Source organism: Trachurus trachurus (genome assembly GCF_905171665.1).
Source record: "Trachurus trachurus genome assembly, chromosome: 23".
NCBI lineage: Eukaryota > Metazoa > Chordata > Actinopteri > Carangiformes > Carangidae > Trachurus > Trachurus trachurus.
Genome location: NC_139912.1, coordinates 2,511,921 through 2,651,920, shown reverse-complemented (window position 1 = coordinate 2,651,920; position 140,000 = coordinate 2,511,921). Strand labels below are relative to the sequence as shown.

Here is a 140,000-nt window from a genome sequence, read left to right as displayed (position 1 = left end):
GGATGGATGGATGGATGGATGGATGGATGGATAGATAGAACGATAGATAGATGGATGGATGGATGGTTGGATGGATGGATGGATGGATAGATAGAACGATAGATGGATGGATGGATGGATGGATGGATGGATGGATGGATGTTTGGATGGATGGATGGATAGATAGAATGATAGATAGAACGATAGATAGAACGATAGATAGATAGAACGATAGATAGAACGATAGATAGAACGATAGATAGAACGATAGAACGATATAACGATAGATAGATAGATAGATAGATAGATAGATAGATAGATAGATAGATAGATAGATAGATAGATAGATAGATAGATAGATAGATAGATAGATAGATAGATAGATAGATAGATAGATAGATGGATGGATGGATGGATGGATGGATGGACACAAAGACACACACACAGAGTTAACGTAACCTGGCACTGTGGCGTGTGGATGTACATGCACGCACGCACACACACACACACACACACACACACACACACACACACACACACACACACGCACACACACACACACACACACACACAGCTCACCAACATCAGAGGTTTTGTGGATCTTAATGATCTCGGCCAGCTCGAAGTTCCCAGCGATGATTGCCACCTACACACACACACACATCATCAGAAACTGGATTAAAGTCATTTTCTGCAAAGTAATTGAGTAAATTTACTCGATTACTTTTCTATTCCTGCTTTTTCTAAACCCTCTTGGCGACTTTTTTTGTCAAAAGCGACTAGCGACAAATCTAGCGACGGGAGATCGGCGGAGATTAAGCGTTAGCTAGTAGCTAAGGTTAGCTAGCGTTGTTAGCTACTAGCTAGTGAGTGACCAAAACAATGATTTTTCACCACTTTTCGGAAAAGTCATGTAATGCCGTTCAATCGCTCTGTAGCCATTAAAATTTTCCTTACAAGCAATTTAAATCTGCCTAATTTTCAATGGTTTCCAATGAGAGTCAACCCTGTCGTGTCCATTGTTTGTCCAACCTAGCAACAGTAACTGTGGAGGGCGGGACTTGGCAAAGGGTTCCCCGTTGGACCAAATTTTGAAACAAACACCAGAAATACACAAATATTTGTTCTTAGACTGAAGAACCTTACTCTTTTTAGTCAATGTACGTTCAAATTACTGCCAATGGCGTGAATTTTTGGAAAAAATGTAATAATTCTGGAAAAAAAATTTTTAGAAAACGTTGGGGACCCATTTGAACTCTCTCAAGGACCCTTATGGGTCCCCGGACCCCACTTTGAGAACCACTGTTCTAAACATTTGAAGAAAAACTATTGTTATTTAATCTGTTTGGTAACACTTTATTCGACGCCTATCTCTATAACTGCATTATAGCCATACGTATAATTATAGAGTTTATAGAGAGTTATAATGCAGTTATATCACTGTATAACTATAGTTATGAACATTCATAAATGATCATAATGCTTTATAACAATAAGACATAACAGCATTTTATGATGACTTATAAGGTCAGGTATTATAATACGTTATAATTGTTAGTAACTCGCTGACAATTCCCACATCGATAATGCATTATAAATATAGTTATAATGTGCTTATAAACGTGTATAACATTATCATTATCATTATATAAGCATAACACATCATAGAGCATTTTATAATGGCTTATAAGGTCAAGTGTTATAATAATAAGAGTTATACTGCTCTATAATGTGTTATGCTTATTGTTGTAAAGCCTTATGTCCATTTATAACTATAGTTATACAGTGCTACATTATAACTCATTATAAGCGTTATAGAGATAGGCGTCAAATAAAGTGTTACCATGTGTTTTTAGTGATCATAGCACACTATGAAAACTGGATTAAAGTCATTTCCTTCTATAGTTATAGTCATTTCTCTGTATAACTATAGTTATAAACACTCATGATGCTTCATAACAATAATCCTAACTAACTATAAAGCATTTCATCATGACTTATAAGGTCAGGTATTATAATACGTTATAATTGTTAGTAACTGGCTGACAATGCCCACATTGATAATACATAATGTGTTATATAGAACACATTATAGAAATGTGTATAACTATCATTATAAACACTCATAAATGATCATGAGACTTTATAATAACAAGCATAACACATCATAGAGCATTTTATAATGTCTTATAAGATCAAGTATTATAATAGAGTTATAATTATTCTGTGTTTACCTGAAAGGCAGTCTGGTTGTTGTAGTTCTTGATGTCCTTGTTGGCTCCTCTGAACAACAGAACTCTGGCACAACTGTCCTGAAAACACCAACCACCGGTTCATTAACGAGATAAAAATACATTTAAATAAAAACATGAAACGTTTGTTCATAACGAGACTGAAGAGAGAAAACAAAACAAAAACAAAAACAAAACCACCTGATCTCTGACATCACAGTGTGTGTGTGTGTGTGTGTGTGTGAAGTGTGTTACCTGGTTGTAGAGTGCACAGAGGTGCAGTGCGGTGTTTCCTGATGCATTCTGGGAGCTCATGTCAGCGCCGTAGAACAGCAGGTGCTCCAAGTGCTGCACGTTACCATAGCGACATGCCTGAACTCACACACACACACACACACACGCACACACACACACACACACACACACACGCACACACACGCACACACACACACACACACACACACACACATAGACACAATCATAATTGTACAGAGAAGAGGTTGAACTTATCAGTGCAGGTAATTAACTGATTGTGTGTGTGTTTAGGTGTGTGTGTTTGTGTGTTAGTGTGTGTGTGTGTGTGTGTGTGTGTGTGTGTGTGTGTGTGTGTGTGTGTGTCACCTGGTGGATTTCCTGCCACCCGTTCTCATCAGTCATCCCTGCAACCATGACAACAAGGAATCTTTCAACAGTGAAGCACACTCAATGTTATTGGTCATTAGAAGTAGATGATGCACACACACACACACACACACACACACACACACACACACACACACACACACACACACACACACACACACACACAGACACACACTGCGTACCGATGCTGGCGTGGTCCTGCAGCAGCAGCTCGCAGCAGTAGGGGGCGCCGCCCACCATGGCCGAGTGGTACAGAGGAGTCAGTCCTCGGCTGTCCTTGTAGTCCGGGGACGCTCCGAGGTCCAGGAGGGTCTGAGGTCACCATGACAACATCACCATCACCATCATCATCATCGTTATCATCACACACTGCAAAAACTCAAACTCTTACTAGGAATATTTGTCTTATTTCTAGTCGAAACTAATCAAATTCTACTTAAAATAAGACTCATCACATTAAAAAGTAGCTTGTTTTTAGACACTTTTTACTTCTTTCAAGCAGATTTTCACTCAAAATAAGTAGAAAAATCTGATACAAGCACAAAAAACTTGCTCTCATTGGCAGATTTTTCTACTTATTTCAAGTGAAAATGATCTAAAAACAAGTAAATTTTTAGGTGATGAGTCTTATTTTAAGTGGAAAGAGATTAGTTTTGACTAGAAATGAGACATTTTGACAAGAAATAAGACAAATATTCTTGGAAAGATTTGGGGTTTTTGCAGTGCATCATCATCATCATCATCATCGTCATCATCACCATCATCATCACACTGCAAAAACTCAAACTCTTACTAAGAATATTTGTCTTTAACTAGTCGAAACTAATCTAATTCTACTTAAAATAAGACTCATCACATAAAAAGTAGCTTGTTTTTAGACACTTTTTACTTCTTTCAAGCAGATTTTCACTTGAAATAAGTAGAAAAATCTGATTGTGAAGCAAGTTTTCTTATTTCTTATTACAAGCACAAAAAAACCTGCTTTCACTGGCAGATTTTTCTACTTATTTCAAGTGAAAATTAGTTTGAAACAAGTGAAAATGATCTAAAAACAAGTTAATTTTTAGGTGATGAGTCTTATTTTAAGTGGAAAGAGATTAGTTTTGAGTAGAAATTAGACATTTTGACAAGAAATAAGACAAATATTCTTGGAAAGATTTTGTTTTTTTGCAGTGCATCATCATCATCATCATCATCATCCACACAACAACAACATGTGGCAGACGCTCAGTGAGTCAGTGAGTCAGCTCTGTGTGTCTGAGGATCCTCACTGTTGTTGGGCATGTTACTTTTAAAAAGTAATTAGTTAAAGTTATTAGTTACTTTCCCCAAAAAGTAACTGAGTTAGTAACTGAATTCGTTTTTTTTTTTCAAATAAATGAAAATAAATACATTTTAAAAAGCATGCATCAGATTTGACTGCAGTATTTCTCAGATCAGGTTCGACAGGTTTTGGTACCGGAGCGAAAATCTGACTGAACATCTGAGTTGTTAAAAAAAAAAAAGAAAAAAAAAGAAAAAAAGATCATATTTTAACCATTGTGAGTCTTGTCAGAACTTTTGCTATTTTTAAGGGCAGAATTTTAAACTTAAAATAAATCTCTTCACTCTTTTACCGCAGATCTGATTTGATTTTATGATGTTGTTTTATATTTTATTGCACTTTGAACTTCCTTGGTGTATAAAATGTGGAGTTTAATATGGGTCAGTGACAATTTTTTTAATAAAAATGCTCAGATATATCAAATTACTCAGACTTGACCCCCATAACCTCCACTTATCTGGAACTAACCAACTCAGTATTCCTCCTCTGCACTGTGTCGGTTCGTTCCAGATAAACTGTTTTTTTTCCGACTACTTGATGGACTGAAAAGAAATGTGTCGGCTCTATAACATGTATTATTATTTAGTGACGGGAGTTCTTGAGTCAAGTGACGGTGCATTTTATCGTCAGTAACGGTGACGGTGTTATAACGGGGGAAACAATAACCTTTTTGATTACTTGTTACTGAAAAAGTAGCTCAATTTATTTAAAACGCCGTTATCCCGACATCCACAGAACCAGACAGAACCAGATCACACTGAGGTCACACCACCGTCCTCAGGGTGTGTGTGTGTGTGTGTGTGTTCGGACTATTTTCCCCTTTTTGCTTTATTTGCATTTTGACTCATTCTCCTGCCTCCGTCTGAACCGTCCAACCCTCAGGCCTCCTGACGTGAAATAATAATGATAAAAATAAAAGAAATGAACAGAAATGGGGCAAACACAGCGGCGGGCTGGTGCAGGGCCGTTGTATAGGGGAGAAAGGTGATGATAACTCTAGGGGCCCAGCGCCCAGTGGGGCCCATAAAAGACCCCAGTAGTCTAATCTTTGTATGACTGATTTATTCTGCGTAAGACCCTGACTAATACTCATAGTACACTGTAAAAACTCAACATCTTTCCAAGAATATTTGTCTTATTTCTTGTCCAAATGTCTCATTTCTAGTCAAAACTAATCTCTTTCCACTTAAAATAAGACTCATCACCTAAAAATTAACTTGTTTTTAGATCATTTTCACTTAAATTCACAATAAATAGAAAAATCTGCCAGTGAAAGTAAGTTTTTTGTGCTTGTAAAAAGGAAGAAAAACTTGCTCCACTATCAGATTTTTTCTACTTATTCCAAGTGAAAATATGCTTGAAAGAAGTAAAAAGTGTCTAAAAACAAGCTACTTTTTATATGATGTGTCTTATTTTAAGTAGTAATGAGATTAGTTTTGACTAGAAATGACATTTTGACTAGAAATAAGACAAATATTCTTGGTAAGATACTTGAGTTTTTGCAGTGTAATGCTGCATTAGCATCAAAACAAAAAAGGCTAAATAAAGAACGATAATACATACGTAGTCTAAGAAAAAAAAAAGGAAAAGTCAGGGGGAGGGGCCCACTTTAGTATTCTTTAAGCGGGCCCAGAATTCCTAGCAACGGCCCTGGGCTGGTGTGTGTGTGTGTGTGTGTGTTTCCTCACAGTGAGAGCGGAGCTGTTCCTGCAGAGGACGGCTCGGTGCAGCGCCGTGATGCCGTCTCGGGTCCTGAAGTCCAGGTGAGCTCCACCGCTGCGGAGGACTTTGATGAGATCACAGCTCTCCTCCAGCTGCACGGCCAGAGTCAGAGGACACTCTGAGACACAGACACAGACACAGACAGAGAGATTATTATTACTGCAGCTCAGACACAACAAACACAACAACTCACAGAGGACACAACACATTCACATCCTCAGGTTATATCATATTAAAACTTCTATCAAAGCTCCATACAGTATAAAGGTAGATGTTTGTGTTAAAGCTCCATACAGTATAAAGGTAGATGTTTGTATTAAAGCTCCATACAGTATAAAGGTAGATGTTTGTGTTAAAGCTCCATACAGTATAAAGGTAGATGTTTGTGTTAAAGCTCCATACAGTATAAAGGTAGATGTTTGTGTTAAAGCTCCATACAGTATAAAGGTAGATGTTTGTGTTAAAGCTCCATACAGTATAAAGGTAGATGTTTGTGTTAAAGCTCCATACAGTATAAAGGTAGATGTTTGTGTTAAAGCTCCATACAGTATAAAGGTAGATGTTTGTGTTAAAGCTCCATACAGTATAAAGGTAGATGTTTGTGTTAAAGCTCCATACAGTATAAAGGTAGATGTCCATGTGTAGTGTGATTATAAAGCAGCTCTAGGTTCTATATTAATACTGTGAAAGTATCAAAGCCTCAGTCCACAGAGAAATGCACACAGCCTGGATTCAGAAACTGAGCCTTAAAACCAGCCGTCAGGACTTCCTGTCACTTTGTGATGTCACAACTAAGCCCCGCCCCCTCACCACTTGGACCCACCATCCATCCAACAACAACTTGCAGGATTTTGGTTTCTCTGAGTGTTTTATTCTGAAATCTGCTCTATATTTTTATTGGATCACTTTAGAAAACAGTCAGCCAATCAGAAGAGAGGCTCAGAGCCTCCTCCTCTCTTCTGATTGGCTGACACCGACCTGTTGTTTCTAGAGAGCTCCAGAGAGAAGCTGAGAGAGAGAGGAGATGGAAAACTACACTGAGATGGTTTTTAGATCTTCTCATGGATCAGCCCTTCAAAATAAAACACTGGTAAAATATCTAAGTCTGTGTGTGTGTCTGTTGTGTGTGTGTTGTGTATGTGTGCGTGTGTTGTGTGTGTGTGTGTGTTGTGTATGTGTGTGTAGTGTGTACCTGTACCTCCGGTGTCCGAGTCGTGGAAGTTTGGGTCGAGTCCTTTCTCCAGCCATTTTCCAACCTTCTCCACGTTCTTCTGATGGACGTGCTCCATGAAGCGCTTCAGGTTCGCCTGAACGACAACAACAGGTTCATCATCAAACACACACTGTTATAGACCCAGTGTGTGTGTGTGTGTGTGTGTGTGTGTGTGTGTGTACCTTGGTGTGCAGCTTGGCCAGTTGTTTATCGTCCACGTAGCTCTGTGTGTAAACTCTCCTCTTATAACGAAACTGTAAAAATAAAAACAGAGATGATCAGTCGGTGATGGAGCCTCGTTAAGGAGTTCATTAGTTAATTAGTTAGTTAATTAGATAGTTCTCACTGTTTTAAATATGTCGTGTTACATCTGTATTTTATAATCGACGGTTCAATTGAGGATCAGCTGGTCGTGAATCAAACATGCCTCATTTATTTCAGCATCTTTAAAGATTGAAACAGGGCTGTAAAACTTGTTATTTTTCTTTTCTGAAATAATCATGAATCCTTTTGTCTATAAAATGTCAGACAACAGTGAAAATTTGATTGATTGACCAGACCACACACTGTTTCATCACTGTGGCCTTGTGTAAAGCAAAAAAACTTCATCAATGCTTGAAGAAAAGGAAGTTAAAAGTCTCCTTGTTTCAATTCCACAGGTTGTGTAAATACAATGATTTAAATGCTGCAGAATTTTAAACTCTTTAAAATAAAAAAATCTCTTCACCCTTTTTATCTCAGATCTGTTTTTATTTTATTATATTTTACATTTTATTGCACTTTGAACTTCCCTGGGGTATAAAATGTGGAGTTTATGTATACTGTATATACTGTATAAGGGTCAGTGACAAATTTATGTTTGTTTGTTTTTTTTCAAATAAATTAAAATAAATAAATTAAAAAGCATTCATCACATTTGTTAAATGTACATTTTGCATTCATGTTGGATTCATGTAATTTGAAATGACATTTGAACCTTTTAACCACAAAAGAATGATGAATATTAAATTTGATCCACTTACAGTGGATTTAAGTAAACATTACATTGAAATTGATTTTTTCGTAATGTATTCCTATACTTGAAATTTAATTAATTTTTGCAACACTGAGCAGGACTTGTCTCCTAAAACCACAGCTTTTTTTTTCTAAATAATGTGAGAAATTATGTAAAAAAAAAACACCAAAAACTATAGTGTTGCATTGAAAAAGTAAATTAACATTTATTTCACATTTGAGTCCAGATTTATTTTCAGATTTTGATGAAAAAATAGTGGTTACACATCTTGACACTGAGATGCATCTTGTCATTGACCCGTATATTTGAACATGACGTTTCCTCGTTCGGTTCCTGAAGTCGATCTGATCCGGTCCAGATCTCATCACCTATGAGGTCACAGTTTGAGATATCTACTCTACGTCTCGGGCTCTGATTGGCCGACTCACCTCCAGGTAGGGGATGGGAGTGATGGGGGGGAGGGGATACTCCTTCAGCAGACGCTCCTCGTCCAGAAACTTTCCGGCTCGGCCGTTGAACGCCGGCTGGAAGAGACCATAGTTCAAAACATCCGACAGAGACTGAGTCAACGTCACCAGAACCCTCTGCTTACTGGTCCAAACTGGTAACTCTGGGTCCAACCGCAAACACTTCTGAGGGAGCCAGAGGGAGACAGAGAGACAGACGCACGGACAGAGAAAAAGAGACAACACGGAGACAAGGGACAGAGGGACAGAGACAAGACAGACATGTTTGTGCTGCTGGTTCATTCATGTCGATACATAGATACAGGAACACTGTGTGTGTGTGTACATGTGTGTGTGTGTGTGTGCTACGTCTACGTGCACGTGCAGTGGTGGACAGTAACAGAGTAAATTTACTTGAGTACTGTACTTAAGTACTAGGGGTGGGAGAAAAAATCGATTCACATAGATATCGCGATATCTTTTTTGACGATTTTTAAATCGATTTTTTTTTTCAAAAATCGATTTTTTTTTTTGAAATTTTTTTTTTTTTGAATCATTTTTTTTTTTTTTTTGAAATTTTTTAAATATTGTGCAATGTGTATTTGTTCGCCTCTTTTACATACAGAGAGTACAGGCTTTGAAAAGGGTTTAAGTTCACTTTATAATGGAGTATGTTCATTTCTAGGCTCCTACAGTATTTGTGTGCAGATAAATGTTAAAAATGCTAAAGACTAAAAATCAAGAGAATCGGCAATATCGTAGAATCGCCATCCAAAAAATCGTAGAAGAATCGAATCGAATCGAAAAGCGTATCGTCCCAGCCCTATTAAGTACATATCCAGAGGATTGGTACTTTACTTGAGTATTAGATTTCTTTGGTACTTATTACTCTACTTGAATACATTTCCAAGACAAATATTTTTACTTTTACTCGAGTTAATTTCTAGGAAGGCTGAAAAGTACTGGTTACTTTCAGGTCTTTTTCTAAAATCCTATTGGACACAAGCTGTGTTTGTCAAAGAAGGAAACCCTAACCCCTAAAAGCAGCACATCAGTGCAGCTGCTTTCAAAGAGTTCATTCTCAGAAACAAGAGTTAAAAGCTCCTTACATTCATTTAGAAAAAATTATAGTAATTCATTGATGTGAAAAATAAGAAATTTACTCTTATTCTTACTTTTGATTAAAGCAGAAGTAAGCGATCTGGTCGTTTGGGCTAATGCTGCGTTCCAGGCAGGCTTTTGAAACCGTAAATTACAGCTTCAAGTCACAACTTACGACTTTGTAGCGTTCCAGGCAACCCACTCGTGTTTTTCCGACCTGTTTTACCTGCGAAAGTCACTATAACGGTCACTCGTAACTTCTGACCCGTGAACTCGTACCAGATCGAACTGGTACGACTTCACAGGTCGGAAAAACACGAGTTACGGGCTGCCCTGAACGCACCATAACTTCTTGTCAGCCGATGGAGTTAGCAGCCCCCGCCCTCGTCATGGATACTATAGAGTGCCGAAGCGGAAGCAGGAAGTAACGGCCCCATGGGTCCTCAATTCGAAAAAAGGCTCCATAGAAATGAACGAGACTCCAAGATTTATTTCGTGATCCGTTTGAATTGTGCCATGACAAAAAAATATGTCCTCTACCTGTTTAAAACATCACGTTTCATCCCGAGAAATCAGCAGTTTGGTGTAAACCTATTGTAAAATAAAATTCAGAAGAATCTGTAACCAGAAAGACTACAAGTCGCGTAGGTGACGTCACACACCAGATGCCGCCCTTTCCCGTGTCAGTTGGTGACGTATTTTTTGTGGGACACAGATCTGTAGTACGCAGAGCGTCGTCACACAAAATACATTCTTCTGTTGCCGTTTTACGATAAACTGCTGATTTCTCGGCATGAAACGTGATGTTTTAAACAGGTAGAGGACATATTTTTTTGTCATTGCACAATTCAAACGGATCACGAAATAAATCTTGGAGTCTCGTTCATTTCTATGGAGCCTTTTTTCGAATTGAGGACCCATGGGGCCGTTACTTCCTGCGTCCGCTTCGGCACTCTATTGGTCTTCGTCCCTACGTCACCACATTCACGGCGCATCCCTTGGCTGCACACACAGAGAGGACTGCCCCTTTATGCCGTTCTCTCTCCTCATTGGATAAAAACTGTAGGATACGATAAATGTTTTCTCTTCGGCTCAGAGCAGAGCAGAGGGACTGAGAGACCCGTGTTTCAGTCCAAACACTCTATGTAAGTGATTGCTGTCGGAAGATACAACTATTTAAGACTTATATTAACACAAATATATCACTCACTTCTGCTTTAAAGTAGATTTAAAAGCATGTTCTTTTGGATACTTAAGTACCTTTAAAAGCAAGTACTTTTTTACTCTTACTGCAGTAACTTTTACTTGTAACGGAGTACATTTTGAGCAGTAGTATTTATTTGTACTCTGTCCATCTCTGTGCACGTTGTGTGTTACCGTCTGCTGCAGGTCTGGGATGCCGATGCGGACGACGATGCTGTTTCCAGTGGGGGTGTCATCCGCGTCGTCGTCCCTGGCAACAGCAGAGCCTGTGGGGTTGCCGTTAGTAACCGCCTGTTGTCGCGGGCGATCATGTTTGGTGTCAGCAGCCGGACTCAGAGGCATGTGGCTGCAAGAGACACACACACACACACACACACACACACACACACACACACACACACACACACACACACACACACACACACACACACACACACAGAGAGAGATTCATCATCAGAAACTGGATTAAAGTGATTGCAATCAATTCTGCTGCAGAGTAACTGAGTAAATTTACTCGATTACTTTTCTCTTCCTGCTTCTTTTGCACATTTGAAGGAAAGTTTTGTTATTTTAATGTGTTTTAATTGATCCAGCATCTTCAGTTAGGTTATATAGATGAACAATTAGTTGATAGTTTATACTTCATTCATATAAACAAGCCAAATGTTGCAACTTTTCTGATCAATAATTTGTATTTATTTATCATTTTTGATGTCTGGATGTTTGGACAAGATGTGGTTTGACTCTGTGTTATTGATTAATAGTGATTGATGGAAAAATAACCTCCTGTTTTGATGATTTATTCAGTGAATCAGTTGTTTTCAAGCAAAAATAACTTAATTTAGGCCTAAATGTTGGAAATTGTAATTGCAGCTTTTCTTTGACTCCATTAAAACTGGTGACTGTCTGTCCATCACAGGGACATGAACAGCTGGATGAGACATGAACAGCTGGACTTTTAGACATTAAACAGTTTGTTGTTTCTCGTTAACGTGTCTGAGTCCAGACGTCCTCTCTCTCTCTCTCTGGTCGTCTGCCGACTCTCATCTGACCTCCACCTTCTACTCAGCTAAACAACGGCCTCGGGATGTTACATCACTTCCTGTTTTTCTCCCTCTGCTAAATGTCCACTCACGTACACACACACACACACGCAGACACACATCACAGTCTCAGAAAACAGTTGAATCACCAGTTACAGCAGGTTTAGAGCTGATTTTATATTTGAGAAGAAAAAACAGGATCCAAGGGAACTCTTCGCTGATACAAAAATATATAAAAATCCTTTATTAAGCAGCTAGTTCGTGGTGGAACAATAAAAGACCAACATGTTTCCGCCCACAGGATCTTATATCAGGCTGATTTTTTTATTTTTTATTCTAACGTCGTCTCTTCTGATTTAAGAGGAACCTGGTTCATCAGCTCAACGTTTGAGGATTTAATAGCCACAGTGCTAATTTTGCTAACCACTGCTAATGTTGCTACGTGAACGTTGTTGTCACGTTAGCATAAAAAACAAAACAAAAAACACTTTTCTTGTGGAGATTTAGGCTAAATGAGGAAATCAGCCAGACTCATGTCTCTGTGCTGAATATGAAAGAATATCCAGGCAGTGATTAGCCTAGCTTAGCTTATCTTAACATAGACTGAAAATAGTTAGAATATCTTTTTTTAGCTTAAATGTTTTGCCTAGGCCTAGAACTGTATTTAGAGAATTATAGCTTCATGTTTTCTTGAAAGTCACATAGGGCCTAGTCTTAATTTATCAGCATGCTAACATTAGCATTTAGCACAAAGCCCCTCTGTCCTTCAATCAAGAGATTCATGGCCGTCGATTCTTCATCGATCAGCTGATAAAGTCTGCAATGATTCTCAATATTGATTAATCTGCTAGTTTCATTTGTGTTGTCCCTAAATCCCAAACAATTAAAGTTCATGATGTCAGTAGGAGCCATTTCGGCATTTATTTTGTGTTTTATTTTAGTGGACTTCCTTTAAAGCAATGCACAGAGGGCGTGCAGGCTATATAGGCTACATGTATCTGTGAGGCAGGTGTTGCTGGTCTGAAAGCAAACAGTTTGTTTTAAAGGCGACATATTATGGAAACATCACTTTTTGAAGGCTCTTTAACATATAGGCTGTTTGGTTTCCGGGCCCCAAAAATGTGAGAATTGACAAAAAAATCTGTAATTTTCAGGCTCTCTAGGTTAAAACCCATGTGGTTTTATGAGCTGTTCCTTCAGTTGCCATCAAATGATATCATTAGTTTTCAAATTTGCATAATACCACCTCTACCTGGTAGCCTACCTGTAGAAGGGGCAGGGCAAGCAGTGGCTCATTTACATTTAAAGGGACAGGCACTGAAACCAGCCGTTCTGAACAGGGCTGTTTAGAGAGGATGAAAAGAGCTGTGATGTTTGATCCTTGGGGGATTTTGACCGAAGCATGTCACGGACATGTCTTTAAAGCAGAAGTAAGTGATATATTTGTGTTAATATAAGTCTTAAATAGTTATATCTTCCGACAGCAATCACTTACATAGAGTGTTTGGTCTGAAACACAGGTCTGTCAGTCACTCTGCTCTGCTCTGAGCCGAAGAGAAAACATTTATCGTATCCTACAGTTTTTATCCAATGAGGAGAGAGAACGGCATGCAGGGCTGTGTGTGCAGCCAAGGAACGCCGTGAATGTGGTGACGTAGCGACGAGGACTGTTATGGTGCGTTCAAGGAAACTCGTTTTTTTCCGACCTGTGACGTCGTACCAGTTCGATCTGGTACATAGACTGTACAAAAAGACGTACTGGTACGAGTTCACGGGTCAGAAGTTACGAGTGGCCGTTATAGTGACTTTCACCGGTAAAACAGGTCGGAGAAACACGAGTGGGTTGCCTGGAACGCTACAAAGTCGTAAGTTGTGACTTGAAGCTGTAATTTATGATTTCAAAAGCCTGCCTGGAACGCAGCATTAGCGAAAACGACCGGATCACTCACTTCTGCTTTAACACCTGGGAACTGTTTTAATCTGTGGTAAAGGGGCAGAATATGTCTCCTTTAAGGCAAGGCTATTTTTGATTTACATTGGAACTTTTGTTTATAAAGGAATTGGGAATTCTTTTAACAATAAATGGCTATTAGTAATCTGTAAAGCTTTGTTTGGACACTTTTTGTTTTACCCACGCACACACGCATGTGTCATCAACCACGACAGATCAGCCCCTGTGACTTTCTCTTATTTGGGTTTGGAAAGGGAAGGGTGTTACAATGTCTGACAAACAAACCCCCCCCTCAAATTTACTTTCTTTAGATGCTAAAATCTGCAATATTGACTTTAAAATGATGAATTGACTATTAAAAAAGTTGCATTTCTTTTGTCCTAGCATCAGTTTGGCTAATTGACGACTCATTTCAGCTCCCAGTTTTATTATAAAAGGAGCTACAGTGACTGTGAGTGTCGTGTCAGCGCTGCTTCATGCTCCTCTGAGACACGCTGTAATAATAATAATAATAATAATAATAATAATAATGTATTGTTATTGAAGAAGTCAGATGTAAAATCCATCACTGAGACCGTCTCGAGGACTTGCTGACAACAACAACATCCCCCCGACCCCTCCTTCTCTCTGTTCAACACAGACGGGACCTTATTATTATGTGTTTAATTATCGTTTGTGTTAATCATCATCGGTGCTAATTAGCAGTTGATTACCATTCATGCCAATAAAAGCGGAGCAGGACTGAAGTCAGAACTTAATGGCTGCTTCCATTACACACAGAGAGAGAGAGAGAGAGAGAGAGAGAGAGAGAGAGAGAGAGAGAGAGAGAGAGAGAGAGAGACAGACGAGCGGGAGGAGGAGGATGAGTTGTGAGTTGTCATAGAAACTGGAATAGCAGGGAATCCTGTGCTAACCTCAGTGTGTCACTCTGGTGTGTGTGTGTGTGTGTGTGTGTGTGTGTATGCGTGTGTGTGTGTGTGTGTGTGTGTGTGTGTGTGTGTGTGTATGCGTGTGTGTGTGTGTTAAAAAAAGCCCCCTTGATCTACATCCTCGCTGTTGCCATGGCAACGCGGTTGAACAATTTTCGCAGTTCCCCCCGTTTAAAACTATACCGACCGACCGACCTACCTGCTGACTGACTCTCTCTGTCTCTCTGTCTTTCTGTCAACCACACACACACACACACACACACACACACACACACACACACACACACACACACACACACACACACACACACACACACACACACACACACACACACACATCCAGCTGTATCGAGGTTTAAATACATAAATACACTGCAAAAACTCAAAATCTTACCAAGAATATTTGTCTTATTTCTAGTCAAAATGTCATTTCTAGTCAAAACAAATCTCATTCTACTTAAAATAAGACTCATCATATAAAAAGTAGCTTGTTTTTAGACACTTTTTACTTCTATCAAGCAGATTTTCACTTGAAATAAGTAGAAAAATCTGATAGTGGAGCAAGTTTTTCTTTCTTATTACAAGCACAAAAAACTTGCTTTCACTGGCAGATTTTTCTACTTATTTCAAGTGAAAATGATCTAAAAACAAGTAAATTTTTAGGCGATGAGTCTTATTTTAAGTGGAAAGAGAAATAAGACAAATATTCTTGGAAAGATTTTGAGTTTTTGCAGTGTAGATCAGTTATTGATTTCCCAATACAAAGCCGATCAGTGCAGATAGTGGTTGGAGCAGCAGGTCGAGGTCAGAGACCGGTCACATGGTCGACGATGTTCGTTGTTTAAAACGACTCACACCTGTCGTTTTTTTGGACGAAACAGCATCCAGCGAGCAGTGATGAGCTTTCTGGTAGCTATGGATACGGATCAATTCCTGAATAAACTATAAGAACTTCAGATTAGGGCCTTCATGTAGCCTATTTCTGAATCTTCATAGTCGACACAAGTCATAGTAGCTTATAAGAAAATATGCGAATACGCACTTTTGTTAAGCTGCTTTAATCAGGTGACGTTGCCCTGAGTGTGTGTTTTGAGCTTTAAAGGGACAGTTCAACATTTAGTCAAATCCTCCTCTCACCATAACCCCTCTATAGTCATAGCAGTAGGTTCGTTACCTTTAATTATCGGTGCATGTTGTTTTGAGATCAGCGGGGCAGAGACGTGAGCTGCTCATCTAACTTAATGGAGGCGCACGGTAGGCTATTTCTGCTTTTCCCTCATCAAACTCATCAAATACACAATCCAACAACTCCACAACGCTCTGGTGGACAAGTTGTGAGCTGCACATTCACCACGCTATGAGATAATAACACAACGTTACCAGACAGAGTTGTTTTAGAGGTAAATACAGAGACTGCTTGATGAAAAACTGTCCCTGAAGGCAACGTGCATCAGCGGTTTTGCATTAATTTCCCTCTAAAACAACTCTGTCTGGTAACGTTGTGTTATTATCTCATAGTGTGGTGAATCACAACTTGTCCACCAGAGCATTGTGGAGTTGTTGGATTGTGTATTTGATGAGTTTGATGAGGGAAAAGCAGAAGTAGCCTACCGTGTGCCTCCATTAAGTTAGATGAGCAGCTCACGGCTCTGCTCCGCCGATCTCAAAACAACATGCACCGATAATTAAAGTTAAATGAACCTGCTGCTGTGACTATAGAGGGATTATGGTGAGAGGAGGATCTGACTAAATGTTGAACTGTCCCTTTAAGGCAGAAAAGTGTCAACAACAGGAACAAGATCATTTATTAAAACATGACTCGACTCTTCAGCAGCCGGTGCTCACATCTCAGACGTCTGAGGGTCCTTGAAGGCACCACCTGGGAGAGTTTTCTAAACAGCTGCGTTAACCCGCCGACGCCACGACGATTTAATCTAAAAAACCACATTTGAAGTGTGAGAAAGTTGATTTTTTATTTTAAACCGAGAACGGAGAGAAGAAGGAGGAAGAAGAAGAGGAAGAAGCTGAAGCAGTGAATGACTTCCTCTCATCTACCACAGTAAAAGTAAAAGCCTCTTTAATTGCAGCTGCGATATTTAACGCTATAACGTTTCACCCGGCTCCTCAAATGTCAATGTCATGTTAAAACAAATCACAGACTCATTCATGTTTTTTTCCACAGTATCCCAGCATGCACTGCAGGTGGAGGTCACAGATGGGTCGCCTATAAACACCTTTCCTGTCAGTGTTTTCTATATTTTACATAAATAATAACTGGTTAATTATTGATTATATAACATGTACAGGCTCAGATTATTCAGTCTGAGGGTTGAAAGATGAGTTTAAGGACAAGAAAAGACAAAACAGAATTTTTAATCGACTTGATGTGTGATTTGAGGAAAACATTTTTACTCTTGCATGAGATTATTATTATTTTTTTAATTTTCAGATTATTCAACAATAAATATTAGAGGCTCCTTGTTCCAGTTTCCTCTGGGAATCTCTCTGATACTGATAAATCCAGTTTTATTCACACAATGAAGGAATCACCAGCGTCTTCAGGCCTTTATAAAGGAACTCTGCAGGATTTTCACCTTAAAGGGATAGTTCAACATTTTGGCAAATTGGCCCATTGCCATAATCCCTATAGCAGTAGGTTCGTTACCTTTAATTGTTGGTGCAAGCTATTTTTCACCACGCTATGAGATAATAACACAACGTTACCACACAGAGTTGTTTTAGAGGGAAATTCATGCAAAACCGTTGATGTGCGTTGCCTTCAGGGACAGTTTTTCATCAACAGTCTCTGTAGTTCCCTCTAAAACAACTCTGTCTGGTAACGTTGTGTTATTATCTCATAGCGTGGTGAATGTGCAGGTCACAACTTGTCCACCAGAGCGTTGTGGAGTTGTTGGATTGTGTATTTGATGAGTTTGATGAGGGAAACCAAGAAATCCCATAATGAGCCTCCGTAGCGTAGCTCTGAGCAGCTCACGGCTCTGCTCCACTGTTCTAAAAATAGCTTGCACCGACAATTAAAGGTAACGAACCTACTGCTACGACTATAGGGATTATGGCAATGGGGCAATTTGCCAAAATGTTGAACTATCCCTTTATCTATTCCACGTACATTTGTACCTTAATTAATCAGCAAGTAATTGTGCTGGTTAACTTGTAACTTGGCTGCAATGAAACATCCACGACATCTGCATCATTAAACCCTCTAACTCACATTTATATTTAGCAAAATTGCGATATACTGTATGTTGAAAGAATGAAAAAGGTTTGTTTTTTTAAATAAAACTATATTTTTATTTTCCAGTTGATGTTGTAGCTGTTTCAAGAGACAGGAAGTGAAACTGACCTCTGATCAGTTCTGACCTGAGCTTGTTGTTGTGTAACAGAAACGAGGCCGAGAGCTGAGTCATGGTTGTTTAACGTTTATTCTCCGAGGGTTCAACGGTCGTCGTCACCGGCAACACCGACCTCTCACTGCTGAAACTGAGCCGTCGTCTCAGATCCACTGGAGCCCGAGGTTCAACTTCCTGTTCCACTTCCTGTTCCACTTCCTGTTCAACTTCCTGTTCAACTTCCTGTTCAACTTCCTGTTCTGGGAGCGAGGCGGGAAAGTCCAGAAACTCTCGTCTCTCCAGCTCTGATCTCTGAGGAACGGCGAGATTTCCTCCCTTAATGAACCTGACCAGCGATTAGCCTCCTCCTTTAACACTCCTTCTCCTCCTCTTTCTCTTCTTCCTCCTCTTCTTCTTCCTTCATCTCCTCCTCCTCATCCTCTTCTTCCTCCTCCCCCTCTTCTTCCTATACCTCCTCTTTCTCCTTATCTTCCTCATCCTCTTCCTCCACCTTCTCCTCTTCCTCCTTATATTTCTCTCCTCGTCTTTCTCCACCTTCTCCTTTCTCTTCCTCCTCCTCTTCTTTTTCCTCCACCTTCTTCTACTCCTCCTCTTCCTCCTCTTTTTCCTTCACCTCTTCCTCCTCCTCTTCTTCTCTTTAATCTCCTCCTCTTCTTCATCCTCCTCTTCTTATTCCCCCCTCTCTTCTTCATTCACCTCCTTCTACTCTTCCTCTTCTTCCTCCACCTCCTCATTTTCCTTCACCTCCTTTTCCTCCTTCTCTTTCTCCTCCCCTTCTTCCTCCTCCTCTTCTTTTTTTAATCTCCTCCTCTTCTTCCTCCACTTCTTCATCCTCCTCCACGTCCACTTCTTCATCCTCCTCTTCTTCCTTCACCTCCTTCTACTCCTCCTCCTCCTCTTCTTCCTCTACCTCCTCATTTTCCTTCACCTCCTTCTCTTTCTCCTCCCCTTCTTCCTCCTCCTCTTCTTTTCTTTCATCTCCTCCTCTTCTTCCATCACCTCTTCCACCTCCTCTTCTTATTCCTCCCTCTCTTCTTCCTTCACCTCCTTCTGTTCCTGTTCCTCCACATCTTCTTCCTCCACATTTTCCTTCACCTCCTTTTCCTCCTCTTCTTCCTCCACATCTTCTTTTCCTTCACCTCCTCTTCTTTGTCCTCATCTTCTTCCCTCTCTTCTTCCCTCACCTCCTTCTACTCCTCTTCCTCACCCACCTCTTCTTCCTCTATCACTCCCTCTTCTGTTTCCTTCACCTCCTCCTCCTCCTCCTCCTCCTCTTCCTCTGTCAACCTGACGAAGCGTTTCTTTCCTCCTCGTGACTCGTCAGCTGCTCTGAGGTGAAACCACCGTCGCTGTCGAGAATCACAGCTCGTTAACACGGAGCTTCTCTCTGCTGTTTGATCGGATTTGAACCTTCAACATGATGAAGTCGAGCCAAACTCTCCCACAGCTGTTCAAACAATTTGACCGACAGCTCCAACACATCTACAGCTTCTGTCCTCATGAAACTCTACAGGTTAAATCAGATTCATATATATAAAAACTATTCATAACTGTGGCACAAAAGACAAAGAAAACTGAAGACACAACATTCACCATGTTTGGTTTGGCTTCACGAAGGTTCACGGACTGCAAAAACTCAAAATCTTACCAAGAATATTTGTCTTATTTCTAGTCAAAATGTCTTTTCTAGTCAAAACAAATCTCATTCTACTTAAAATAAGACTCATCACATTTAAAAAGTAGCTTGTTTTTAGACACTTTTTTACTTCTTTCAAGCAGATTTTCACTTGAAATAAGTAGAAAAATCTGATAGTGGAGCAACTTTTTCTTTCTTATTACAAGCACAAAAAACTTAATTGGCAGATTTTTCTACTTATTTCAAGTGAAAATTAGTTTGAAACAAATGAAAATTATCTAAAAACAAGTAAATTTTTAGGTGATGAGTCATATTTTAAGTGAGATTAGTTTTGACTAGAAATGAGACATTTTGACAAGAAATAAGACAAATATTCTTGGAAAGATTTTGAGTTTTTGCAGTGAACATACCAGATTTTTGCATGATATAAATGTTTTCCTTTGCAGTTGTACGTCTCAATATTTCCTTACACTTTGTCTTATTTCTAGTCTAAACTAATCTCTTTCCACTTAAAATATGAAATGAGACATTTTGACAAGATTTAAGACAAATATTCTTGGAAGGATTTTGAGTTTTTGCAGTGTGGGTAATGTATGTGGTCGTTATATCATTTAATACTTATAGTTTTAGGGTGTTTAAGATGTAGGAAATGAAAAACAGTAACAGAACCTATTGATTATTGTCTCAATGTTTTAAACAGTTTTTCAAGATGTTTCGTAAAAGCTCAAAATAATAACGTCTTGTTTTGTTGAAAACGACACGTGTAGTCGACATCTATCCTCCTCTTTCTTTTTCTCTGACTCCCTTCCTTTGTCCCTTTGTTTTGTTTCTTGTCGTTTCTTCCTCTCGTCTTCCCACGGTTCAGACGACTTCCACACCTCAGTCATCATCACAACACTTCTGCTGCTGGTTACACTGCAAAAACTCAATATCTTACCAAGAATATTTGTCTCATTTCTAGTCAATACAAATCTCATTCTACTTAAAATAAGACTCATCACATTAAAAAGCAGCTTGTTTTTAGACACTTTTTACTTCTTTCAAGCAGATTTTCACTTGAAATAAGTAGAAAAATCTGATAGTGGAGCAAGTTTTTATTTCTTATTACAAGCACAAAAAACTTGTTTCACTGGCAGATTTGTTTGAAACAAGTGAAATGATCTAAAAACAAGTACATTTTTAGGTGATGAGTCTTATTTTAAGAGAAAAGAGATTTGTTTTGACTAGAAATGAGACATTTTGAGAAGAAATACGACAAATATTCTTGGAAAGATTTTGAGTTTTTGCAGTGTAGCTACCGATCGATCGCAGCAGCAGATCTCCAGTTGAAGAAGTTGTTTCTGGGTGTTATCAGCTGTGTGGATGTGAATGAGTCCTGCAGCTCGGCAGCTTTTCCTCCACTCTGCACCGTTATGCAACGTTATGTCTCCTCTGGGTCGGAGCGCTCCCTCAGGTTTCCTCTGAGGATCCAGGATGTTCAAGCGTTCATTGGTCCGGGGTTTTGGCTACGGATCATTGTGTTGTGTGTGTAAAAAAAAAAAAAAAAAAAAAGGTGAAATTCTTGTAGGATTAGAGCAGCGAGCGTCGGTCGGCCTCGTCCTGAAATAACTCGGGGTCACCGACCGTTTCGATCATTTCCCGTTTTTGTCCTGAGCGGAGCCGCTGTCCTCCCACACAGCAGCAGCAGCAGCACTGCAGCTCCGTTCATCTGCAAACAACAAGACTCAAACTCACAAAGCTCTGGTTTCACCCAACACGGCGAGGACGATGGGATCGGATCGCCCACGTGGCTCCGAGGGACCGAGGAGAAGCAGCTCCGGCTTTAAACCACATTAATGACTCAGTTTTAATTGGGTAAAACGACGTCTCATGATTTCTCTGAATATTTAAGTTAATAAAAGACGTTTTCAATAAACGTCTGGACAAAAGGCCCCACAAGAGGGAGGGATGGAAAACATGGAACATTCAACAGTTTAAAACAGTTGATCGCTGGTCTGAGTCCGATCCACATTCATCGAACCTTTAAAGGGATAGTTCAACATTTTGGCAAATTGGCCCATTGCCATAATCCCTATAGTCATAGCAGTAGGTTCGTTACCTTTAATTGTCGGTGCAAGCTGTTTTTAGAACGGCGGAGCAGAGCCGCGAGCTGCTTAGCTGAGTTACGCTACGGAGGCTCATTATGGGATTTCTTGGTTTCCCTCATCAAACTCATCAAATACACAATCCAACAACTCCACAATGCTCTGGTGGACAAGTTGTGAGCTGCACATTCACCACGCTATGAGATAATAACACAACGTTACCACACAGAGTTGTTTTAGAGGGAAATTCATGCAAAACCACTGATTTTCATCAAGCAGTCTCTGTATTTCCCTCTAAAACAACTCTGTCTGGTAACGTTGTGTTATTATCTCATAGTGTGGTGAATGTGCAGGTCACAACTTGTCCACCAGAGCGTTGTGGAGTTGTTGGATTGTGTATTTGATGAGTTTTAATGAGGGAAACCAAGAAATCCCATAATGAGCCTCCGTAGCGTAGCTCTGAGCAGCTCACGGCTCTGCTCCGCCGTTCTAAAAATAGCTTGCACCGACAATTAAAGGTAACGAACCTACTGCTATGACTATAGGGATTATGGCAATGGGCCAATTTGCCAAAATTGAACTATCCCTTTAAGTTCCCGAGGACCAAAATAACCGCAACAACTCAGAAATGTCTCCTTTTCTGTTGGCAGACAAGACAGGAAGGAAAACCAGATGTTTAAAAAAAGGTGTGATGACGGATTACTACCTTTTCGATGAGTAATTTCGGGTGTCTACTTTTAATTTCCCTTCAAAAACCAAACAAATAAAAGCAATAAGAAGATACAGACCATGATATAACACACTACAACTCTTAGAGTCAGCGTAACAACAGGCCGGGATTGAATCAGTTTCTGTATCTGGTTCCAAGTTGGATCCAGTTCCCTAGTTGGTGAAATAATGAGATTCATCAGCGAGTCCCAAATCAAATCTTCCATTTACTCTAGGGACATTATGGGAGTTTAATTCTTGGATACCAACAACAGTTTACACTCTTTCATAGAAGAGTGTGATATTTTTAACTGTAACTTTTCTTGACAATAATAAAAAAAAAAGGGAGCTGATGAAAAAGCCGAGTGAGTTCCTCCTGCTGCATAATTCAGACAGACTGTGGGTTTGTAGCGAGGAGCGCGTCGGTGCCACCGGCCGACAGCGATCACAGGCTGAACGTCGGAGAACTCCAGAGAAGATCAGAGGGGAAAAGCGGCTTCACGTCGTCAAATGCAAATGATGTGGGTTTTTTTTTTTTTTTTTTTTTTTACAGCACAGAGAGTAAAAAGAGAGAAAAAATGTCCTCACATAGAAGAACGAGGAGGAAACACGGAGGAAATGATTCACATGTTTATGTTCACAGGAACTCACGTTTCCTGCTGGTTGAACGACGACAAAGTGACACGTCAGGGTTAAAATACAACTATTTTATTTGAAGTTTGGTTGCAATGAAGCATCCACATCTGCAACGTTAAACCCCAACTCACATTTATATTTAGAGAAACTGGGATTTATGTTGGAAGTACGACTTCAGTGTTGAAGAATCAGAAACTGGTTCATATCCCTGGTACGGTGGCTGTTTTGGGACATCATAAACCCAACTTTTCATTGATTTACTGATTGGGCTCAACCTCGATCCATAGTTATTGATTTACTCTGTTAAAGTCTTTGACATTTTTGTGAATATTGCCGAGGGCTGGGGCTTTCAAATTGAATTTCCAGTGTAGTGTTGTCCGTGAAGGTTCCCAGTCATCCAGATTATCGTAGCCATCCTAAAGGCTCCTTCAGAACTGAAGAAGCCTTTTGGATGAGAGACGAAACGGCTTTTAAGAATCTAGAAAAGTCGAGTTGCCTTCAAATATCAACACTTAACAATTTCGAGTGTTGTTCCTCCACATCTGCAACATTAAACCCCAACTCACATTTATATTTAGACAAACTGGGATTTATGTTGGAAGTACGACTTCAGTGTTGATGAGTCAGAAACTGGTTCATAGGAGGAGTCCGATATCCCTGGTACGGTGGCTGTTTTGGGACATTATAGACCCAACTTTTGGTTGTAACTGATTGGGCTCAACTTCAATCCATACTTATTGATTTACTCTGTTAAAGACTTTGACATTTTTGTGTATTTTGCTGAAGGTTGGGGCTTTCCAATTGGATTTCCAGTGTAGTGTTGTCCGTGAAGGTTCCCAGTCATCCAGATTATCGTAGCCATCCTAAAGGCCTTTTGGATGAGAGACAAAACGGCTTTTAAGAATCTAAAGAAGTCCAGTTGCCTTCAAATATCAACACATAACAATTTCTAGTGTTGTTCCTCCACATCTGCAACATTAGACCCCAACTCACATTTATATTTAGAGATTTATGTTGAAAGTACGACTTCAGTGTTGGATCGTAGCCATCCTAAAGGCCTTTTGGATGAGAGACAAAACGGCTTTTAAGAATCTAAAGAAGTCCAGTTGCCTTCAAATATCAACACTTAACCATTTCTAGTGTTGTTCCTCCACATCTGCAACATTAAACCCCAACTCACATTTATATTTAGAGAAACTGGGATTTATGTTGAAAGTACGACTTCAGTGTTGACGATGCAACTGATGAGTCAGAAACTGGTTCATAGGAAGAGTCCGATATCCCTGGTACGGTGGCTGTTTTGGGACATCATAGACCCAACTTTTGATTGTACTGTAGCTTTTCTGATTGGGCTCAACCATGATCCATAGTTATTGATTTACTCTGTTAAATTCTTTGGTATTTTTGTGAATTTTGCTGAGGATTGGGGCTTTCAAATTGGATTTATAGAGTAGTGTTGTCCGTGAAGGTTCTCAGTCATCCAGGTCGTTGTAGTCGAAGAGAGACAAAACGGCTTTTAAGAATCTAAAGAAGTCGAGTTGCCTTCAAAAATCATCACTGAACGATTTCTAGTGTTGTTCCTCTGGAGGGAATCTAAAGAGGTCAATCACATCAACAGCAGGGACCTTGTGGAGATTCAGGGTTTATACAAAACAAACTAAACCATGGAGGAAAGACAAACTACTTCAATTAAATTTTGGGAACAATCAAGGTCACAGTTCAAAGAAAAACAACATTGGACCGAAGTCAGAAGCTTTGTCGACCTTCGCCTCCGCCTTCGTCCTCTCTAAGAAGCTGCTTCCGGTCTTTTGGGGTAAACATGTGTTGCTTGAGGCGTCTGAGCGGAGCAGATGACGACTGCTGCCGACGGCGACCGTGAACATCCAGGGGATCAACTAGACTCATTAAGATTCATCCACCAGCTGTCACCAGATTCCACATCAACCAGACGGTGACGTGGCACTTTCTGCTGCTGTCACTGTGCAAAACCAGCTATTTAACGATGCTCCAGCTGAAAAACCATTCAAGGTTTTTGCGTGTTGTGTTGTGTTGTGCGTGTCAGCCAGCGAGGAGTCAATTGTACTCTTTAAAGACCGAGATATAAACAGATTTCAGAGACCTTAAATATCCCTGGAACACAGCGAAGGCCTTAAATGAAGAGGTGGAGGAACCAGCAGAACCTCGTCCTGAATTAGACCATGAGCCTGTAGTCTTATTGTCTGGAGGCTTAAAGCACCAGAACCACCGTTTTGTCTTGTATTTTTAGATTTCACTCAATTTGAAAAGGTCCCATTTTGTATAAATGTATGTATGTGAGTCCTTTTTTTTCTTTTTTCTTTCTAATGAAGCAGGTTTTGGTGCTAAACTACCAGAGCTGCATAGAGAGTAAGTTACTTTTAGTTCTTAAATCATCAACACTTAAGATAATTAAAGTCTTGGCCTGTTTACTCGCACTATATAGGAACACTATTGATTTGCATGTGAGGGAATTTCTTATATTGATTGTTGTTGAACTTTATAGTGAGTTAAGTAAGTTAAGTTTTTCCCTATTTTGTACAGCACTTTGTTTGTAATTTTGTGTTCACTGATCTGCACAGCACTTTGGTCAACTTTGGTTGTTTCTAAATGTGCTTTATAAATAAACTGATTTGATTTTGATTTCTTTTGGTAAAAGTTTCCCCTTGGAGAAGTCATTGTATGAACAGATTAAAGTGTGAATAATTCAGTATCATAGGAACCAGGTTCATTGGATGTTCTCAGTGTCAGTCAGGTCAAAAACAATGTAGGAACTCGTTTTTCACTACTTAACATTCAGTTCTAGAAGATTAATTAAAATAAACCACATTGTCTGAATTATAACACAACTATTAAACCATAATGACGATGATGATGATGTAACAAAGTCACACTCACCTATCGTCAGCAGTCCCATCAAACTTAACACTTAAGATAATTAAAGTCTTTTGGCTTCTTTACTCACACTATATAGGAACTTTATTGATTTGCATGTGAGGGAATTTCTTATATTGATTGTTGTTGAACTTTATAGTAGGCTAAGTTAAGTACGTTAAGTTTTTCCCTATTTTTGATTTCTTTCAGTAAAAGTTTCCCCTTGGAGAAGTCATTGTATGAACCGATTAAAGTGTGAATAATTCAGTATCATAGGAACCAGCAATGTAGGAACTTGTTTTTCACAACTTAACATGCAGTTATCTAGTTCAGGACATCCAATTCTAGAAGATTAATTAAAATAAACCACATTGTCTGAATTATAACACAACTAATAAACCATAATGACGATGATAATGATGTAACAAAGTCTTACTCACCTATCGTCAGCAGTCCCATCAAACTTTTCCAACGGCCTTGACTGATTTCTACTGGTCTCTTCTGGTCAAGTCTTGGCCTGGTTTGGTCCTGTCTGGTTTCTTTTACTGGCTTACTGGTCTGGTACTGGCTGGTTTGGGAGCTGGTTCGGACCGTCAGGAGAACGGATTGTGTTGGAGCTTCTGTTGTAATCCTGTGGTGAAGTAGTTTCTGAAGTTGAAGTTTCCGTAGGTTTTTTGTATTTTTCCTCCTGAGCAGCTGAAGGACTTTTACAGTAAACAACAGTAAAAGTGTTTTTTTTTAAGTGGTGGTGTTATTGTGTAGTAGTAATCCTGCAGCGAGAGAGCTGAGAGGTCTCAGAGTTTCAGATTGTATTCTGGGAGCTGCCCTGCCCATCCTGTAGAAAGGGAGGAAAAGAGGGGAGGAAGAGGAAGAGGAAGATAGGGGAGGAGGAGGAGGGTGGGAGGTAAAGGAGAGGGAGGCCAGGATGTGAAGGAGGGAGGAGGAGGGGGAGGAGAAAAAAAAACATGTCAGGACGATGACGACCACTACGGAGCGTGAGGCGGTTTCAGTCCTAACTGGGTCGATCTCAGGTGCGTTTATCGGAGGCCATTTCAGGTTCAGTCAGTTACACAATGTGAAGCTGTTGTATCGTTTGCATGGCAACTGACTGAGAGAGAGATAGAGAGAGATAGAGAGATAGAGAGAGAGAAAGAGCGTCAAACCTCGAGTCTATCTGCTATCTGGTAGTATTATGTAAAGTTTGAAGTATCGATTTCCCTCAGAGGCTATTCTCAGATGAGGATAAAAGATGGAGGATTGATTGGAGAGAGTCCAGGCAGCGGAGGAGCGATTACATTCAGAATCACTGTCTTTCACTTCCGCTTCGAAAAAAACATGCAGATAGACAGGTATAACCCTAAACTATACGTCTAATATACAGTTTCTCCCCTGAAGACACTCATTTGTGTTTCCATTAGTAAAAACAAGGTGATCGTGTCTCTCAGAGTAAATGATGCTGATGATAATGTTTGGACTTTGGACTGTGTGTGTGGTATTTTTTGCTCACATCCTGAGGGCATCGGCATCATTATCTAGATTATGTTCAGACTAGAGACAACTTTTTCTTAAATAACTGAAGCAGTACATTAATTAAAACAGCAGCAGAGTCAGCAGGAGGAAGCTGAGGTGAACAGAGGATGGAGTAGGTTCAGGTCAGTCCAGAGATTCAGAGATCTTTGGTTAAGGCTGGTGAAATATGGAGATTAGGTTAAATTAATGAGGTAGATGTTTGTATTGAAGCTCCATTCAGTATAAAGGTAGATGTTTATATTAAAGCTCCATACAGTATAAAGGTAGATGTTTGTGTTAAAGCTCCATACAGTATAAAGGTAGATGTTTGTGTTAAAGCTCCATACAGTATAAAGGTAGATGTTTGTATTAAAGCTCCATACAGTATAAAGGTAGATGTTTGTGTTAAAGCTCCATACAGTATAAAGGTAGATGTTTGTGTTAAAGCTCCATACAGTATAAAGGTAGATGTTTGTGTTAAAGCTCCATACAGTATAAAGGTAGATGTTTGTATTAAAGCTCCATACAGTATAAAGGTAGATGTTTGTATTAAAGCTCCATACAGTATAAAGGTAGATGTTTGTGTTAAAGCTCCATACAGTATAAAGGTAGATGTTTGTATTAAAGCTCCATACAGTATAAAGGTAGATGTTTGTATTAAAGCTCCATACAGTATAAAGGTAGATGTTTGTATTAAAGCTCCATACAGTATAAAGGTAGATGTTTGTGTTAAAGCTCCATACAGTATAAAGGTAGATGTCCATGTGTAGTGTGATTATAAAGCAGCTCTAGGTTCTATATTAATACTGTGAAAGTATCAAAGCCTCAGTCCACAGAGAAATGCACACAGCCTGTATTCAGAAACTGAGCCTTAAAACCAGCCGTCAGGACTTCCTGTCACTTTGTGATGTCACAACCAAGCCCTGCCCCCTCACCACCAACTGGACCCACCGTCCAACCACAACTTTGCAGGATTTTTTAGTTTCTCTGAGTGTTTTCTTCTGAAATTGGCTCTGTTTTTATTGGATCACTTAGAATACAATCGACCAATCAGAGGAGAGGCTGAGAGCCGACCCCACCTGTGTTATCATTATTATGACTGAAGGACACAATGAATGATTCATCTCACTTCCTGTTAGTAACCAGCTGTTGTTATCTCAAGGCTAGTCAGCGTGTAGCATACTGCTAACCGGCTGGTAGCCTGCTAATAGCTAACAGCCAGCTGGTGTGTGTGTGTGTGTGTGTGTGTGTGTCTGTGTGTGTGTGTGTGTGTGTGTGTGTGTGTGTGTGTGTGTGTGTGTGTGTGTGTGTGTGTGTGTGTGTGTGTGTGTGCATGTGTGTGCATGTGTGTGCGTGTGTGTGTCAGACCGGTATATTTCCATGGTAACACAGACAGCAGGAGGAGGACATGTCCAAAACAATTCAAAAAGACTTGACAAAGATTGGAAGCACTTCCTGTCACTCACACTTCCTGTTTCCAGTCTGGGTTACCAAGGAAACGGATGTTTGGCAGGAAAAGGCTGAGAAGCTGGACGGCACTGATAACATAACACACAGACACACACACACACACACACACACACACACACTGTACACTGCATACCTTAACGTGTGTGTTACTGATCCAGAACTTCTCTAAATAATTCTCTGGATCGTAAAAAAAAAACTAAAAATGTGTTTAACCTGGATTTTGCTTTAAGTTCAAGGTGAACACAGATCCCACATCGTTCTGCTTTTAGAGTCGGAGTGGGCGACACTGACTAATTATCGCATCATTTGTTTCAGTTTCAATATGTCGCTCCGTTCTACGACTGAAACGACTTGTTGATACGAAGGTTGAACCGACGCCCCGGTCTCTCAGCTTCACGTGCCGCTCTGCAGGTTTCTTTTGTAGGAGCTACTTCCCTGAGAGACCCCTCCCCACAAGACTGTAGAGATGGTTTGGACAAGGTTGGGTTTCAAGCTTAGAAAAGTGAACTTTTACTTAAAGGGATAGTTCAACATTTTGGCAAATTGGCCCATTGCCATAATCCCTATAGTCATAGCAGTAGGTTCGTTACCTTTAATTGTCGGTGCAAGCTGTTTTTAGAACGGCGGAGCAGAGCTGCGCTACGGAGGCTCATGGGATTTCTTGGTTTCCCTCATCATCAAACTCATCAAATACACAATCCAACAACTCCACAACGCTCTGGTGGACAAGTTGTGACCTGCACATTCACCACGCTATGAGATAATAACACAACGTTACCAGACAGAGTTGTTTTAGAGGGAAATGCAGAGACTGCTTGATGAAAAACTGTCCCTGAGGGCCACGCGCATCAGCAGTTTTGCATGAATTTCCCTCTAAAACAAGGTCAGCAACACCTGTGTGGTAGTCGAGGCCAATGAGCCAATCAGGAAACGACCCAGGATGTCTACATCGTCTACATCATCACTTCTGAATGTCTCAGTTTTCACCATCCTGACGACAAATCAACCTGTTTGTTTGTTTCATCACTGAGGCCTCTGTTCAGTCTAGTTTCATACCTTTGTATCGTCGTGGTCTGCAGAGACTCTTGGACTTGTGGGATCTTGTAAACACAGGTGCGAGTCTCTAAACTATGTTGAATAAATTCAAATTGCTGTAAGTGGGTTCTATACACCTTCTAAACCCATCTCAGGGGTAATTAAAGCCAAGAGGAAGCACCTGACTGCAACTTGCAAAAGGTCTGAGTACTTCTACTGAACGAGAACGATTCGGGTTTGTTCAGAGCATCTGTGGAAGTCGAGAGTTCAGACACTTCACGTCCAGACTGACGAGATAAACGGCCCCGAATCCAGGTGTTCAGACGTGTGGAGGTTTACCCTCGAACGCTGCTTAACGGGATTCAACAAAGTGCTGCGTTAAAGGTCTGAATACTTCTGTAAATGAGAGATTTTCAGTTGTTAAAAAACATGTTTTCACTTGGTGATTATGGATTACTAAGTGCAGACAGATGGGAGTGAACGCTTTAGCCTGATTAGGCTTTTTAAATGGAGGTTACTACGACTCCGCCATTAATTCACTTTAACATCTCTGCAGTATTGACAGTTGAGTCTTTCAGGATTTAATATGAATTAATTTGAAATGTATAAAACTGGAAGAGGATTTACACAGGAGGGCTGTGAAACCATCTCTCTGTGTATAACCAGGTTATTAAACGGCTTCTACCTCCAATAAAATTCATCCTACGACTGCATTAACATGTGTCTCGGCTCGTCCACATCCACGACGGTCTATTTTTGGTGTTGACGTTGACTCTTTGGGTTTAATTGTGCCGTGCCGTTAAGTTGACGAAGCCTCTGACTTCATTTACATCTTTCCTCGTGTGTCGTGTGTCGTCCTGAATCCACAGATCCAGACTTGACCGTCGAGTCGACACATTTTTAGCTGCACAGTTGTGGTCAGATCGCCGCGGATGCATTTCATTGTTAGGTGTGAACATGGTGTGTTGGAGAGAGTGTGTGTCCATGTGTGTGTGTGTCCTGGATATGTAGCTCCCTTGGCCATTACCATGGTAACCAATGGCAGGATCTGATAATACACACAGTATTTTCTCTCTTTCTGACACACACACACACACACACTTTTCTCTTGTCAAGTTTCTCACATCACTAGAAAAAAAAAAAGGAAAAAAAACTGAGGCAGAATCTGTGCAGTTTTCTTCTTCTTCCAAAAAATCTGAACAGCCATGGAAGAACCGACTATACAGGCTCAAATATTCAAAACGCCCAATTACAATTAAAGTTCCTCTACAGATATTATCTAACATGGAAAACTGAGACTAACAGGTGTATCGTGTATGAGCATTTTTATACATTGAAGGGATAGTTCAACATTTTGCCAAATTGGCCCATCACCATAATCCCTATAGTCATAGCAGTAGGTTCGTTACCTTTAATTGTCGGTGCAAGCTGTTTTTAGAACGGCGGAGCAGAGCCGTGAGCTGCTCAGAGCTACGCTACGGAGGCTCATTATGGGATTTGATTGGTTTCCCTCATCAAACTCATCAAATACACAATCCAACAACTCCAAAACGCTCTGGTGGACAAGTTGTGACCTGCACATTCACCACGCTATGAGATAATATCACAACGTTACCACACAGAGTTGTTTTAGAGGGAAATACAGAGACTGCTCGATGAAAAACATCAGCGGTTTTGCATGAATTTCCCTCTAAAACAACTCTGTCTGGTAACGTTGTGTTATTATCTCATAGCGTGGTGAATGTGCAGGTCACAACTTGTCCACCAGAGCGTTGTGGAGTTGTTGGATTGTGTATTTGATGAGTTTGATGAGGGAAACCAAGAAATCCCAACGCGCATCAGCTGTTTTGCATGAATTTCCCTCTAAAACAACTCCGTCTGGTAACGTTCTGTCAATCGGATTTCAATGTGGACACTGGAGATGCATATTAACACCAGGTGTAAATGAGTCCTAATGTCGACCGCCTTCTCAGTGGTCACTCAGCAGAGTCAAGACGATCTGACTACGGCCCAAACCGTTGCATGTTTGTTCATCAGAGTTCAAAAACAAAACTGAACTCAGCATGAAAGATTCAGACAGATTTGCTTCGCCCCGGCAAACAAATCTAAAAAAAAGCTGGTTTCAGTCAAGTCGAAAGCACTCGAGGACAAGAGGGGCGACGCTAAAGGACAAGTCAATCACAAGGACAGTCACATCTCATTTAAAGGGCCAGTGCACCCAAGCATCCAAGCAGATAACATCAACAAACAACCTTTCCTAACTCCCTTTCTTACATCTGAAACCAACAATTGGAGACTCACATAGAGACGCATGAGTTAACAATCCTTCCCTTCCAGCTGCCTTTGACCGAAGCTGCTTCTAAAAACTCAACTCAACCCAACACGGTGGGATAATAACCTCAACAAGCTGCAGCTCGGTGCAAAGGTTGTAGGGACTTAACCCTCCTGTTGTCCTCCTGGGTCAAGGAAGGAAGGCAGGAAAGGAAGGAAGGACGAAGGGAAAGATGGGAAGAAAGAAGGAAGGGAAAAGGGAAGGAAAGATAGAAGGAGGGAGGGAACAGATTAGGTCAATTGGGTCAAAAAGGAAGGCAGGGAATAAGGATTGTGGAAAGAAGGAAGGGCAAAAGGAAGGAAAGATGGATGGAGGGAACAGATTCGTTCAAGGAAGAAAGAAGAAGGAAGGAAGAAGGGAAAGAAGGGAGGGAGGGAAAAGGATTGTGGAAAGAAGGAAGGGCAAAGGGAAGGACAGATGAAGGGAGGGAACAGATTCGTTCAAGGAATTAAGAAGAAGGAAGGAAGGAAGGAAGGAAGGAAGAAGGGAAAGAAGGAAGGACAGAAGGAAGAGAAAGGGGAAGGATAGAAAGATGGAGGGAGGGAACAGATTCGTTCAAGGAAGGAAGAAGAAGGGAGGGAGGGAAAAGGATTGTGGAAAGAAGGAAGGGAAAAAGGAAGAGAAAAGGGAAGGAAAGAAAGATGGAGGGAGGGAACAGATCAAGTCAACTGGATCTAATGAGGAAGGAAGAAGAAGGAAAGGGAAAAGGACTGTGGAAAGAAGGATGGGAACGGGGAGGAAAGATGCAGGGAGGGAACAAATTCGTTCAAGGAAGGAAGAAGAAGGAAGGAAGAAGGGAAAGAGGGAAGGGATTGTGGAAAGAAGGAAGGGAAAAAGGAGGGAGAGAACAGATTCGTTCAAGGAAGGAAGGAAGGAAGAAGGGAAAGAAGGAAAAGGGATTGTGGAAAGAAGGAAGGAAGGAAAGAAAGATGGAGGGAGGGAACAGATCAAGTCAATTGGATCAAAGGAGGAAGGAAGAAGAAGGAAAGGGAAAAGGACTGTGGAAAGAAGGATGGGAACGGGGAGGAAAGATGCAGGAAGGGAACAGATTTGTTCAAGGAAGGAGGAAGAAGGAAAGAAGAAGGGAAAGAAGGGAGGGCAAAAGGAAGGAAAGATTGAGGGAGGGAGGGAACAGATTCGTTCAAGGACGGAGGGAAGAAGGGAAAGAAGGAAGGGCAAAAGAAAGAGAAAAAGGAAGGAAAGAAAGATGGAGGGAGGGAACAGTTCAAATCAATTGGATCAAATGAGGAAGGGAAAGAGGATTGTGGAAAGAAGGAAGGGAGGAAGGATGGAGGAAGGGAACAGATTGGGTCAATTTGACCCAGACAGGAACAACAGATGATGTTAAGATGTTCAGACTCTTCTTCATCATCATCATCATCACCTTTGTGGATGAGACCAAGACCAGAGAGACCAGAAGAACAAGGAGTCCTGCATCCTTGATCATTGAGCCCTGAACTCTGGCTTCAAGGTGCTGGAACAACCTACCTGAAGGTACCAGAAGGACTGTGCAGGTGTTACCAAGAAGCTGCTGGTTTAAAGGCAAAGGGAGGAGTTCAAATAAATACAGGTTTGTCCTCTTTATACCCGCTCTCTTTCCTGTTGTTGGGGCCCAGCGCTCCTGCTCAGCTCTGTGGACGACGATGACCATCTGAGCATGACATGAAGGGAAAATGGTGGCTGGCTGCAGGTCTTCATGCTCGACCGAGTCTCCACTGAGTTGGGACATTTAGTGCAGCAGCACCGTGTGGTGAAATCCATCCAGCTGACTGCGTTTCACCCTTAAATACCACGATGTCTCTCCTCCAGTTCGCCGAGCGAGGACTAAATTATATCCTGTCCAATTCTCCCATTTATTGTCTTGATTCAGCCCCGAAATCCCTCAAAGTGTTTGTGTCTTTGACGAGGTTCTGAATCTGCTCTTTAAATGTGATAAATGATATGGTAACACTTTACAATAAGGGTCCCTTAATTAACATTAGTTAGTACATTATTAAGCATTAATATATAAACTAATATGTTAATTAATGCTGAGTAATGCATACATAATGATAACTAATTACATTATTCAACTTTTAAACTTATTAACTAACTTTGAGTAGTAAACATTAATTAACTGCTTACTAATAGGCTAAATTAATTAATGTGTTTCCTAATCCTAAGTAATACATAATAATGATTGTTAATATATTTGTTAACAGTTAATTAATGCTTAATAATGTATTAACTAATGTTAATTTAGGAACCCTTATTTTAAAGTGTTACCAATGATATTTTTCTTGTCAGGAACTCCTTGTTTTTTTTGTTTTTTTGTTGGCACCGGCGTTCATCAGCTCCAACAAGGACAAACCGTCCGTGGAGTGAGAGTCGGTTTTATTTTTGATTTGTCTATAATTTAAAAAAAGGTGACGGATGAAATCAGCTGCAGATCAGAATCATCTTCACAGGAAACAAGCGGAGATGAGACGCGACACGTCTGTCCGGTGTGAGAGAAGAGTGTGAAGACGAGAAAACCTTCATCCATCAGGACACGTGACTTCATGTGGTTTTAATGAAAAAAAAAAAAAAAAACTGTGAACACATCATTTAAAAAAATAAAAAATGAAATAAATAAAAAAATAAACTCCCAGCTGTCGCTAACGGAGCAGTTTAACCTCTGACCGTCACCGCGGAGGGAGAGAGAGTCACTCAGACGTTCAGGCTGCTGAACGTGTTGCCATGACAACCACGTGATGTTTGAAGTGTTTGATTTTTTTCTTTTTCTTTCTTTTTTTCCTTTTTTTTCCCTTTTTTTTTTTTTGGGCAGATCATCTCTTTAGATAGACGGTCTGAGATTACGGCCTACACACTCTCTGCTGTTCTTACATAACAAACACACAGAGGACGGTGAAGGGAGAGAGATGCTCGAGGAAACAGAAACAGGAAATAAAGAGGAGAGGAGAGGAACGAGGGAGCAGGAGAGGAGGAGAGGAAAAGTGATGAACAAGCAGAGGAGAGGAGGAAGAGAAGAGATGGAGAGAAAGAAATTAAGGGCATGAAGGTAAGGAAGAGAGGAAGGAGAGGAAGTAAGGAGACTAGGAAAGGTGTTGAGGTGAGGACAGGTGGAAAAGACGAATGTAAATGTAAAGGTGCAAATGAAGAGATGGAAGGTGGGAGGAAAGAGAGGTAGAAAAGGAGAGAAGGAAAGGAAGTAAGGAGGGAAGGGAAAGGTAGGGAAGGAAAGAATATGAAGGGAAGGGAAGGAGGGGGAGGAAGGGAAAGGCAGAGATGGAAGAGGGGGAGGAAAGGAAAGGAAAGAAAGGGAAGAGGGGTGAAACAGGAAGAAAAAAGAGAGAGAGATATATAAGGAAAGGGGGATGAGTGAAGAGGAAATAAAGAGGAGAGGACAGGTGAGAGAAGAGAAGAGAAGACGGGGGAAGGAAAGGAGGAGAGGATGCAAGAAAAGGGGGTGCAAAGGAAGAAATGAGAGAAGGAATGTGAATGAATGAACGAAGAGAGGAGAGGAGGAAAGGAAGTAAGGAGAGAAGGAAAGGATGGAAGACGGAAGAAGTGAGGAAGATGAGGATGAAATGATGAAATTATGACAAGACAAGAGGTAAAAAAAAGAAAAAAAAGGTAAAGTAATAAACGACAAATTAAGTCACGACTTTTAAAGTTACAGTTCGGCAAAAAGTCACAAACACACACACAGAGAGACACACACACACAGACACACAATTGCACATATCAGCAAAAACAACATCAGCGAAACACACACATGCATTCCCTTTAACACACACACACACACACACACACACACACACACACACACACACACACACACACACACACACACACACACACACACACACACACACACACACACACACAGAGCTGCAGAGAGACTCACCCAGAAGATCACCGACTCGTTCTCCATGATGATAAACTGAAAAGAAAAGGAAGGAAGGATTGATGGAGAGAGAGAGAGAGAGAGAGATGATGGAAGATGGAAAAAAAAGAAGAGGAAAAAGAAGAGGAGGAGGAGGAAGAGGAGGAGGAGGAGGAGGTGTATCCGGAGACGAAAAGACAGAGGGAAGAAGAGGAGAGAGAGAGAGAGAGAGATGAAGAGAGATGAGGAGAGAGAGGGAGAGGCAGGATGAGTGGAAGGCTGGTCGCTTCAGCCCACACACTGCTAGCATGACACACACTCAGTGCATACGAGTGTGCGCGCGAATGTGTGTGTGTGTGTGTGTGTGTGTGTGCGTGCGTGCACATGCGAGAGTGTGCACGTTGTCTCCCACTCCAATGCGTGGGTTAGAAAACACACCACTCTCTCTCTCTCTCTCTCCTGCGCTCGCAAGTGAGGGAGAGAGAGAGAGAGAGAGAGAGAGAGAGAGGGGGTAAGCAGCGTGGGTGTGGAGGAGCGGCCCCGTCGCCATGGCAACGATGCAATAGCAAAAAAAAGAAGGGGGGAGCTCAGTCAGCATCCAAGTATCACCATCATCATCGTCGTCGTCGTCGGTGATGATGATGAAGAGTGTCGGTGACAGGAAAAATGTAAAAACAGTTTTGAGATTTGATTCTTTCTGCAGGTTTTGGTTTGACTCCGATCGACGGCCAATCAGAGCACACGTATGGCCACAGCCGTGTCACATGACTCACTACATGTTGTGAGTCATGTGACACTTAAACTCCAAACTCTGCAGCTGACGATGACGAGTGGCGACCCCCTGAACACAGGAAGTTCTGTGGGCGTCGTTTCCAGTGGGTGTTGTTCTCCTGTCGAGCCACAAGGGGGCAGAACGCACTGATGACGATATTGATTAAAGGGACAACGAGGAGTTTCTATTTGGTTATAAAAAAGTCTCACATTAATGTGGATGAATCTACGTTACCCACACTTGTGAACGGGCCCCTTTTCGATAAATATATCGTTTTGTCTCTATCATTATTTTGTTATTTTAATTAGCGGTGGAAATGCTGGGCGAGCCGACCAGCGTTTCCTTACTTTCGGTTACGCGGATGCTGCCCGGCGAGTCATGAGAACAACGCCACCGAATCGCCGTTTATGGTCGGAACTACGACGGTATCTGATCGTCTTCGAACCTCCGACTTTCATTCTTGATTAATGAAAACATTCTTGGCAAGACGTCCGTCTTGCGCCGCTCCAAGAATTTCACCGTGCGCGGAGGCTCATGGTAAATGTAGTATGAAAACACTTCGCTTTCCAAAACTCCTCGTTGTCCCTTTAAAAGGAGCCTATGTTGATGCAATGCTGTTGCTATGTCGTTAACGTCAGCTACAACAGATGTTCACTTACGTTACAACATCAACATCTGTCTTTCTTTTACCGAGATTAGCATATTGACCCGCTAGTTCCTTCCTGACCCATCTATTAGCCTACTATCCGATGGCGCCTTACTCATACACGGTTGGAGGTTGGAGATCCCATTCTGGCTTTTTACTTGCAACCAATTAATTTAATGCTTTTTTTTACATAAATGAAAAAAGTCAGTCACCTCTAGGACAGACAATCCTGTAAAAACACCATCCAATCATCTTGAACGCGACGTACAAGATGATCGAAATCCCATAATGAGCCTCCATTAGTAGCGTAGCTCTGAGCAGCTCGCCGCTCTGTTCCACCGTTCTAAAAATAGCTTGCACCGACAATTAAAGGTAACGAACCTACTGCTATGACTATAGGGATTATGGCAATGGGCCAATTTGCCAAAATGTTGAACTATCCCCCTTTAACTGAATTACAAGTTACTGTTTATTTTAGTTTTACTTTGGTGACTTTGGTGAATTTCGGCTCTGCTCTCTAGATCGGAACCAGAATCCAGACAAAATGCATAAAATGAATAGAACCTGTACCTTTAAGTGTTGCTATGGTTACAGCTCGATCAGGCTATTTCAATCGGATGAACGTCCTCATCCCAGTAAACAATTAAGCCCAGAAGGGGAATCAATGTAGTGATTACGATGGTGCTGATGAGAACCTTTCAGCTTGATAACACTGGACCTTTTTTTCCCCAGTGATCTAAACCATACCCGGCTAACAGGTTAGCTAGCAGCTAACAGGTTAGCTAGCAGCTAACTGGGGTGCATTCATCCGAGTTTGAGAAATTGGGTTTAGTAACCTACGATTTCTGATGGACCAACATGTTTACGCTTGGTTTTATTTGGACTAACACAACGTCACGTCAACGTACGGACTGACGATATATTAAAAGCTAACCAAGACTTATCCACCGGACGTTAGAAACCTTCCTCTAAGGAACACGAACATGAAACCGATCTTAGAAGATTTGAGCTTTGTCGAACTTTGCCTTTAGAAGATGAACTGGGTCTAATTAAAGGAACTAGACGTCATTTTTCCTGTTGAACTTATTGTGGTTGGTTCATCCTCTGGAGACCATTAGGACAAAGAAATGCAACTCCAACATGTCGAACCAACATGTTTACGCCTGGTTTAAGTTGTACTAACACAACATCATGCAAATGTACAGACTAAACTCAATAATGGTTGACGCACTAATCACCATCGCTAGCTCAAACCAATCCACCTGACGATAGAAACCTTCTTCTAAGGAAAACGAACATGAAACCGATCTGAGAAGACTTAAGCTTTGTCGAACTTTGCCTTTAGAAGATGAACTGGGTCTAATTAAAGGAACTGGACGTCATTTTTCCTGTTGAACTTATTGTGGTTGGTTCATCCTCTGGAGACCATGAAGAGAAATAAATGCAACTCCTGAACTTCTTCATATCTTCTCTTATGTTTCAGTCCTTTTGTTGTTTTATTTTGGTTTGTGTAATTACCCCGTAGTTGCATAATTCGTTCACTCGTTTATTTATGTAACCATAATTATTTTCTCTTTCTTTTCCGTGCCCTTTCTTTCGTCATTGTTTAAACACCAAATATAATCCGTGTATTTTTCATATCCTCATGAATGTAGGTTATGTTAATATAAGTTTATAATCCTCTCTTTCTATGGAAATGAGCGCTGCCACAACAAACACACTGTACGTATAATTATCTTTGGCTCCATAAACCATCTGAAATTAATATCCACACCACATTTAATGGAACCAGTTGTCGCCTATTGATCTTGACTTTAAGCTTTGATTCAATAAAACTGAAGTATTTTACTGTGATGATGAGAAAAGGTGAAACAAACATCAGATAATTCCTTTTTTTTTTGTAGTTGTAGTGTCAGACTGGAACCAACAAAGGCTTGTGAGGTTTGACAGATCGAGTCGGACGTCTCTGTTTCTGTACGTGTGAAGCATCGGCAGCAGTTTAAAACCTCTTAATCTCCGGCTTCGCTCCTCTACTGATCTGCTGCTGCTGCCGCTGCCTTCAGCTGTGACGGAGAGGAAGTGACAGTTTAAGTAAAATCCATTTATTCCTGAATGAAGTGAGACAACAGAGAGAAGGAGATGGAGGCTAAATGTTCTCAATGAGAAGAGACACGGAGGAACATCGGCAGCCGCCGGAGAGAAGAGAACCAACACAAACACACGACTAAAACACAATTAAGAAGAGCGTTCGGCCTGATGAGATAACACGGACATGAAGCCTCGGCCCTGAACTGTGATAAAGTTATGGTGATAAATAGAAAATTAAAGCAGAAGTAAGCGATATTTTTGTGTTAATATAAGTCTTAAATAGTTATATCTTCCGACAGCAATCACTTACATAGAGTGTTTGGACTGAAACACGGGTCTGTCAGTCACTCTGCTCTGCTCTGAGCCCAGGAGAAAACTTTTCTTGTATCCTACAAGTTTTATCCAATGAGGAGAGAGAACGGCATAAAGGGGCGGTCCTCTCTGTGTGTGCAGCCAAGGGATGCGCCTGAATGTGGTGACGTAGGGAGGAGGACCAATAGATCCATGACGAGGGCGGGGGCTGCTAACTCCATCGGCTGACAAGACGTTATGGTGCGTTCAAGGAAACTCGTAACTCGTGTTTTTCCGACCTGTGAAGTCGTACTAGTTCGATCTGGTACGAGTTCACGGGTCAGAAGTTACGAGTGGCCGTTATAGTGACTTTCACAGGTAAAACAGGTCGGAGAAACACGAGTGGGTTGCCTGGAACGCTACAAAGTCGTACGTCGTGACTTGAAGCTGTAATTTACGGTTTCAAAAGCCTGCCTGGAACGCAGCATTAGCCAAAACGACCGGATCGCTTACTTCTGCTTTAAGGATTTTTTCCCCCACTCCTTCTATGTGCAATCTCAATAATGTGCAATAATTTGCTATAAATTCTGTAAAAAATAAAAATCACAAACTGACTGTAAAATGGCACGAATGTGCTGTTTATTATTGGCAGGGTATATTTTAATTTCAGAATAAACCTTGTCGAAACTTTTTTCTATCTTGAATATTTAGGGTTATGTATGATTTTCTTTTGTTTTGTATTTATGAATTTGAGCACTGATACATAATAATTTACTGCAGAGGATTAATAAAGTATTTCTAATTTCTTCCACCATAAAGTTATGGTGGTAAATAGAAAATTAAGGATTTTTTTTTCTTCACTCCTATGTGCAATCTCAATAATGTGCAATAATTTGCTATACATTTTGTAAAAAAATGCACAAACTGACTGTAAATGGCACAAATGTGCTGTTTATTATTGACAGGTTATATTTTAATTTCAGAATAAACTTTTTTCTATCTTGAATATGTAGGGTTATATATTTATTATTTCTAATGTATTCCACTTTGTTCAGTCTTTTATTGTTTAATAATGTGGAATCTTTACTTTTTTACTCATTGGCTTTTAATACAGCATGACAGTTGTGTGGTCTCTGTTTGTCTTTTATTGTATTTTTAATATATTTCTCAGTGTTTTATCTGATCTTATGTTTTTCTTATTGCTCTCATATGCTTTTAATTTACTGTATTTTAACTTTAACTTTCTTTATTTTACTGTTTTGTATCTCTTGTGCAGCACTTTGGTAACCTTGTTGTTTTTAAAATGTGCCATACAAATAAAGTGGATTGTTTTTTTCTGATTGTTGCTCTTATTTTCTGCCCATACAATCTTTTTTTGACCAGTTGTGTTGATTGTTTGTCTTTATTTCTGTGTATTTACCAAGTAATTACTAAAAATAAACTGAAGTGAGTCTGACAGTTGTCTCTAGATATGACATTAAGCACTACAACTGTTTACTGTCATCATACAGAGATTCATTAACATCTTTATTACATCTTTGTCACTGCTCATAACAATAACTCATAATAATGTCATGAATTAATCATGGAAGACGACCCGGACCTGGTTCAGCAGCGGCAGGAAATGGATGGATGGATTAATCAAATTAAAAATAACTGATTATTATTAATTAGTGACGGAGCAGGAGGAAGAAACTGCCTGTGTGTGCTTGTTGCTTAGTTACAGCGCCCTCTGGTGGTCAGTCTGTGTTTCATAAGAGTTACAGACGTATAGAAGAAGAAGGAGAAGTACAGTAGTAAAGTTCACAGGTCGATCATCATCAGTCTCTGTTTTCATCCTCTACCTGCAGTAGATAGAGACAGGAAGTGATTTTCAGATTAAAAGCCTCTCTACCGTACGAGGTTCGGTCGGGTCTGTTGGATGAAAAGTTTCCCACTGAGCCGCAGATCTGGATTTGTAGGGATTTACATTTTTTAATTTCAGGCTGAACACACACTGCATGACTGGCGACGGCCCTGATGTATAGTTACCGTGGCAACGGCCAACCTGTGGGAGATTACAGGCCTGTTTAATGTGTGTGCGTGTGTGTATGCATGTGTCTGTGTGTGTGTTTGAGTTGTGTTCAGGTGCTGGAGCTGCACCACACCACCACCAGGAACAAAAATCTCAGATTCAACTAAATGGAAAATAAATTAACACAGTGAATCATGAAGGAGATGAATCACCTGTTTCTAAATGTGATTTATACTTTCACACCAACAGAATATATTAGAATATCATTTATTTATTATCTATCTGTCTGTCTAACCCTAACCCTCTATCTATCTATCTATATCAGAATGATGGGTTTTATATAGAAGGGTTAAGTAATGAAATAAAATATGTTAAACTTGTCTTTTCTTCTTTTAATTTCTATTTATTTGTTTGTGTTTGATATTTTTTTGTGTTGATGGAAGCAGAGAGACGAAGTAGTTCACATGTAGTTTATATTTAAGATAAAATAAGATAATTCATTCATTTATTATTAATGTATTACTGACAGTAGATAAACACGACCTCAGAGCTTCAGATGAACCTCCTCCAGCTGGTTGTGTTTGTGTCGCTGTTCCGGTTGAATCCATTCAAACACAAACACAAACACAAACAGATCTTTGTTTCAACACTGAGCTCATTTATTTATTTAGGAAAAATAAACAGAACAAAACAAAACAGACGACAATTAAGGTATAAAAAGTAAAAACTCTAACACTCCTACTGGTCTCTGTGCTGGTGACGTGGCCCAGCTACATCCCACCTCGCTCCACAGGTTCTGGGATGTTCACACTGATTGATTACTGTGTTCTACATACTGTTGTTGTTGGGTCGTTTTGTTTTATGTCTCTTTCTGTCCCTTCAGGATCAGGTCCATGTAGGCGCCGGTCACCAGACTCTGCTCCGACACTCCCAGCTGCTGCATCAGACCCTCGGCCACCTGACGCCCAGGACACACAACCACAGATCAACCAATCAATTTTCTTTTTTTAGATGTTAAAACAATGTAAAGCAGCGTTTTAACTACCAGTTACTGTTACTTTTTACTCCACTACACAGCTACAACTCTACTTGACTCAGTTTAGATGCTTTTCAATCACAGCCGAGTTCCTCATAGTTCCTCCTCAGCGGGGGCGGGGTCGTCATATCGTTGTCTCATCGTCTTTTTTCGCTCCTCTCGTCAGCCCCTCGTTAACGGACCAGGTGTGGTTTTCCACACAGCAGTCATTGAACTCAGGTGAAATAAAAACAAGTCTCAGCACCGATCAGAGTGGTCGCTGTTGCTGCTGTGTTTTTAAAAGAAGCGGGTTTGATTCTCGTGTCGGATTGCAAATGGAAAACCAAATTAAAAACCCCCCCACCAAAAAAAACTAAACTAAACTAAACAAAAAAAACAAAAAAAAAAGACGTGTCCAGCCGAGTCTAGTGGAAAAGGACCATAAATAATAACCCCCTAAAGTGTCTTAATCTGCTGGACTTATCAATAAACAACGATGACGAGGATTTTTTACTCTTACTTATTACTTTATTTTTTACTACGAGCAATAGGACCACATTGAAAAATGTTCCCAATGTGGTCCTACTGCTCCGCCTTCTTTTTCTTTTTCCGGTTAGTCGTCATTAAAACAGGACGTTCTGCCAGTCGTGCTGCATTTGGACCAAATGACATTATGTTCTTAACATTGTGTTGCTGCTGCTCTTTAAATTCTGTGCAGTTTGAGGAGCTGGTGAATCACAGAGGAGCTTCAATACAAGAAAGTTTGATGTGACACTGTTTAAAAATTAATAAATAAATAAATAAAGTAGGGCTAGTGAATCCAGAAGCACGTGGGTTCAGTTTTTGCTTTTTAATTGTGATATCGAATAAGTATCAAGAATCGTGTAAATTCCCTGGTATTGGTATCAACTAAATGAAGTTCTGGTCTGGTTGATGCTCCTGTTGGTTTTGAACTCACCTGCTGTCCGTCTTCAACCGTCTGTTCCGGTCGCATCACCACCTGAACACACAAACACACACAGGTTACACACACACATACACAGCCTCTGAGTTCAGCTTCACTCTGTTTCTTCACACCTGGTTTGTGTCGCCTCGGTGACCTGCTGCTCGCTAAGCTCCGCCTCCACCGCCAAAACCCCCAAAGCAGAGATTTTAAACGATGCTGAAACATCGCCATCATCATCATGTCGCCGGGGCAACCAACTCATCTATTTACATTCATCAGGGCTTCAATTAAGCAATATCACACGAGAGGGAGTGCTGTTGTACTGTATATCAGCACGGCTGTGATTCGGTCGTAGGCACGAGGCCGCAGGCCGAGTGCCGCAGATAATCACACCGTGCTGATATACAGTACAACAGCACGACCTCGAGTGTGATATTGCTTTTATACAACAGTGCTACCAGCGCATTTTTAGAACAGTAATAAACTACAAGAGATTATGATTTGTTTGTTTATTTAATCATTTATTTGGCTCCGCCAACAGAAATAGTTCCGCAACTGGAAGGGAGACAAGGCTGTTGCCAGGCAACACATAAACATTTCATACTAGCTTGCTACTAGCTACAAGCTTCTCCACCGAGCTGCTTCCAGTGCTGGTTCTGGTTCTGAGCCCGTGTCTGATTAGCACCGCAGCAACAGGACCAGCGTGAAGACACAGAGACGTTATCGATACCGTATTACATTTGTTTATCTGCTATGTAATCAATATAAACACAGTTGAAGCTAAGTAGCTGAGCTACGTGGCTAACAACAGCTAACGCTAATATCAAAACACATCACCGTCAAAACGTAGTTGCCCCCGCGGCGATTTTTTCCCCAGCCGGGTTTAGTAGAGATTTATCTCCAATTAGACGGACCAGGTCAGGTCCAGGTTTTAATGTTCAGGTCCGTTTATAACTGTAGCAGCAGCAGCAGCAACAGCAGCAGCAGCAGCAGCAGCAGCAGCAGCAGCAGCAGAGAGATGGGGCAGCTCCTGTATGGGGAGCGTGGCTCTGACTTAGCTCATATAATACATCCATGCTTAGCTCCTGTCCAGCTGAACAGCGGAGTGATTATGTCTGTGAAAAGTCCCAGTGCTGTTATACTGTATATCAGCACTATGGAATGTCTCGTTGTCCAATCAAATTGCTCGGTTGGGACCGGTCGGAACTAACTGTTGTATAAGTTGTGTATAATTGAGGGTGTGGCCTCTGTTCCACACAAGCCCCGATGGCGATCACTATGTGTAACTTGTACATTGACAGTGTGTGTGTGTGTGTCTGTTCCCTTTCTTTCTTTCCTCCCTTATTTCCCTCCATCTTTCCTTCTTCTTCCTTCCTTGACCCAATCTGTTCCCTTTCTTTCTTTCTTTCTTTCTTTCTTTCTTTCTTTCTTTCTTTCTTTCTTTCTTTCTTTCCTTATTTCCCTCCATTTTTCCTTCTTCTTCCTTCCTTGACCCAATCTGTTCCCTTTGCCAAATCCTTCTTTCCTTCCTTCTTCCCACCATCCTTTTCACTTCCTTTCCCTTTGTTCTTCTTCCTTCCTTGATCCAATCTGTTCCCTTCCACCATCTTTCTTTCTATCCTTCCTTCCTTGACCCAGGAGGACAACAGGGTTAAATGAGGAATAATTATTTATTCTTGTAAATTTACGACTTTATTTTCTTTAGTCTGTGTTTTTTTTTTCTTAATGTGGCCCTAATACTCTGTCATAGCACAATAATAACAATATATAATATAATTATAATAATAATAACTTGAATTTATGCACCTTTCAGGAAACCCAAGGTCGCTTTACTGTAATATAAATAGATAAATAAATAAAAGTGTGTGTGTGTGTGTGTGTGTGTGTGTGTGTGTATGTGTGTGTGTGTGTGTGTGTGTGTGTGTGTGTGTGTGTGTTGACCTCCAGCTCCATGTAGTGTCCCAGTCCCTCCACCTCGTCCAGGTGAACTCTGGTCTGGCCAATCAGAAACAGCCGTCGTTCCTTCCGCACCTCCCCCTTAACCCCGAGGGCGTCGGACAACACAGTCTATACACGCACACACACACACACACACACACACACACACACACACACACACACACACACACACACAGTTAATGACCTACAATGATACCAACATGTTAGAACAGAAACACACACACACGTTGGTGTTTGACCTTCAGACTCGGGGGGTCACTGGTGGGACTGATGGAGTAACGAGACAGTTTGGGTCCGTCGGTGTCGGGGCGCTCGTAGAAGATCAGCTGACCTGAGCCGCTCTAACACACAAACAAACAAACAAACCAATTAGTCAGTTTATACACTAATGACTTAAGTGTGTGTGTGTGACAAAATGTTGAACTATCCCTTTAAAAACAAATTGGCCCATTGCCATAATCCCTATAGTCATAGCAGTAGGTTTGTTACCTTTAATTGTCGGTGCAAGCTATTTTTAGAACGGCGGAGCAGAGCCGTGAGCTGCTCAGAGCTACGCTACGGAGGCTCATTATGGGATTTCTTGGTTTCCCTCATCAAACTAATCAAATACACAATCCAACAACTCCACAACGCTCTGGTGGACAAGTTGTGAGCTGCACATTCACCACGCTATGAGATAATAACACAACGTTACCACACAGAGTTGTTTTAGAGGGAAATTCATGCAAAACCGCTGATGCGCGTTGCCTTCAGGGACAGTTTTTCATCAAGCAGTCTCTGTATTTCCCTCTGAAACAACTCTGTCTGGTAACGTTGTGTTATTATCTCATAGCGTGGTGAATGTGCAGGTCACAACTTGTCCACCAGAGCGTTGTGGAGTTGTTGGATTGTGTATTTAATGAGTTTGATGAGGGAAACCAAGAAATCCCATGAGCCTCCGTAGCCAAAATGTTGAACTATCCCTTTAAGGAGTGAGCTGTCATCTGTGGATCACATCAGGTTCAGGAATCACATTTTCACTGATACCAGATCAATAATCTCTAGTCGATCTGTAGTAATATAATTTAGGTGTTATTCTCCCACTGTTTCTTCTATTTCATTACTATTTTTTTTTTTAATTATTATCATTTATCTACTTTTTTCATATCACTATTATTATTATTAGCATCATTATTAACATTATTGTGAGTATTGTATTACCAAATCCAATTTCAGTATATGTACGCATGTGAGTGTATGTTTGTGTATAGAAATAATTATAAATAAAAAAATAAAAAAATTCTCCCACTGTTCACCAGATGGAGCTCACACACACACACACACCATGAAGTCCCGTAGCTTCAGTCGTCCTTGGCTGCAGTTGAAGAAGGTGTCGTGCTGCCGGATGATCGTGCCCTCTGATTGGCTGAGCTCGGCCGCCTTCTTGGCGAACTCTGCCGGGTCGCTCACTTTGGCTTTGATCTCCACGTTGGACGGCATGACGCTACTGAGCAGAGCAGAGGGAGGAGAGACAGAAAGACTTTATTCTCACTGTATTACACAAACACCACTTCATAATGAACATTATATATATCCATATTCATGAATACACGTGTGTTTAAAGGGACAACGAGGAGTTTTGGAAAAGCGAAGCGTTTTCACACTACATTTATGAGCCTCCAGGCACCGTGAAATTCTTTGACCGGTGCAAGACAGACTCATGTTTTCATTCATCAAGAATTAAAGTCAGAGGTTCAAAGACGATCACATACCGTCGTAGTTCTGACCATAAACGGCGATTCAGCGGCGTTATTCTCATGACTCGCCACAAAGGAAACGCTGGTCGGCTCGACCAGCATTTCCGCCACCACTAATAATAAGAAAATAACAATAGAGACAAAACGATATATTTATCGAAAATGGGCCCATTAACAAGTGTGGGTAACGGAGATTCATCCACATTAACGTGAGACTTTTTTATAACCAAATAGAAACTCCTTGTTGTCCCTTTAAAGTGATTGTTTGTGGAAAAAACAGCAGTTTTTGAGTTTATTGGTGCAGGATTTGGGTGACAAGAGGTCAATAGGTCAAACAAGTGAAAGAGAGTCTGTAGTATCATAATATCATAATATAGGTAAGTGTTATTCTTATCACTAAACCTGCTTCCAGCTGCCACCAGGTTCAGGAACTTTATTTCTCCATCAGCTGTACATCTGAACTGTCCACAGACTGTATGAACTAGATATTCAGTACTGTACTGACATCGTTGCACTACTATTATAATCATACTCTCCTTCTTTCAATATGCTGCACTCAAACTTTGCACTATTATTCATCCATTTTGCACATTACGGTCATAGCCTTTATAATTCCTGCATTTCATATTTATGTCATCTACTGCTCTTGCACTTCTTCGTTGCTTTGAAGTCTTGACAGGTGACAATTAAAGTTCAATGAATGAATGAATCAATCAATCAGTTGTGTGTTACACCTTTAAGTATTTGTGAGTTTATCCAGAGCTGCAGGTGTGTAATAACCTGACCTGACAGGTGGTGTGTGGACAGAAGACAGTTACTGTTTATTCATTACAGTAGCGTTGTAGCATAAAAGGTAAGAAATAAAAATAATAAAGTAGATATAAAAACATAAAACTACAAAACGATATAAAACAAACACAACAGAGAGAGAGATAAAGACATTCTGTACCGTTGTGTGCCGAATTATTTCAAGAGTATAAACCATAGACTGTATATAGGTCGTTTAGATATGGCCTCACAGCTTATATAAATAGCCTATATAAGTTAATATGTTAAAATACTAAGTTTAAACGCAGTGGGAACGTGTTTTCTGTGACTGTTTCTAACATCAGAGCGGCTCCATGTTGAAGCGCTGCCTGGCGACCGTTGATCAAAGATGGCGGACACGTCTCTAAACTAAACCAACAACAACCAGCGACACTAACGGACCGTAACGAGGATGAAACCGAGCAGACTCACCTGTTCCCGGTGTTTTCTGAAGCTCAACCTCAAACCTCGGTCTGTTTCTGAATCACTGCGTCACAGCTCGAGTTTCCCGCCACAGCCTCCTCCTCCTCCTCCTCCTCCTCCTCTTCCTCCTCTGGAGCAGAGCGGAGCTGATCTGAGAGCAGCCGGGGAACCGCAGCCTGTAGCGGGGAACGGAGAGGACACAGACCGCAGAGCAGCGCTGCAACACGGCAGAGCGGCAGAGGCAGAGCGGCTCGTACTGGTCCTGTCCCCCGGATGAGACTCCTTCCTCCTGACGGCGACACCGCCCCCTGGAGATGAGGAGGGGAACATCTTGTTCCCTTTCTTTCTTTCTTTCTTTCTTTCTTTCTTTCTTTCTTTCTTTCTTTCTTTCTTTCTTTCTTTCTTTCTTTCTTTCTTTCCCTCCATCATTTTCTTTCTTTCTTTCTTTCTTTCTTTCTTTCTTTCTTTCTTTCTTTCTTTCTTTCTTTCTTTCTTTCCCCCTCCCTTCTTCCCCCATCTTTCCTTCTTCCTTGACCCAATATGATCCCTTTCTTTCTTTCCTCCCTCCCTTCCCTCCATCATTCCTTCTTCTTCCTTCTTTGACCCAATCTGTTCCCTTTCCTTCCTCCCTTCTTTCCCTCCATCTTTCATTCTTCTTCCTTCCTTGACCCTTTCTTTCTTTCTTTCTTTCCTTCGTCTTCCTTCCTTGACCCAATCTGTTCCCTTTCTTTCTTTCTTTCTTTCTTTCTTTCTTCTTCCTTCCTTGACCCAATCTGTTCCCTTTTCCATCCTTCTTTCCTTCCTTTCTCCCTCCTTTTCACTTCCTTCCTCCCTTCTTTCCCTTCGTTCTTCTTCCTTCCTTGATCCAATCTGTTCCCTTCCTCCATCTTTCTTTCTTTCTTTCTTTCCTTCCTTCCTTGACCCAGGAGGACAACAGGGAGGAATAATTATTTATTCTTGTAAAAATACGACTTTATTCTTGTAAATTTATGACTTTATTTTCTTTGGTCTGTGTTTTTTTTATTATTAATATGGCCCTAATACTCCGTCGTAGCACAATAATAACAATATATAATATTATAATAACAATAATAACTTTAATTTATGCACCTTTCAGGGAAATGTAAAATAAACAGATCTCCATGGCCTTTCCTAATCATTTCTCTCCTTTATTTATTTATCTGACTGTGTTAGCCTTCCTGTGTTTTTAATTTCCTGGTTCAGGGTTAATTAATCATTGTTATGTTCTTTCTTTTATTAGTTTAAATTAAAAAGAGCAAACAAAACAAAATTAATAATAATAACGCTGCTCCTCTGTCAAACTGGTTGGTCTGAACTCACTGCGATGACATCACCATCTCTCGTCTGATATAGCCTAACGTTTCTGTTTCTGTTTATACGTGTTTACCTCAACACACACACACACACACACACACACACACACACACACAGCTGAAACATGACTACATTTAGCTCTCCAGCTCATCAATATAACTCTGGACCTGTGTGAGTGTGTGTGTGTGTGTGTGTTGCTGCCTGGCATTACTGGGCAACTGGACAGCATCATGGTGGAGAGAAAGAGTGAGCGAGAGAGAGTGGGAGGGAAAGAGAGATAGAGATAGAGAGAAAGAGAGATGGAGGGGGCGGTGGCAGCGGCTTGTTGTTGGCACTTGGCAAAAACAAATGAGGAAAGAAGAAGCCTGATGAAAGAAAAGCACCGGTGAGGAGAAGTCAAGACGACTGTGAGTTCTTCTGTGAGTAAAACACATCGGAAACGAGTTCATTTAGAGCAACTTTAACATTTACAAAGCTTGTTTAAACTGGAGGAAGAGGATAAAACAGACTGAAGCTTGATTTTAAACATACATTTGCAAGGCTAAGCTTAAAACAAATGTGTATTTCTGGTGCAGGTGTAAAAGTAGCCTATGGCATTCACAAAGCAAGGAATTGAAAAGTTGTACAAGTAGGCTATGTCTCAGTTTAAGAAAATGTTTAAAAAAGAAAAGATAAGCATCTACAAAAAAGAAGGAGAAAGAGAAAATGTTTTCTTGTCATTACTATGTTTCATCATTCTTAATATTTTGAAATAGAGTATAATATTGGTATTGATAGTAAGCCAATGTAATTGTAACAACAGAGAGAGGCAGGTACACTGCAAAAACTCTAAATCTTTCCAAGAATATTTGTCTTATTTCTTGTCAAAATGTCTCATTTCTAGTCAAAACTAATCTCTTCCCACTTAAAATAAGACTCATCACCTAAAAATGTACTTGTTTTTAGATCATTTTCACTTGTTTCAAACAAATTTTCACTTGAAATAAGTAGAAAAATCTGCCAGTGAAAGCAAGTTTTTTTTTGTGCTCGTAATAAAAAAGAAAAACTTTCAGCTCCACTATCAGATTTTTCTAGTGAAAATCTGCTTGAAAGAAGTAAAAAGTGTCTAAAAACAAGCTGCTTTTTAATGTGATGAGTCTTATTTTAAGTAGAATGAGATTTGTTTTGACTAGAAATTACAATTCAACTAGAAATAAGACAAATATTCTTGATAAGATTTTGAGTTTTTGCAGTGTAGCTACTATACGTTTTCTTCATCCTGCTCCTTTTCATTCATGGTGACAATGTGTACATTATGTAAATATGTGCAACCATGTGAGGATGTAAACCATGAATGAAATAAATCGAAATGAAATGAAAAAAAAATAGAAAAGAAAGTGCTGCTGCTTTTGGTTTGTTCAGGTGTGAGCAGACACCTGTCGCTCCGTCAGTCTCAGGATGACCGTCACCTACTCCAGTAAAGTCGCCAACGCCACCTTCTTCAGTTTCCACCGGCTGCTGCTGCGCTGGAAGGGAAGCATCTACAAGCTGCTGTACCGAGAGTTCATGCTGTTCGTGCTGCTCTACACCGCCCTCAGCCTCGTATACAGGTCACACACACACACACACACACACACACACACACACACACACACACACACACACACACACACACACTAACACATGCACAGCACCTAAAACACTGCAAAAACTCATATATACCAAGAATATTTGTCTTATTTCTAGTCAAAATGTCATTTCCAGTCAAAACAAATCTCATTATACTTAAAATAAGACTCATCACATAAAAAGTAGCTTGTTTTTAGACACTTTTTTTTTACTTTTTTCAAGCAGATTTTCACTTGAAATAAGTAGAAAAATCTGATAGTGGAGCACGTTTTTCATTACAAGCACAAAAAACCTGCTTTCACCAGCAGATTTTTCTACTTATTTCAAGTGAAAATTAGTTTGAAACAAGTGAAAATGATCTAAAAACAAGTACATTTTTAGTTGATGAGTCTTATTTTAAGTGGGAAGAGTTTAGTTTTGATTAACCCTAGAACACTAACGTCGGGTGATTTTCACCCGTGAAATTATTATTTCATAATTTTCATTATGTTGCTGTTGTCTGAGTTTCATGGGTCCCTGGGTAGCTTCATACTGCTCACTGACGTCATTGAAAGTAGGCATGTTACCCTGCTCCCATCCCTAGTTTTTTCAGCAGGCACATGTTCGGGTGGATTTCACCCGACGTTAGTGTTTATGTATCTAAATCTGGCGACCATTTCTGGTGATGCTGAAAATTTTTCTTTTTTCTTTTTACTCCACCAAATAAAGCTCAAATGTCCAACAAATGGGTGGTCTGAAGGACAAAGTCCCAGCTCCATTAGTTTTTTTTTAAAGGAAGTTTTTGTTAAAGAAACCAAAAAAATCACAAATTTTGGAAATTTTTTTATAAGGTCACCATGATACCTTTTTTTCATTTTGTGAAACATTGTATAGTGGAAAATAGAGGAAATGTACTTCAATTTGCCATGTATTGTTGTATTTTAATATACTTTGATGAGAAATATTTTTTTATGGGTATATTATACGGGTAAAAAATACCCGACGTTAGTGATGATGTTACTTTTTTTAACGTTAGTGTTCTAGGGCTAGAAATGAGACATTTTGACAAGAAATAAGACAAATATTCTTGGAAAGATTTTGAGTTTTTGCAGTGATCATACCAGATTTTTGCATGATATAAATGTTTTCCTTTGCAGTTGTACGTCTCAATATTTCCTTACACTGCAAAAATTCATTCTTATTTCCTGTCAAAATGTCTCATTTCTAGTCAAAACTAATCTCTTTCCACCTAAAATACGACCCATCACCTAAAAATGTACTTGTTTTTAGTAAATTTTACCTTGTTTCAAACAAATTTATTGAAATATTTCAAGTGAAAATCTGCTTGAAAGAAGTAAAAAGTGTCTAAAAACAAGCTACTTTTTTAAATTACATGAGTCTTATTTTAAGTAGAATTAGATTAGTTTTGACTAGAAATGAGACATTTTGACTAGAAATAAGACAAATATTCTTGGTAAGATTTTGAGTTTTTGCAGTGTAGAAACAAACTCCAGCTGTGATCCCATAATGATCTGCAGTGGTTTTATTTTTACGATTTTGTGATACGATACCTGTGTCTCGATATGATATATATTGCAAAATGCTGAGATATATACAGGGTTTATTCGCTTTTTTCAACTGCAAATGATGTTTCCAGATGAAAACTTTGTTAACATGAGTTTTTTCTAATAAGATAAACTTCTAGTCTGTTCAGATCGATACGTTGGGTCGTTGTACCGATTTATCGCCATGCAAAATATCACAATATTATGCTGTAGCCTATCATTTTTTCCCCCCAAACCTGTAACATTCAATATCTGGCTGGTGATTTTATCAGAATAAGACGATGATAATAAACACTTCAAAGGGAAATCCTTTATTTATATAGGCTATAAGCTGTTATTGGCTGTTTGGAAGTTCTGCTGTTGCTTCATGAGCTAGCTCGTTAGCATAGCACAATTGTTTATGTAGCCTACAAGTTTTGCTTCGACCTCCTTCTGTTGATGTGACAAGAGACGTCTTCAGGACAGACTGGACGTTACAATGACTCAGTATTGGAAAAACGAAGAGTTGGGCTTGTTGGATCGGAGCTAGCTGGTTAGCATGTAGCCTATTAGCCTATTAGAAATAAAGAAGTAATAACATAACAATAGGGTTGGTTTCCACCGCTGGAGACGGACAGCTCTTTAAATCTTAATTAAAATCGCAATTAATGTAGAATAAGACAAACCAAACCAAATTTCACTCACAGAGTTTGTTTTTGTTTGAGCAGCACCTAGTGGCCGTTAGAGGAACTGCAGCTCATCACCACCTGAGTTTTGGCTTCAACTCTTCAACTCGTGGTGAACGTCTTTGTCTCTGTCTCCTCCAGGTTCGTCCTCACCGAAGACCAGAAGAGACTCTTTGAGAAACTTTCTATGTACTGTGACAAGTATGCCGAGCAGATCCCCGTCACCTTCGTCCTGGGTACGTCCACTTTCCACCATGCTGACATCTTTCTTTTACTCTTTAGCTTTGACTTATAACATGACATATAACAGTGATCCAACATACCAATGTTTGTACTTTGAAGGAATTTCAAAAGTTACCAGAACTGAAAGCTCTTAAACTAAATGAAAACTATAGTAAATAAATCAAACTTAATTGGTAGATCCCATCATTTATTTTTTGGGTGAAAGGTCTGAGTTTACATCATTCTCCATTTTGGTTGGATATTTAACCTCAGGTGAAGTTGGGTTTCAACGGGTTGTTGTTGTAAAGGTAATCTAATCGGATTTTGGATAATGGATTGGCTCAAATCTTGAAAATGTGATTTCAGTTCCATTCAAATTGGTCAAATAAACAATATATATTATGTAGTATTACATGTATTTATTAATTTATATTTTGCACCTGATTTTAAACCAGATTACAGTGATCAAATAAATTTAAAGTTAACTTTTGCTTATTCCACAATTGAAGAACTCTTCCCCAAATACTGGATAATTTTGTGAAATTTTAAATTTGAAGTTTGAATTTTGAAATTTCATGTTTGAATTTGAAAAACACATGGGACAATAATGTACTGTATATTTGCTTTTTTAATTAATCTAAAAAGCCAGACCAGATGGGGTCATTTAAAAAAAAAAAAAAAAGACTTTGAGTGACCCCATGCTGCTGTTCTACCTGTTTTTTGTTTTGTTTTTTGTTTTTTACCTACCTATCAGCCTTCAATATACACAGTCACATCTGGATTTGGTAATATTGAAAAGTTTGTATCTGGATCAGACTGATCCAATCCAATGTTGCTCTAAGTAAGACGGATTATGATCCTGGATAGCAAAAAAAGGGATTTCAAAATCTGGATAATTTTGATCCAGATTTCAACTTTTGAACAACTGGGCGCTGAAGTTTCACCTGGATTAACAAGTAGTGAACGTGAGGCCTTGTAGCTTCGACGATCCTAAAACACTGAGAAGATAAAACCAACCAAACTTTAACTGAGCTGAAGTCACTTTACCTTTACCGTCACACAACAGCGTCTTATCCCAGGTGATTATGGATTTGTTGTTATTAATTATCACGAGAGAGGAGACCGGCTGATATAATCTCAGTCCTCTGAGGCCTCGACGGCTTCACACTCAAACACAGTCACTGACAAATGGCTGTTGTTGTGCTCAGAGATACTTCAGGATATGGTGATATGGTGGTGGCCTGTAAGAGACTAAAAGCTACAGACCACAAAAGTCCATAAAGTCCATAAAGTAAAGATTGAATGATGATGGGAGACTGAGGGATTAGACATCCCATCAGGTCTGAGAGCGACTCTCGATCCCCCAGGAAGGGAGAGCGATGTCTGACTGTTACCGCTGCGCCGAGGCCACACCCGGATAAGTGGAAGAAAATGGATGAATGGATGTAAATTAGAGGCAGAATAAAAATAAAAAAAACCAAAAAATAAAACCCCAACTGAACTGCAGCTGCAGCTCAGCCTGAGAAACAGAGAGATGAGTGTTTGGTTCCCTCATTAGCAGCATTAGCAGCCGGCTAATGGAAACAGATCATTAAAGAGCAGAGAGAGAGCGGATAAAAGCAGGATGAGTGTTGTGTAGCTAATGACAGAGCACACACACACACACACTTATCTGTATGTTTCCTCATGTGAAAACAGCCCCGGAAAAATGTTATATTTGCATTTTTTTGGTTTGTTTTCGACTCTTTATAGTCACAGAAACACATTGTATTATTCAAATATATTATTATCATACATATTATTAACATATTATTAATAAAAAAAACACATTTTATATTAAACTTATGAATGAACTGGTTTGTGTTGCAGGTTTCTATGTGACTCTGGTGGTGAATCGATGGTGGAACCAGTTTGTCAACCTGCCCTGGCCCGACAGACTCATGTTCCACATCTCCAGGTACTTTAAAGGGATAGTTCACTCAAATTTCATTATCATCATTATCTCCTCCCCCTCATGTGGACTAAGGGCTGGGAGAAGTTTCAGAGTCCTCCGTGGCTTCTCTGAGTTACAGGGGGTCTCGGCGTAGCAGTGCATGTCCATATAACGGTTGCAAATGGATACCAACTGTCTTCGTAACAAAAAGACACACCAAAAAACATCCAAATACCTCCATGCTGCTCGTATGTAATGTCCGTCTTGTATTGAAGCCCCGAAATGCGAAATTGTTCCGAAAAAAATTAAATAAGTCCATATTTCAAGCTTGTCTGTAGCGGAATCTCGCGAGATTTGGACAAACTAGGAAGAGGAGCTTTGAGAAGCTTCCGCTACAAACAAGCTTGAAATATTTTTTTCTGAACAATTTCTCATGTTGGGGCTTCAATATAAGACGGACATTACATACGAGCAGCATGGAGGTATTTGGATGTTTTTTGGTGTGTCTTTTTGTTACGAAGACAGTTGGTATCCATTTGCAACCGTCATATGGACATGCACTGCTACGCCGAGACCCCCTGTAACTCAGAGAAGCCACGGAGGACTCTGAAACTTCTCCCAGCCCTTAGTCCACATGAGGGGGAGGAGATAATGAGTGAAATTAGAATTTTGGGTGAACTATCCCTTTAACAATCCATATTTATAAACATACAGTTTTGTATATTAAAGTGCAAACTAAGGTCACATTGTACAAACCAACAAATCTTTCTGTGGTTGTGTTTCCTGCAGCTGCGTTCAGGGTAAAGATGAATATGGCCGCCTCCTCCGCAGGACGTTGGTGCGCTACGTGAACTTGACGTCGCTCCTCATCTTCCGCTCCGTCAGCACGGCCGTCTGCAAACGCTTCCCCACCATGGACCACGTGGTGGAGGCAGGTGAGCCCCCAAAGAGCAATTAAAGGGATAGTTCAACATTTTGGCAAATTGAAATTGGCCCATTGCCATAATCCCTATAGTCATAGCAGTAGGTTTGTTACCTTTTAATTGTCGGTGCAAGCTGTTTTTAGAACGGCGGAGCAGAGCCGTGAGCTGCTCAGAGCTACGCTACGGAGGCTCATGGGATTTCTTGGTTTCCCTCATTGATCAAACTCATCAAATACACAATCCAACAACTCCACAACGCTCTGGTGGACAAGTTGTGACCTGCACATTCACCACACTATGAGATAATAACACAACGTTACCACACAGAGTTGTTGTAGAGGGAAATTCATGCAAAACTGTTGATGCGCGTTGCCTTCAGGGACAGTTTTTCATCAAGCAGTCTCTGTATTTCCCTCTAAAACAACTCTGTCTAACGTTGTGTTATTATCTCACAGCGTGGTGAATGTGCAGCTCACAACTTGTCCACCAGAGCGTTGTGGAGTTGTTGGATTGTGTATTTGATGAGTTTGATGAGGGAAACCAAGAAATCCCATGAGCCTCCGTAGCGTAGCTCTGAGCAGCTCACGGCTCTGCTCCGCTGTTCTAAAAACAGCTTGCACCGATAATTAAAGGTAACGAACCTACTGCTATGACTATAGGGATTATGGCAATGGGCCAATTTGACAAAATGTTGAACTATCCCCCTTTAAAACCAAAAATAAATAAGCAGATGATGTATTTACAGCAAATGCATTTGTCTATTGGTTTATTTTGTTACTTTTAGTCGGCCTGGATGACATTCAATATCCCTCTTAGTACTATACTATCACTTTGAATATTAAGTGTAAATGTTTCAGTTAGATGGGTAAAAACATGCCAGACTGGAATGTTGATTCGTAATGACAGATTAGAAAAAATAAATAAGTTTGTAGTAGGTGTTTAAATGATCAATAATTAGTATTATTGGCAGTAATACAGGGCTCCAAAATGTTTCCAGTGTGTTTGTCGTGTGTGTTCGGAAATGAAGGAAGTCAGGCAGAGTTCAGCTTCTTCCCGACTGCGTCTCTCTCGTCCTTCCTGTAACCGTCGTCTGATGTGGCTCGTTATCGACCAATTAGAGCTGCAGGAGCTCGGGCGACGACCTGCGTGTTGTCTCATCCTTCAGGCTGTGAAACCTCAGATAACTTCGTCCTGTCCGTCTGTCTTTTGTCTCCCAACATGTTTCTTTACCGCTCCGTCCAGTCTGGGTGAATAAACCCCGTATATATCGCAGCACTTTGCAATATATAAAGTATCGAGACACAGGAATCGTATCGCATGAGGGCCTCTGGTGATTCCCACCTCTACTGAATATTAACACATTAAAAATAAAACTAGGCTACAGCAGATCATTATGGGATCACAGCTGGAGTTTGTTTCTACACTGCAAAAACTCAAAATCCTACCAAGAATATTTGTCTTATTTCTAGTCAAAATGTCATTTCTAGTCAAAACAAACCTAATTATACTAAAAATAAGACTCAGCACATTAAAAAGTAGCTTGTTTTTAGACACTTTTTACTTCTTTCAAGTCTATTTTCACTTGAAATAAGTAGAAAAATCTGATAGTGGAGCAAGTTTTTCTTTCTTATTACAAGCACAAAAAACTTTTTTTTCTACTTATTTCAAGTGAAGATTAGTTTGAAACAAGTTAAAATCTACTAAAAACAAGTACATTTTTAGGTGATGAGTCTTATTTTAAGTGGAAAGAGATTAGTTTAGACTAGAAATGAGACAGCCCATAAATCCACCACACACTGCAAAAACTCAAAGTCTTTCCAAGAATATTTGTCTTATTTCTTGTCAAAATGTCTCATTTCTAGTCAAAACTAAACTCTGTCCACTTAAAATAAGACTCATCACCTAAAAATTAACTTGTTTTTAGATCATTTTCACTTGTTTCAAACAAATTTTCACTTGAAATAAGTAGAAAAATCTGCCAGTGAAAGCAAGTTTTTGGTGCTTGTATTAAGGAAGAAAAACTTGCTCCACTGTCAGATTATTTCAAGTGAAAATCTGCTTGAAAGAAGTAAAAAGTGTCTAAAAACAAGCTAGCCTACTTTTTAATGTGATGAGTCTCATTTTTAGTAGAATGAGATTTGTTTTGACTAGAAATTACATTTTGACTAAAAATAAGACAAATATTCTTGGTAAGATATTAGATTTTTTGCAGTGCAGATGGTTCATATCTCAGAGTTTCTACCTGTCGTCTCTCCTCCTGTAGGTTTCATGACTCCAGAGGAGCGGAAGATGTTTGAGAACATCCGCTCCCCTCACCTGAAGTACTGGATCCCCGTGGTCTGGTTCACCAACCTGGCGTCGAAGGCTCGACAGGAGGGACGCATCCAGGACAGCATCGACCTGCAGAACATCCTCAATGTGACCGACCGCTTCACATTAGTTCATATTCTCTGTCACAACTGGAACGTGTGAATGTTTTCACACACAAAAATAACAAAATCATTTAAGACTCAAGACTTGACCAACTTATCCAAGCTAACACAATGTAACTTCCACACACAAACAAAATATAAAACATTAATAGAAACAAAACTATGCCAGTCAAAATACTTGACCTGTGCTAAAAATTGATTATTTGCTCATTTAATTGACAAGAAATCAATAAATCAGATCAGTGTCCCAGCAAAAAAAAATTTTTAATTTCTGCTTTTTCTAGAATCTTTTTAACCTTTTTTTTTTTCTTTTGAAATTTTCCGTCTTTTTTCTAGAATTTTTTTTTTTTAATTTCAAAAATTTTACTGCTTTTTCTAGAATTTTTTTTTTTAATTTCAAAAATTTTACTGCTTTTTCTAGAATTTTTTTTTTTACTTTTTTTGAGAAATTCTTCGTCTTTTTCTAGAAAATTTTTGAACTTTTTTGAAATTTCAAAAATTTTACTGCTTCTTTTAGAATTTTTTTTAAAAACTTTTTTTGAGAAATTCTTCGTCTTTTTCTAGAAAATGTTTGAACTTTTTTGAAATTTCAAAAATTTTACTGCTTTTTCTAGAGTTTTTTTTTTTTTTGAGAAATTACTTGTCTTTTTCTAGAATTTTTTTTTGAAAAAACAATTTCTTTAGAAATGTTACCACTTTTTTCTAGTTTTTTTTTTTTTTTGGAGAATTTTTACCTCTTTTTGTAGGCTATAAACATTTTTGGAGAAATTGTACCAGCTTTTTCCCAGAAATTTTTCTACCATACATTTCTATATTTTTGCGTCCATTAGTCCAGCCTCCCATTTCTCCGACTTAAGTAACCCTAACCCTAAACCTAACTCTAAACCTGACCATAGCCCTCTAGAACGAGTCGGATTAATGGGTAGTCGGACTGACGTATTCTCCCCAACAAAACCACAGTCAACTTTGGCTCCTAAAACTCTGTAACACACACAAAAAAAGTTTTTAATAACAGAAACTCAAACTAAACTTAACTAAAGCAAAACTTGAGACTGAATGTAATTATAACTGTTAGCGCAGCAGAGCTGTGATTAGCAGCGGGAACACAGTCTGGGCTGGTTTGTACCTGATTAAAAGCAAACAGGCTGTTTCTACAGAGGATTTCCACTCTGTATGCAGATTGGGCTGAAGAGCCGTTATCACCCAAACACACTCAGGACTTATGACGATGACAAAACACCACGGCTGCTGCTTCGCTGCTAAAGCGGCTTCACAGTGTGCAGATGCTGCTGCCAGATGTTTCACAAAAGGACAGTTTGAGTCCTCAACTTAATAAATGAATGTGTTGAGACAGAAACATATAAATCTCTCATATATACTATATAGCCTATATGTATAAACTTTTATTGATCATTGTCTGTTCACTGCAAAAACTCAAAATCTTTCCAAGAATATTTGTCTTATTTCTTGTCAAAATGTCTCATTTCTAGTGAAAACTAAACTCTTTTCACTTAAAATAAGACTCATCACCTAAAAACAAACTTGTTTTTAGATAATTTTCATTTGTTTCAAACGTATTTTCACTTGAAATAAGTAGAAAAATCTGCCAGTGAATCTGCCATTTTTGTGCTTGAAAGAAAAACTTGCTCCATTATCAGATTTTTCTACTTATTTCAAATGAAAATATGCTACAAAGAAGTAAAAAGAGTCTAAAAACAAGCTGCTTTTTAATGTGATGAGTCTTATTTTACGTATGATGAGATTTGTTTTGACTAGAAATAAGACAAATATTCTTGGTAAGATTTTTAGTTTTTGCAGTGTTAGCATCGTGTTAATTTTTTACAAGTGCAATTAAAGTACCCAAAAACATAATTTGGGAGGAGCAGAGGGGCAGAACTGGGCCTGAAGTGCTGCTCTGATGTGAGATTAGTGCTGAAGTGAAACATGAAAGTTTCCCCATTAGGGTATAAAACATCCTGTCAGAGGGAAAGAGGCTCTTAAGCGTTGAAAAACACACTCGTGCCATCCTTCAAAACCAATTTGAGCCCCGGTCCCTGTTAGTCTGTGACCACATAAGCCAGACATGTAGGTAACGTGACACTCAGCAACTCGCTAGCTCCCACAGGGGAGGGCAATACTCTTTTTCCAATCAGCCTGTTGAGTTGGAGAAATCTGGGATGGGGTGCACTGCAAAAAACTCAAAATCTTACCAAGAATATTTGTCTTATTTCTAGTCAAAATTAAATTTCTAGTCAAAACAAATCTCATTCTACTTAAAATAAGACTCATCACATTAAAAAGTAGCTTGTTTTTAGACACTTTTTACTTATTTCAAGCATATTTTTTACTTGGAATAAGTAGAAAAATCTGACAGTGGAGGAAGTTTTTCTTTCTTATTACAAGCACAAAAGACTTGCTTTCACTGGCAGATTTTTCTACTTATTTCAAGTGAAAATTTGTTTGAAACAAATGGAAATGATCTAAAAACAAGTTCATTTTTAGGTGACGGTTCTTATTTTGAGTGAAAAGAGATTAGTTTAGACTATTTTGACAAGAAATAAGACAAATATTCTTGGACAGATTTTGAGCTTTTGCAGTGTGGGTAAGAAGCCGGTGCCAAACTGACAAGCCTATTGAATTTCTGTCTCTTCTTTTCTCTGTCCAGGAGATGAATCGCTTCAGGACTTGGTGTGCAACTCTTTTCGGCTACGACTGGGTCGGCATCCCTCTGGTCTACACACAGGTCGGCCCTGCATGCTGCATCTTCACAACGGATGTAGCTCATCTAATCATCTAATCATGATCATCCTCCATCATTAGTGTAACCGAATCACAGCCTTGAATCTCCTCCAGAGAGAGAGAGAGAGAGCCTGTCCCATTTCTCCACACTTGCACTGCAAAAACTCAAAATCTTTCCAAGAATATTTGTCTTATTTCTTGTCAAAATGTCTCAATTTTAGTCAAAACTAATCTATTTCCACTTAAAATAAGACTCATTGCCTAAAAATGTACTTGTTTTTAGACAGTTTTCACTTGTTTCAAACTAATTTTCAATTGAAATAAGGAGAAAAATATGCCAGTGAAAGCAAGTTTTTTGTGCTTGTAATAAGAAAGAAAAATTTGCTCCACTGTCAGATTTTTCTACTTATTTAAAGTGGAAAATTTGCTTGAAAAAAGTAAAAAAAAGTGTCTAAAAACAAGCTACTTTTTAATGTGATGAGTCTTATTTTAAGTATAATTAGATTTATTTTGACTAGAAATGACATTTTGACTAGAAATAAGACAAATATTCTTGGTAAGATTTTGAATTTTTGCAGTGTGGCTCAGTGCGCTTCGTTACGCACACACTTTGGTGACATTTTGCCAGCGGAACATATAGGCTATTTGCGTATAGTGTGCAAGCATGGATTAAGTGGCCAAGCGTGTGAGGGGTCTCACAGTCTCATGATCTACTCCAAAAGTGTCTCTATGCGCAAGATTCAAATCATAAATGTGTAAGCCCAACTCTGTAAGTAAATAAAACAACAAGAAAAACTAAAAAAACTAAAATTAAAACCATGAACAGAGCATGATGAATATAAAATATGACATTAAAAAGACATAATTATGAGATGGAAAGTTAATTTCATTTTATTGAGATTAATTCAATCGCATTTGATTTCTCTCTCTTCTTTCTGTTTTTCCCCTTCAGGTCGTCACTCTCGCCGTCTACACCTTTTTCTTCGCTTGTCTGATTGGTCGACAGTTTCTCGACCCCGAGAAGGGTCCAGCGGGCCACGAGCTCGACCTTTACGTCCCCGTCTTCACTCTGCTCCAGTTCTTCTTCTACGCTGGCTGGTTGAAGGTGGGGTGAACAACAACAACATCCCACAACCAGACCAACAACAGTGTACTATACTGTCCTATACATACACCTCATCTTTCTGCACTGAAACCTTTTTACACTGCAAAAACTCAAAATCTTTCCAAGAATATTTGTCTTGTTTCATGTCAAAATGTCTAATTTCTAGTCAAAACTAATCTCTTTCCACTTAATATAAGACTCATCACCTAAAACTTAACTTGTTTTTAGTTAATTTTTACTTGTTTCAAACAAATTTTCGCTTGAAATAAGTAGAAAAATCTGCCAGTGAAAGCAAGTTTTTGTGCTTGTAATAAGAAAGAAAAACTTGCTCCACTATTAGATTTTTCTACTTATTTCAAGTGAAAATATGCTTGAAAGAAGTAAAAAGTGTCTAAAAACAAGCTACTTTTTATGTGATGAGTCTTATTTTAAGTATAATGAGATTTGTTTTGACAAGAAATGACATTTTGACTAGAAATAGGACAAATAGCCTATTCTTGATAGGACATTTGAGTTTTTACAGTGTATTTCCTCTTGTTTATTTGTTAAAAACTACAATGAGCATCCAGCAACATTCCCTAACTGTGTCTTTCAGGATTTAACGTATAGATCTTGATGCAAAATATCAGACATATACGTATTTATAGTGTTGAGATTTATGACTTTGCACATTTTACAAAAAACATCCAGGTAAAAATCTGCAACAGCAACAACAAAAAAGCCCAGAATATATATCAACCCTCTGCAAATCAAATGACTCTCTCCTGTTTTCCTGCTGAGGCATGAACAGGCCTGTGGTTTGACCTGTCTCAACCTTGTTCTGTTATATTAATAACACACCATATAATGTTATTAATAACTTATGTGGTGGATGTGAGCCAGAAATGCTGCAGCGGAAAAAAAGGCGTCACAAGCGCTGAGGCTAAAGTTGTTTCAGACGACGATCCCGACTTTTACAAGAGTTCTGCTCTGTGTGTGTGTGTGTGTGTGTGTGTGTGTGTGTGTGTGTGTGTGTGTGTGTGTGTGTGTGTGTGTGTGTGTGTGTGTGTGTGTGTGTGATTGACAGGTGGCGGAGCAGCTGATCAACCCGTTTGGAGAAGACGACGACGACTTTGAAGCAAACTGGATCATCGACAGGAACCTTCAGGTCGGCTGATCGCTGCAACAATCAATCAATCAGTTTCAGTTTCAGTTTAATTTATTGACAAGGGACAATGTACATTAATAAAACATTGTAAAAAACAAATGTAAATGCACCTGAGTTAGCTAAAAAAAAGCTAGTTTTTATCGCCAGTCCCTCTGCTCTGCCTGATGATAAAAGGCAACCTTAAAAAAAGCAACAATGAGGTAAAATACCAAAAACATATTAATAAAAATACATTTGTAAGACAATACACACATTTGCGATAGCACCAAAAGACCAAGGACACATTCAATTCACATTAATAAATATACATTTGTAAGGCCATAACACACGTTTGCGGTGGCACAAGGTAGTTACACTGCAAAAACTCAAAATCTTACCAAGAATATTTGTCTTATTTCTAGTCAAAATGTCATTTCTAGTCAAAACTAATCTAATTATACTTAAAATAAGACTCATCACATTAAAAAGTGCCTTGTTTTTAGACGCTTTTTACTCCTTTCAAGCATATTTTCACTTGAAATAATCTGATAGTGGAACAAGTTTTTCTTCCTTATTACAAGCACAAAAAACTTGCTTTCACTGGCAGATTTTCCTACTTATTTCAAGTGAAAATTTGTTTGAAACAAGTGAAAATGATCTAAAAACAAGTTGATTTTTAGGTGATGAATCTTATTTTAAGTGGAAAGAGATTAGTTTTGACTAGAAATTAGACATTTTGACAAGAAATAAGACAAATATTCTTGGTAAGAGTTTGAGTTTTTGCAGTGTAGTGCTCATAATATAATCAGTTCTTAGTGCTGCCGTCATAGGGCATTAGCAATACATAGTATTAAGGAACAGGATTCATTAAACGAATCACTTTAACTATCTGGTTACTATGTAATAACTATCTGGTTACTACATATAGGAAGATACATGACAGAATACTTAATGCTTATCAATCAATAAAGCAAACAAGCCAACCAACCGGTCACTTCCTGTCCACCTGTCCCTCCAGGTGTCCTTGCTGGCCGTGGACGAGCTGCACATGAACCTTCCTCACATGACCAAAGACATCTACTGGAACGACTGCGACGCTCGTCCACCGTACACACTGGCTGCTGCCGACTACTGCATCCCATCGTTCCTCGGCTCCACCACTGACATGGGGTCAATATCAGACAGAAAGCTGATTGGTTTAAGCCAGTTTTCAGTGGGATGGTAGCAGTTGCAGTAAAGCTGTGAGGGGTGTTGTGCCGTCCAGCATCACCGTGGAGAGAACTGTTGTGTTTCGTAATGATCAGTCATGTTGTGTTAGTGTAATATGTGATACAACAGTTTTATCAGCAAAATGAAAAACCTTTATCTAACGTGTCTTCCAGACTCTCAGACATTCTCCACATTGATGAGGTCGACATTAGCGACAGTCGTCCACGGCAACAGGATCTTCATCTGCCTCGACGCCAAGAGTCGGTAATACACCACTTTTTATTATACTGTAACTCCACCAACAAGTTCTCGTTCTTCTTCCTGTGTAGTTTTATTTATCCATAAACAAATCAGAGCCATACACTGCAAAAACTAAAAATCTTACCAAGAATATTTGTCTTGTTTCTAGTCAAAATGTAATTTCTAGTCAAAACAAATCTCATTATACCTAAAAATATGTATATTTATACATATACATACATAGTTATACATAAAAAAGTAGCTTGTTTTTAGACACTTTTGAATTATTTCAAGTCTATTTTCATTTGAAATAAGTAGAAAAATTTCACAGTGGAGCAAGTTTTTCTTTCTTATTACAAGCACAAAAAACTTCCTTTCACTGGCAGATTTTTCTACTTATTTCAAGTGAAAATTTGTTTGAAACAAGTGAAAATTAACTAAAAACAAGTTAATTTGTAGGTGATGAGTCTTATTTTAAGTGGAAAGAGATTAATTTTGACTAGAAATGAGACATTTTGACAAGAAATAAGACAAATATTCTTGGAAAGATTTTGAGTTTTTGCAGTGTATGACACAGACAAAATGGGTAACGCTTTAATTTACGTGATAATGTCAAGAAATATCCAAGAAATAACAATTAATTGCGTCATAATGTCTAGAAACAGCCAAGAAATAACGGTCAATTGCGAGGACTTCGTCGAGAAAAATTCTGGCCTTTCCCAAAAAATTCAAAGCATGAAAAGCATGAGTAATCTTTTGCCTTTATGAAATTGCCTGTTATTTCTAGGATATTTCTTGACATTATCACGTAATTTGCAGCCTGTAAATTAAAGGGTTACCCAAAAACGTTGCAGGTCCTTGGTCGAGTCCGCCGGCTGCTGAGCGTTCAGGAGCCTCCTGACCTCCGACCCCCCCGGCCCGTCATCAAGCGGCACAGCAGTGATGCAACAGGAAGCTTCTTCCCAGACTTCAGGTGCAGCAGCGTTGATCTCTACCGGTGCTTCCAGCTGTAGTTCCCACTGCACTGCAAAAACTCAAAATCTTACCAAGAATATTTGTCTTATTTCTAGTCAAAATTTAATTTCTAGTCAAAACAAATCTCATTCTACTTAAAATAAGACTCGTCACATTAAAAAGTAGCTTGTTTTTAGACACTTTTTACTTCTTTCAAGCATATTTTTACTTGAAATAAGTAGAAAAATCTGATAGTGGAGCAAGTTTTTCTTCCTTATCACAAGCACAAAAAACTTGCTTTGACTGGCAGATTTTTCTACTTATTTCAAGTGAAAATTTGTTTGAAACAAATGGAAATTATCTAAAAACAAGTTCATTTTTAGGTGATGGTTCTTATTTTGAGTGAAAAGAGATTAGTTTAGACTAGAAATTAGACATTTTGACAAGAAATAAGACAAATATTCTTGGAAAGATTTTGAGCTTTTGCAGTGTGCTTCCTACTTCCTGTTCTTCATCCTGTGTTTCATCCCATCCAGGCTCAATCGTTCAGATGGGGCTGCCCCCTCCTCGTTGGGCAATCCCCCCTCCTCCATGGACACCCTGTCCACCCTGAGGGAGGTGAGCAGCAACCCTCCCTCCCCTGAAGGCTCACCCGCCTCGGCTGTTTTCCCCCGGCTCGTCGTCAGCCCGCCGTTTGGTGGCGTTCGTCTCAACGGGGACTCTTCTTCTAGAAACGCAGATGCAGAAAAAGCTCAGAACGGGTTTGATCGTTCCCCGACCGAGGACACAGCAGGCCTGGAAACCCCGAGGTGATTCATTCAGTATTCTTTCCAGTAATAACTTCTTGGTTTGGGGATAATGGTTTTAAAGGGATACGCCAACATTTTTTTTTCGTGTCTTGCCTCACTCCCGAGTCCATGACCAGCAGATAGACACCATCCTTTCGACTGTGTGTGCAGTAACAAGGGAGATAGAGCCGTATCGCCCGTAATTAGCTTAGCTCAAACACTGGAAGTGTATAGGTAGTGTTAGCCTGCCTCCTACCCGAGCCGAAATCAGCAGTCAGAAGCTGATTTCATTTTAGCTCTAAACTCTGTAAATATATCACTTTATCAACATTTCAAACATGTTTAGGCGAGAAAGTAGCCGTTTAGATCAGCAGTGTGTCGTTAATTTGTCTAAATACCAGGGGTCTCATTTATAACCGTTGCGTACGCACAAAACGGGGCTGAAAGTGGCGTACGTGACTTTTCACGCCAAGGTTGTGATCTATAAAAAACTAACTTGACGGGAGAATGTGCGCAGCTCTAAGCAAACTCTGACCCATGCGTACGCATGGTTTGGAGGAAAAGGGGAATTGGCGACACAGACGGTGTGGTGGTGAACTGAAGTCAGACTCAGGAAATGATGATTGAGAAGAACGATTATGTTTTTATTATCGGCCGTCACACATTTCATTTCAACCCGTATGCGTTAGATCCATGTTGCCACGGTGATTTAATTCAACAGCGCCCTTATTTTGCATCGGACTGATGTTTCAGAAACATCTTCTTAGAATCTAACTTAAAATTCAAAATCAAAATTCCTTCTCTATATTTAATCACCACCGTCTCTCCGTCATATTGTTCACTCCCAGAGCGCAGGAGGAGGAGAGGAGGCGCGGCTGCATGGGATAAATACATGGTGTAAATAACTATATGTTCCTATGATACTGTGTGAACATATGATCGGGAGTCAATTAAATCTCAAACCCTGGGAAAAAAAATCCAGTAGCTAATCGTTCCCACAATTGTTACATTCTCTTTTCTTGTTATCAAGAGAAGTGTCATGTTTGATCATTCCTCAGAATGTAACTGATTCTGCTAATTATTCAAAGTTTTATCGATCAGTCTAATTACTGTACATAATACAGTGAGCCCCGTGCGTAATTCTGCACCACGGCACCGCGGGAGGAGAAAGGAGGGAGAGGGAGACGAAGGGTTAATAACTCGTTTCAGATTAGAACTATTGTCATTGTTGTAACTATGTGCCGAACCGGGTCCAGCATGTGAGAGGCAGCGCACCAAAACAACACCGCGTGCCCTCTGAGCCGCTGACGCCGTTAACAGCTGCAGCAACACGTCACGTCGCCACTTTCACACCTGCAGCTGATTCACAACACCGACAGAACAACAGCACGTCAGGCTCATTGACATGCAGATCGCATTCATGTGGTGGTTTGCATTGACCTTCTACGGTTAAAACAGGGCGTGTACAGGGCGGAACGTGAAGCCGATTCAGGTGCGCACACTTGTAGGAACTCTGTGATTTATAAAGGGAAGTTTGCTTGCAAGTGTGCGTACGCAGGGTTTTATAAGTCTGAATATTTACTGGCGCACGCAAAACTTGGCTTTTGGGCGTACGTACACTTTTAGTAACGATCCCACGCACAGTTTTATAAATGAGACCCCAGCTGTTTACAATTTTGTTCGGACGAATTCGGCGCTACTCAAGCTAGCCGTTGTGACCAACGCACTTCCGGTTACTTTCACAAAATAAAACACCCGTTGCCCTTTACATACAGAAAACCATGACGATAGAATTTGTGCTTTTACTTTGAAATAGGAAGCTAACCTACCCTCGATGTAGCTAGCTTGAACCAAAATAAACCGTCTTTGCTTGAATCCTCCGTTTTGACCGATCTCGTCCCGTTAGCGGCATTTGACCGCTCAAGATGCCTTACCGGAGAGTTTTGTCAGCTCTGAGATGAAGATCGGCCCGCCGGTTTCCGTTTAGAGTTGCTGAAGAGTTTCTCTGATGACTTTAGGTGGAGGCAGGCTAACACTACCCATACACTTCCAGTGTTTGAGCTAAGCTAATTAGCGACTTTAGGTGGAGGCAGGCTAACACTACCCATACACTTCCAGTGTTTGAGCTAAGCTAATTAGCGGTGCGCCAGCTCTGCCCGTATCTCCCTTGTTACTGCACGCACAGTCGAAAGGATAGTGTCTATCTGCTGGTCATGGAATCAGGAGTGAGGCAAGACATGAAAAGAAATGTTGGCGTATCCCTTTAAATAAATCTCTAACAACCATAGTCTATTTGTTAGTTATACCTCTATTTGCTCCTTGACTTCCCCGTCCTGTCACTTCCAGGTCCCGCTCTTCCATCTGTTATTCACCCACTCAACTGGGACCAAAGGAATTCCGCTGGACGACTTCCCAAAACCCGCCACAAATCCGGCCCCGGGGTCGTCAGTTCTCTCTCCAGTTCTCCAGACAGTCGTCGAAGGCGTCGGTACGCAGTCTGCCGAGCCCCAAGGCCCTGGGGAGGCGGAGACGAGGCCTGGCTCGATTCCAGTCCAGAAGATCGCCCGCTCCGACTCCGGACACTCTGCAGATCCCCGATCCTGAGTACGATCACAACTTCCAGGGGACTGATGACGGTGAGACGGAAAGAACCAACAACAACGACGAAGTCAAAAGCGACGACTCCCAGTCACAGAGTTCGGAAAAGAAGTGAAAACCGCTCACTCAGAGAGACGTAACATCACCCCAGCAGAACCAAACCGAGCCAGAAACGGAGCAAGAAACGGCATTACTCAACTTTGGCCAAGAGGAATGCTCTACGTCGCTTATTGTTGGTGCTTTCAACCAACAAATCTTTGGGAAACTGGACATGTCAACCAACAATGTTTTGAAGCCTAGAAATGTGGTTTATTGCTTGTTTCCAGCTTTGTTATTGGAGACAAATATCTACACTTGGTAAAAAAAAAGGTGGAAAGATCAAGCAACAACTTCTGGTCATTGAAGACAAAGAGCGTCTCCATGCCTTAATATTTTCATAATGGAGAAACAATGCACACTTGAAAAAGCTAAATGAGTTTAACTTGTTGTGGAGCCATCTAGTGGCCGTTAGAGGAACTACAGGTGAGTATCAACTCTAAAGTACTGGTACTCAGGACTCTAAAGGTTTCTAGAACAAAATATTTTCCAGAACAAAATCCTCTGTCTGTCTGTGATGACTGTTATTTATGTCTGTTCTTATTAATGTGACTGAACATGTATCTGCTGCTACTCAATCACCAAAGGCTACTATTTAAATGAATGACTGACTGTGTGATTGGGTACTGCTGAGGCCAAGAAGTACAACAGGCTGCTGAGGTATTTTTATCCATATATTTATTGATCATACAGCTGTCAGCTATAGTTGGGTTATTGCTAGGCTGGGTGTCGAGCAGATGCAAACCCGACCCGGTCCTGCCCTCTATCGAAAATGCTGTAGTACTCTGTGAGAAATACATCTCCCAGAATCCACAGAGGGCCCTCGGGGGTGACGATGTCCACGGCCTGGAAGCCACTGAAACACAACTCCCTGTCTCCAAGCATCTCCTGAAGAGAGAGGGAAGGTTATTTACTGAAATTTGAACGTTAACCATGTTCACAAAACAATTAAAGGTAGGGTTGGAGATCCTAGCAGGCCACATGTCGCTCACATTGGGTCATTCCATGAGGGTACTGCCTTCATGGAGCGACACTGCGCATCAGCTTAGAGGAACATTGCCACCAACTGGACCCCAGTGTGGTACATTGGATTACTGGCGTTGTCTTTTCTGCCTCGTAACTCATTGAACACTGAAACGCGCATGCAATTAGTGCACGGAGAACGGTATGCGCAGAGATGGCAGTTTGATTGACACATCACCATCCAATTGACTTGAACCTGGCGTTCAAGGTGATTGGATGGTGTTTTTACAGGACTGTCCGTTCCAAAGGTGACTGACTTTTTGTGAAAAAGCATTACATTACTTGGTTGCAGTCGGGTGTGAAGGGTCAGAAAGCGATCTCCAACCCTACCTTTAAGGTTCAAATAACTACTTTCATGTCTAAGATAAAAATATGACAGGAGGAAAGGATTTCTAGGTTTTTTTTTGTCATTTGATACAATTGGAAGAACAATAATAGAAAAGTAATGACAACAATTGGTTCCAAAGTAAAGACGTAAAGGCACAAGTACAACAAAAGTTTGATCGACCTTCTGGAACTGCCACAAGACCTGAACCTGTGGCTCTAAGACGCCTTCTGAAATATTGATGATATTGATGCAAAGACAGACACAGGTCAAAAGCATATGTAGATAACTGGCTAAATACAAGAGACACTGAATTACCTTCCTAACATATTGCTCAGCTGTCAGTGTGTATTCTTTTCCTCCCAGGACGAACGTCACATGAGGCAAACTGGACAACCTGGCACAGTCGATAAGAAACTGAAACACAAAATAAACATTGGTCAATCGTTAAAGTTGGTTCGATTAATGTTGACATCTTTGAGATGAGATCACCTCTCCGATGTTTGTGGGCGTGGCTCCAATCAGCTGCTGCAGGTTGAGGATGTCATTGGTCGGTCCAGCAATCAGGGAAGTTCCTGTATCCACGATGGCCTGACAACCGTGAGGACAGAAGGAACTCATTCCCTGCACCGCCACACTGAAACACAGTTAGAGCTTGTTGACTTAAGACTGCAACAGTTCAGATTACAATAAAAGGAAAAATAAACATTAACTGGTGAGAATCATGATATTTAAAGATTAAAACCTGTCCATTTTAATCTGCCAGTATCCTTTAGCAGTCACTGGGATCCAGGCGATTGGTCCGTTGTACAACGACTCATCTGTTCCCCCGAGCAACAACTCGCCTACTGGGTTTCCGCTACTGGTTCTCCTGCAAAAAAAGACCCACACTTCAGTCAAAACAGAACTTATACTTTACGTTAAATGAGAATTCCGGTCATTTTTGACCCCTAAATCGTTGTCCTGATGGTCAGCCAGTGTTGGTTGGAGCAAAAAACGCAACTAAAATTGATGCAGGCAAACCAGAGTTACACCATGGCTACCCGGCGCTAGTGATAGCCACAACGCTAAAGTATGAGGGCAATTTTTTCAACCACAACAAACACTCAAAAAACAATCAAATATCTCTGGTACATGACTCGAACCCTTAGAGACACCACTGAACCCATAAACTGTACGGTTATACTGAGTATAAACAGTATAAATCCCATCACAGAGCGCCTTCTCCCCGCCACAGAAACAAACACTTTTTCCTTGTTGGGATGATTTCTTTTCAAAAATAAACGGTCAAGCAGTGCAGTGGTAATGTCCAAAATATCTCTGACTGTTTATTTTAGTAAAGAAATCATCACAAGAAAGAAAAAGTGTTTGTTTCTGTGGCAGGGAGAGCAGGCGCTCTGTGATGGGATAGTAATGTCTTTCCAGGATGTTTCAGAGTTCGGTTATCTGAGGTGAGTGGCTACATGCAAAAACACAAAGTTTATACTGTTTATACCGGTTTATACTGTACAGTTTATGAGTTCAGTGGTGTGTCATAAGGATTTCAGTCATGTACCAGAGATATTTGATTGTTTTTTGAGTGTTTGTTGTGGTTGAAAAAATTGCCCTCATATTTTAGCCTTGTCGCTATCGCTAGCGCCGGGTAGCCATGGTAACTCTGGTTTGCCTGCATCAATTTTAGTCGCGTTTTTTGCTCCAACCAAAAACCATCAGGACAACGATTCAGAGGTCAAACATGACCGGAATTCTCCTTTAAGTTCAGGAAACCTAAACATCTTTGTATCAGCAGACTTTATTTATAGGGGGTAATTCCTATGTTCCCACAGCCTTATGTTCCCACATTTCTAACATTTGTTGTCACTGAAAATTAGGCCCTATGTTCCCACAGCCCTTTGGTCCCACCATTGGTTGGGTTTAGGCAATGAAGAAAAGAGTTGGTTAAGTTTAGTAAAAAGACCCGGTAGAGGCTCGACAGGCCAGATAGATTAGAGTCCAGTGAGAACATAGGGCCTAATTTTGTGAAAAATCTTAGAACTGTGGGAACATAGGGCTGTGGGAACATAAGGCTGTGGGAACATAGGCATGGACCCATCTATAGCCTACCCCTTGACCCAGAGGGGAAAACTAAACTGGACCCTTGAAGAACCATCTGGACCTCTTTCACCACCCTGGATCTGATACAGGTCTTGGATTTCTGTCAGACATTTCAGAACAAATGTCTAAATGTAAGATTCGGTTACACCAGCTGATTTCACTCTTGGACTCGGCTTGATTCTTTGGACCTTTGGCACCGGTTGGACCGCTAAGCCCCCTTTTAAAATACTTGAAAATAATACTCCAGGTTTTACTCTGGTGATGTTGTACCTGCTGAGGTAGAAGGAGAAGACCGGCTCGTCCACCGTCTTCTGCGCCATCATGTTGTCAAAAACGGGGTTTCCAAGGATCTCTGCCAGGGACGGGTAACCCATCCCGAGGACGCCATCGAACCGGGCCATGGCGAAGGTGGTGCCGGGCTCGTAGACCGACTCCCCGAACTCCTGGTTCAGGGTGACGAGCTCACCGATCTGCAACACAAGACAACTCACTATTGATTCGAGATTTCAAGAAATTGGACTTTAAATTGATTCTTTTACAAGAGGCAGTTTCCATGACTCCAGAATGAACGGTTTTCTTTTTAAAGGGATAGTTAAACATTTTGACAAATTGGTCCATTGCCATAGTCCCTATAGTCGTAGCAGTAGGTTCGTTACCTTTAATTGTCGGTGCAAGCTATTTTTAGAACGGCGGAGCAGAGCCGCGAGCTGCTCAGAGCTACGCTACGGAGGCTCATTATGGGATTTCTTGGTTTCCCTCATCAAACTCATCAAATACACAATCCAACAACTCCACAACGCTCTGGTGGACAAGTTGTGAGCTGCACATTCACCACGCTACGAGATAATAACACAACGTTACCACACAGAGTTGTTTTAGAGGGAAATTCATGCAAAACCGCTGATGCGCGTTGCCTTCAGGGACAGTTTTTCGTGTATTTTTCGTGTATTTGATGGGTTTGATGAGGGAAACCAAGGAATCCCATGAGCCTCTGTAGTGTAGCTCTGAGCAGCTCACGGCTCTGCTCCGCCGTTCTAAAAATAACTTGCACCAATTTGCCAAATGTTGAACTATCCCTTTAAGGTGGTTTTTGGTTCCTAGAAAAGATCCGGACTGTGGATGTTGTTGCAGTTCTGATTTAGGCAATGTTAAAAAAACGTTTGGTTTTGTTTCCACCAGTGTCTCGGAGGACAGACCTTCAGTGTGTCTCTGCCCATGACTCCCAGCAGGTGTCCTGACCCGTAGTGAATCCCAAACATCCGACCGTCGTGATGGAACGAAGTCGACTCAAACGCCCTGAAACGCCTGTGCAGAGCTGTACGACACACACACACACACACATCCACAGACACACACACACACAGACACACACACACACACATATACACAGACCTTGAACTTCTTATCATCACAGTCCTGAACACACTAAACCAGAGTTGTGCCGTCCTGACCCGCAAACATTTACAAATATTAAAAGTACAGATACACACTCAGACTCTTGTGTTGTGTTGTGTAGTGTATTGTTGTGTACTGTTGTGTTGTGTTACCACAGGCCTGGCTGACGCAGTAGGACGACGGCACCCAGAGATCAGCTGAGCCGGTGTCAAAAATCACAGAGAAGTTCTGCTCCGGTGTTCCCAACGTGATGTCTCCATAATACTGAGCCTGACACACACAACACACACACAGACACACAACACAAACTGTGATTTCATGATTTACAAACTTGTGGTAAATGAAACGGTTGCTGGTTTCACACCAGGAGACGCTGAGCAAGGCACAAACTCTTCACAGAGCACTGGTTGTGTCCTGTCAAACACTGACACCGGGTGGAGAATCAGTGGTACTGCAACTTGTTCCCTATTGCCCAGTTGTTCAAAAGGTGTAATCTGGATAAAAACTATCCAGATTTTGAAATCCCTTTTTTTTTTTTTTGCTATCCAGGATCACGTAATCCATTTGAACTTCATCCCAGTTGTTCAAAGCAAAGTAGTTTTCAAGATGACCAAATCCGGATAATGAGATGGGACTGTACATCACACTGAAGGCTGATTGGTCTGTAAACAACAGGTAGAACAGCAGCAGCATGGGCTCACTCAAAGTGTGTTTATTTGAAAATGGAGTGTATGTATTGTTTTCTATCTATCTAGTTGGGCTGTTGAAAGAAAAGAAAAAAAAGAAGAAGCAAATATACAGTAGCCTACATTAGTGAAATTGTGAATATTTCCCCATGTGTTTCAAAATTCAAACTTCAAATTTTAAAATTCAAACTTCAAATTTCATTAAATTCAGTTTGGGGAAAAGTTTTTCAGTTGTAGAATATTTAAAAGTGAACTTTATTTACTTATCACTGTTATGGTTTAAAAAATAGGTGCAAAATATCAATCAATAAATGTATATAGGCCTACTACATTGTAGATATTGTTTGACCAGTTTGAATTTATTTTAAATGACATTTTGTTCCTGAATCCATCCGACTGCTGGGATCAGAATAATCCTGTTTTTTTTGGATCAAAGTTTTCCCGATTCGACTAAAAAGTTTTGAACAACACAAACTGAGGGTTTGATCCAGATGAAAACCAAGACTGGATTACATGATCTAATCCGATCTCAGAATTCATTCATTTTTGGTTTTGAACAAGTACAACCCATTTTCAAGATTTGATCCAGTCCATTATCCAAAATCCGATCAGATTACTTTGGAACAACTGGGCCCAGATGTTGTAGTTTAGTGCCTTGCTCAGTGGGAAAGTCAGCAACTTGTAGCTACATCTGTCGTTCTTCTTACGTCCATGAAGTTGTAAATCTTCTCACTGGAGCGTCCCAGTCGGAGCGACGGCGTTCCGGCCGGGAAGCACTGAGCGTAGCGGCGGTTGAACATGTCGGGTCGATGATCCCTGAGGAACTCCTTCAACCGGCCGTCGGCTCGCAGCTGGGAACGGATGGAACGGCCCCGCCTCAGAGGAACCCTGAGGGGGGACGGATGGATGGAGTGATGATGGGTCACAAAAAACTTTGATGGAAGGAAGGAAGAAGGGATAGACGTAAGAAAGGGATGCAGGAAGGATGAAGGGAAGGAAGCAAGGAAGGAAGGAAGGAAAGAAGGAAGGAAGGAAGGATGAAGGGATGGAAGGAAGGAAGGACAAAGGGAAAGATGGGAGGAAAGAAGGAAGGAAGAAGGGATAGACGTAAGAAAGGGATGCAGGAAGGATGAAGGGAAGGAAGCAAGGAAGGAAGGAAGGAAAGAAGGAAGGAAGGCAGGGAGGACAGAGGGAAAGAAGGAAGGAAGGACAAAGGGAAATATGGGAGGAAAGAAGGAAGGGAAAAGGGAAGGGAAGATAGATGGAGGGAGGAAACAGATTGGGTAAATTGGGTGGAAGAAGTAAGGACGAAGGGAAGGAAGGATGAAAGGAAGGAAGGATGAAGGGAAAGAAGGAAGGAAGGACAAAGGGAAAGATGGGAGGAAAGAAGGAAAGGAAAAAGGAAGGAAAGATAGATGGGGGAAGAAATAGATTGGGTCAATTGGGTCAAAAAGGAAGGAAGAAGTAAGGACGAAGGAAGGAAGGAAGGAAGGAAGGAAGGAAGGAAGGAAGGAAGGAAGGAAGGAAGGAAGGAAGGAAGGAAGGAAGGAAGGAAGGAAGGGAGGGAGGGAGGGAGGAAGGAAGGCAGGAAGGATGAAGGGATAGAAGGAAGGAAGGAAGGAATGCAGGAAGGACGAAGGGAAAGAAGGAAGGAAAGAAGGAAGGGAAAAAGGAAGGAAAGATAGATGGAGGGAAGAAACAGATTGGGTCAATTGGATCAAAAAAGAAAGAGGTAAGGATGAAGGGAAGGAAGGAAGGCAGGAAGGACGAAGGGAAGGGAGGGAGGAAAGAAGGAAGGGAAAATGGATTGTGGAAAGAAGGAAGGGAAATGGAAGGAAAGAAAGATGGAGGGAGAGAACAGATTTGTTCAAGGAAGGAAGAAGGGAAAGAAGGAAGGAAAGAAAGATGGAGGGATAGGGAACAGACCAGGTCAATTGGATCAAAAGAGGAAGGAAGAAGAAGTAAGGACGAAGGGAAGGAAGGAAGGAAAGAAGAAAGGGAAAAGGGATTGTGGAAAGAAGGAAGGGAGAAAGGAAGGAAAGAGCAAGGGAACAGATTGGGTCAATTTGACCCAGAAGGACGACAGGAGGGTTAAAGGTCAAGATTGATTTTTTTGTGTGGATTAGATCATAAAAACAACTGGTCTAAATTAGTTTTAATAGAAGTTTTATTTTCCCACCTGACCAGAGCCGATCCGGTCCATGTCCACAGACCCAGAACCAGAACCAGCAGCTGAACCCTCAACATGTCTGTCCTCAGTCCTCGGTCCTCTGTCCTCGGTCCGTCAGACTGGAGCTCAGTCGACAACCAGGAGTTTATCAGGTTCAACTGAGGCTCTGATTGGACCTGAGTCCCCGTGAGAAAGTCCAGCCCCTTTTGGACATTTACCTGCACTTTAACCATTCTATTTTCAGGTTTTAAATGCATAAAAGTACCACATAGATTTGTTTATAGCATCAAGGCTTTTTGACTTTGTCAGGAACCTATATTTAAACAGAATTAAACAAAATATTTTTTTTTCACAAAATTCGAAAATGCTCTGGTTAAAGCAGAAGTAAGTGATCCGGTCGTTTTGACTAATGCTGTGTTCCAGGCAGGCTTTTGAAACCGTAAATTACAGCTTCAAGTCACGACTTACGACTTTGTAGCGTTCCAGGCAACCCACTCGTGTTTTTCCGACCTGTTTTACCTGTGAAAGTCACTATAACGGCCACTCGTAACTTCCGACCCATGAACTCATACCAGATCAAACTGGTACGACTTCACACACTGCAAAAACTCAAAATCTTTCCAAGAATATTTGTCTTATTTCTTGTCAAAATGTCTCATTTCTAGTCAAAACTAATCTCTTTCCACTTAAAATAAGACTCATCACCTAAGAATTAACTTGTTTTTAGATCATTTTCACTTGTTTCAAACTAATTTTCACTTGAAATAAGTAGAAAAATCTGCCAGCGGAAGCAAGTTTTTGTGTTTGTAATAAGAAAGAAAAACTGTCAGATTTTTCTACTTATTTCAAGTGAAAATCTGCTTGAAACAAGTAAAAAGTGTCTAAAAACAAGCTACTTTTTAATGTGATGAGTCTTATTTTCAGTAGAATGAGAATTATTTTGACTAGAAATAAGACAAATATTCTTGGTAAGATTTTGAGTTTTTGCAGTGCAGGTCGGAAAAACACGAGTTACGAGTTTCCTTGAACGCACCATAACAGTCCTCGTCCCTACGTCACCACATTCACGTGCATCCCTTGGCTGCACACACAGCCCTGCATGCCATTCTCTCTCCTCATTGGATAAAACTTGTAGGATACAAGAAAAGTTTTCTCCTCGGCTCACAGCAGAGCAGAGTGACTGACAGACCCGTGTTTCGGTCCAAACACTCTAGTGATTGCTGTCGGAAGATAGAACTATTTAAGACTTATATTAACACAAAAATATCGCTTACTTCTGCTTTAAAATGATGACATTTGTGGTGTTCGGGTCAATTTTGACCCAGTTATAACGATAAGAACAATAATGAGAGTTAAAACTGAAGTCATAAGTGCAAAACCAACATTTTCATGGATAAGGAGCCTGACAATGGTAACCAAGAGAGGAGAAACAAATGGGATGATAAATAATTGTTTTAGCGTGTTCTACAGCTGATTTAAGACTTGGGGTCAAAACTGACCCGAACACCATAGATGGAGCAGAAAGCTACAAGAGGAAGGTTCAGTTGAAGACAAGTGTTTGTTTACTGACAAAAAAGGCCCAGGGACCCACACCAAAAAATATTAAAACCAATATTTTCATGGATAAGGAAGCCTCGCAATGTAACCAAGAGAAGAAAAACAAATTTGATGAAAAAAAATGTATTTAGTGTATTTTACAGCTGACCCGAACACCATAGATGGTAGCAGAAAGCTGACACTATACTAGACAAAGGTTAAAGTTGATGCATCTTGAAAATGGTCCATTTATTCAGTGTAGTTCACTTTTTTATGACAAAGCAGACTGTGATATCTAATGATTTTAGCATCAAAGTCAAAAATTCTTAAGTTTCTTAGGGTCTATTTTATATTTCAAGCGTCATATTTTATATTTCAAGATGAATTTAATGTGAACAAATGTCTAAATGAGCTTTTAAAAACAGGTTTGATGCTGAATTTGTCTTTTGCGTTGACCTACAATCATCCTCACTCTGGAATATCATCTTCAATATGATCAATAACAACTTGAGATGATTCTTCACAGCTCGGTGTCTTATACCTAAAAAAAACATTTATCTTTAGAAAAATAAAATGTGTCGGTTCAGAGCTGAAGTTACCACGGTAACCGCTGGGCTGTTGGGTAACCTCGGTGTGTTGACTCTCTGAGGTCTCGGTCACTTCGACCTCTTTTGGACGAGTGTTCGGTCCAACAAACGACTCAACACAACTTATTAACCCTCCTTTTACCCCTGGACATATTTGTGTCAGATGAAAGGTCACTGGGGCCTGAGTTTTGGCGAGGAGGTGTATCTTTGGGTAAACTCTGGATGTGCCGAGTTTCAGAATGAAAGTAAATTGTTTGGACTCGTAATGCATTATTTACCACACCCATGACCCTTCAAGTGGACAAAAATGTCCAACGGGCTTTTTTAATGTGAAAATTTTAACTAACAGATATCACCATGAAACTTCCCACATTTATCACTCACATTAAGACAAATATTTTTTGTATTACAAGTTTTGTCAAATTTTATGTTTAAATACGTAAATGAGGCAATATCTGATGAAATATGCACTAATTTGCATACATTCCCAGAATCGAAATCTGAATCTGGATAAAGCCCCTTTCAAAATTCTTGTTTTATTTTGTTGACATAGAGACAAAAGTTTTCACTGAGGAGGATTTTGGATATCTCTTTTTTTTTTTATCACTAAAATACTGTCACCAGCCGTAAACCCCATAGAGCCCCATAGAAATTTTGTGTTTTTGCAGCAAAAACAACTGGCCAGGAAGGGGTTAAAACATTTTCCGAGAAGAAAAGGCAACAAACAAACAGATCCATTGGTGAGGATTGGTTCATTTATTTCAGTAAACAAAAACAACGTCCAAATGTACTTTCTAAGCGTTGTGACGTCGGTGTAACCAGTCTCCAGCATCACAAACCTGACGGACCAACGTGTCACATGACAGACTGAGTTAAACAGAGAAAAAAACAAAAGACAGCGGAGCGTTTCTTTAATTTGAGCTACACAGAGGTGATAAATAACAAACTGATCCCCTTCCCCGTTCATCTTCATCCTCCTCTTCCTCTTCCTCCTCTAGCAGGGATGATGGTCGGGAACCCTCTTCCTGCAGAAACAAGCAAGCAACAATGATCAGAGCTAGAAAACTAACAGGACTAACGGGACTACAGATGGAAATTAGCTGGGAGCTAAATCTGGTGCAACCATCTTTTCATTTTTTTCCATTAAATGATTAATGTAATTGCACATTGTCCCTTATTAAACTAATAAACTAAACTAAACAGACATGAGAGGAAGTAGAGTTGGTGGAAGTAAAGACGGTGGTGAACTGACCTGGGAGCAGCTTTGATGATGTTGTCGACTCTCAGGATCATCTCCGCGGCCTCGGAGGCGCTGAGCAGCACCTGGCGCTTCACCTGGAACGACTCTGTGACGCCCAGCTCCGACATGTTTCCCACGGTGCCTTCAGACATGTCTGCAGGGGAGAAAAACACACACACACATATAAGCCAAATGAGCTCTCTGATAAATCTGGTACACTGTCTATAAACTTAACTTGAAGGGATAGTTCAACATTTTGGCAAATTGGTCCATTGCCATAATCCCTATAGTCATAGCAGTAGGTTCGTTACCTTTAATTGTCGGTGCAAGCTGTTTTTAGAACGGCGGAGCAGAGCCGTGAGCTGCTCAGAGCTACGCTACGGAGGCTCATTATGGGATTTCTTGGTTTCCCCTCATTAAAACTCATCAAATACACAATCCAACAACTCCACAACGCTCTGGTGGACAAGTTGTGAGCTGCACATTCACCACGCTATGAGATAATAACACAACGTTACCAGACAGAGTTGTTTTAGAGGGAAACACAGAGACTGTTGATGAAAAATTGTCCCTGAAGGCAACGCGCATCAGTGGTTTTACATGAATTTCCCTCTAAAACAACTCTGTGTGGTAACGTTGTGTTATTATCTCATAGCGTGGTGAATGTGCAGCTCACAACTTGTCCACCAGAGCGTTGTGGAGTTGTTGGATTGTGTATTTGATGAGTTTGATGAGGGAAACCAAGAAATCCCATAATGAGCCTCCGTAGCGTAGCTCTGAGCAGCTCATGGCTCTGCTCCACCGTTCTACAAACAGCTTGCACCGACAATTAAAGGTAACGAACCTACTGCTATGACTATAGGGATTATGGCAATGGGCCAATTTGACAAAATGTTGAACTATCCCTTTCATTATTCTAACATTTATCTGCCTGGCAAGAGCACTTTTATCTTTGTTTTCATTTCTAACGACAGATTCATTTGTATTTCCTTCCTCTTTTATTCTTTTTCAGTGATGTTTTATCTGTAAAGAACTTTGTGCATTTGATGGAAAAGTGTTATATATATGTATATAAATAAAATCATTATTTATTATCATCTGGAGGTGGAGACTCACTCAGGCCGAAGGTGGTCTTGTTGTCCTGATGAGCGGCTCTGAGCTGAGACACCAGGTCGGCGCTGTCGTAGCCGGCGTTGTCGGCGATGATGGTCGGCAGCTGGACCAGGAAACAGAGAGAAACAAGAGAGAGAAATGTGTTTAATGAGGTTTAATTTACACTAACGACTCATAAAAACTACAGTCTTGATGCAGCAGCAGCTTCGTACCATCCTCAGAGCCTTGGCGAACGACTCCATGGCAACCGCCTCCTTGCCTGGCGTCCTATTGGCCAGATCGGTCACCACCTTGGCCATGAGCATCTCGGAGCAGCCTGAGAGGTATGAGGAGCGATTAGTGTCACATCACAGTCGTATTAAACATTTCAAGCTCAATAAACTAATAAAACAACTTAAGAAGAAACATCGGCATCATATTTATATATTTTAATAGTTATCACATGATCATAAAACTTCATACAGCTGTTTTATTTTTATTATCAGTATTTCCAACTCCTCAGTGTTTAAATGTTTGGCACTTTGAGCTGCTTCCTGTATGAAAAGTGCTCTACAAATAAAGTTTAATTGATTCATTGATTGATCTGGTTCTGTTGCTTTAATCATTTAACTTTCATCTGTTAAAAACAAGGAGATAAAGTTGGAGAAAAATGGAAATTTAAAAATCTTGCGTCTCACTACTTCACTACAACGTATTTGATAAGAACCTTTACAACTTTATTATCTCTTCTGATTCTGTTTTAATTAATTAATGTCAGAATATTTCAGGACTTGACTCTTTATCTTTTTATTTTAAATCACATAATTTCATCGCTCCAAGAGTTAAAGGGATAGTATCATTTTTTTTTTTTTTAAAGTGTGGTTGTATGATCTCCAAATAGCCCCTAAGTACTTTAATTGCAGTAGAAGACTCTCTGCACTCCTCCCGTTAGCAACGCCAGCCCATAATAGCCCTGCCCAGAGATTTACAACATACATTGTTGTGAATGGACCCAAAGAAACGGCCTATTTTCGCGGCCTAAAAGAGGTTTTACCTGGAAAAAAAATACACAGTTCCATTGTTCGCTATAATATAATTTTTTCCAGCCCCTCAAAGTGCAGGAAAAACACAGTTTTTATTTGGACCAAACCATCTGTTCACAACACTGTATGTTGTAAATCTCTGGGCAGGGCTATTATGGGCTGGCGTTGCTAACGGGAGTAGTGCAGAGAGTCTTCTACTGCAATTAAAGTACTTGGGGGCTATTTGTAGATCATACAACCCCACTTTTTTTTTTTAAATGCTACTATCCCTTTAACTCTGATTGTTCTTGACTTTACTTATCCCATGTTGTACAGTGTGTATCTGTGTGTGTGTGTGTGTGTGTGTGTGTGTGTGTGTGTGTGTGTGTGTGTACCTCCTCCGTAGACGGTGCGCGGCTCCTTCACGGTCTGAGCCAACACACACAGAGCGTCGTGCAGCGAGCGCTCGGCCTCGTCCAGAATCTGCTGAGTTGCTCCTCGCAGGACGATGGTGCACGCCTCACCTGAAGGGAGAGAGGGGAGGAAGGGGGATGAGCCTCATGACGGACATGCTTTGGAGAAGTCTTTTCCACAGTTGTAACTTTATTTTGTACATTTAACCAGTTTGTTTCTATGTTTATTCCTCCTCTCTCTCTTTCTCTCATTCTCTCTTCCAGAAGTCTGATTTAAAGATGTGCAGTCTACGGCTCCAACTTATCTATGACATAATATCTGACATGCTTATAGAAATTAAGACAATTTTATCATAGAACAACGCAAAAACATGTTGTTTTTGTTTTTAAAGGGATAGTTCACCCAAAATTGAAAGCTTCGAGAAGCTTCCGCTACAAAACGAGCTTGAAATATAGACTTATTTAATTTTTTTCGGGACAATTTCGCATTTCGGGGCTTCAATACAAGACGGACATTACATATTACAGCAGCATGGAGGTATTTGGATGTTTTTTGGTGTGTCTTTTTGTTACGAAGACAGTTGGTATCCATTTGCAACCGTTATATGGACATGCACTGCTACGCCGAGACCCCCTGTAACTCAGAGAAGCCACGGAGGACTCTGAAACTTCTCACAGCCCTTAGTCCACATGAGGGGGAGGAGATAATGAGGGAAATTTCAATTTTGGGTGAACTATCCCTTTAAACCAGCACCTACAACAGTTCTCTGTCACTATCTATCTGTCCTTCATCAGAGAAGACAACAGATCCAACACTGGAAACACTCATCAACTCAGTGTCGATAGTTTTCTCGCTATAGGAACTTCTTTGGGAAAGAAATCCTCGGTGGGGTCTGAAAAAGTGTGTTAGTGTGTGTGTGTGTGTATGTGTGTGTGTGTGTGTGTGTGTGTGTTTGTACCCAAGGCGACGCCAGAGAAGTGGATGAGCAGATCTTCTCCGATCATCACCTCCTCGATCAGTTTGCAGTGGCCGAGCTTCACCAGCTCCGGGTGGTCGAAGGTGGACGTGATCTCTCCGCCTGCAGAGACACAACCACACACATGTTCAACTTCCTGCAGCACAGACACACACCAAAACCTCTGTGTGTGTTTCAGGGTTCCTACAGCTTAAGCCAAGTTAAATTTAAGACTTTTTAAGACGTTTTTAATGCCACTTGAAATGAAATTGTGACCCGTTCCATCAAAATGAGTCTGAAGTCGCAACGTTCTATTTTTAGATAATCAGCTGATAACGTGGAAAACCCATAGAAAATCTAAAAAAAATGTTTACCCTAATTTCAAAGCAATGACATTCAAAAACAATCTCCCAAAGTTTCACAGTCCAGATAATTGAGAAAAGGCATGTAGGTAAATGATGATTAAAGTTGACTTGCAACTTAAACCCTCTGAAAATGAGTGTTGCTTCGGTGCAAAACATGAAATATCTCCTGAACCGTTCATGATGGAGACGAGCTGTAAACTGCATCTGAATCGCGGGATTCTCCGCTTTCCGACGGTCATTGAATGGTGCCTCTATGACGAGAAGGGACGGGTACAGAAACAGATGCTAAACCGAGTAGCATCGACGCTAACGGAGCGTAGCATCGACGCTAACAGAGCGTAGCATCGATGCTAAACCGAACGTACACGCTTGCACATGTTTTACAAAATGTCAACAAAACATGACAACTTCCGAACCGTTTATGATAGAGACGAGCTGTAAAAAGCATCTGAATTGTGAGATTCTCTGCTTTCCGAGGGTCATTGAATGTTGCATCTATGATAACAAGGGACCGTATAGGGCAGGGCTATTCAATTACAAATTCAGTGGGGCCAGATTTTAAAACTGAGACCTTAACTGGGCCGGACATTTTTCAGCGGTCAATAAAAAGGTTATGACAAATGAGGGGCATTTTTAAAACCCAGCATTAGCTATTAAAAACAAATCTACACAGCCAGAAAAAAGAGAATAAGCCAATAAAAGTAGTAGGCTACCTAGTGATAGTAGGCTAGTAGTAAAGGTGTAGCTGTTAATGCTTTGAATTGGAGGGTTTTTTTTAGGAACTAAAAGTTTCCTGAGGCCTACTGTCTGAGTTTCCACTGAGGTTTACAGCAGGGGGTTATGTAAATCACTAAATGTAGCCTAGTCTTAAAATTAGGCCTAAAGATGAACAAAGATATTTTGATTGGTGAAAAACAAGGAGCAAAAAGCCATTTTGGGCAAATTACTCTGGGAAAGTATTTGATTACGGATTATTCCTTTGAAAAGTAGCTATCCTAATCAAGTTACTGTTCTGATTCCATTGCAAGTATTAAGTTGCGTTAAAATTAAAATATTGGTTACTTCATTCCCTCAAAAAGAAAAGAAAAAAGGACAGCAGAGCGTGGCGTGCTGTCACTGCGTGGACGGTGCTCATGTGTGACTGAAAGGAGTGGAGAGACTGGTGGGGTATTAACCAGCCACCACGGTTTATTGTTGGCTGATGGGAGGGCTGAGGATCGGTCAGCTGCTCTCCAGAAACACCGTGTCGTGCCAATGCGGCCCCCGCTGGAGTGTGAGGTCCGTCGGTCCCGGACGGACGGGGAGACTTGTCTCTCGCTGACCTGTAGCACAGGACCACGGAGGGCAGCCTCGGCCTCAGCCTCGGCCGTCCGGACGTCCGCCGCGGCGAAGCCTCCCGCTCCGTGACGAGCGGCTGTGGCCCGACACGGTGTTTCTGGAGAGCAGCTGACCGACCGAGCCTCGGTTCTACCGGTAACTTTCAAAACAACGCACTGACTGGGTGGGTGGGTTGCGTGTTGCTAGGCTGCGTTGAGTGGTGCATTCACTGTCTGACCTACAGTAGGGATTTTGAGTTCTCGAAAAACGTGTTTCCCTCAGTGTCTTTTTTTTTTTTTTTTTTGGGTCAGGACGAGCCGGGCCACTCGGACATTGGTTCGGGGCCGGATGCGGCCCGCGGGCCGCCAATTGAATAGCCCTGGTATAGGGTGTGTGTAATCACGTGGTACAGGAACAGTTGCCAGAGTCACTGGCAAAAACTTTAACTGCAATTTTCTCAGGTTTTAGAACGGAATGAGAGAGTAGGAGATCGTAATTCAAATGGCCACATCTCGAAAACCATCAAATGTAGCCTATGACTCTGACTAGGGAATCATTTTAAAGCTTATTTTCTAATCTTTCCATTGATACCAAAATCTCAACTTTGAAATTTGGGTCACTGTGACTCATTTTGATGGATCGGGTCACAATTTAAGACAGACTTCACATTAAACACAAATGCGTAAAAAACAAAAACAAAAAAACGTCACCACATATATAGGGTTAGGGACAATTTTACCCACTTTCCTATGTGGTACAAGGTAAAGCGACTGCTACATGAATAATTGGGGGGGGGGGGGGGGGGGGGGCTATGAGTGAGTGAGTGACATCATTTAACAGCTGTGTAGTTGTGGAGAGGAGATGATAAACTAAAAAAGGACACGTTTGCTCGTTTGTATATTTCCATCCAAAGTGATTCAAATAACTGGGAAATGATGCGCATTAAAAGAAATTTGAGTTCTGTGTGTTTCCATTAAAAGTACGGACTTTGGTGAAAACTACAAACTCGCACGACTTTTCCACAGCTGTCCTTTCAAAATAAATGCATAAAAAGTCCGAAAAAAAAAAAAAAAAAAAACTGACTCGGGAGCTGGAGGCGGTGAGAGATTTAGCGTTGACGGCCGCCACTAACTTCTCTATGTGGGAATGTTACCAATTATTTTGAGATTTGAGACTAATTACAATCATAAAATCCCACTTACCAAGAGTTAACATTTTTAAGACGTTTGAAAAATTGATTTAAGACATTTTAATGCCAATTCAGGCCTTGTTTTTAGATTAATGAATTCAATGCCTTTTAAGACTTTTTAAGGATCCGTAAGAACCCTGTGTGTGTGTGTGTGTGTGTGTGTGTGTGTGTGTGTGTGTGTGTGTGTGTGTGTGTGTGTGTGTGTGTGTGTGTGTGCGTACACGTACCGGTGACCAGAGCGAGGCGCTCGACGCCGGCGAAGTCGGCGTGTTCGATGGCCATGACGCCGGCCTGAGCAAACAGCTGCTCTGGGTAGTTGTAGATCAACTGTCTGTGGAGAAGAGGACGATGCTCAGTCAGAGAAAAACGTTTTACATCAAAGACCCGAAACCGACGCAAATTAGACCAAAGACCCCCAACTAACACCAGATAAGACTAATATTAGGTCTGAGACTGAATAATGTTACTTTTTTGGTCAATGCATGTTCAAATTAGGGCCAAAATATTGTAGAAAAAAATCTGGAAAAAATTGGTACAATTTCTCCAAAAACATTTATACATTTCTAGAAGTGGTAAAAAAAAAAAAAAAAAAAAGCTGAAACATTTTCTAGAAAAAGAGTAGTAAAATTTCTCCCAAAAAAATAAATAAAAAAGAATTCTAGAAAAACCAGTACATTTTTTTTTTTTTAAAGTTAAACAATAATATAATTTTAAAAAGTGGTAAAAAAATTTCACAAAAAACTTAAATTCTAGAAATAAATGGTAAAATTTCAAAAAAAAAAAAAAAAAAAAAAGTTAATATAATAAAAAAAGGTTAAAAATTTCACAAAAAACAGAAATAAATGGTAAAATTTCTAAAAAATAAAATGAAATAAAAGTGGTGAAATTGATAAAACGATATGTATCGCAAAATAACTTTTCCTCGACAGAAATATGAGACGGGGCCGATAAAAAGTCGATCGGTTTCATTCATCCGTGTTTAGACAAACAACACAAACAGCCAATGATAACGAGAGTTGTGCCGCGCCGAACCAATCACGTGGCTGGAAAAGAGCCAGGCCAGGTCAGGTCGACACACACAGCAAAATACACAACACAACACGATAAGACGACAGAGTGACTGTTGCCTTGAAAGAAAATATGAAGAAAACTCTGAGTCTGAACCTGTTGATGAAGACGTTGATCCCGTGCTTCAGGATTCTGTCGACCTTCTCCTTCATCTTCTCCTTCTCTGCCAGTTCGATGTCGGCGACCTTCGCCATCGAGTCCACGCGCACTCTGGACCCAAACACCTGACACACACACACACACACAGTTGTTTTAGTTTTCTCTCGATTTTTAGTCTTTAGCATTTTTAACATTTATCTGCACTCAAGTACTGTAGGAGCCTATAAATGAACATACTCCATTACAAAGTGAACTTAAACCCTTTTCAAAACCTGTACTCTCTGTATGTAAAAAAGGCTAACAAATGCACATTGCACAATATTTTAATTTTTTTTTTGTATATATAGATAGATATATAGTTTTCTCCATAAAAAACAGTTCAGATTCTGTCGATTGTGAAGCAGCTGCAGGAGAAACTGTGTGTGTGTGTGTGCAGGGTTTATACAGGAATCTTGAAGTTAATTTCAATACCTTTTTAAGACATTTTCAAGACCTTCTCAATATTTTTTAATATCTCACCGCCACTTCAAGCTGTAACCATTTACATCAGTGACACTTTTAACTTAACAGTTTTAGTTTGTGATAAAGACTAAAATAGGTTAGGATAATAAATAAAAGGCAAAGTTTATAAAAAAAAAACATTGCTCCACTCTCAAAAAACAAAAACAACAATCTTCTTTTCTATTTTATGTACCGGTTCATCTTTGTTTTTTAATAAAATGAATAAATTCACACACTTTTACAATGTTTTTTAGGACTCAAACTCTTGGACGGCTAATTCAAAGAAATATGTGGGAGCCAAAGTGTGTTTTGTGTGCTTCTACAGGTTTTGTTTGTTTATCGTAAAGTTCACATTATTGTAAATAAATAATTGATTTGTTTTGGATAAATAGTTGATTAAAAATAGGCAAAAGATTAGTTAAATTCATGTGATTTAATTCATGATACGGTAAGTTAAAAATGATTTTTGTAACCTATGTTACTGTCGCTTTAAGACGACAGAGGCAGTTGAGGCTTGGTGAGGACTGAGCCACACAGTTTTCTTACTGTAGTGCCTTTTTGAATGAGAAAACTTTGATTTTGAATTACTCCTGTAATAAGATACCTTTGGAAAACAAGGAATAAATACATTCTTTCTAATCTTTTTACACCGGAGTCCCGTGGACATTTTTTCTATGCAGTAAAGGTGCACGAGTCAAGTTAACCTGGCTAAAAGCTTCAACTCCCACAAAATACCTTCAAAATGTAAGACTTTATAAAGCCGTGAAAAGACTTTTTAATACTTTTTAAGGGTCTAAATTCACCTTTTAATACTCTTCAAGACCCCGCGGATACCCTGGGGTGTGTGCGTGTGTGTGTGTGTGTGTGTGTGTGTGTGTGTGTACCTTGATCTTGTCGGTGTCCATGCCGGTGTTGGCGATCAGGATGTTGGCGTTCTCCAGCCTCTTCGGTTGGTTCACTCCGATCTTCTTGTCCAATAGGAAACCTAAAACATGACACACACACATTTTATTACAGCAGCCAATCAGAGAGAAGAACCTGTAACCATGACGACGATGAGGATGTGTGGTCACCTTCGTCGAGGTACGAGTCCGTCAGGCTTCCTCCCAGCTTCTTGATGATGTGGATGGCCTCCAGGTTGCCCGAGCCCTTCAGCCGCAGCACGGCGTCCACGGCCAGGCGGGCGAAGTGGTCTTTGTGGTGAGTCAGCAGTTTGGAGGACAGCGTCGTCCTGGAGATGTTCAGCAGGTCCTCCTGGAAACGGGTCTGGTCGTTGCTGCGGAGACCAGACACACATAAAAAGATCAATACAATGCAAACATAACAGGATGGGATGGACTCGTCATTTTTCACTTTTAAAGGGATACGCCAACATTTTTTTTCGAGTCCATGACCAGCAGATAGACACCATCCTTTCCACTGTGCGTGCAGTAACAAGGGAGATAGAGTCGTATCGCTGTAATTAGCTTAGCTCAAACACTGGAAGTGTATGGGTAGTGTTAGCCTGCCTCCTACCCGAGCTGAAATCAGCAGTCAGAAGCTGATTTCATTTTAGCTCTAAACTCTGTAAATATATCACTTTATCCACATTTCAAACATGTTTAGGTGAGAAAGTAGCCGTTTAGATCAGCAGTGTGTCGTTCATTTGTCTAAATACCAGCTGTTTACTATTTTATTTGGACGAATTCGGCGCTACTCAAGCTAGCCGTTGTGACCAACGCACTTCCGGTTACTTTCACAAAATAAAACACCCGTTGCCCTTTACATACAGAAAACCATGACGATAGAATTTGTGCTTTTACTTTGAAACGGGAAGCTAACCTACCCTCGATGTAGCTAGCTTGAACCAAAATAAAGGGTCTTTGCTTGAACCCTCCGTTTTGACCGATCTCGTCCCGTTAGCGGCATTTGACCGCTCAAGATGCCTTACCGGAGAGTTTTGTCAGCTCTGAGACGAAGATCGGCCCGCAGGTTTCCGTTTAGAGTTGCTGAAGAGTTTCTCTGATGACTTTAGGTGGAGGCAGGCTAACACTACCCATACACTTCCAGTGTTTGAGCTAAGCTAATTAGCGACTTTAGGTGGAGGCAGGCTAACAATACCCATACACTTCCAGTGTTTGAGCTAAGCTAATTACGGCGATATGGCTCTATCTCCATGGTTACTGCACACACAGTCGAAAGGATGGTGTCTATCTGCTGGTCATGGACTCGGGAGTGAGGCAAGACACGGAAAAAAAAAAAAATGTTGGCGTATCCCTTTCAGTTAGTAAAACTTTGACACTGTGATTTACAGAGTTTCTGTCTGTGTCAGTGAAGTGAACAAACCTGTGGTCGACGGCCGCCTCCCTCAGAGCGTCTCTGGCCACCTGCGTCGCCTGCCTCCAGCCGGAGATGATCGTCTGTGGGTGAATCTTCTTGGCGATCAGAAGCTCCGCCTCCTGCAACCACATCAGTGACGGTTAATTAAATAAAATAAAATTAAAAAAACTCACGTTGCGTTCAAATGCTGTCGGTTAAAACAGACAGATGGAGGTGTTTATTTACCCTCAGCAGCTCTGCAGCCAACACGGTGACCGACGTCGTCCCGTCTCCGACTTCATCGTCCTGAACCTTCGACATGTCTGGAAACAGAAGAATTTAGACAAAATTAATTATCTGATCAATTTAATTCCAATTAAAAAGAAAACATGTTCTTCTTAAAGGGATAGTTCAACATTTTGGCAAATTCCATAATCCCTATAGCCATAGCAGTAGGTTCGTTACCTTTAAATGTCAGTGCAGGCTATTTTTCCCTCATCAAACTCATCAAATACACAATCCAACAACTCCACAACGCTCTGGTGGACAAGTTGTGACCTGCACATTCACCACGCTATGAGATAATAACACAACGTTACCAGACAGAGTTGTTTTAGAGGGAAATACAGAGACTGTTGATGAAAAACTGTCCCTGAAGGCAACGTGTATCAGCTGTTTTGCATGAATTTCCCTCTAAAACAACTCTGTGTGGTAACGTTGTGTTATTATCTCATAGCGTGGTGAATGTGCAGGTCACAACTTGTCCACCAGAGCGTTGTGGAGTTGTTGGATTGTGTATTTGATGAGGGAAACCAAGAAATCCCATAATGAGCCTCCGTAGCGTAGCTCTGAGCAGCTCACGGCTCTGCTCCGCCGTTCTAAAAACAGCTTGCACCGACAATTAAAGGTAACAAACCTACTGCTATGACTATAGGGATTATGACAATGGGCCAATTTGACAACATGTTGAACTATCCCTTTGATTAAATATGTAAAAGATAAGGATATTTGCTGTTTAGTGTCTCTTCACTCACCAACCAGGACTTTGGCAGCAGGGTTGTCGACGCCGATGGCCTTCAGGATGGTCGCTCCGTCGTTGGTCACCGTCACCGAGGCGCCCTTCGCTCCGCTCATCAAGATCTTGTCCTGATGAGAAGAAGAGGAAGAGATGTTTTTTTTTTAATATCCATATTTAAACCTTGAATGTTTCTAAAGTCAGAGATGCTGAGAATTACTGTCAAAACAACTCATAACACACACAGCTGACGTTAAACATCCAATTCCAGTTAAAAACAAATGGCAAAACAAATCTTTTCCAAATCAAAACACTTCATTTACATCAAGAATCAAATTCAGGGGTTCATAATCTAAAGAAAAATGTGTTTTTAAATCTAATCTAATGAAATTAAATCAACACTTTTGTTGCATCTGAAATCACCCACCATCCCCTTTGGACCCAGAGTGCTCTTCACCAGGTCGCCGATAGCGATGGCGCCCACGAAGGAGGACTGCAGAGAAAAAAGAAACACAGATTTAGCTAAATATTCATGAATGAGATTAAAAAAAACAATGAATTTATCAATTCACAGGATAAACAGTAAAATAAAAACCTAAATGAACAAAACACACCAGTCGTGCGGTTTCAGCTTTCTCCTCATCAGCTCCATGTTTGAAGATGCTGACCGGGGCCATTGATAAGGACGCCTACAGAGGGAGAGAGAGACAATACTGATCAATCAATTCATCCATCAGTACAATAACATTTTTTTAAAGCTTTGCTATTAATATTGTATGAAGTTAGTGTTTCTTTTCTACAGATTACATGTTACAGATTGACAGAACCATGATGACACTGTTTTATCGTGCTTTTATTGATTCTGTTTAACCTTTTTACCTTCTCATGGTTTGGTAAATAAGTTGTAGTGGACTTTTTACTCCTTTTACAGAGGTTTAGCTCATTATTTATGTATTTTAACTGGTATTTTTTTCAACAGCGTACGGTATGTATTTTCAGATTTTTAACCCGTGAAACAGTGAGCTTGATTTCTGACCATGTCTTTGTCCTTTTTGTTCATTATGTGTTTTTAAATGGTGATGCCCTCCTACTGCAAAACAAATCCACCTATGGGTATTAATAACAGCCCTAACCCTAACCTGACCTGCATGTATATGAAAATCACTAGTGAACCTACTAAAACACTGATATATTAATCAGGGCTTGTAAATATTTCATCAACTTGCTCATGTGCAACCAGTAAATTTGATGTTTTTTGTTTTTTAACGTGGAAGGGACAACTCAAAGAATCTGGAATCTGTCATTACAGGTGTCAGCCAGGTACAATAAATGTAAAGGAAATGTGAATATTTGCCATTGCAAGTCGATTTACGCCAGTGTACGCCCCTGAATTTTCTGCTTAAAAGCTCCTAAGCTCCTAAAAGTTTAAGTTAGGGGGATCACTGCGCTCCTTGTGGAAAATATTTGTCTGTAGCCCTGTTAATTGAGAAATAAAGTATTATTTATTGGGCATGCAGCCGATGTGCGCACTTTAGGCGTGGACGGATTTATTCCGAGCATCTTTGAACGCACCGTGGACGCAGCACCGCCCCTGTCATCCTGGAAACCGCTAGAAGCTTCCAACCAAACTTATTCATTAAAAAATTAAAAACCGGTTAAAAGAAGAACGACAGAAAGAGTTTAATGATGTAATGGGGGATGTATTTGGCTTTCGAAACATTTTATTAATGTTTGTTCTTCACATGTTTTAATAATAAACGACTTGTTCTCATGTGACAGCCACAAAGCCCCGATGATGACAAGCTAAGCTAAGATGCTAACAGGCTAGCTCAGAACAATGGGGACGAGCTGCAGCCAAACTGCGACAACTGACGTTTTACACTTAACAGCTGAGAAAACTTAACGTACAGCAGAGTGGACAGCACATACGACTCTGTTAGTTATTATAAAACATGACTCTGTTGTTGCAGCAGTTAGCAGCTTAGCCGCTAACCAGCGCATTTATAACGCCCATGTGCTTCTCTCGCCGGTAAGCACCGTTAGCTCCGAGCTAAGCGGTCGCTCCTGTCACCGTTAAATACAACCTACATGTTATTTCACTGAGTCTCCGGGGAATCGGTCCTATAAAGACGTGAAATGCTGAATTGTAGCCGTTTCTGTGGTTTCAGAAAGGAGCAATTTAAAGTTAAAACTCACCATGATGACTGCGAGACTGGGCTGAAGCCGTACACGCACAGAAGGAGGAGCAGGACGTGGGAGTGACGTAGTTACGTAAGGACGTAATGTTGCGTTCATGGAAGATCACGGAAAACAAGGCACTCCTATCTGTCTGTTGAAAAGCCTGTATTTGGTGTAAATTCTGAGACGCAAAATATTTTCCTAAGACTTTATTTGGACAGTTTGTATATATATTTCTCATTTATTATTATTCATTTACATTTTAACGATGTTTTATTAATCTACACTGTCCCTTTCCAAATGAACAAACTGTAAAATTGTGCTCTGTCCTTTATCTTAGAAGAGGTGTGAGGCTGCAGTCATCAAATCATTTCATAATCAATGCATTTGATATGTTTTGTCTGTAATGATTGATATAAAATGTCTGAAAATATTGAAAAACACCATTTATTCACAGAATTGTCTCAACATTCATTAAAACACTAGGGAAAACAAGAAATTCACATATGCAAATAATACAGTCTAAGTGTTCAGTAGATGTTTTTGCATCATGCCACATGATCCTCAGCAGTAAATGAAGGTGTCTAATGTTTGTCTAACTTCTAACTAACTTATTCATATTTCAGCTAATACCAGAGTTCAGAATAAATCCATATAAGGAAAACAAAAGCCTCAAACACATACTATTCCACAGTAAATCCAAAAGGGGGCGCTGTCAGTCCTCCTTACATTCACAGTAGGAACTTGTTAATCTGCCATAATTTCATAAAATAGAATTTATCTTTGAGATGGTTTTTGGAAAAGAGCATCGGACCATTTGAAACCACAGAGTCCAGTCTGAGGCCAGTTCGTACTTTTAGAGGCACCAGTCAAATTAACTGTAAAAGCCACCGACTGTTTCTGTGGACTCAGCAGCATTTAAAGTCGGTCCAGTGGTTTTCGACTGTTCCCTCTGCAGTCACACGAGGACATAAATACTAGAAATTAAATTATAGAGATGATTCTTCTTCTCGTGCTGCAGAAGATGAAGATGTCACTTTAAGGACAGTGGGAGATAACGATACCTGGAGGAGACCAAATGTATTTTTCAGTTTAAGGGATACCGGTAGTTCACCCAAAATTGAAATTTCACTCATTATCTACTCATCCTCATGTCTGTGGACTAAGGGCTGGGAGAAGTTTCAGAGTCCTCCGTGGCTTCTCTGAGTTACAGGGGGTCTCGGCGTAGCAGTGCATGTCCATATGACGGTTGCAAATGGATACCAACTGTCTTCGTAACAAAAAGACACACCAAAAAACATCCAAATACCTCCATGCTGCTCGTATGTAATGTAATGTAATGTTGTATTGAAGCCCCAACATGAGAAATTGTTCCAAAAAAAATTAAATAAGTCTATGTTTTAAGCTTGTTTTGTAGCGGAAGCTCCTCTTCCTGGTTCGTCCAAATTTGACGAACTGGGAACGCTACAAACAAGCTTGAAAAATAGACTTATTTAAAGGGACAACGAGGAAATTCGGCTCGCCCAGCATTTCCACCACCACTAATAATAACAAAATAACCATTAGAGACAAAACCATATATTTATCGAAAATGGGCCCATTAACAAGTGGTAACGTAGATTCATCCACATTAACGTGAGACTTTTTAAAAACCAAATAGAAACTCCTCGTTGTCCCTTTATTTTTCTTGGGACAATTTCGCATTTCGGGGCTTCAATACAAGACGGACATTACATACGAGCAACATGGAGGTATTTGGATGTATTTTGGTGTGTCTTTTTGTTACGAAGACAGTTGGTATCCATTTGCAACCGTTATGCACTGCTACGCCGAGACCCCCTGTAACTCAGAGAAGCCACGGAGGACTCTGAAACTTCTCCCAGCCCTTAGTCCACATGAGGGGGAGGAGATAATGAGTGAAATTTCAATTTTGCAATTTCAATTTCAAGTCAAAATAGAAATATTTTCAAGATATTTTACATTTCTACTTCTTCATCTCCTCTTCTTCAGGCCCCGCCTCCTGCCCTTGTGATTGGCGGCCTGTACGGGCAGACAGTAGATGTGCATGGGGAACTTCCTGAAGTAGCTGCTGACCCAGGGTCTGTGGAGATAACGACAGAAGGTTTTTAGGGTTTCACACTGATTAATCGATGCTGACACCACAATGTTTGCAATTATATGTTTATAAGTTCCAGTTTGTTTGGTCACTTATTCATTTTCTTCCTTTATTTCTGTTCCATCTTTCCAAAGCTGACACTCCTTCTTCACCTCTTTTATGGGCCAAGAACTTTATTGCATATTTTGCAAACTGTTATTTGCTTCATTTTGGGTAAATAAAAACTCTTTTTTTGTGCATCATTCAGCTCAGTTCCTCACATCCCGACTCCAACAGCTGTTGCTCTTCAATATTTTCAGACTAACAGAGGAAACTTGAACTGACAAGAAAATTGATTCAATAAAATTCGAATGAAGTGATTAAAAGTGCAGCGGACGTTCTGTTTGAGTTTCATTGTCATTGTAAGATAAATACATTTTTCTCACTTTTGGATTTCAGATCATATAAATGTAAAAATATGCAATGCGTCATTCTGAATTTGAAGTTTTTCCATTGAATATTTACAATTTCATTCTTGCATGTGCTAAGTGTCATGACAACTGCAATGAGACAAACATTACTTGGCGACTCGCTGGCTCAGACTCAGGTAACTCAGGTTTTTCCACAGCAGCTTGTTTTCCTGTTGACGCAGGAATTCGGCCTCTTGCTGTCGCTCCATGTCCAGACGCAGAGTCTCCCGAAGCTCGGCCTCGATACGACCCAACTGAAACACACAAACATTACAGTAATCTGCAAACTCTGTTGTCAACGTGGCATTGTGGGAAACTGTTAAGTAGCATTAAAAAAAACATCATATCTATTGCATGTCTGCCCGTCTTGTGTCTGTTGCTCACCCTGAGGTTTCTCATATTTTTTTTCCTGTTAAAAGGGTTTTCTATGGAGTTTTTCCTCAGTGGATGTGAGGGTCTAAGGTCAGAGGATGTTGTTACGATGCCATGTAAAGCCCTTTGAGACAAACTGTTTGTAAAAATGGGCTATGCAAATAAAATTGCCTTGCCTTGCCATACTGTTATTATACGTTCAGATATTGTGATTTAGTGCAGTGGTTCTCAAAGTGGGGTCCGGAGACCCCCAGGGGTCCTTGAGAGGGTTCAAGGGGGTTCCCAACTTTTTCTTGAAATTTTACCACTTTTTTCTAGAATTTTTATTTTATTTTTACTTTTTGGGAAACATTTTTACCACTTTTTGAGAAATTTTATCACTTTCTAGAATTTTTTTTATTTTTTAGACTTTTTTTTCTAGAAATGTATAAAAGTTTTTGGGGAAATTGTACGAGTTTTTTCCAGAATTTATTTTTTATTTTTTATTTATTTTTTATTTTTTGGGAGAAATTTTTACCACTTTTTGAGAAATTTTGCCACTTTCTTCAAGAATTTTTTTGAACTTGACCGTTACTTCTAGGCTATTTCTTGACATTATCATGCAATTAGCAGCCTGTAACTTAAAAGCTGTGTTCACACCAAACGCGATGAACGCGATTTTTTCGCGCGACAAATGAGAATCCGTCGCGCTATCGCTCGTGTTTTGACGCGTGACCATTTTGTGTAAATTCGCGTCATCGCGTCCCCCCTCCCCTCCCCTCTACTGTCAATCCAGCTAACAGGACGGATGTAAAAATGTGTTGAGACACATAAAGTGCACTCATTTTACCGTAGGCTTGACAATGGACGAGGTGAAGCTGATCCTTGACGTCCTGGTCCTGGTGTAGCAGGTAAAAAAAACTCCGCTCAGCCCTGTTTACGTATGGCGTCGCGGCCGTTGTACCTACTTCAGACTGACTGTTGCTCAGTTTGAGGACTTGCTTGCTAGGGTTGGTGCCAGGATCTCCAGGCAGGACACCAACTAAGTTAAAGTTTTACAGACGCTTCATTTCAGCTGCGGAGTGCCTGTCCATCTGTCCCCGGTGAGTAGCAGTGTATTGTTGTGTCAGAATCTCAACGCTGATAGGCTGTCGCCGCAAAAGTTCAATATTTTCAACTCGCGCGTTGACGCGATTTTCGCGGCATCGCGTCGCGGCTAATCGCGTCTGTGCATTGACTTTACATGTAATCTCGACGCGCGACAACGCAGCATCGCGTTTGGTGTGAACACCCCTAAAGGGTTACCGATTTTTTTTCATATATTGAACTGGCTACTCAAATTATAGGCTATCCAAATAACATTTAAATACTGCTGATGTAGATGGGAAAAAAAATACGAAATCATGAACTATGTATCATTTGAAAAACATTTAAAATAAAGTACTGAAATATGAAATACAGTAGCCTACAACACTACACTTTTATACATTTGAACTGATAAAGTGTTTCACTGTGACCTGTAGAGGGAGCAGTTTTAACCCACAGCTCTTGTGTTGTTATGATAAAATGAAGCGTTACCTCCTCCAGCAGAGTCCTCCTGTCCTCCTCCTTCCTCTGCTGCTGCTCGTACAGAGCCAGCGACGCCGGCTCAGACTGACGCCGCTGCACCTGCACCTGAGCAACACCTGGTTTACCTGCAGCTGCAGCGGTGAGCGGCTGCTGCACGATGGGAGGCAGGAAGCAGCTGCTGACGGACCGAGAGAGAGAGAGAGAGAGAGTGATGAGCTCGTATTTCACCTCATCATGTCGGGATGTTGTCGAGCAGCAGCTGATTGGCACCGCTAATGAACACACACACACATTCTCATCTCAGGCTGCTGCATTATTAATGAGGACACGACTTCCCAGAGTCCTTTGCTCCAATCCAACTCAAAACAAACTTCACTCTGAAGGAAGGAAGGAAGGAAGGAAGGAAGGAAGGAAGGAAGGAAGGAAGGAAGGAAGGAAGGAAGGAAGGAAGGAAGGACGAAGGGAAAGAAGGAAGGAAGGACAATGGGAAAGATGGGAGGAAAGAAGGAAGGGCAAAAGGAAGGAAAGATAGAAGGAGGGAGGGAACATATTGGGTCAAAAAGGAAGTAAGAAGTAAGGATAAAGGGAAGGGAAGGGAGGGAGGGAGGAAGGGAGAGAAAGAAGGATTGTGGAAAGAAGGAAGGGAAAAAGGAAGGAAAGAAAGGTGGAGAGAGGGAGGGATGGAACAGATTTGTTCAAGGAAGGAAGGGAGGAAAGAAGGAAGGGAAAAGGGAAGGACAGAAAGATGGAGGTATAGGGAATAGATCAGAGTCAATTGGATCAAAAGAGGAAGGAAGAAGAAGTATGGATGAAGGGAAGGAAGGAAGGAAGCGAGAAGGAAGGGAAAAAGGATTGTGGAAAGAAGGAAGGATGGAGGAAGGAAACAGCAGGACAACAGGAGAGTTATAGCTACAACTTTTTCATCAGAACAATTAATTTTTCAAAACTAATACATACACAGAATGTCTAGAGGGTGCAGAATAAAAGTATTAATTTTACAGATTTTTTTTTATAGTACATAAATAATTGTTTTATAATTTAAAAAAAATTGTAAACAGCTGGTATTTAGACAAATGAACGACACACTGCTGATCTAAACGGCTAAAAATGTTTGAAATGTGGATAAAGTGATATATTTACATGAGTTTAGAGCTAAAATGAAATCAGCTTCTGACTCGGGTAGGAGGCAGGCTAACACTACCCATACACTTCCAGTGTTTGAGCTAAGCTAATTAGCGACTTTAGGTGGAGGCAGGCTAACACTACCTATACACTTCCAGTGTTTGAGCTAAGCTAATTACGGGCGATACGGCTCTATCTCCCTTGTTACGTGCACGCACAGTCGAAAGGATGGTGTCTATCTGCTGGTCATGGACTCAGGAGTGAGGCAAGACACGTAAAAAAAAAAAAAATGTTGGCATATCCCTTTAAAACACGTCCTCACTTTGAAATGTAATGACGGACTATGTGGATTTACGTGGTCTTTGTCCCCATAATTCTGCGTAAGAGATCGAGGTCCCCACAACGTGAGTAAGACCAGGACTTCACACACACACACACACACACACACACACACACACACACACACACACACACACACACACACACACACACACACACACACACACACACACACACACACACACACACACACACACACACACACACACATACATACAGACTGATCCTCCATGTAAACTAATTTCCATTCAGATTTGTTTACAGTCTGCTCGGTGTCTGCTCACAGTAATGTATCCCTCGGCCAAGGTCGCGCTCCGGTGGAGAGTATCACACACACACACACACACACACACACACACACACACACACACACACACACACACACACACACACACACACACACACACACACACACTGTTATCAGATTGATCCCGACCGAGTTTCCACTCCTCTGTGGACAGTAGTAGGATGTTTCCATTCAAACTTTTAATTTGATATCTCGCTGTATTTATCTTGTTTTATGTGATTTTATTCCATGTTTATATATATATATATATATATATATATATATATATATATATATATATATATATATATATATATATATATATATATATACTGTATATATATATATATATATATAAAAACACGGTTGTCAACCAATGTAAAAACCTGTAAAGTGCTGAGCTGATGTTTTTTTTTTCTTCCTGTTATCATATCCATGTGTTTTTCACAGAACCTCGTCTGACCTTCTGTTTATATATAAACTCAACATCTGCTATACTTCACTGACTGAACTTTAAACTAATGGTTTAACATGTTACATTTCCAGAATCACAAACTGATACTTTATTGATCCCAGTGTGAAATTATGTTGAGTTACAGTGCAATAAATACAACATAAATGAATAAAACATAGACATTTGTTTTCCTTAACTATAATATAGCTACATGAGAAAATAGGAAATATTCTTTTTGAGACTCTGCAGTGACGTCAAACAGCTGCATTAGGGTGTAAATATATAAAACCTTAAAGGGATAGTTCAACATTTTGGCAAATTGCAGAGACTGCTTGATGAAAAACTGTCCCTGAAGGCAACGTGCATCAGTGGTTTTGCATGAATTTCCCTCTAAAACAACTCTGTGTGGTAACGTTGTGTTATTATCTCATAGCGTGGTGAATGTGCAGGTCACAACTTGTCCACCAGAGCGTTGTGGAGTTGTTGGATTGTGTATTTGATGAGTTTGATGATGAGGGAAACCAAGAAATCCCATAATGAGCCTCCGTAGTGTAGCTCTGAGCAGCTCACGGCTCTGCTCCGCCGTTCTAAAAATAGCTTGCACCGACAATTAAAGGTAACGAACCTACTGCTATGACTATAGGGATTATGGCAATGGGCCAGTTTGCCAAAATGTTGAACTATCCCTTTAATACATAAAAACTCATGTTATTACACTGACTTTGTAGTTAAAGGAATTTAATCAAGTTATAATGGTGATCTATGAAAAAAGTAGATAGATAGATAGATAGATAGATAGATAGATAGATAGATAGATAGATAGATAGATAGATAGATAGATAGATAGATAGATAGATAGATAGATAGATAGATAGATAGATAGATAGATAAAATAAGACTTAAAAGTGATTTGATAAATTCCCACTGACACACGAAGGCATCGTCAGCCAATCAGCTGCTGTGTTTACCTGCTGTGCTCTGGGCCGTCAGACTCCTCCTTAATCTTGGAGAGATGTCGAGCTCCCAACCTGCCCTGCAACACACACACACACACACACACACACACACACACACACACACACACACACACACACACACACACACACACACACACACACACACACACACACACACACACACACACACACACACACACACACACACAGGGGATAGGGTATCAGTTAATTACATGTTCTCAGTGGACGGACGGAAGCTGGGAAGTGGAGGACAAAGACAGCTTCCCCTCGACGACAGTTACCGTGGTGACAGGAGACAGCTACCTGACAGAAGACACCACACACACACACACACACACACACATACATACACACACACACACACACACACACACACACACACACACACACACACACACACACACACTGACAACTGAGTAGAGATTAGTTACCTGTATCGCCTCAGGAACGTTACACCTGCTCTCTGTCTGGTTTGGATTTAAAAAGTTTCCATCAGATCAATAGAAAAACAAAGTTTCTGTGTCGGGTTTTGGTTTTGATTTGTCGCATTAAAGGGACAGTTCAACATTTTGGCAAATTGGCCCATTGCCATAATCCCTATAGTCATAGCAGTAGGTTCGTTACCTTTAATTGTCGGTGCAAGCTATTTTTAGAATGGCGGAGCAGAGCCGTGAGCTGCTCAGAGCTACGCTACGGAGGCTCATTATGGGATTTCTTGGTTTCCCTCATCAAACTCATCAAATACACAATCCAACAACTCCACAACGCTCTGGTGGACAAGTTGTGAGCTGCACATTCACCACACTGTGAGATAATAACACAACGTTACCACACAGAGTTGTTTTAGAGGGAAATACAGAGACTGCTTGATGAAAAACTGTCCCTGAAGGCAACGTGCATCAGCTGTTTTGCATGAATTTCCCTCTAAAACAACTCTGTGTGGTAACGTTGTGTTATTATCTCATAGCGTGGTGAATGTGCAGCTCACAACTTGTCCACCAGAGCGTTGTGGAGTTGTTGGATTGTGTATTTGATGAGTTTGATGAGGGAAATTATGGCAATAGGCCAATTTACCAAAATGTTGAACTAAACAGAGATAAACAGATATAAACAGATAACAGCAGCGCCCCCTACAGGCTCTACTGTTAATTACAGTGTTTAATACCAATACTAAGAATAAACTGATTGTGACTGGTCTATTCTTATAGTTATAAATTGGAGGTGAAGATGAAATATCAGTTTAGTTTAGTTTATTTGTTTCATCCATTGCAAAAAGAAAAGAAAACTATTCAAAAAATAACAATAATGCAACTCCTGAATGAAAGGGGGCATAAAGAAGTGAACTTATTAGATCATTACAAGCGTTTTATGGATGTTTGATCAATAGTTCGAGACCTATCAGATGTGTGGACCATCCAATCATATCCGAAATATAATTTGTTGATATTTTTTCCTCCACATTGATTTGAAAAATGACTCCAATGACCTCCAATGAAAATAAATGTAAATGAGTCGGGGCGGGGGGAAGGGGAAGGGGAGTGGGGTTTCTGAAGATATCCAACTACTGACCCAGTATTATATCTCATTTGAGGCATCAGGTGTCAGTGTTTTTGGACATTTTCACTCAGGGACGTGCAAAGAAAAACATTAAAATAACATATAAATGTCAAAATCCCAATGACAAAAATCAGGATTCATGCAGAAATTTGGCAAATTATTTCATTAAAATGTGTTCACATGTTCTTTGTTAAACCAAAACAACATTTTTTTCTAATTTCTTAATAAAATAATCTAGAAATTAGACGTTTCTTAACAAAATAAACTCAGTTTTTAAGCTGCTCGCCGTCACACAAGGAACTTATGCTTGGAAATGTTTGTTTGTATTGAATGCAATGAAGCAATTATTGAATGCATACAACAAGTTTCAGACTAAAAGACAGTAAAAAATGTAAGCTATTATCCACTGAAGTAAAATCATCTTCATCCTATAAATGTGCAGAGATACTCACATTGAGCTGCTGAGCCTGAGCCTCCATCTCCGTTTCCTGCTTCGTGTTCCTTCTGCAACTTTAGCTTCCTCTCTGCAGCCGATCTGTTGGACTCAGACACCTCATTAGTTTGTGTTTCTGCTGCACCTCCTCCACCTGAATTAGTCATCAGTGTGTTTGTGTCGCTGAAGGACTGTGTGTGCACATGAAGAAGGAGAAGTAGAAGTAACAGAAACACTGCACTGAAAATATACAACTTAAACCTTTAGTCGTGTCTCTGCAGCCTGGACCTTGTTCTCTGGAAACACTTCAGCTCATTTATGAATCAGTTTGACTCTATGTTGAAAAGTAAACTAAGGTGTATAGTAAGAAACCCAAAGTAAATAGTATTCAGGTGTTTTTACATTGTGGGGACGTCGATTTTACACTGAGTTATGAAGACAAACACAACTCTGGGGACGAAGAAGTTAGTCCTCATAATATTTTAATGTGGACTTATACTGTTTTAGGGTTTTGCACTGCAAAAACTCAAAATCTTACCAAGAATATTTGTCTTATTTCCAGTCAAAACAAATCTCACTATACTTAAAATAAGACTCATCACATTAAAAGTAGATTGTTTTTAGAAACTTTTTTTTACATCTTTCAAGCAGATTTTCACTTAAAATAATCTGACAGTGGAGCAAGTTTTTCTTTCTTATTACAAGCACAAAAAACTTGCTCCACTGGCAGATTTTTCTACTTATTTCGAGTGAAAATTTGTTTGAAACAAGTGAAAATGATCTAAAAACAAGTTAATTTTTAGGTGATAAGTCTTATTTTAAGTGGAAAGAGTTTAGTTTTGACTAGAAATGAGACATTTTGACAAGAAATAAGACAAATATTCTTGGAAAGATTTTGAGTTTTTGCACATTAGACTCAGGGCGAAACAATGGGGAATCATTAAAACTACTGAAAGTCCTTGTATGAGTATCTACAGGAAAATAACTGTTTTGAAAGTCCAAAGTAGTAATAAAAATGAACGTAATTTGATGACCTCCTTTCATGAAGTTTGCAACAATTAGAAATATAAATTAGACACAAAAGGACAAAATAATAATCAATAAAAGCAATAAAATATATTATATCAGAGATAAAGATATTAAAATGAAACAAAACAGGGAAAATAGAGTCAATATTAAATTAAAATGGATATTAATACGTGGTTCACATTACGATGGATGAATTCACATTTAAAATTGACCAACTTACCAAGAGTGGTATGTTATTGTAAGGATTTACTGCTCGGGGAGTTCATCACTATTTGAATATAATAACAATTTCAAATCAAATATAAAAATGTCAGAGTCAAATAAAGAAGAAAACAAAGATAAAGATAATTTGCAATTTAAAAAAAATATTTTATTGGACTGTTTTTCACTGGTCTTATTCTTTTATTTCACATAAAGCAGAGAAATCAGGATTCACTTCAACAGTTTCAGTGTTAAGAAACTTTAATACCACTGAACTGTTGTTACTGTTGGAGGTGACTGCAGCAGTTCTTCTTAAACTCTGCATCCTAATTATATCTGAAGTATTTAAAAGCTTTTAAAGAAAAAAAATAACCTTCATAATAGAGATCTCAGACAAATGTGTGAGATCAAAATTCAGGTTTTATTCTCAGTAATTCAGACATTAATGACAGAATCCACATTGGGTTTGTATAAATGAGATTAAGTGCTTTACAGATAAAGTTAACAAACATCATAGAAAAGACAAAACATTCAATTTAAATAATCTCATCAAGGTGAATAAAATCAGTCAGAGATCTATTTATTTATACATAACCGTCACTGTTATAAACGTCAGTGTTGTGTGAAGGTTGGATGTTAAATTATGAGAAATAAACTTTGACCTAATCCTTTCATCAGTTCAGTCTCTATTACTTTAACACTATCGAACAAAACAAGAAACACATGAAAATAAAAGACAGTAAATTGAGGAATGTAAAAGAAATATTTGTTTTCTGATCTAATCTAATCTAATAAACTTTCACTGCTGAACAATCTGTAAAATGATACGGTTTAGTAAAGTGATTTATGTTACAATAAAAAATTAATTTGTGTCTTTAATAAAAAATAAAACCCCAGCAGCAGACGTTCCTGTGTAGAAATCTGCTCCAGTTTCTCTGATTATCATCAACGTGAGGACAAAAACTAATATTAAAAGTGTTTATATTTAATTTATACAGAATGCATTATGTTTATGAGTTTTGTCTATGAGTCTGTGCAGCGTCTGTAGAAGTGGAAGATGTAGTCAGTGAAGAGCGCCCCCGAGAAGTGGTGGTCGGTATTGCAGTCTGCTTGACCCTGCAGAGAGACGTGTAAACTTCAATCAATAGATTAAATAAAACTGAAATAAAGAATAAAGAATAAAGAAGATGTTCCCAAACTCTGATAACTTTACTATGTATGCACTTGCACTTTCCACTGCAATCCTGCATTTTTATTATCTATCTATCTATCTATCTATCTATCTATCTATCTATCTATCTATCTATCTATCTATCTATCTATCTATCTATCTATCTATCTATCTTTAGATTTAAAGGACAGGGCTGATGTTATTATACAGTTTTCAACATTTTTCACTGTCAACAAAACTCATGAAGACAAATGATGACTTACTATAACTACAACTATAACTTACAACCCAATACTGTCTGTATGAGCCATGCAGATCTATTGTTTCCAAATTTGGGATTAATCCTATAAATATTGTCCCTTAAGAAACCTGCTATTGTCTCCTTTTCCAGATGGTTATGGAATTTACTTAACCAGGATTTTATGGAATTAAGAAAAATATAGAATAACATCAGATTTATCCTTCATCATTTTCCCCCCAAATCTTCAGTCTGTATTTCAACTGTTTTTATTATCAAAGATTCAAAGATTTTTATTGTCAATTCTCTGAAGAAGAATCGAAAAGACATGTTTCTTCTTTATGTCTTAGAATTGACAAGAAAAAAAAAAATTTGAATCTTTTGAATCTCTGAATAAAAACAGTGGAAGTACAGAATGAAAATTTGAAAAATACAAATAAAATGTAAAGACAAATGAAATAAATAATCATTTTTCTGTGTCTTACGGCCACTGCAGAGCGGAAATGATAGGAGCTGTGATAAAGTCGAGCCACGTGAAGAGGCCACTCGTGTTCCCCCTGCAGAAACAGAAACAGACAAACGCAGCAGTCAATCAGGTCTAAATCAAACACACAGTTTTTTACACTCGAACCCGTCGGATCTCAAAAACAAAGTTCTGTGGGTTTGAACAATATTTGGCTGCACAGGCGGCTCGTTAAAGATATTTAATGTCCAATAAAAACAATCTGCTGGATCAGACGTGGTCGTGTCAAACTCCACTTTGGAAAGCCGTAATGTCATAATGCAGGATAGAGCTGCAATTATATATTAATCCAACAATTACTCCCCCATTGTCCATCCCAAATTTGAAAATTAAAAGTCCAAAGTGATGCATTGTCCAAAAATATATATAAATAAGTTCATTTCGCAATCACATAAGTCAAAGAAAAGCTGAAAACGCACAAACGAGAAGCTGGAAGTTGAAAATATTTGGCGCTTTGACATAAAAGAAGACGTTTAAACAGTGTTGAAACTGTTGAAACTCGACTGTTTCTTAAAAAACGTTGCAAATAAAAAACCAAGACTGAAACCACAGACATAAAGTTTTAGTGCTGGATTGTTTTTGCTCTGTTCTTGAAGAAATATTTGTACAATGAGAATTCAATCTGCACGTTTCGCACAAAGTGAGACAAGAATCACAAGTTCTAATGAAACCTAAATAAACCCGTGTCACACACACACACACACACACTTACACGTGTGTTTGGTCCGTTGACATGTGGGTCAGTGTGTGAACGTGGCTGTGATTATCATGTTGTCGTTGTGATGTGAGGGGAAACCCTGCAACACATCCATTATTCACCAGTGTTTGTGTTTCCCATTCAACTGCTGCATTATTAACTGGCTCAGTGAACTGGAACCTCAGTGACTCACACAGCAACACACACACACAGACAAAGACGGACAAAACAGCAACAACACAAATAATAGTTTAGTGTTTTGTTTCTTTTATGTTTTCTCATGATGAGCATAAATAACTTGGTAAATATCCGAGGTTGAAAATCTTGGTTTAAAGGCTCTACATACAAAATTGTTCATCCGTGCTAATGAATATTGCTGATGCCCTACACTGCAAAAACTCAAAATTTTTCCAAGAATATTTGTCTTATTTCTTGTCAAAATGTCTAATTTCTAGTCAAAACTAAACTCTTTTCACTTAAAATAAGAATCATCACCTAAAAATTAACTTGTTTTTAGATCATTTTCACTTGTTTCAAACTAATTTTCACTTGAAATAAGTAGAAAAATCTGCCAGTGAAAGGAAGTTTTTTGTGCTTGTAATAAGAAAGAAAAACTTGCTCGACTATCAGATTTTTCTACTTATTCCAAGTGAAAATATGCTTGAAAGAAGTAAAAAGTGTCTAAAAACAAGCTACTTTTTAATGTGATGAGTCTTATTTTACGTATAATGAGATTTGTTTTGATTAGAAATGACATTTTAACTAGAAATAAGACAAATATTCTTGGTAAGATTTTGAGTTTTTGCAGTGTATGATGGCAGCACTAAGAACTGATTATATTATGAGCACTAACTACCTTGTGCCACCGCAAACGTGTGTTATGGCCTTACAAATGTATATTTATTAATGTGAATTGAATGTGTCTTTGGTCTTTTGGTACTATCGCAAATGTGTGTATTGTCTTACAAATGTATATTTATTAATATGTCTTGGTATTTTACCTCATTGTTGCTTTTTTTTTAAGGTTGCCTTTTAACATCAGGCAGAGGCACTGGCGATGAAAATTTGCTTTTTTAGCTAACTCGGGTGCATTTAAATTTGTTTTTTACAATGTTTTATTAATGTACATTGTCCCTTGTCAATAAATTAAACTGAAACTGAAACTGATAAAACAAAATGTAAAATAAACATAAGAAAACTACGAAGAAGTTTGCAGTTGTTGTTTTTTCCGTCTGGCCTTTTTTTTGGCTGATTTTTTATTTTTTTTTGGCTGGTCCTAATACTCCTTCGTAGAAAAGAAAAGCAACAACACAACAAAAATCACTACGTCATATTATTGATGAACTGACCTGTGTGTTTGATTGGTAGCTGCTGCCGGTGACGGTGTTCATGTCCAGCAGAGACGAACAGGCCGCCTCCTCATCGAAGCTGCACAGGTGAACCACCAACAACTCAGTGGAGCTACAGAAACAAAACACATGGAAATATTTTGTATTTAATTCGTGTTTTAAGATTTAATCTTCTCTACTTAAGACACGACAGGGTTTTAGCTAGCTCAGTTTACATCCAAAAGTGCCAAAGTTGAGTTAGCTAGTTAGCTAGTGTGCTAAACAGCTGCGCCAAAAAATGGTGAACATTGTGTCTCAAGAATATATAATGTATAGCCTATTAATACTATAAAACTATAAGATAAAATTGGCTACAATACTGCTGATGTGAGTATGTTAGCTAGTTAGCATAGCAATATTTCTGAAATCTTCAAAAAGTCTTTAGTTTTTTATTTCAGCTTTACTTTGGCACCCGTTACATTTCTATATTTGCATTTTACCCATTAGCTACCATTAGCTTACCATTAGCTACCATTAGCTTACCATTAGCTCCCATTAGCTTACCATTAGCTACCATTTGCTCCCATTAGCAGACTGTATAATGATTGTTAGCAGGCCACTCTTACATATATGTTCAAAATTATTTAAATTAATGTAGATTCAAGGTCTGAATGGATGAATAAAGTGAATGTTTGATGTTAGCCACAGCTCTTGTGTTATTCGTCTCTTATCTGATTTTGGTTTGGTTTTAACTTGACTTACTTCATGAGCAGAGTAATTCTCATGTTGACTGGAACAAACTGGTTGATGGGAACTCTGTAGGCGTATCTAGCCGGCCTGAAAGAGACGCAACAAAATCATAAATCCTGCCCAAATTATGGCCGATCACAGTCATTTTATTGTTGTAATATAATGTGCGAGTGACAAAGAAAAAGGTCATTGTATCGCACTGGTAATAAGATAATGACAGTATAGTTTGTCTTTGTCTCTCTGTACTCACCCACATTCGTCTCTTAGACAGTATTTGCTGTCAATCACCTGCTGGTTCTCTTTTATTGTGAAAGAATGGATGGTGGTGTTCGTCCCTGACAGACAGGAAGAAAAAGTCATTGGTGGATGTTGAAGAGGTTTCATCACAATGTTAGTTCATTAAAAAATATTGGAAACTTACAATCTCTGGCACTTTTCAGCTTCCGATAAAGTTTTTCTTTTCTATTTTCTAAAGGAGGAACAACAAACCAAATATTAAAACCTTTTTATGTCATGTCATGCATTAGGCTATACTGTATGTTGTTTCGTGTTTGTGTTAAAACCAACAAGTACACTGCAAAAACTGAATATTTGTCTTATTTCTTGTCAAAATGTCTAATTTCTAGTCAAAACTAAACTCTTTCCACTTAAAATACGACTCATCACCTAAAAATTAACTTGTTTTCAGATCATTTTCACTTGTTTCAAACAAATTTTCACTTGAAATAAGTAGAAAAATCTGCCAGTGAAAGCAGCTATCAGATTTTTCTACTTATTTCAAGTGAAAATATGCTTGAAATAAGTAAAAAGTGTCTAAAAACAAGCTACTTTTTATGTGATGAGTCTTATTTTAAGTATAATGAGATTTGTTTTGACTAGAAATAAGACAAATATTATTGGTAAGATTTTGAGTTTTTGCAGTGCACTGGTCCATTATTACCTCTAATATCAAGATTTTCCGCTCCAGCTGACTCAGTGGCGGTGACGTTGAAGTCTATGCTGTGATTGGCTGCTGTGGGGCAACAGTACACGTGGTCACAGTACAACAGGTCACAGAAGTCCACATCCGGGGGCCAGGGGCCCAGGGGACTGGTCGGTGGGACTGGAGGTCGAAAAATAAACATTATAATAAAAAATTTGCATATGAATGAATGAACGAACAAACTCATTGATTATCGGTAGCCATTTTTACAGGTCAGTGGTTATCTCTATTAAAACTTTGGACTCTGGATTATCCTGATTCTCTATGTGTGCAGGAGACTTAATAATCATTATTCAGATAATCGTTATCATGAGGTGAGTTGTTGTGTCAGGTTGTGTTTTACCTGTGCTGGTCCAGGCCGTGGTCTGCAGAGGAGCCACGCTGCCGTTACTAACAGACAGAAACAACGATCAGAGTTATTGTGTCTGTGAATGTCACAATGTTATAAAAACTAAAGGCAGCCAGGTTTAATAATTTGAAAAATTGATTTAATTAAAGGGGAACTTTGAAAGTCTGGTTGCTTTTTCGCTGTTTACAGTAGCTAACAAGCTAGGTGCATTTGTTTTCAACGAAGCCGGCGAGAAGTCAATCCATGGAGCGTTGGATAAGGTTATATTATATCATATACGTTTGATTTGTGTAGTCTTATCTGTCATAAACAAGAGATTACGGATTACAGGGCGTGTTTGTGTCACGGTGCCGAGAGCGGGGACACCAGGTCGGAGGCTCTGATCTTACAAGGTTGGTTTTCAGCCAAGAGACGCTCCATTCTCCCTGGAACTAGTCCTTTAACCATCACAATTACTGTGAAGCTGTTTAATAAAAGTACAAATCTTAGCAAAGTTCCTCTTTAAAGGGACAACGAGGAGTTTCTATTTGGTTATCAAAAAGTCTGATATTAATGTGGATGAATCTACGTTACCACTTGTTAATGGTCCATTTTCGATAAATATATGGTTTTGTCTATATGGTTATTTTGTTATTATTAGTGGTGGTGGAGATGCTGGGCGAGCCGACCAGCGTTTCTTTACTTTCGGTTTCGTGGCGAGTCATGAGAATAACGCCGCCGAATCTCCGTTTATGGTGGGAACTACGACGGTATATGATCGTCTTCCAACCTCTGACTTTAATTCTTGATGAATGAAAACATGAGTCTTCCAAAACTCCTCGTTGTCCCTTTAAACAAGATGAAGCGATGGATTATGGGTGTTTAAGCTACTCTGTGGTTGCTAAAGAACGTACAAGGTTTAGTAATGGTGATTGTCAGGTGACTGTAAAGAGGTAGTTGTTGGGTATTGCTAAGAAGTTGCCTGGTTGGGTGTTACTAGGTGGTTACCAGGAAACAAACTCTAGCATTAATACTGGTGGTCCCAGATGATTTCCAGGTGACCACCATTAGTACCAGGAAGTGGCTATGATCCTCCTACATGGTTGTTGGGTGAATTGTGTTAATAATTACGGGTGTTTAATAAGGCTAAACCAATGAGAAGAGGTTACAAGATGGATGTTGAATTGTTGAACCGAGGCGTTCGTTTGGTGATTTACATCCAGATGTTTCTACAGATATTTGTTTCCAAACAAGGAGGTATATGGTGGGTGTTTAGTATCTGGTGACTGGAGGCTGGTTGGTTACCTGAGGTTGGGAAAACCATCCGAGTCCTCCACCTTGATATTTAGTAGGTACAGAGCGGTGATGGAGATGATGCTGCAGACACAGACCATCATTATTTGTGTAATTCATGTATTTTGACATATGATTTCTCCTGAGGACAAACAGGAAGTGTTAGGCCTATCGAAGCCTCACCAGAAAGCCAAGGCCGCCAACAAGCTGAACGCTCCGGCCCGGAAGATCTTACGCCTCGTACAGTTCCTGTATTTCTGACCACAGCCTTCCTTCTGGACTTTCACAGTCTTACGTGTGTCAGAAGTCGACATTGTTGACTCGCTGCTGTTTGTCCGGGGTTTCCTATGGGAGGAAACACACGAGCAAGAATTTATTTGAGCTTTTATTCTGCAGTGAGTCAATTAGAAAATTCTTTATAGACACATCAAGGCGTCTCGAGCACGTTGGACACAGTTCAAGTGAATCTATTGTCCTTGACTCATGACTTTAGCTTTGATTAGTCATTGCCAATACTTCCCACAATGCCTTTCAACAACCCAGAGGTAAAACTACAGCTCAGCAGGTGTCCATTTTGTTTATTTTGGTCACTTCACAGCTTGATCCCGTGTAGCAGCAGTGAATCCTGGTCTAGTAACATTGCTGCACTGCAAAAACTCAAAATCTTACCAAGAATATTTGTCTTATTTCTAGTCAAAACAATCTCATTCTACTTAAAATAAGACTCATCACATAAAAAGCAGCTTGTTTTTAGACACTTTTTTACTTCTTTCAAGCAGATTTTCACTTGAAATAAGTAGAAAAATCTGATAGTGGGGCAAGTTTTTCTTTCTTATTACAAGCACAAAAAACCTGCTTTCGCTGGCAGATTTTTCTACTTATTTAAAGTAAAAATTTGTTTGAAACAAGTGAAAATGATCTAAAAACAAGTTATTTTTTAGGTGCCGAGTCTCATTTTAAATGAAAAGAGATTAGTTTTGACTAGAAATGAGACATTTTGACAAGAAATAAGACAAATATTCTTGGAAAGATTTTGAGTTTTTGCAGTGTGCTGTTCAGTCTCATACAGTAGCCTTCAACACTTGATTGTCCTTGAACTCTGATTTGAGCCAACACACTGATAACACGATGATGCAGCTGTTATACAACACACACAACACACATACACACATACACACATACACACACTTATCATCAGTACTTTTCCATGGCACTATATTCTCTACAGCACTCTGCAGAAGCTGAGAAAAACAAACTAGGCAACCACCGGTCATTTTGTCCACACCTGTCTATATTTTTTTTTTGGTTCTTTTCACTCTATTCTACTTGCTATCCAGTTCTGGATCATATGTGTTTTATATTAGGTATTTGGTTATTATCTGTGTACTGTAAAATTATGTTTAAGGGTTTTGTTGTCTTATATTCATCATTTTAATTGATATATACATTTCTTTTTTTAATAGATACATATTCTATTCCTTCGGCACCTTTAAATTGATGCTGATGGTGGAGTCCACACATATGAAATGGTGCAAAATGGTGCAATTTAGATCCAGAGAGTGGCAATACTGAGGCAAGATGCATTATATACAGTAGAAAGTGCAATAATTATTTATTACTTTGTATGAACTATGAACTTAGTCGTACTGTCTGTACGTGATCTCTGTTGGTTGTGTGTGTGAGTATGTGAAATGGTGTATGGTTTTAAAATCTGTTTTGCAGGATGTACAGCATTGATTGTCCAAGACAATTTTCCCTCCGGGGACATTAAAGTTTATTTTTGATTGATTGATTTGATTGATATAAAATAGATAAAGACACGTACTCTGTGGAGCGCAGGCTTCCCGTGAGGCTCTTCAGTTTGGCCAGTCGACGGTTCCACACCTCCAAGTCTTGGATCCGAGTCTCCAGGTTGTCGGTGAGCTTCGACAGGTGCTGCACCGCCCCGATGTTCTCCATGAAGATCTGCTCCTGGAGAAGGAGGAGGACGAGGACGAGGCCTTCAGAAGGGAATACAGATCCTACACAAATCCCTCGAGAACTTTAAAGGGATAGTTCACCCAAAATTCAAATGTCACTCATTATCTCCTCACCTCATGTGGACTAAGGGCTGGGAGAAGTTTCAGAGTCCTCCGTGGCTTCTCTGAGTTACAGGGGGTCTTGGCGTAGCAGTGCATGTCCATATAACGGTTGCAAATGGATACCAACTGTCTTCGTAACAAAAAGACACACCAAAAAACATCCAAATACCTCCATGCTGCTCGTCTGTAATGTCCCTCTTGTATTGAAGCCCCGAAATGAGAAATTGTTCCGAAAAAAAATTAAATAAGTCTATATTTTAAGCTTGTTTGTAGCGTGTAGCATGTGCAAATCTCTCGTGATTTGCACTGACCGGCGGAACAATTTCTCATGTCGGGGCTTCAATACAAGAGGGACATTACAGACGAGCAGTATGGAGGTATTTGGATGTTTTTTGGTGTGTCTTTTTGGACGAAGAAAGTTGGTATCCATTGACAACCATTATATGGACAAATACTGCTGCGCGGACCCCCGCTGTAACTCTGAGAAGCCACGGAGGACTCTGAAACTTCTCACAGCTCTTAGTTGACATGAGGGGGAGTAGATAATGAATGATAGTGAATTTGAATTTTGGGTGAACTATCCCTTTAACCAATAAACAGAATCACAGCACAGTCTGGAGGCAGGAAGTACTCTACCTTGTCCACCATCAGGAAATTCTGGATCTTCTCTCCATCAGAGCAGGTGACGTCTCCGACCTCCCGGACCGCTGACGGCAGCAGCTCCTTCACCTCCTGAGCTATGACACCTGAAACATTATCAACATTATTATCATATAATACATTCATAACATTAATGATAATAATCTACACAGCAGCACAGTCACCTGGTGTAGGAACACATGACCGTTACCTGTCTGGTGGATGTGGTCCACTCCCATGGTCGACGCAAACTCTGGTTTATAATCAAACTCAACTATTCTCATCTGAGTGATTCTCTTCAGCTGCTGCTCAGAGTTGACCTGATAAATGATACATTTATTAATTCATTTGACATTTAAAGAATTTGAAATGAGTAAAATCTGACAATAAAAAAAAAAAAAAAATCGTCATTCTTAAAGGGATAGTTCAACATTTTGGCAAATTGGCCCATTGCCATAATCCCTATAGTCTTAGGAGCAGGTTTGTTACCTTTAATTGCTATGAGATAATAACAGAACTTTACCAGACAGAGTTGTTTTAGAGGTAAATGCAGAGACTGCTTGCTGAAAAACTGCCCCCGCATTAGCGGTTTTGCATGAATTTCCCTCTAAAACAACTCTGTGTGGCAACGTTGTGTTATTATCTCATAGCGTGGTGAATGTGCAGGTCACAACTTGTCCACCAGAGCGTTGTGGAGTTGTTGGATTGTGTATTTGATGAGTTTGATGAGGGAAACCAAGAAATCCCATGAGCCTCCGTAGCGTAGCTCTGAGCAGCTCACGGCTCTGCTCCACCGTTCTAAAAATAGCTTGCACCGACAATTAAAGGTAACGAACCTACTGTTATGACTATAAGGATTATGGCAATTTGCCAAAATGTTGAACTATCCCTTTAATACTGGCACTAGATGGTGCTGAGGTCCAGTTCTCCTTACCTCATGAATGTTTTCTTTGACACGACAGTCAGACGGCTGCATGATGGCGCCCATCACCTTGGCGTTGCCGCAGACGACCAGCGCCTCGTCAGGAGAGTCGGTGTTGATGCCGACCCGACCCTGACAGACCACAGAGTCCTGCACCGCCCCACGCTGCCACACGGTGTCTCCGTCCGTCTCAAACTGACCGGGGTTAGAGGCCTGGAGGACGGAGCTCACTCTTAGATCCATGTTTGACAGGATGAGGATCCCTGGTTTATTGAGTTATAGGCTGTATTTGAAACCGCATACTATACTGCTAGTACGTACTGATTTGGCCAAAATGCAGTATGTAGTATGCAGTATGCCAACAAAAGCAAAATCTGCAGTATGCGAAAAATTCCCGGATGTCGTATTGATTCGGGAAAGATCTCCAGTATGCATCTGACCAGTCTACATGGCGTACTGTATCCCACAATGCAATGCGCCCCTGACGTCTAACCGGCATAGAAGTTATCTGCCATAACCAAAGCCGTGTTAAAAAAACAACAACAACAAAGCTGTGTACCGTAACTATGTTATAAAGTTTAATCAATAAAATAAAACTTAATGCAGACTGATCGGTTCATTGTAAAACATTTATTTATTGATGTAAATGTGGTGATTTCTGTACAGAGCCCCGAGGCAGCGCTGCTCTTCTGTCCAATACACACAGGAAGCTTCACTTTTAATTCAAACAAACTAATGCTACTGCCACAATTGTTAGATTTCATCAATGAGACCAACATTTACCTCCTAAAAATAATTTAACCAGCCGGTGTAAACCTCTAAAAATCTGCGGGTAAGTTAATTAGCGATTGTTTTCTCCCCCAGGATGATGACGGAGGTTGGCCGGCCGAGCAGCTCTGCAGACCGGCTGCTGTCTCTGTGATGTCCCGGTCGCTGCGGAGCTTCACTTCTCCGAAAAACATCGGAGCAAACTTCTAAACAGCCGTCGTTTGGATAAACTGGCCGTATATTTGGAGTCTTAACAGTTACTTTCTCGCATGAAAAAATATTAAAACGTAATAAAGTTACGTAATAACAGCGCTAGAGCGGGAAATAAAACAGCTTTTCACCTGTTTTACAGCTACTGCTACCGGTTGACGTGAAATGCATTCTGGGAAACTATACTGTTACTGCAGTGTGAACAGCGTCGCTCTGCTGAAGTAGCATACTGAATCCCACATTCAGTATGCAGTACTATACAGTATACTAACGCAGTATGTAGTAGGCAGTACGGTAGTATGCGGTTTCGAAAACAGCCATACTGTATGTTATTGATTTAAAGTTGGTGCCGTTACCCTGACGATGATCCTTTCCGACACCAGAGCCGTCAGGAGGAAGGTTTCCTCTCCTACTGCGGCGTAAAGACCGACCACCAACTGGAAATACCTTCACACAGGTACAGATACAGATACAGGTAGCAGTTAGCATGTAGCTCCCTTCTGACTGCAGTTCATTCATTTATATGCTCACACACCTCTGGTCAGGGTTCGGTTTGCCTTTCTTCCTCATGTTGTTGGCCGTCGTCTCACTGAAGTGCAGCCGGCCGAGTGTTACCTTGGTGATCTTCCCTCCAGGAAGGTTTACCCTGGGTGTTTGGGATTTCATTTTAGTATTTGTCATAGTTTTTGTCAACCTTTATTTAATTAAGTGTACTTGGAAATACTGATAGCTGAAGCTTCATCTGTTGCCTACCTGACAGGGTGGAACGGCTTTTTGCTTCGGTCAGGCTGCGACTGCTCGATGGTCACTTGGTGGCTCGGAGCATCCATCTGTACGGACAAAGCTCATATCATACTGACTTCTTTGGGGTTATATCATCAACGGTATCAGTGTGCATTCACAAAAGTGTTGATATAGTGGCCCAATCCCATTTCCCTTTTTTACCCGAAAGTCAACCCCTACGAATTGGGACACCCCTTCAACAATCACATAGGCTACGTCATTCCGTAGTCTCCACTGGCTTTTATGTAAGCAGATGCGGCGAGCTTTTGCCAGAAATCCAATCGCCTTGTACCATATATAACTTAAAATAAAATAAAACTTAATGCAGACTGATCGGTTCATTGTAAAACATTTATTTATTTTTGTAAATGTGGTGTTTAATGTATGTAGGCTACAGAGCCCAGAAGCAGCGCTGCTCTTCTATCCAAGAATACACATGAAGCTTCACTTTTCATTCAAACAAACTAAAATGCTACTGCCACAATTGTTAGATTTCATCAAAGAGACCAACATTTACCTGCTAAAAATAATTTGACAAGCCGGTAGTAAACCTCTAAAAACCTGCGGGTAAGTTAATAAGCGATCGCCTTCTCTCCCGGGATGAGGACGTAGTTTGGCCGGCGGAGCAGCGCTGCAGACCAGCTGCTGCAAACTAACCAGCCGTCATTTGGATAAACTAACCACACATTTGGGACCTAAACAGTTACTTTCTCGCATGAAAAAATATTAAAACTTAATAAAGTGATGTAATAACATCGCTAGAGCAAGAAATAAAACAGCTTTTCGTTTTACAGCCACCGCTGCCGGCTGCCGCGAAATGCATTCTGGGAAACTTTTCATACCCCTCCGTTCGAAGTGTGCCTCTGAAAAATCTCAGTTTGAAGGGGTATGTAGCCCTACCACTTCCCCCTACCCCTCTGTCCTAACAGGAATTGGGACACCCCTACCCCTACACGTGAACGCGCAAAACAGAGGGGTAGGGGGAAGTGGTAGGGCCAAGGGGGGAAATGGGATTGGGCCATAGTTTCCCCCATCCTATGAGACATTTGAGTCCCTTACGTACCTTGATCCCAAACACCTTTACTTGGAAGTGGTCGACCTCCCGTGTGCCGCTGGGTGTCCTGACGCCCTGCGGCTCCGCAGCGACACCGATGTGAATGGTGACCTGGAAGTGATTCTTCTTCTGGCAGATGAAGGATTCGTCAGCTGCGGAGTAGTTGAAGCCTTTATCTGTGTCGACGTGGTAGGCCGGAGGAGACCTGCAAACGAACAACATCCATTCTTGATGGGATGCTGCACTGCAAAAACTCAAAATCTTACCAAGAATATTTGTCTTCTTATTTCTAGTCAAAATGTAATTTCTAGTCAAAACAAATCTCATTATACTGAAAATAAGACTCATCACATTAAAAAGTAGTTTGTTTTTAGACAAGCATGTTTTCACTTGAAATAAGTAGAAAAATCTGACAGTGGATCAAGTTTTTCTTTCTTATTACACAAAAAACTTGCTTTGACTGGCAGATCTTTCTACTTATTTCAAGTGAAAATTTGTTTGAAACAAATGAAAATGATCTAAAAACAAAGTTAATTTTTAGGTGACGAGTCTTATTTTAAGTGGAAAGGGATTAGTTTTGATGAAAATTGAGACATTTTGACAAGAAATAAGACAAATATTCTTTGAAAGATTTTGAGTTTTTGCAATGTGGACGTCCGATTCCTTTCATCCTGATGTCTCAACAACTACTGACCAGATTTAAAATAAAAACCTTTTCTTTACTCACAGTGTCTGGTAGCTGCTGTCGTATAAACTGCTCCACTGCTCCGGTCTGAACTGTTCCCAGGTGAGAAGCTGGTACGATCCCAAATTTAGTCCACCTCCACCTCCGCTGCTCCCTGAGCTGCCACCACAGGAACCATCACCATCGCTGTAGGAGCTGCTGACCGGTGGTTCCTCACTCTCTGATCTCCTCCTCTTTTTATTTTGTGGGGAGCTGAAGCATAACAAGACAAAGGGATTCAAACCAAACCTCAGTCGATGTTAAATCTGCACAAACTTTACAAAGCTCTTCAGAAAGTTGCATCTAATCCGACTTCCTCTTGGTGCTTATGGACCTTTTCCCTGGTGCTACTGGTAATGCATCATCTTCTTTTGCCCATATTGTGGTGTCCCACAAGGCTCAATGAGAGATTCACTTCCACTTTATGTTTTCATGCTTCATTTAAGGACACTATTTTCAAACATAATATTAAAGTAAACCTTTTTGCAGACGATACCCTGCTCTATGTACCAACAGTACCTGGTGACAATTGAAGTCTTGTTCTGCTCATTTACTCATTCAGAGTTTTTTCCCTCATTGTACAGCCAGTTCCAGCACTTTTGAGGACTTTTCTACTACTTTTCAAACAGCCACAGAATATATTCACCATGCTATGAGATAATAACAGAACGTTACCACACAGAGTTGTTTTAGAGGGAAATTCATGCAAAACCACTGATGCACGTTGCCTTCAGGGACAGTTTTTCATCAACAGTCTCTGTATTTCCCTCTAAAACAACTCTGTCTGGTAACGTTGTGTTATTATCTCATAGCGTGGTGAATGTGCAGGTCACAACTTGTCCACCAGACCGTTGTGGAGTTGTTGGATTGTGTATTTGATGAGTTTGATGAGGGAAACCAAGAAATCCCATTAGCCTCCGTAGCGTAGCTCTGAGCAGCTCACGGCTCTGCTCCGCCGTTCTAAAAATAGCTTGCACCGGCAATTAAAGGTAACAAACCTACTGCTATGACTATAGGGACCATGGCAATGGGCCAATTTGACAAAATGTTGAACTATCCCTTTTAACTACACACAAAATACATCTTTGAACTTTTGTGACATTACGAACTGGATCAAACATTTAACGTCCTCTGGGAAGAGTTTAATGGCCATGTCTGGGTCCAGTTTAATGATCAGAGTCTGGGAGGAGCTCACACATACATATTTCTTCAGTGTTTACAAAAAATTATGAAATGATGACTTTAAGATGAAAAGTTAAGAAACTGACCAGGTGTGTAGCGTGGGGGCAGAGCCCAGCAAAGGGGGCGCAGTTAAATGCGGTGGACCGACATCTGGACCAGCGCACGGTGCAGCGGCAGCGTAGGTGTTTGAGGGCGGAGAAGGAGGCGTGGGCGGCGTGTAAACCTGCGAGCAGCTCTCTGGACTCAGGTAGCGGACGTGCTCCGGTGAGTGGAGCGGGTGCTGGTGCAGAGGGGGGGCAGGGGGGGCAGGTGGAGGGGCAGGTGGAGTCCCAGACTTGATGTAAGTGTTAGTGAGGCCCAAACTGCGGAGCTGATCGTGGGTCAGCACGTCAGAGTGGCCGTGGATGTGGATGTGGGCGGAGTCTCGGTCCTTAAAGCGACAGGATGAGGAAGCGGCAGTTTGCCTCGTTGGAGGGAAAACCTGATGGGGCGGCGGCTGGTTGGACCAATATGGCGGCTCCTGGTGGAAGTCTGTTTGGTTTCAGTTTGACAGTGTCAGTACAAGTTCTCAATTAAACACACACTGCAAAAACCCAAATATCTTACCGAGAATATTTGTCTTATTTATAGTTAAAATGTCATTTCTAGTCAAAACAAACCTAATTGTAGCCTACTAAAAATAAGACTCAGCACATTAAAAAGTAGCTTGTTTTCAGACACTTTTTACTTCTTTCAAGCAGATTTTCACTTGAAATAAGTGGAAAAATCTGACAGTGGAGCAACTTTTTCTTTCTTATTACAAGCACAAAAAACCAGCTTTCACTGGCAGATTTTTCGACTTATTTCAACTGAAAATTTGTTTGAAACAAGTGAAAATGATCTAAAAACAAGTAAATTTTTAGGTGATGAGTCTTATTTTAAGTGGAAAGAGATTAGTTTTGACTAGAAATGAGACATTTTGACAAGAAATAAGACAAATATTCTTGGAAAGATTTTGAGTTTTTGCAGTGCAGATTCAGAAATATTATAAACTAACAGCACCTGGTATCTGAGCAGGTGAGCAGGCCTCCGAGCTCGAGTCAGGAGGAGACTCGGGGAGCATGCTGGGAAAAAAAAGTCAAGTTAGCTGGACATCAGACATTGGTGTCAAATATATGGTAAACTCTGGATTTGATTGATCTAATTCATAACTTGACAGGTTGTTGTTTTATGTTGTTTTAATAGAATCAGATAGTTTTGACATTTCTCTGCTTGATATTATTTACAACCTTTAGTTTGCTGATAACCAACTAGGTCAATGTTGTTTTTATGCGTCTTATATAACAGTCGTGTGTCAATGAATGAAGATAACACAGGACATTTTCCTCATTAGTACTAATACTACCACTCCTTCCACCTCCGACTGGTAGTTTTATTGTCAACTTAGATCCTCCTGGATGTTGTAAAACAAATACATTCTGCTCCTGGTTGAGCTAGGAACAACGGCCTGAGTTGGAATTTGTAGATACGGTATGAAAATGTCAAATCTGGTATTAAAACAAGCCTTTTCTGTGATGATTCATCTTCTCTACTTGTTTTGATCAAACTAGATTTGTCCGATCAATAGCTAATTTATGGTGTGAATCTTACAAGTTGTTGGGATCCATGTCATTGCTGAGGTACTGCTCCAGGATGCTTGTATCCACGGCGACAGAACTGTCCAACACACCACTCACATCCTGACCTGAACACACACACACACACACACACACACGAGCACCGTTAGGGTGGATTCAGAAAGTATTCAGACCCCCAGATTTCTCCAAGTTCTTCAAGACCGACTAGAACTGGTACTTTAGGATCCATGAACTATCTGAAGGCACCTTTTCCTTTTTTTTTTTTTAACTTTTATTTGTTTATTTGGGTGGGACAGTGCACATCAATGAACATATAAAAACATGTAAATGTGCCGGATTATAGCAGCAATGCTCATTTCCATCCGGAGTCCCAAAACATAAAAACAGTACAGTGACAGGAGAACACAGTTATATAAGCGACATGACAAAGCAGAGTACAAGATAATTCAGGGTCAACTTAAGACTGCACAAATGTGTTTCAAAACATCCTGAAGAACATCTTGAACCACCTAAAAACTCCACTATTGCTTCTCCTGATCATGAAGGCTTTTCAAAATAAAAGCAGAGAGAGCTACAGCTGGTGGTTATTGTGTTTAGAGGACAGAGGGCAGCACTGAAGCTCTCAGGTTTTAAAGGGACAACAAGGAGTTTCTCCATCGGCAGAACGAAAAATTCCGCGACAATATAAAAGTCTCATATTAATGTGGATGAATCTACGATACCACTTGTTAATGGTCCATTTTAGATAAATATATTGTTTTGTCTCTGTCGTTATTTTGTTATTATTAGTGGTGGTGGAAATGCTGGGCGAGCCGACCAGCGTTTCCTTACTTTCGGTTTCGTGGCGAGTCATGAGAATAACGCCGCCGAATCTCCGTTTATGGTGGGAACTACGACGGTATGTGATCGTCTTCCAACCTCTGACTTTAATTCTTGATGAATGAAAACATGAGTCTGTCTTGTGCCGGTCAAAGAATTTCACGGTGCGGAGGCTCATAAATGTAGTGAGAAAACACTTCACTTTTCCAAAACTCCTCGTTGTCCCTTTAAAATAACAAAATAACGATAGAGACAAAACCATATATTTATCGAAAATGGAGCCATTAACAAGTGGTAACGTAGATTCATCCACATTAATGTGAGACTTTTTTATAACCAGATAGAAACTCCTCGTTGTCCCTTTAAAGCTGTGGCAGATCATTTTATAAACAGGTATAAAAAGCTGATGACATGATATAAAGACGTTGACGGTGAGTAGGAACTGACCGCTGAAGAACTGCTGCAGCGCCTCGTTCTCTCCCAGGACCTGGAGAGGCACCCGGCCGACTCCGGGCTCCATGCTGCCCAGGACGGGGCTCCGAGACCGGGGAGGCCTGAGGGGTCAGGACGGGGCTCTGATGGAGCAACACAAACATGTATGAACACATTAATAAGTATTGGAACATTTTGAAGATAGCTTAATTGAAAATGTTGTTAAAATACACAGAAAAATTACTACATTGTTGGTTTGTGGGTGAAACAGAGAAAACAGGTTTATGAGGCTGAATTGGTGTCAAATCTGATCCAGGTACAAAGATCAAAACGTTGACTACTACATGGAAGAGAAGGTTTAACCTCTGACCTCTTTGACAATGAGATAGCCTATGTTATTTGGGTCATTTTATGGATTTTTTTTCCTGGAGAGAAGTCCGCGAAGATTACAGAGAAATTGGAGACACTGTTTAAATCCAGTTACCAGAAAGAGAAAGAGAAACGTCTTGCCCAGGAAAGTGAAAATGTAAAATCTGTCAATCTGTTTGATTCTTAAAAAAATAAAGTGTTGAATAATGTTTCCTTAAAAGTCAACAACTACTGTAATATGTTTTTAATATAAACTTGTAGCTAATTGTACAGAATTAGGAAATAATATAAATTCATTCAGTCTTATTCTTGAATAATAACATGTTAAATGTGTTATACATCCGTATTAAAACCAGAGTCATATGACTTCTTGGGGTAGAAACCCTTTAACGAACAGACGTCTGAGAGTTACATTGATGCAGGTAGTCACGTTAGCAACATTAGCTTCATTAGCTTAGACCCAATAGGTCTGTATTGTTTTTGATCCCTCATCAAACTCATCAAATACACAATCCAACAACTCCAAAACGCTCTCGTGGACAAGTTGTGACCTGCACATTCACTCCGTCTCGTAACGTTTTGGAGTTGTTTGATGAGTTTGATGAGGGAAACCAAGAAATCCCATAATGAGCCTCCGTAGCGTAGCTCTGAGCAGCTCACGACTCTGCTCCGCCGTTCTAAAAATAGCTTGCACCGACAATTAAAGGTAACGAACCTGCTGCTATGACTATAGGTATCATGGCAAGGGGCCTATTTGCCAAAATGTTGAACTATCCCTTTAATTAAGTTTTAGCTATCAGTTTAGAAAATGTGAAATTGTTCTTAATTCATGTTTTCATCTGTTAAAAAACACACAGACAAGTTAACATAGGCTAGTATGTCTGTTTTCTAGAAGCTGAAACAAATGAAAGTCACTGGACAGTTTTATAGGATTTCTAACAATGCATGATGGGAAATCTTAACAAGTCTGTTCGGTGTCAATAAAAACTCATGAGTTGACTGAACTCTCAGCAAGTTAAAACAATTTTCAGCTGAATTAACCTAAAATGTTCATATTTCCTGCACTTTTAAACTAAAGAAAAGTTCCTTTAGGATGTTTCACATGCGTTACAAGCAACAACAACAACAAAGTCTCTGGGTCACGGCTGTGATTCAACAACCTGAAGCCGCTGAATGGAATTAAACCATTGATCACTTTATTATTTATTATTTAGCCTATTATTTATTATTCTGAGACGTCGACTCAGAGAAGAAGCAGAGAAAAGATGTAAATATCAACAGAAACACTGATATTTATCAGGTTTTTGTTGTTTTTTCCCTCATGATTCACCTGAACTCAACACGTCTGATGAACCAACTCTCAGTTTGTGTGAATAAATACTCTTTAAAGCAGCAGCAGCTTCCATCTCCTCACAAACAGCAGCAGACATGTTTGTTCTAACTCACCTGTGTCTGTCCAAGATGGCCGACGCAGCAGTGATCTGTGTGATCAGCTCGTCCTCAGGTGTAATCCATGTGTGACCGAAGGTTCACGGTCAAATATAAGATCCCAACGGTTCCTACAAATGTTTCAGATCCTCCTCTACTTCCTCCTTTTCTTCTTTTTCTTTGTTTTTATTCTCCAGTGGGAGAGATATTTCCCTCTGGGTGAATCTTCTTCTTCCTCCTCTTCTTTTTCCTCTTCTTCTTGTTTGCGGCGTCTCTGTCTCAGTCCGTCGGCTGGACTTTGAGCTTTGAACAGGAAAAGACGAAACACATTCACACACCTGACACAGGCATCTAACACACCTGTGTGTGTGTGTGTGTATGTGTGTGTGTGTGTGTGTGTGTGTGTGTGTGTGTGTGTGTGTGTGTGTGTGTGTGTGTGTGTGTGTGTGTGTGTGTGTGTGTGTGTGTGTGTGTGTGTGTGTGTGTGTGTGTGTGGGAGGCCATAAACCACACAGTTATACAGTAAATGCACACACACACATATACACACACACATTTCTACTGTCATTAGAGGATCCTCTGAATTTATGGAAATAAAAAGTATCATCATAAATGTCTGAGGACGAACTGCAACGCTTTTATAGATTTTATCATTTAAGTTTTGTACAAAGCTGCATTTACTGAGTCAAACCAACTAATATTTCATTTGACTTCTGGTCTTTCAGTGAATTATAAAACATTACAACACCACATTAGATTCAGATTCACACTGCAAAAACTCAAAATCTTACCAAGAATATTTGTCTTATTTCTTGTCAAAATGTCTCATTTCTACTCAAAACTAATCTCTTTCCACTTAAAATAAGACTCATCACCTAAAAATTAACTTGTTTTTAGATCATTTTCACTTGTTTCAAACAAATTTTCACTTGAAATAAGTAGAAAAATCTGCCAGTGAAAGCAAGGTTTTTGTGTTTGTAATAAGAAAGAAAAACTTGCTCCACTGTCAGATTTTTCTACTTATTTCATGTGAAAATCTGCTTGAAAGAAGTAAAAAGTGTCTAAAAACAAGCTACTTTTTAATGTGATGAGTCTTATTTTAAGTAGAATGAGATTTGTTTGGACTAGAAATAAAATTTTGACTAGAAATAAGACAAATATTCTTGGTAAGATTTTGAGTTTTTGCAGTGTATGTAATCAAGTGTTATAGTTGTTCAGTTCTCGGCCAGCAGGGGGCAGAACAGGCCTCAGATCAGAAGAATAACAAACAACCAGATCCTCACTGAAACAAGATAAAGAAAAAATGTTTTAATCAAAGTGATAAAAACACCAGACTGAGTGTGAGTGTGAGTCCGTCCAGCAGGTGGAGCTGCAGGACAGTGTCTTCTCCTCTGTCCTCACCGGTCTGGAGCTTCAACCTGCTCATTAACACACAGGAAGTTTGTCCAGATGTTTTGTTGTTTGTATTTTTTTTTTAATGGAAATTATGTCAGAAAATGTTTTTATTTCCACATAGAGTGTTTTCACAGAGGAACATGACGATGTCGTCGTGTCGTCTAGTTTTCCCGTGTCTCCGTCTTTTAGCTCAGTGTTTGGTCTCCACCAGCTGCTGCAGGGAAACATCTGGATCTACTGTACACTACAGACTGGTCCCTCGCTTTATCGTGTCCCCCAGAAACATTTCCTGTTGTCAAACTGATGAAGTCGTTTTGTGAATTTGTCGCACGTTTGAGTCTTTGTGTGTTTCCTTCAGTTGAACTCTCTTGTGTTTTACATAATTTGTGTTTTGTCGACTTTTCTAATAAAACTAACCGTGTGAATCGTGCACTGCAAAAACTCAAAATCTTACCAAGAATATTTGTCTTATTTCTTGTCAAAATGTCATTTCTAGTCAAAACAAATCTAATTCTACTCAAAATAAGACTCATCACATAAAAAGCAGCTTGTTTTTAGACACTTTTTTACTTATTTAAAGCAGATTTTCACTTGAAATAAGTAGAAAAATCTGACAGTGGAACAAGTTTTTCTTTCGTATTACAAGCACAAAAAACTTGCTTTCACTGGCAGATTTGTACTTATTTCAAGTGAAAATTAGTTTGAAACAAATGAAAATTATCTAAAAACAAGTTCATTGTTAGGTGATGAATCTTATTTTAAGTGAAAAGAGTTTAGTTTTGACTAGAAATGAGACAAAATATTCTTGGAAAGATTTTGAGTTTTTGCAGTGAAGGAAATACAGTCCCAGTGAAACTCTGGAGCCGTGGACCGATAGCCGGCCGTCACCAACACCGGGAACCTCCGGTGTTATGTTGTTACGCCGTTGTGGTGAGCTGGGAAGACGGTGTTAGCGGCGGATGCTAACCGCTACCGCTAGCCGAAGTTAGCCTCGAGCTAGCTCACTACAACGGCCCTCATACTTGTTACCAGTCGAGGCTTTAGTTGTCGGTGACGGTGGGGAATCGGTCCGCGGCTCCAGCGCTTCACTCAGACTTTATTTCTTTTTCTTGCTAGCACTAGACATGCTAGCACTCGTTAGCATCAGAGACAGCTAGCGCGGCTAGCAGCCCTGAGCCTCCAACTCTACTGCACGTAGCTTCACCTGAGCTCCGTCATTGGCTGGAGAGAAAACACAGACTCTCTTCATTTGTATAAGTCTAGTGTTTGTTTTTGGGCACAAAACTCCAGACTCAACCTTTAACAAAACAACAAATAGGCTAAACAATAAAAAGACTGAACAACAACAACAACACTGATCCTCCTCCTCCTCCTCCTCAGTATCTCTGTGGCCTCGTTGACCTGCTCGTCGACCTTCGTCTCGCCTCCTCTCGCTCTGAGTCCAACTCTATAAAAAAATGCTTTTAATATTTCTCCTGCAGCGTTCGAGTCCTGGCAGCTCCGAGTCTTTGACTTTGAAGCTGCTTGTAGAGTTTAATGTTGGGAAATGAGCAGTAATGCTTCGTTTCACGAGCTCATAAAACTACTAAGAAATTTCTAGGAAGTTCTTGGAAAGAAACTTTGTGATCTGGTAGAAATTATAAGAAAAACACAGAGACACAGAGAGACAGAGAGAGAGAGAGTTAATAAAGCTGCTGTTGATTGATTTCCACATGAGTCTCTTCAAACATCTGCAGCTCCACAATTAAAACAGGATAATTGAAACTCCAGAAATAAAATCGTTACGGCTCGAGCTCGGCCACAGAATCGAACGTCAGGAAAATAAACCGAAGCTTCAGGAGGAAGTCGAAGTCGTTGATGGAGCAGAACAACCAGGTTTTACAGTCTTCACTTTACTGACCAGTGTGATGTCACAGTGTGATGTCACAGTGTGATGTCATAGTGTGTTTTTTAAAGGTCTGACAATTAATAAAGAGACAGTGGAGGAAAACAAGACGATGATGAACAACAACAACAACAAGACATTTCTGTAGGGGAGAACGAGGTTGGTTGTGACACTTTTTAGTCTTGCATGAATATCTCCTCATCAAAACATCCTGGAGTCATTCCAACATTACAAGGAAGTTTAAACTCTTGGGTTTTATTGGGTATCCAGTTCATTCTTTAACTTATTCTAACAATAATTTATTAATCGTCAAAGACAATCTGTGACAAATGTGATTTCATTTTTTTTTTTAATCCTTGGACTGCCCAGACCCGATAGCTATCTATCATCACCAGAAAGTGAATAGTTGACTCAGTGCAGCATTGTTAAACCTATTTGAAGTGATAAATGAACTGTTTCCATTTTAAAAAATGTTCTAAAAATTACCATAATGTTTTTTTCCCCCATTAATGCTGCGTTCAAAACAACTCGGAAGTTGGAAAAAAACGAGCTCCGAGTTGTAAAAAATGAATTGAACGGCGTCGAACTTGGAAATTACAGGTCGGAAACTCGGGTATCATTTCAGAGCTCCGACCTTCCGACTTGACGTCACGACAACATCAAAACATGGCGGCCCTCGTCTTACACGGTCAGAATTTTAAAATGTTAAGTTATTTGTTGAGGTTTTAATGCATATTTTTTTGTGTATTGTTGCCTATATGAAATACGTTTCTACTGTATTAAGCTGTGATTGTTGTCAGGGCCGGTTTTAGGCTCACGAGCAAATGACAATGAAACTATAGAGCTTTCCCTTCATACTTTTTAATGGTGTCAGATTCTTTCTTACAAACCCTTTGTGTAAAAGCCCAGAAGAAAAATAGTGAAGAGCTTAAAATTTACAAATGAACATGAAAAAAAACAAAAAACAAACAAACAAATCCTCTCAACTAAAGGTCGAGTGCCACATATGCAGGTGAACTCTCTGTAGGTTTCTGCAGCCGTGGAGGAAAAAACCTGCAGAAATGATTTTAATTTCACAAGAACTCTTCTGTCTGTTCTTATCACACACACACACACACACACACACACACACACACACACACACACACACACACACACACACACACACACACACACACACACACACACACACACACACACACACACACACACACACACACACACCCCATTGTCTTTGTTATCACTGTTGTCGAGTTTCTTATCACTGACCTGGAAATTAGATTAAAGCAATAACAATAGCGTTGCCGTGCCAACCAGCTGAGCCAAAACATCCCAAACCTAAAACCATCTGTTTTTCTTTCTTCTTTCTTTTCTTCTTTTATTTCCTGGTTTTTGTCCCTGTAACACACACACACGTCATGTAAAGACTCACCTGGTGCACACACACACTCTTATTAATTTTTTATTATTGATTATTTCTTTTCCATGTCTGACCTGTGGAAACAGATTGAAACATGATTTTTTATGATTTTTTTTCATCATTCAAACAATAAATTAAACATAAACATAAATATAGGACGTGAAAACATGTAATAAAGGAACTTCATTTGGATTATTGAGCTTTAATTGATGTTTTGATTCCAGATATTTAGTAAAATGAGTCGTTGTGTTGTTGTCGTCTCTTCTGATTCATGTGAGAGTCACTGAGTTTTGTTCGGTCCCAGAGAATAATTAACATAAAACCAACTCACCTCAGTGACTCAGACTCTTTGTTCTGTGTAATTGTGCGATCGCTGTAGAAGAAGTTCAGTGTGACTCACCTCAGATCGGCTTTCTGCTTCTTCCTCTTCTTGTTCTTCCTCTTCTAAGCCACAGAAACAACAAGTTCAACCAACTAGTTTCTATAAAGATCAGCTCAGTTATGATGAGGACGAGGAGGTGAAGCTGAGTCACCGACGGAGGAAAAACTTCAGAGTTTCTGGAGCTGAAGAAAGGAGGAGAAGCTGAATGAACTCCTCAGGTGACTCATCAGGAGACGATGAGTGAAGAGATGAAACAGGAAGTGATGTGGAAACAGATTCAACTCTGAGAGCGTTCATTTATATATGGGATCCAGCTGCAATCAGAGGGATCTGATTGATTGATTGAATGATCGATTAGTTGACTGTTTGGTGAGCTTGTAAACAGAGGCGCCGTTTGTGAACAGGCAAGGCAGGCAACTGCTTGGGGCCCCGAGCCATTAGGGGGCCCCCGAGGGTCGGGGCCTGAGGGCAGTTTTATCGACAGAAATATCTCAAAATGCGCTACCCGCAGTGACCGCACCCCCCTCCCCGTATCGTCGTATAGCGTCGATTTGCAATGACATCTCAGTAGGAAACCCCCCTAACGGGGCCCCATGTCATTCTCCGGACCTGATCCCATCTAACGTCAACCTGTATGATGCACCTTATCACCGGGAGTTTCTAATGAAGCCGAGGGAAAAAGAAGAGTCCACCTGGGAGCAAGACGTGAAGAAAAAAGAGGCTGAAGTAAAAATAAATGCAAGACAGTGGTGGTAAGTGGAGCAGAGTGTAACGTGGGCAGTAAATAACTGTTGAACAAATGCTAATAGTCTAATGTTAGCTTCAGACCAGTGGTGACCAGTTAGCGAGTGGGACTGCACTGGAGTGAGGGACTCGGTGCGTGCGGTTCTGGTGCTCCACTCGGTTACGGTCGTTAAGGGGCAAAAGAAAAATAAAAAGAGCAAGATTAACTTAACGTTATCTGCTGGCCTCCTTGGCAGCAAGTAACAACACTATTAACTTGCTAGCTAGCAGGGTGACATAGTAAAGTTATGTTTCAGTATTGAAGTGAGTAGCCTATTATTATTATTATTATAATAATATGAAAGTGTAATCTATTGGTGCTATGAAAGCTATGCCCAAGGAAAACATTTAAAAATCACTCTCTTATCTCTCCTCAGGATTATTATTTAGGTTTCTGACAGCAGCAAATCAGAAGGACAAAGTGCCTCCTCCCAGTGCTGACAGTGAAATCTGTAAGTGTATTGTTATAAAGAATCTTTAGAGGGCATGGCATATGTTATCAATTAAAGTAAAACTGTCTTTTGTTTTTTTGTCATATCAGTTGAACGTACACCTCCAGTGAGACAGCAACACCTGCCCATCATGAAGACGACATGTCACCAGCTTACACAATAACTGGACATTTGGAATAAAAAAAGTTTAAATTTCATACATTTTTTGTCGGTGTTCGATTATTTATAAAATTATGGTGATAAACACTGGTTGGAGGGCCCCCTGGGGATTTTTGCTTAGGGCCCCAGCAGACTCTAAAATCGCCTCTGCTTGTAAATATTCACTCACCTCATAAAAATTGCACTAATACTATGAAACCGGAACCAGCAGACACTGATGGTCACAGTCAGTTAATTAGTTTATTACATCTATGATGATGGAAACGATTCAGCTCCTGTTATTAAATCTCACTTTCTCTTTAAAGTTCGGTTTTATTCTTTGTGAACTAGAAGATTGTCTGTTTCCTTCAGGCATCGGCTCGTCGGTTTGTCTCTGACTTCATCAACACATGAACGGTACAAACTACAGTTTCATGGTTTCACTGCACCGTTCAGACGTCTTTACTTTACTGACGTAGCTATCGATAGCTGAGTTTGTGTGGATTCTGAAGCCTTGGTAAAAACTTTGCAAAAAATGAAAACTAAGGTCGGGCTCAGACTACAAGATTTGTTTTTGTCTTTCCTGATGGTCACCATGTCTGATTAAACGATCACAGTCTGTCCTTCAGAGAGAACTTGAGGTACGTTAACGAATGTGTTCACCTCAGAACCATTAACTTATCCTATTGGTCAACATCAAGGTTCACGTCGTAAGAGATTCAAACTAGAAATTCCAAAAATTCTAACATGCTAGACTTTCCATCAGGGTATTTGTAGGGTGAGATTCAATCGTGTTTTAGTAAAATCTAAAATCTATACATGATTATTGATTAGCTACTGTTGTGTGGGAGGAGCCTCGGCTCATTGGTTCATGTTTGTTGATTTGCTGCTGAAATCAATCAATCAATCAATCAATCAATCAACAAAGACAGAACACAGAGACTTTGGAGCCACAACATTGTTTTTTATAAACGTCACAAACTAAAACTTCACTAAAATAATCCGATAATTTACAAAAGTTTGCAACAGAGACAGAAGAAAACAACGTTTTTACAAAACTTCTCCACTCATTGTGTTTTTTTTTTACAGAGAGATTTTAAGTGCTGAACCAAACAGGGTGTTGTCGTAGATGCAAAATCGCTGTTTTTCAGTTATGTTACACTGCACGTAATCGGGCCCAACGCTGGAAATGTGAAACCAAGAGAAAATCAACCTGAATTTGTGTCGTTTGATCCTGAAGTAAGATTTTAATCTGAACGACCTAAAAAGCCAAACTGAACTGAACTGAACTGAGATGACTGACATGAAGTTCCTCGATGCACCAACAGGAAGTGAAACGTTGAACGTCACACAAACAGTTGGACTCATTAAACCGAACGTTTCTCTGATGGATCTGATCTGAACCTTCGTCTCTTAAACCCTGAGACACGTGTCGGTCTCTGCTGATGTGGAACGATGAGTTCATGACTCAGGCGGCGACAGCGACGACGCTCGGTGAACAATGAACTGTGGATCTTTGTGTAATCGTTTAAATCCAAACCCCTTTCTTAAACTATTTTTAGCCTCAGTGAGTCACAGAGACGTTTGAGGATTCAGAGGATTCACTGAGTGATGGACGATGATACGGATGATTCATAACTCAGACTGGAATTTCTAGGAGGAGGAGGAAGAGGAGGATGAGGAGAGACCGAGAAGATCTGAGATGATGAAGATGTTGTTGTAGTCGCATTTCCCCTGAGTTTTGTCTCTCAGGCGTCACTCAGTGTCTTTATGGTCAGACTATCCCGATTATGATCAAATTCAGGATACTGAGTTTACATGAACACAGAGAAACCCATGGTTATTCATCATCAAACGCAGGCACTTGTGGTGTTTAGTTTTTACAACACAAACTTTGGCAATTTTGACATCTCCACTGTAGCCTATGTGTTGGAAAACCAGCATCATCCTGCCTGTTCACCACCGACTTAAACAGCGTTTCAATGCTTTTTTTCCCAGCAAAACATCAAAATTATGTTTAATTCTTTCATTATGTTCATCAATAATGAACAGACACAGTTTGTCCAGCAGATTTCTTCACGTCAATTAATTCTATATGTGACAGTTGAGGTTCCTGTCACTATGCCTCCAATTGATCATGTGCCCTGGCTACTTGGCCAAGGGGATGTCCCTTTGGGTGACTGGCAAGCGCGCATGACTCTTACCCGGGAGGTGTGGGTTCAATCCCCGCCCGGGCCCTCTTCACCTTGCCACATTCAGACTATAAACTGTCCTTTGTGTCGTCAATAATGTGATCAAGTCAAATCAAACCAGTTTATCAATGAGAAGTCGTTTATGGAAGTTGGCGGCCATGATCCTGAACCCGACTGTTTTTGGTTCAAAGTTACCTAATTTTTTCAGTTTTTTATTTTTATTTTGCACAATTAAAGGAACCATTTGTAGATTTTTCATTCGCTAGGCTACATATATTAGCGTTAGCGGTCTAGACCGTTACCAGTGTTAACCCTTGAAGTTAGCATGCTAATAAGGTAGCTGGACTGGTGTTGTCACTTTCCGATACCAAGTCACGGTAACGTTTTAGAAGAAGAAGCTGCTCTTATCAAAACCTTTTATCTTATTTTATGAACACGTTGATGACTGAAGCTCTAAGCAACTGTGACCAGCTGCGCATGCTAACGCTAGCAGCATAGCAACGGCAAAACTTACGAGCAGCTGCTTTAATTTTCTCCTAAAATTGAACTTTAGTTAAAGATATAAAAGACTGTGACAGGTTTATTTGTATTACATAGTGTTTTATTCAAATCTCAAATCAATAGCCCACATGATTATTGATTAGGCTACTGTTGTGTGGGAGGAGTGGTCATGACGCTTCGGCTCATTGGTTCATGTTTGTTGATTCGCTGCTGAAATCAATCAATCAATAAATAAAGACAGAACTCAGAGACTTTGGAGCCACAACGTTGTTTTTTATAAACGTCACAAACTAAAACTTCACTAAAATAATCCGATAATTTACAAAAGTTTATACAACAGAGACAGAAGAAAACAACGTTTTTACAAAACTTCTCCACTCATTGTGTCTTTTTTTCTTTTTTACAGAGAGATTTTAAGTGCTGATCATTTAAACCAAACAGTCAATGTTTCTTTTCTTTTCTTTTTTCATTGTGTAGTGGGTGGAGCCTGTGGTTTAGACTCCGCCCACAACAATTAGCTGTTGAACTGAAAACCACAAACACCGTAACGCTGCTTTTACGAACATAAACTCACAAATTTTGATTGATTTTCTTTTTCAAACCAAATCTCAACTCAAGTTTCAAGATTTGTATTTTTTTCTCAGCTCACATCACGTTTGTGTAAAAAGCTCGTGCAGGTCGTGAATTTCAGAGACTTTGATTTTTTTTCTCATGCAACAAAATTCATTAAAAAATTCCCATTTTTCAAACTAAAACTTTATAAACAAACAGAACTGGTCAGTACAGAGAAACAACGTCTTTATAATGTACAAACTTTATATAAACCTCATTTCAGATTGTCACAGTAGCTTCTATTTACAACATGATACAAAGAGCTTTAACTCGACGACACAACATCTGGTTTTTATACGATTTAAACAAGAATCTGTTTTATTTACTGTTTGAATATTTTCATTCATATAAATGTGGTTTTATCTGTTTTTCTATTTGTGGACGATAAAGAACATGAAACACATCACATCACAGACTGATCCCAGGTCAGTTCTCATCTGCTCTTTAATCCCGTTTGTCTTCTGGTTCTTGTTTTCAGCTCGAGGTCGACTCACAAAACTCACACAGAAGCTGCAGATTTCACGCACACACGCAAAAACACATTAACTCTACACACACACACACACACAAACACACACACAGTGGTAAACAGCATTTGCTAGAACATTTGGTGGATGTTTGGTCACACGATGCTGTAAATCATGTCATATTTCAAAATAAAAGCTGCTGAATTCATGCTCCTCATTACACGCATATTCGTGTAAGTGTGTGTGTGTGTGTGTGTGTGTGCGTCTGCTGGACCAATCAGATGTTTTCAGAGTCAAGAGTTCAGTTCCTCTTCTTCTTCTTTTATGTACATTTTGATTTTTTTAATCAATTTTTTCGTCTTTTCGTAACGTTACGCAGCAAAAACATTAAAATAAAAGATGGTAGAGAAACAAATAGAGGGAATAAGAGAGAAAGAGACTTGGAGTCTGGCGGTGCGTTCACTGTCTGCCCCTTCATGTGCTTTTTTTTTTTTTTTTTTTTAATATCTCTTTAGTTTCCTTTCACCGTCCTCTGCTACATTTGCTGCCACAGTCAAATCAGTCCACTGGTGTGTGTGTGTGTGTGTGTGTGTGTGTGTTGTCCTAAAACCAGGTTCGACGCCCCCTACAGGCTGCAGAGTCCACGACAACCACAACATAACAGACTGATGGTTTATCTCTTCAGGATAAAACTGTTTCTTAAAGGGATAGTTCAACATTTTGTCAAATTGGCCCATTGCCATAATCCCTATAGTCATAGCAGTAGGTTCGTTACCTTTAATTGTCGGTGCAAGCTGTTTTTAGAACGGCGGAGCAGAGCCGTGAGCTGCTCAGAGCTACGCTACGGAGGCTCATTATGGGATTTCTTGGTTTTTCCCTCATCAAACTCATCAAATACACAATCCAACAACTCCACAACGCTCTGGTGGACAAGTTGTGACCTGCACATTCACCACGCTATGAGATAATAACACAACGTTACCACACAGAGTTGTTTTAGAGGGAAATACAGAGACTGTTTGATGAAAAACTGTCCCTGAAGGCAACGTGCATCAGCGGTTTTGCATGAATTTCCCTCTAAAACAACTCTGTGTGGTAACGTTGTGTTATTATCTCATAGCGTGGTGAATGTGCAGGTCACAACTTGTCCACCAGAGCGTTGTGGAGTTGTTGGATTGTGTATTTGATGAGTTTGATGAGGGAAACCAAAAAAAATCCCATGAGCCTCCGTAGCGTAGCTCTGAGCAGCTCACGGCTCTGCTCCACCGTTCTAAAAATAGCTTGCACCGACAATTAAAGGTAACGAACCTACTGCTATGACTATAGGGATTATGGCAATGGGCCAATTTGCCAAAATGTTGAACTATCCCTTTAATTTCTGCCATCATATTATTATTATTCTATATTTTTTAATCAGTTCTTTTTGTTTTCTTAATTATTCTGTTTTTTTATTTTGTTTTTTTAACAAAATAAAAGACACTTCATCAAGTTCTCTGAGTTGCTTCCTGTCTCCGTCAGTCGACCAATCAGGTTTGGAGCCTGACAGTGTTGCTCTGATGTGATTGGACGGTGACTGACGACCTCATGTGTGTGTGTGTGTGTGTGTGTGTGTCAGTCTAGTGTCGTGTGTCGCTCCTTCCTCTCTCCTCCTCCTCCTCTTCCTCTTTAGCTCCGCCCACCGTCACCGTCACCAGCGCCTGAGTCGAGTCACACGACTGTTTCTCTGCGTCCTCGTCATCGTACGTCGAGTCCTTCATCATCACCGGCAGCGACCTTCCTCCTCCTCCTCCTCTTCCTCCTCCTCCTCCTCCTCCTCCTCCTCTTCCTCCTCCTCCTCTCTTGCTGCGTAGCCTCGGTAACGCCCCACAGGTGCGTTTGGCGAGCGCCGCCAGCTCCTCCCTGGCGAGCGGGTTGAAGAGCAGGTAGAGCAGCGGGTTGACGCACGACGGCAGCGGCGCCACCAGCAGCAGAACGCCCTTCGCCGCCTCGGGCCCAACGGCGGCGGCGGGGAGGCGCAGCAGCGAGGAGAAGGAGACGAAGGCCACGGGGAGGAAGAGGAGGCAGTCGGAGAAGAGCAGCCAGGCCACGTGCCGGGTCAGCGCCGCCTCCTCCTCCGACGGGGGCGGGGCTTTGTTGGTGTTGTTGTTGTTGTTGTTGGCGCGGCAGTAGAGGCGCGTGTAGGCGAGCGTCATGGCGAGGAAACACAGCGAGTCCAGCAGCACCAAGGAGACGGAGAAGGCCAGCGAGGAGGAGGAGGAGGAGGAGGAGGAGGAGGAGGAGGAGGAAGGCAGCGGCAGACAGAGCGACGTGCTGCTGTGTCCGGCCACCAGGGGGGGCAGCGTCACCGCCGCGCCCAACAGGAAGCACAGGCAGACGGACAGACGCACGGGCAGCGGCGATGACGGCGGCGAGGAGGAGGAGGAGGAGGAAGACGAGGAGCGACCTGAGGAGAGAGGAGGAGACGGATCAGAGGCGTCTGTCAAACCGCAACCAGGGAGTAATGTCTCGCTGCAGCCTGTAGGACACGGCCAGAGGGCCAAACGGCCAGGTGCTGTCACGTGACAACGTAAAGATGGCGGACACGGTAGATTTTGGTGATTTACAGTAGATGATAGAGAGAGTAGCCTAAGTAATGAATGAATGAATTACTATTGAATATTTATTGAATGAACAATTATTGGAACTTCGGTAAACGTTCTGGTACATTTTGACGATGTAACTTGCCATCATGATTCATCTGTATTTTTTTTCCCCATAGGATAGGTCCGGGAAAGTCCCGCCTTTCCCGCCTCTGATTGGCTAGATGGGCTCTCGCCTGATTGGTTGTTTGTTTTGGCTGTGAAACCAACGCAGGCTTTCTGTAAATTTAAATATTGTCAATAAAAAATTAAATTAAATAAAATAAAATTATGTGTTAAGTCTACCTGTACTCTCTCTACTTATCTGGCCTGTCTAGCCTCTACCTGATCTTTTTACTAAACTTAACCAACTCCTTTCTTCATTGCCTAAACCTAACCAGTGGCACAATTACACTTCTCTCAAACTCAAAATGTAAACTTGGAATGTAAAATAAAAAAAACAAGTTTTTCGGAATGTGAAACCAGCGGGGATCAAACTCGGATTCACCACACTGCAGGCGAAAATGCAAACCGCTTCGCCATGGCATCAGAACACACTATAATTTGAGTTTGTGGATGTGGCAAGTGGAGGGATAAGGTCACGTGACAGCACCTGGTCGTCGGGCCCTCTGGCCGTGTCCTACGGGCTGCAGCGAGACATTATAGCAACCAGGGACACGGATGTAAACGTCATTGTCTTCATCCTCACCGCTGTGTTGATCCGTCTTGTCGTGTTGTGTAGCGGCGGCGGCGAGGCAACGCTCCAGAGCGGCGGCGGTGAGCAGGAAGAGACTGGTCTGTGACGCAAACACACA

The 140,000-nt window shown here is 40.2% G+C and overlaps 7 protein-coding genes across 14 annotated transcripts in view; 1 reads left to right on the top strand and 6 right to left on the bottom strand.

Annotated features, from left to right (window-relative positions):
- The window catches only part of shank3b (SH3 and multiple ankyrin repeat domains 3b), a 51,662-nt gene extending 24,745 nt beyond the window's left edge, over positions 1–26,917 (bottom strand). For 4 of the 7 annotated variants that reach the window (XM_083999496.1, XM_083999499.1, XM_083999497.1 and 1 more), the window contains exons 1-8: positions 7,294–7,361; positions 7,091–7,205; positions 5,865–6,016; positions 3,035–3,164; positions 2,832–2,869; positions 2,466–2,582; positions 2,214–2,291; positions 559–625 (exon numbers count right to left, since the gene is read on the bottom strand). In XM_083999496.1, coding sequence (XP_083855622.1) covers positions 559–625; positions 2,214–2,291; positions 2,466–2,582; positions 2,832–2,869; positions 3,035–3,164; positions 5,865–6,016; positions 7,091–7,187 — 679 coding nt within the window. In that variant the 5' untranslated portion in view covers positions 7,188–7,205; positions 7,294–7,361. Of the gene's footprint in view, positions 1–558; positions 626–2,213; positions 2,292–2,465; positions 2,583–2,831; positions 2,870–3,034; positions 3,165–5,864; positions 6,017–7,090; positions 7,206–7,293; positions 7,366–8,554; positions 8,759–11,050; positions 11,223–26,563 lie in introns of those variants that run through there. The other 3 variants (XM_083999498.1, XM_083999500.1, XM_083999502.1) reach the window with 2 other exon arrangements.
- Positions 26,918–42,791: 15,874 nt separating this feature from the next.
- Positions 42,792–49,136, bottom strand: LOC311006662 (uncharacterized protein). Of its 2 annotated transcripts, none has more exons than XM_083999548.1 (6): positions 49,044–49,136; positions 47,392–47,554; positions 46,308–46,409; positions 46,051–46,176; positions 44,122–44,163; positions 42,792–43,106 (listed from the first exon to the last, which is right to left on the bottom strand). In XM_083999548.1, exons 2-6 carry the CDS (start codon positions 47,545–47,547, stop codon positions 43,008–43,010), a joined length of 525 nt encoding a protein of 174 aa, XP_083855674.1. In that variant the 5' UTR covers positions 47,548–47,554; positions 49,044–49,136; the 3' UTR covers positions 42,792–43,007. The 2 variants fall into 2 exon arrangements, with proteins under 2 accessions (XP_083855674.1, XP_083855675.1); XM_083999549.1 differs by having other exon boundaries at positions 47,392–47,551; positions 49,044–49,093.
- Positions 49,137–50,657: 1,521 nt separating this feature from the next.
- Positions 50,658–71,036, top strand: LOC311006678 (bestrophin-3-like). The gene is made up of 14 exons (XM_083999571.1): positions 50,658–50,788; positions 51,771–51,958; positions 54,328–54,422; positions 56,278–56,365; positions 57,131–57,276; positions 59,528–59,682; positions 62,362–62,439; positions 63,388–63,540; positions 64,607–64,687; positions 65,685–65,836; positions 66,049–66,139; positions 66,970–67,088; positions 67,606–67,878; positions 70,204–71,036. Exons 2-14 carry the CDS (start codon positions 51,807–51,809, stop codon positions 70,568–70,570), a joined length of 1,950 nt encoding a protein of 649 aa, XP_083855697.1. The 5' UTR covers positions 50,658–50,788; positions 51,771–51,806; the 3' UTR covers positions 70,571–71,036.
- A 176-nt stretch (positions 71,037–71,212) lies between these two features.
- nots (nothepsin) lies at positions 71,213–78,467 on the bottom strand. The gene is made up of 9 exons (XM_083999540.1): positions 78,254–78,467; positions 76,782–76,962; positions 75,541–75,658; positions 75,190–75,308; positions 74,264–74,463; positions 72,645–72,770; positions 72,392–72,536; positions 72,218–72,316; positions 71,213–71,439 (listed from the first exon to the last, which is right to left on the bottom strand). Exons 1-9 carry the CDS (start codon positions 78,319–78,321, stop codon positions 71,269–71,271), a joined length of 1,227 nt encoding a protein of 408 aa, XP_083855666.1. The 5' UTR covers positions 78,322–78,467; the 3' UTR covers positions 71,213–71,268.
- A 2,635-nt stretch (positions 78,468–81,102) lies between these two features.
- Positions 81,103–95,200, bottom strand: cct2 (chaperonin containing TCP1, subunit 2 (beta)). Its single transcript, XM_083999527.1, has 16 exons — positions 95,139–95,200; positions 93,557–93,631; positions 93,370–93,435; positions 92,962–93,073; positions 92,174–92,250; positions 91,955–92,067; positions 90,703–90,905; positions 90,514–90,614; positions 89,126–89,253; positions 88,189–88,292; positions 85,094–85,213; positions 84,117–84,245; positions 82,933–83,036; positions 82,724–82,823; positions 81,620–81,761; positions 81,103–81,392 (listed from the first exon to the last, which is right to left on the bottom strand). The coding sequence occupies exons 1-16, from the start codon at positions 95,139–95,141 to the stop codon at positions 81,362–81,364; spliced, it is 1,608 nt and encodes a 535-aa protein (XP_083855653.1). The 5' UTR covers positions 95,142–95,200; the 3' UTR covers positions 81,103–81,361.
- An 11,826-nt stretch (positions 95,201–107,026) lies between these two features.
- Positions 107,027–124,631, bottom strand: myrfl (myelin regulatory factor like; the record flags this gene model as incomplete). The annotated part of the gene is made up of 23 exons (XM_083999343.1): positions 107,027–107,119; positions 107,898–107,969; positions 109,982–110,093; positions 110,723–110,797; positions 110,961–111,045; positions 111,132–111,179; positions 111,651–111,812; positions 112,036–112,082; positions 113,326–113,397; positions 113,497–113,658; positions 115,139–115,284; positions 116,031–116,140; positions 116,245–116,353; positions 116,968–117,168; positions 118,290–118,380; positions 118,469–118,579; positions 118,687–118,763; positions 119,780–119,975; positions 120,498–120,707; positions 121,763–122,207; positions 122,718–122,779; positions 123,306–123,399; positions 124,559–124,631. The coding sequence occupies 23 exons, from the start codon at positions 124,629–124,631 to the stop codon at positions 107,027–107,029; spliced, it is 2,853 nt and encodes a 950-aa protein (XP_083855469.1).
- Positions 124,632–138,183: 13,552 nt separating this feature from the next.
- The window catches only part of LOC311006494 (leucine-rich repeat-containing G-protein coupled receptor 5-like), a gene marked incomplete at its 3' end in the record, with an annotated part of 35,911 nt that continues 34,094 nt past the window's right edge, over positions 138,184–140,000 (bottom strand). Inside the window, exons 18-19 of the mRNA XM_083999342.1 lie at positions 139,895–140,000; positions 138,184–139,010 (exon numbers count right to left, since the gene is read on the bottom strand). The exon at positions 139,895–140,000 is cut by the window's right edge and continues 52 nt beyond it. Of these exons, the coding sequence (XP_083855468.1) occupies positions 138,184–139,010; positions 139,895–140,000 (933 nt within the window). The remainder of the gene's footprint in view (positions 139,011–139,894) is intronic.

Bases quoted from the DNA above. Each gene is read 5' to 3' on its own strand.
- LOC311006662 (XM_083999548.1), bottom strand. From the start codon at position 47,547: ATGCCGTCCAACGTGGAGATCAAAGCCAAAGTGAGCGACCCGGCAGAG. The intron at 44,164-46,050 runs GTCAACACACAC...TTGTGTGTTCAG, and splicing joins GACACTACATGGAGCTGGAG to GTGGTGATGCGACCGGAACA. The intron at 43,107-44,121 runs GTGAGTTCAAAA...CCTGGGCGTCAG, and splicing joins CGGTTGAAGACGGACAGCAG to GTGGCCGAGGGTCTGATGCA.
- LOC311006678 (XM_083999571.1), top strand. From the start codon at position 51,807: ATGACCGTCACCTACTCCAGTAAAGTCGCCAACGCCACCTTCTTCAGT. The intron at 63,541-64,606 runs GTGGGGTGAACA...TGTGATTGACAG, and splicing joins TCTACGCTGGCTGGTTGAAG to GTGGCGGAGCAGCTGATCAA. The intron at 65,837-66,048 runs GTCAATATCAGA...CGTGTCTTCCAG, and splicing joins GGCTCCACCACTGACATGGG to ACTCTCAGACATTCTCCACA.
- nots (XM_083999540.1), bottom strand. From the start codon at position 78,321: ATGTTGAGGGTTCAGCTGCTGGTTCTGGTTCTGGGTCTGTGGACATGG. The intron at 72,537-72,644 runs GTTTTAATCTTT...ACTGTGTTTCAG, and splicing joins TGGCAGATTAAAATGGACAG to TGTGGCGGTGCAGGGAATGA. The intron at 72,317-72,391 runs GTGATCTCATCT...TTTGTGTTTCAG, and splicing joins CGCCCACAAACATCGGAGAG to TTTCTTATCGACTGTGCCAG.
- cct2 (XM_083999527.1), bottom strand. The intron at 92,251-92,961 runs GTGAGTGAAGAG...TTCTGTTTCCAG, and splicing joins TGCTGCCAAAGTCCTGGTTG to ACATGTCGAAGGTTCAGGAC. The intron at 90,615-90,702 runs GTGACCACACAT...GTCATGTTTTAG, and splicing joins GGACTCGTACCTCGACGAAG to GTTTCCTATTGGACAAGAAG.